At 44.6% G+C, this 144,179-nt stretch overlaps 1 protein-coding gene across 2 annotated transcripts; it reads right to left on the reverse strand.

The window, feature by feature from the left end:
- Positions 1–65,032: 65,032 nt before the first annotated feature.
- dag1 (dystroglycan 1) lies at positions 65,033–110,267 on the reverse strand. 2 transcript variants are annotated; one of them, XM_054736918.2, is made up of 4 exons: positions 110,227–110,267; positions 91,583–92,270; positions 69,163–69,621; positions 65,033–67,104 (listed from the first exon to the last, which is right to left on the reverse strand). In XM_054736918.2, the coding sequence occupies exons 2-4, from the start codon at positions 92,006–92,008 to the stop codon at positions 65,263–65,265; spliced, it is 2,727 nt and encodes a 908-aa protein (XP_054592893.2). In that variant the 5' UTR covers positions 92,009–92,270; positions 110,227–110,267; the 3' UTR covers positions 65,033–65,262. The 2 variants fall into 2 exon arrangements, with proteins under 2 accessions (XP_054592893.2, XP_054592894.2); XM_054736919.2 differs by lacking the exons at positions 91,583–92,270; positions 110,227–110,267 and adding an exon at positions 86,099–86,209.
- Between the last annotated feature and the right edge of the window lie 33,912 nt (positions 110,268–144,179).

Below are 144,179 nucleotides of genomic sequence, written 5' to 3' on the forward strand. Positions count from 1 at the left end.
TGGCCATATTTCAGAGCTGCAACATCACTGGAGTGCCCAAAAGCACAACGTGTGCAATACTCAGAGACATGGCTAAGGTAAGAAAGGCTGAAAGAAGACCACCACTGAACAAGACACACAAGCTGACATGTCAAGACTGGGCCAAGAAATATCTCAAGACTGATTTTTCTAAGGTTTTATGGACTGATGAAATGAGAGTGAGTCTTGATGGGCCAGATGGATGGGCCTGTGGCTGGATTGGTAAAGGGCAGAGAGCTCCAGTCCGACTCAGATGCCAGCAAGGTGGAGGTGGAGTACTGGTTTGGGCTGGTATCATCAAAGATGAGCTTGTGGGGCCTTTTCGGGTTGAGGATGGAGTCGAGCTCAACTCCCAGTCCTACTGCCAGTTTCTGGAAGACACCTTCTTCAAGCAGTGGTACAGGAAGAAGTCTGCATCCTTCAAGAAAAACATGATTTTCATGCAGGACAATGCTCCATCACACGCGTCCAAGTACTCTACAGCGTGGCTGACAAGAAAGGGCATAAAAGAAGAAAAACTAATGACATGGCCTTCTTGTTCATCTGATCTGAACCCCGCTGAGAACCTGTGGTCCATCATCAAATGTGAGATTTACAAGGAGGTAAAACAGTACACCTCTCTGAACAGTGTCTGGGAGGCAGTGGTTGCTGCTGCACGCAATGTTCATGGTGAACAGATCAAAGGTCTACAAGGACAGCTTGACAAATGTACCAAACACATCACTCAACTAAGGAGGCGTAGAAACCTTAACCAGCTTCGCACAATCCCACCATTAGTTACCTTTGAAAAGGAGACAGAATTAAATAATAATGATACAGATGAGACCAGCGCTCCGGTAGTGTTGGAATTGACTCACTGATCACCTAGTTAGTGCATGCTTAGCCACACACTAGAGAACAGGAATTTTAATAGTAGACAAACCCTATCTAGCTGGATCTAGTAAGCCCTTTTAGGAGACTTAAGTTACCCACATTTATTCCCAAAATGAATTTCGCACATATATAGAAGAAGCTCGTTAGTTATCCTTTTGTTTTTGTTTTTCTCGCTAGTAAATTAGAAGGGCACAAAAGCAGCCAAGGAAATGTATTCACTGTACCTAGGCAACTTGCTGCCCAGAAGTACAACTGACTTTTCCATCAAGCAATCGATCAAATCAATCAGAGATACTTCATTAATCTCAGAGGGAAATTAGAGTTCCAGTACACGCAATACTACTAATACCGGTATCACAGCTAGAACATTGTCCAGCTTACGATTCACCTCAAGTAACGTCCCAGTCTGAGAGGTCTCCACACGGACAGTGCTTTCCGTGGGTGCGGGTCGCCCTCCAATCGCTCCCGTCTTCCCAAATTTCCAGAAAACCAGATATCCTCCCAATCCAGTCAGGAGAAATCCAGTGATCATCAGACCAAATATCCACACATCTTCGATGTCCTCAATGGACAGCTGGGAGAGGCATATGATCTTCCACTCCTTCCAGGAATCCAAAATATAACCCACCAGGTGAGTCCTCTGTGGGCATGTGGGAGCCCCCTGCTCCGTTCTCATTGATGTAAAAAATCTTATGAATCACATTGAAAGACCAGTTTATCAAATCCATGCTTTGTAAAAATAGAGTTTTTCAGAAGAAATGCAGAGAAGAGCTCTGTGGGCAGACAGGACAAAGAGCCTTGGGAAGAAAAGATAAGGGAGCGAAAGAAGGAAGCATCTGTACTCCTCGAGTGCAACCAGGTTGCTGTCCAAGTGTGTTCATCTCCTCAGGAGGACGCCCAGGGAGGAGCCCATGCCAGAAAGGAGTAGCTTTGTGGTTTCATTGAGGACGAGGGCGTCGCAGGAGTGTTACACCTTACCATATCCTACTAACGGTAGGAACCTGATCTCCAACAAACGTGGATTATCATCGTTTAAGAAATATTCCCCATCTTTCATCTGGAAATATCTCCAACAGGGGGGAATATTTAGCGGAAATCCTCATTTTATATTCTCAAATTAACTTTGTTTGGATTTGCACGAAGGAGAACATAACTATTTTCACAAAGTTTTTCCTCTCACATTTAGCAGAAGAAAACAAAAAGGGGAATTTGAAACTGGCCCGCAGTTTGAACATCTGTTTTTTAATTCCATGCATGAAACTATAAGCTGTGTTTGGTCCTGTTGTCAGTGTATTAACTGATGTTGTAATAAATTCACAAAACGTAAATAACGCCTTACCATTGTCTAGCAATTCTCAGGAATAATCGATGCATTCTGTCAAGAATTCATCGTTTGGATTAATTTGTGGCGTTAACTCTGAGACTGATTACATTACGAAGATAATAGATATTAAATCCAATGGTCCAGTTCCGAAAACTGGTGGTGCCCCGATTAATTAATATAAGATTATGAACAAGCTAAATCTACGCCACATTTGAAATACAGATATAAATCTTTACTTATCGCTACACTGCTAATCAACTTTATGTTTGCAAATGCAAAACTGAACATCTGGTGAATGAGAAAGAACAAGACGCTGGGAAAGAGCTGGACTGATGTGGAGAGCAGCTTACAGTGCCGGGTGGAAGCACGCTTGAAAATCGAACATGCTTTTTCTGAACTCAGCGACAACCTGGACCCTCTTACAGCTCTGAGGGGATCCGACGGGTTCTCGTTTTACCTGCTGGTTTTGATATGTGCCGACTTCAGAGGGTTTCAGCAAGAAGGCATGGTCTCTGTGTCTGTGAAGAGCATTGTTGATCTATAAAAACAAATGAAATATTTGAAAAGTCAAAAAATCTGTCTGTCTCTCTCTCTCTGTCTCCCTGTATCTGTCTGTCTCTGTCTATCTCTCTCTCTTTCTCTGTCTGTCTCTCGCTCTCTGTCTCTGTCTGTCTTTCTCCATCTCTCTCTTTCTCTGTTTGTCTCTCACTCTTTTTCTCTGTCTGTCTCTCTACCTCTCTCTGTCTCTTTCTCTGTCTCTGTCTGTCTCTTTCTCCCTCTCTCTGTCTCTCTCTTTCTCTGTCTGTCTCTCTCTCCATCTCCCCCTGTCTCTGTCTATCTTTCCTTCTCTGTCTGTCTCTTGCTCTGTGTCTCTGTCTGTCTTTCTCCATCTCTCTCTTTCTCTGTCTGTCTCTCTCTACCTCTCTCTCTGTCTCTCTCTCCCTCGGTCTCTGTCTGTCTGTCTCTCTTTATCTGTCTGTCTCTCATTCTCTTTGTCTGTCTGTCTCTTTCTCTACCTCTCTCTCTGTCTCTGTCCGTCTCTGTCTGTCTATCTCTCTTTCTCTGTCTGTCTTTCTCCATTTCTCTCTTTCTCTGTCTGTATCTCTCTCCCTCTCTCTCTGTTTCTCTCTGTCTCTGTCTCTCTCACTCTCTTTCTTTGTTTGTCTGTCTCTCTCTCTCCCCAGTTAAATATGAATATCATAAATGATGTAAAATGTGTTTCTGATTAAAATGTGTCAGACGGAGCCCTCTGTGGACATAATTCCGTTAGATCCTCGTCTCATCAGCCACATAACTCAACATTGATCCCTTTGACTTTTAAAAGCATCCAGATGATCTTAATGAAGAACAAACAAACTGACTACAGCAGACTGTATGAAAAACACTGAAACCTTCTTCTGGAGCAAACAGAACAGCTGATCAATGAGTGTTTGTGGTCGATGCGTGCTAAAATGCTGTGGCATCAAGTCTTTATAAATCCATAATCAGCCTGTGAACATTAGGAATCCTCTCATCCAGAACACGCATCTGAATGAACCAACGATTAACGGCTTCCTGATTTCCCTGGAGCTTCTCTGTTTTCTGCTCCGACAGGCCACTCGTCTGTCTACATCCCCCATCCTGCTCGGCCGCAGAGCCACCACAACTTTTATATCTGGAGTTTTCATCCCAGGTTTGACAGCAGTCATTTAGACAAAGGAAAATGATTGGAATAACAACCAGTTGTTACTAATTCTGACTGTTAGCCGGCTGGGTCCGTGGTCCGTAGGCTTTTTGTGCATCCCTGTGATTTGAGACCCATCTGAAGTGCTTTCTGCATCTCCTTGCCTTTTGTCTGTCTTTATTTCTAAAACCACTTCCATGCTGGTCTTTTGAATTGGTCCCGGGCTACAGATGAAGCCAGGAAAAAGAGAAACAGAATCACGATAAATAACAAGTTCTGCATTTGTTTCTATTATATCTGCGATTTATTGTCAGATTTACTTTTATTTTTAATCTTGTTTGCGGTTCATAGTTGTTTTATAGAAGTTAAATGGATTGTTTATTTTTTGTTTTCTTTCTGAAAATTGTAAACATGTTTAACTTTCGAGACCACGGTCTTGAGTCAGAAAAGGGTAGAATGCCTTCTCCAGGTTAAGTATCCCGGGGTCTTGCTCACGAGTGAGGGAACGATGGAGTGTGAGATCGGTAGGTGGATTGGTGCTGCGCCTGCAGTGATGCGGGCGTTGCACCGGTCTGTCGTGGTGAAGAGAGAGCTGAGTCAGAAGGTGAAGCTCTCGATTTACCGGTCGATCTACGTTCCTACCCTCACCTATGGTCCCGAGCTTTGGGTAGTGACCGAAAGAATGAGATGACGGATACAAGCGGCTGAGATGAGTTTTCTCTGAGGGTGGCTGGGCTCTCCCTTAGAGATAGGGTGAGAAGCTTGGAGTCGATCCACTGCTCCCCCCACATCGAGAGGAACCGGTTGAGGTGGCTCGGGCATCTGATCAGGATGTTTCCTGGACACCTCCCTGGTGAGGTTTTCCGGGCACGTCCAACTAGGAGGAGACCTAAAGGAAGACCCAGGACACTCTGGAGGGACTATGAGGGACTATGGCTGGCCAGGGAACACCTTGGGATTCCCCCGGAGGAGCTGGCCCAAGTGGCTGGGGAGAGAGAGGTCTGGGCCTCTCATCTTAGGTTGCTGCCCCTGCGACCCGACTCTTAGCTAAAGGATGGATGGATTGATGTTTTGTGTCTTCTTCTACAGAGTATGGTGGACGGTCCCATTGACTAAAATCTGTAGTGGTTAGTACGTCACGCTGTCTGCTTTCCAATAGCATGTTGAGACAGTTTGTAAGACAAGTGTAGATTCCACCCCATGACTGAGCCTTCTATGGGTCATGGCAAGACTATTGATTGACATATGTAGGATGGTTGCCAGGTTACCATTTCAGTGGAGCATCATCAGGTCTAACAGCTTCCTACAGATTCTCTCTGTGGCATATTTTATACAACCCCCTTTTAATTAAAGGATGATCTAAGTGAGTTTGTGTCTCACTTCTTGAAGAATGGGATAGACTCAAATAAAAGACATCAACTGTTATTTGTGGTATTATCTCAATCTGGATTAAGACGAAGGTTTTAGTCAGTCCTGCTTCAGCTTGATGAAGCTGGTGTGAGATGTTTGACTTTGACACTCTACATCCTGCCAACTAATAACCAGTTCTGCTTCCTGTTATTTGTCTAGGAGGCAGAAATCCCTTTTCTTCACTGTGCACCATTTTTCCTGTGGGATGCACTTTCTGTGGAATGATCTCATCACTGTCAGAGAACAGTATTCCCGATGGTCTTCCTCAGGCCGTCACTTCATTGTTTAAACAAAAGTGCAGCTCCAAACTTGGAGCACAAGTCATTGGTGTGTTTCTGACCTGTTATATGGACTTGTGTCCTTCAGAAATAAGAACCACCCAACCTTACCTGGATGTATATGTCTTAAATATTCTGGAAGCTGTGCAAATGCAGGGATGGGAGTACATATTCTGCTGGGGTGGGGCTGCATTGGTTCCCTTGGACTCCATGGAGCTCTGCGATGCTGCTGCTTCGGGCCCTGGCGAGATGGGCTGGGGGCTCCATGTCCTGGGTTGCATTTTGGCAACAGAGGTGCCTATTGGGGCCAGTGGGGGAGCTGGCTCCCTGGAGGGCTTAGGCCAATCAGCCATTCCTCCCCATCCCCACACATTTTTCTCCTCCTGCTCCCTCACATCATCACACAAACATGCACATAGAACCTTGGGGGATGGACAAGTCAGGGGGTGCGGGTATGGACCCCATTTCCGCTTTCCTGTGGCAGACTGCCCCCCAATTTTATTTGCACATTAAACACTTCCACCAACGACATTCCATGCAAACACACACTTAGGGCCTTGGGAGTGAGCACATTCAACGGCATTTGGCAAGGAGATTTTTCAGCCTCATCCCAAGTGCCGGTACCCACTTCCAATTTTAAACTGCACTTAAGGGCTGGTGTGGTGGCATCAGCTGATGTCGGCCAGACAATGTCCGCACTACCCGCTCTCCACAGCCACAAATACACCTCATCAACACACACTAACACTATATTGGAGCAGGCGGAGGGAGACTAGGGGTCTTAGCCCACCTCTTTTGTCACTTGGCTTCATGGGGCTGGAGGCTAGGAGGGGGATCTGGCCGTCTGGCTGGGGTCTGGGGTGGTGGGTTGCTTTGCTCAGCGTTGGGCGGGGGAGCCTGCTCATCAGCAGCCCAGCAGAAAGGGTCGAACTCTGGGAACCAATGATGGTTGTACCCTTGGGCAGCAGTAACAGGATCAGAGTGAATAGGGTGTGCATGGGAACATGAGTGGGTGTCCGGCGTGCATTTTTGTACGTCTTAGATTGTATGTGTATGTGTGAGCATGAGGGAGGGAGTGTGTGACTGTGTTTGTGTATGACTGTATATGTCAGGTGGGGCTTTTGACTCCTCCCCTCTCCTGGGACTTCTTTTGCTGCTATACATCTTTGCCTCCCCTCCCCCTCCCCGGCTGCTGGTTGTGGCCCCCCGGGGCAATCCTCTGCGCCTCTCGAGGGGGGCAGGGGCTTTTCTGGTCGCTGTCTCCCTGGGGTCCCTGCACTCTGGGGCAGCTCCTGGATCTCTGAGACTTGGAGCTCCTTCCATCTCCTACGCATCTTTGGGGGGCAAATCTGTGGCCCCTCACTCACACTCTCTATTAGATGCTCCTATAGAGAAACCTTACATATACACATGTGTGTACACACACAGGTGCTCACATGGTGCTCTCATAAGTATTGACTTGGGCACGTTCAACACATGTGTTAAGGCTGTGGTTGGCACTAAATGCACTGTGATGTATTATTGCGATTGTTCAGTAAAACAATGTTGATTTTATATTTCCTCATCAGGTTGACGCAGTGATAGCTTGCTCTTGTTGTATTGTTGTGTGTCCCTTTTCTGCAGGTCTAGAAGCAGACTCTTGTTCATCATTGATTGTTTATTTTTGTGGAAACTCCCCACCCCCCTTGTCTCTTGCTTTCTCTTTCACCTCTGTCTCTGTGTCTGATCGGAATTACAAGCATTCAAAAAAACAATAACAATAAAGTTTTAAGTATCAGGCGTTACATTAAAAGCAGACACTTTGATGCTCCACCTGAGACTAAATCTGTAAGGCTTGTCACCATGCAGCATTCAGACATTGATTCTGTTTGCTTCACAGCCAGACAGGACACGGGGAAAAAAAGAACCAGTGAAAGTCATTTTTAACACAACTGTATGAGCTGACCTTCATTTTAGACCATGCAGCCCAAAATTACAGCTTCAGATTTAAAAGACAGAAAATCAGAGAGAAAACAAAGTTACATCACCGCTAGAGAAAATTCTCCCTGCCTAATGACCTGACCCAATCATTCTTCGGTTCTCTTGTTACCATGGATACTGGGAGCCAAACATGCCCTAACTCAGGCTCCGGGCTAAAAACGCCACACAGGAGTGTGCCATCCTCTCTGTCTATGTTGCTGCTCCTGACGCAGGCCTCAGCAACATGGGGCAGCAGACGTAGTTGTCTTTAATTAACACCACTCAGACTGGATTACTGTTTACATGCAGAAAGTGATGCTTTGTGTTTTTTCTTCAAGTCAAACAATATTTCTGCAGTCCCTTAACTAAAAGCTAAAACACACACTCAACCCGGTCTTGGATTTGAACAGATGGAAAACCTCATCATTCCCTCAGGAGGTTTTAAATGGAGTCAAATCGACAAACATGTTTTCGCTAGGGGTGGGCCGTTATCGGCGTTAACGTGCTGCGTCAACACCAGACTCCTACCGGGGGACAAAACATCTCGCTTAACCTGTTCTCAAAGCTGGTTTGGGATCTGGGTCAGTGCTGCAGGAAGTAAGCCACGATGACTTTGACGTTGATGTTCTAGCGCGGATGTAAACGCTGTCCCTATAGCTGCAATGTCAAATCTAGAATTTGCTTTTTGTTGCAGTAAAATAAAAATCTGATTATTGCACAAACTGTTTGGTAAATAAGTGGAAATATGCTGATTCATCGTGGTGGATTAACCCAGCATGCAGGGTTCGAATAACGGCTGCAAGCTCGGCTCACTTGAAAGGACGCCAAGCTCCGCTATCCCTCAACTTACACACTCATAGGGAGCCCAGATAAAATATATAGTTTCTACCTATATTATATAACTATATGGACTTTCAAGCCTAATTTATACATCTTCATCTGTGCTGGACGGCCACACGAAATGCCATCATGCGCCAACGCAAGAGCCTTCCGACGTGCCTGCAGAAGAAGATGGAGACATGCCCCAAATTTTAACTACACGTCAAAAGAGATGGAGACCACACGCTTGTGATTGGTCAGGATGTGGCTTCCTGTTTTCATTCATCAACAGCACCGGCTTTGCCGCTTCAACAAATAGATATTTAGCGGCAGACATGGAACAGATTGAAGAACGCATCACAGAAAAAGTCTAAAAACAGGATTGTTTATTCACCCGTGACTGAAGGAGTCCAAAGATATGCAGCAGGCGTTATTCATGGATGAAAAAGACGAGAAACGTGAGTGTAGAGGTGCCGATCTCATGAAGAAGTGGAGAGGAATGTGTACAAATGTGCCCGTGTCCTGAAATAATTTAAAACTATGTAAACACAAAAGCAAATAAACTATCGTGGGTCACATACATGACTGTAATGGTGGCCGGAAACCTCAGAGTAGCGCTACGCCCTCTGTTGTCCTGGCGACTAATTGTTTTGCAGCAATTTCCAGCTGACGGAGGAGTCTGAAAGAAAAACATCTCTGTCTATGCGTCTGCGTCTCTCCCTCGTGGAGCTGACGGAGATGTATAAATTAGGCTTAAGCGTACCGGGGACTCTTTAAAGCGGAGAGGACGTAGCGTCCTGCACAGTAACATTCTCAAAGTCTAATTCCATGCACCACCATCAGCGTCAGCCTGAAGAAGCCAGCAGCCGTCGGCGAAACTGTAGCTACAAAACAGGTAAACAAAACTGTTTCTGTGTTTAAAAAGAACGAGAGCATGGAATTAGAACCACGACACAGCAAGAACACACCTAAAAAGAGATTCTCAAAGTGGCGCCACCAAAAAAACATAATCGACGCACGATCATTCATGTGCTTTCATGGTCTGTGCTGAGCTCACCTGCCATGTCTGAGTCTTGTTTACAGGTGGGCATGTCCGGGCGAGCTTGGCTGTGCCTGATCAGCTCATCAGAGGTCAGGGGATTTAGGGAGTGGCGTGACAACTCACCAGTGCCCAATGATTACTCAGTTTGGGTAGTCTCTAGCCGTTTGGCCTTGCCTGAAAGAAAACCTGTTTTTGTCTGTTCGCTCCTGCTCGTCTGGTTACTAACCAGTTCTGTCCTCCTGATCCGCTCAGGTCCCTCTCATCAGTCAAGATCCCTCTCTGCAATATCACCGGAACCACCACCAGCCTTCCAGCCACGCTGCTTGCCCCTGACCGCCTACTCTCGGCCCCATTCCTGCCCACCTGGAACTCCAGAGAGCCCCATCCCTTGGACTCAGCTCACGTTCTCAGCTACTCAGTCTCCCAACTCAGCCAGACCTGGCATACCCTCTTCTGAAACCCAGAACTATCCAGGAAACCGTAAACCCTTTGCCTTCCTCATAATCTCCCCATCTATATCTCAGACTCTCACACCTGTTTTCCTCCCAGAACCATACAGATCCATTTTCCGTCCTTCAGGTAAACGCTTTGCCTCAACATACTAAATAAACTATTTGTTCACTTACTTTCTGTCTCTCTGTGGTGATTTTTCATGTCGTGGGTTAAAAAGCTACCTTTGAAATTAATCTAGATTAATTCCAAGATTAGTGAGATTACGCTAGATTTTAAAAATTAATCTATGGCCAAATTAATCTATGGTTTTATTTAACTAAAACCAAAACAGTTCACAGAAAACTCAAATCTTTTGGATGAATTCAGAGGTTCAGGAGCTGCTGATCAGATGTACTGATTCAAAGATCACAGCTTCAGAGCATCCAGGCGCGTGTTAGCACAAAGACACGTAAGACATCGGTTATGGCTCCAGAGAAGAAACTGCTTCTGCTCACCTATCTGGGAAGGGTCACGGGTCAGTTTTTAACTATTTGGAGTCAGTTGACTCCGTTAGCAGGTAAAAGTAAAAGTCCACTGCCTAAGATGGCATGGGCTGCGATTAGCCGGTCAGAGGTCAAAGGTACTTAAATCACAATGAACCAGGATGTTGTGGTGGCCATTTTAATCGTCTGCTTCAAATTACAACCAGGATGGGTTCTAGGACTTCCAAGGACTTGCTCAAAGTCACTCGTGGTGCACCCTCCCCACACACCTGCTCTAACACAGACAGGATATGAGGTCACAGCATGATGTATGTTGCCATGCCAACCCTCCGTGGGCGGGCCCTGGCCCACAAACTCACAGATAAATCTCTCCCCGTGCAGTTGATCATTTATTGGTGCTTCAGCGTCTGTGCTCAACTTCTGTGTGTGTGTGTGTGTGTGTGTGTGTGCGTGCGTGCGTGTGTGTGTGTGTGTGTGTGTGTGTGTGTGTGTGTGTGTGTGTGTGTGTGTGTGTGTGTGTTTCAGATGTCTGAAGCTCTGTCTGTTGTTTTCCATTATTTACTCAGTTTGATTAATTACAGACATATTGATAAATAAAAACCGCTCCACTCAGAACAATCCACAGTCTCTGTTAGGCTGTTAACTGGTTTTAATCTATAAGAGAGAAAGGTGGCAAAAATACTGGAATAAAAAATGTATTGGTCCAAAGTAAAAAATACAAATATTTGAAATAGATTCAGAGTAATACATGTATTTGTTTACTCTGGGTGGGATGTCTTTCTTGTTCAAACATTTAGAATAAGGATGGGTTCTGACTCTTGTTCTGACTCATGTGATAGAAAAATCCTCCTAGTTTCTCCTGAGAAGGGTTCAATCCTCTTCTAAAGGTGTTTTTGGTGAAACCTTCAGCAGCTCAGGTGTGTGGGACTTCTTACTCCTGTGTTTAAAAACAGCTAGAGCTCCAGATCTCAAATGAAGCTGTAAACTTTCTGCAACATCGAGTGACTCAGAGAGAATCCGGAACAATGAAAACGTAGCTGGTCGTGGTGCAGAAACCAGAAGATTTCATAAGAATTGGCTCTGAAGCGTGGAAGGTTCTGCTCCTGCGTGATAACCCGGTTTGTTCTGAGCTTGTCCTCCATGTGTGGAACCAAACCATCTGACTGGGATTTTAATACAAAAGAAAAAAGCAAACCCTCCCCTTCCATCATCTCTGCTCACGCTGCGTGTTCGACACGGCGTTGCTGTGAAGACTGAGAAGTAATCCACCGATATCACACCCCAGCTGTAATCCGCTCTGCTGATAACACCTGATGGGCTGCAGACTTATACCTTCAACCTGAATTATTCAGAGAGAATAAAGGGGGGGAGTCTGGTGTGATAACAAAGGATGCTGAGGAGCGGAGATCAGATGTAATTTAGATGAAGGGAGAGCCTATATGTCCTGGTGTTCAGGCTCTCTAACATTATCATGACCTGTTACTCAGGATAATCAGAACACGGTGAATATTAATGCGACCGGATCAGGAACCAGCTGACTCACTGGGTAAGTCTTTACCTGGGTAGTGTTGATCCTCCACCCTCCTGCAGGAGGCGCCGTCAGGAACCAGGTGACCATGATTAAATGCCTCAGAGCCTCCATGAGAGATCATTAATTCCCTGAAAAGTGAATCCTTGGATTAGAAATGTTTGTACTCTTTACAGACGCGTGTGCTGCAGCCGTCTCAGCCAGCTTGGAGAAATTAAACAATTACAAAAAAAATGTCACCTCAGCTGCCAGCGCAGCATAATTTTATGACTTGAGCGCCATGGCTGCCTGGTGAATCGGCACCAGTTGTCTGGCAACTGCTCTGAGTTGAGAAATAGTCGTGCAGAGTGAGCCGAGGCGAGGCAACCCAGATATTACATGTTAATTAGAGAGAGAGCTGGAGAGGCTGTGGCAGGAAGATGTGTTTTCTTTTCACAGAGCCGGTTAAGCTGCTGCTGCCTACAGAAAACAGGATAAAACACAGAAATCCTGGAACAATACAGGACCATGATGTAAACTACTAAATGTGTATTTACATGCGTAGGCCAGTTAAACCAAATGTTTCTTTACTTTTTACTTCTTTAGTTAATAATAATAATAATAATAATAATAATAATAATAATAATAATAATAATAATAATAATAATAATAATAATAATAGATTTTATTTGTAACACACTTTACATTTAAATGAAATCTCAAAGTGCTACAGTAGGAAATCAGAAACAATCTAAAGAAAATTTTAAAACAATGTTTTAAATAAAATTTAATTAAATTAAATTTAAAGGCTGGACAGAAGAAAGTAAAGAGAGCCATAAAACCAAAATGAACCCAAAACACGACTAAGAACGATTGATTTATGTACCAAACGTATCTGTAAACATATGTGACTGGTGGCATTGGTATGCTTCAGTCTTCCCAAGCAGCTGAAACCCATTCTCCAGATGAATCTCGGGGCCTGCACCCCCCGGCGCTGCGACAGCAGAGCTGCTCAATTAAGCTACTGCTTTGGTTTGAGTGCAGAAACCTCCACAGCGGGTGCTCTGTTACAGGTTCATTTCAAACATTTGGCAAACCCTGTTGGTGCTCAGTCACATTGTATTGACATAACCTCAAATGTGCTGCAGGTGATTAAAAAATGGGTTTTCTGGTTTGCCAGGGGAGGCCAATTGTTCCAGCTGATGTGGCTCTGAAAATGGGATCTAAAACGTTGTTTAACAAATGCAGGCAGCAGCAGCAGGCCTCACTGGCGCTGAGCGCCCTGACTTTCTGTTGTTCTGTTTGTTTGTTTGTTTGTTTGTTTGTTTGTTTGTGAGCAAGAGGCAGAAAAATGTGATTAGGGAGGAAAAAGGGCCGTGTTGTTTTAGCTGTATGAGAGATCTAAGCATCAGGATCAACCCGCTTTGAGTTCATGTGGAAGACCAGATGGGTCACATTCCAAAGTTAGACTAACTAGAACTCTAGTGGGACAAACGTAGTAAGATGGGAGTTACCTTCTTTGTGAGCAGAAATCAGACTGACCTTGAACTCTGAGCTGAACGCAGATGAGGTCAGGTGACCCGCTACGGCTCGAGATGCTCGATCTGGTCTCAGGTGGGTTTTTAATGCTCAGGGGTCTGATGCGTTACCATAGCAATCAGTGGGATGACATGAACAGGATTAACCCTCTGGAGGCAGGCGTTAAAAGCTACCTACCTGGTTACTCCACATACGTGTTTCATGAGCATTTTTAACTCAGAACTTCCCCTGAAGGACTTAGTTGTTCGTCCTTTCATCAAAACTTATTTTGAGCCTGAGAGGGTTAAGGAGTTCATCTGTTTAGACTCATAATCATAATTATTCTTCCTGATACACTCAGATCATCAAAGGTAATACTTTACCAGGTGTAGTTGGTTTCCTCACAGCAAGAAGGTTGCAGGTTCCAAACCCAGCTGCATGTGTGGGTTTTCTCCTGGTACTTCTTAGGGCCTCTACTGACCTTGTGACTCACAGTGATGCAGGGGACTGGTCTGTTCTGGTCCTGCTGGACCTGACTGCAGCCTTTGACACTGTTGACCATCACCTGCTACTGGAGAGGCTGAGAGACTGGGTAGGCCTATCAGGATCTGCTCTGGAGTGGTTCTAGTCTTATCTGTCTGAGTGTTCCTTCTCTGTGGCCATCTCCAAGTTTAGGTCCTCCACCACCATACCCAAACCCTCTGTCAGGAATCTTGGCGTGACCTTTGACCCAGCTCTCACCCTGGATTCTCATGTCAGTTTTCTTGTTCGCTCTTCCTTCTTCCATCTCAGGAACATTGCTAAGCTGAGTCCCATTCTGTCTCGCTCTGAACTTGAGACAGTTATCCACTCCTTCATCTCCTCACGCTTAGACTACTGTAACTCTCTTTTCACGTGTCTGAGCAGAACCTCCCTGAACCGTCTACAGGTGGTTCAGAATGCCTGTGCTCGGCTTCTGACCAAGTCCTCCAAACACACCCACATCACCCCGCTTCTCCTCCAGCTTCACTGGCTGCCGTCAACTTCAGGGTTCATTTATAGATCCTGGTTCTGGTCTATAGGGCCTTATATGGACAAGCACCATCATACATTGGTGATATTCTTAGTCCCTACACCCCCAGCAGGTCCCTGAGGTCCAGTAACCAAAGCCTACTGGTTGTGCATCACCAGGCTAAAGACCAAAGGTGACAGATCATCTGTTGCTGTGGCCCCCAGACTCTGGAACTCTCTCCCCCTGAGCCTGAGATCAGTGGACTCAGTGGTCTCCTTTAAAAAGCAGCTGAAGACTCACCTGTTCAGGCTCTGGTGTGACCTTCACCACTCGTTCCTAGTTCTGCTCTCCCTACTAATGCCACCTTCCTCAGGTTCCACTGATTTCCCTCTTTCCTACTCACTCTCTCTTTCTTTACATTTTTTTAATCACAAATGTCTATTTTTGCTCATTTTAAATATATTTTAATAATTTTCTAAATTATTTTTTATATTTTACATTTTTTGTTTTTGTGAAGCTCCTCGTGATTTTTATCTTGAGAGGCGCGATATAAAACATCTTTTCTTCTTCTTCTTCTTCTTCTTCTTCTTCTTCTTCTTCTTCTTCTTCTTCTTCTACTCTGATTTCCTCCCACAGACCAAAACCATGCTGTAGCTGTGGTCTTTGATCCTGCCCTATAGGTGTGGGTTAGGGAATGCTTGTCTGTCCTTGTGATGGACTGTAGACCTGTCCAGGTAAAGCCCCGCCTCCTGTTGACAGCAGGAGTTACGCACCAGCTTCCTGCACCCCTTACAGGAAGTGGTTAAATAAGATGAATGAGTGAACTTGCGTTTGACCCTCTGAACTAGAATGCTACCAGATGTGTCCAAACTTGTACCTGAGGTTGAGGGCCCCACCCAGCTACACCCCCCAGTGAGCAGCAGGAACCATGTTGGATGGGAGGCGTGTCTGAGCAGCTCTGATGAGGGCGAACTTAGTCTCATTAGTATCAGCTCTTGGTTTAGTTTCTGCTATCATGAGTGAAATCAGAGGGTCAGAGAAAATAACCGCCTTCAGAGTAGCTAATGGTCTCTGCTGACGGCAGACTCTTCGTTCTTCTCTGGGAGATAATGGAGCATGAACACTGCTGGTGCCGATTCCTTTAGCTAAGTAATGAAACCTCGGATTAAATGACTCATGGAGAAGAATTATGTCCCTGATTTTTGATACAACCTCAACATTACAAGTAAAATTACTGAATCTTTGTCCGTGTGAGTTTCATCAGACTGGTGTGGAGCGATGTCCAGCAGAGGACCAGCTGGTGACCAGCTAATGGCCAGCTAGTGACCATCTGGTGACCAGGTGAGAACCACCTGATGACTAGTTGAGGACCAGCCGATGACCACATGGTGAGTGGAGAGTCTGGTTTCCTACCAGCAGCACCTACGTTACTCATCGCCCTTGACACAGATACAGACTCGTTCTCCCCTTCAGGAGATTATTTCTGGCCCACTTTGATACTAAAAAAACGGAATAGAATGAAATTTACCCCCAACACACACACGCGCACACACACAGGCACACACACACACACACACACACACACACACACACACACACACACACACACACACACACACACACACACACACACACACACACACAGAACTCATTATGCATTTTGGCGGACTTCGTGACCAGGCGGAATGTCTCTTGCCTTGTCTAGTTCCTGCTCTTTCTCTGCTCATCTTTTCTATCTCTCTTTTCCTTCCATCATTTCTGTCTTCTCCTTATCCCTTTCCTTCCAATCAAAGTCCATTTCCTGTAGTCCTTTCTGGGTCGCTGGTTTAATTGTCTTTACGGGTCACATGGCTTTGTCTTGTACAGCGAGGTGGAAATTTTAAAATATAGTCTGTTTCGGGAGTTACTTTAATTAGTCGGTGCCGGTCCTGCGAGCGCTATCGGGTCTCTCCAGTGAGGTGAACTGAACACAAGGTTCTTACAAGCCTGCAACTCTGTAATTCTTTAACAAAACTGAAGCCACCAGAGTAATTGGGTTTGATGAGCTGTGAAAAACCAAAGAGGAGCCGAGGCTCAAGGAGCGTGAGGGTGAGAAAAACAATGTGGACGTGGATTAATTCATCAACTGGGACGATTGAGATGGAAACCAGTTTAAAAATAATGGATAACTAAAGAAAAAACGAATCTAAACTGATAAATCTGCTGACCCAAACAGATTTCAGCTGGTTATCTAAAAGGATCTGCTGGTTTGGCTTTAGTCCGTCGGTGCTGAGGGCTTCTTGTGGTGCATTCACTCCATCTGGGAAGTCAAAGGTCATTAAACTCAGCTGTAGCACTGACATTACTTCGTATGAAGCAGAATAAAAACAGCAGAATGAACTACGAATCTGGAGGCATGCAGCCTAGCAGCTGCGTCTGCAGGAAGAAAGAGGAGATTTAGGGAATATTGGGAAGCAGAATGCAGCGTTTCTTCTGCATCATTACATCAATTAAAAATAAACCAGTTGTTCAAAGACAAACGTTTAGTGTGCGCTCTCACTCTGGCTCCACTTTTAGTTCAGCAGCATTCATTGATCCGCTGGAGGGGAAAATGCTCATTTACTGGGTTTTTACCCGTTAGCGGCAGCCTGAACCTGCAGCTGCAGTGCAAGGAGTCGTTTTCCAAAATGGAAACAGAGAATCAGAATTTTTGGTTTAGTTAGACTCTGCAGACAGCTGGAAAACAATCCATGTTGCTTCAGCAGCTTTCTGCTGATGAGCGCATCAGTTCTGGTGCGCATCATTATAAATAAAAACTGTTGCATAAAGCTAAATGCTTCCCTTTTCACACACATCCCTACAAAAGAGAGACGGCACACTGAGTGCAGGTGAATCGCTGACGTTCATCATGATCTGGGAATCATTAGCTCCTTCTCCTCAGCACCGCAGGCCCAGTCTGTCCACCTGTGTGATGATCTCAGCTCAGAACTCAGTAAGGCAAGATAAGAAAAGACTTTATTGGTCCCACAGTGGGGAGATGTGTGTCTTACAACAGCTCAGACAGGTGGCAAAGGGGTACAAAAGTGACCAAGAATGCTAAAATAGAAAAAGACAAGACACTGTAGCAACTAAAACATAAAAATTATGACCAATAAGATGTGATGATTCCATATAAATGTGAAATATCAACCTGATTGATCTTTGAATGTTTAATCAGAAGATTCTAGAGTTTTTTTGCTTCTTCAGGGACCATAAACACACTTCGTATTAATTCAGACAGAGTCAGTATATAGTTTGTACAATGAATTTAATTACTTTTCCATCCATCCTTGCATCCATCCATTTTCGGAACCTGCTTTGTCCACGCAGGGTCGCGGGGGTGGGGGTGGGGGGTGGGAGGGGGTGGGGGGTGGGGGTGCCTATCTCCAGCAGTCAATGGGCAATCAGGCGGGGTTCACCCTGGACAGAGAGCCAGTCCATCACAGGACAAACAATCCCAGGCCGGGAAGCGAACCCAGGACCTTCTTGCTGCAAGGCAACAGCTCTAACCACTGCGCCACTGCACAGCCTAATTACTTTTCCTAAACTAATAATTTATACATGACCAGATATGAATAATAAGATGTGGTGTGGTGGATGTGAGGTGTTGTGATGGAAGCTAGATGTAGCAATCGTTCTTTGTATCTGAGAGAAATTGTGAAATCTGGGTGTAAAAAAATTTGTTGTTGACCCGCAGTTGTATAGCGCCTCTCAGAGTAAGGACTCCAAAGCGCTTTACACTACAGTGTATCATTCATCCATTCTCACACACATTCCACAAAAATAAACAATAATGAACAAGAAGCAAAAAAAAAAAGGGGGACACAACAACAATACAACAAGATCAAGCTACCATTGCGTCAACTTGATGAAGAAATAAATAATCAACATTGTTTAACTGAACAATCACACGATAATAAATCACAGTGCATTTTGTGCCCACCAAAGCCCCAAGACCTGTGTTGAAAGAGCCCAAGTCCATACTTATGAGAGCACCTGTGTGTGTACACGCACTTGTCCATGCAAGGTTTCTCTACACAGATCTGCCCCCTAAAGATGCGTAGGAGTCGGAAGGAGCTCCAAGTCCCAGAGATCCAGGAGTTGCCCCAGAGCACACGAACTCAAGGGAGACTGCGACCAGAAAAGTCCCCGCTCCCCTCGAGAGGCGCAGAGGATCGCCCCGGGGGGCCACAACCAGCAGCCGGCAGAGTCCCGGGAGACATCGGCGGCAAGCCCCAGGCCCACCAGCAGCCTCCCACCCCCTAGCCAGCCGAGTCCGGGACCCAATGACCCGGGACCCAGGGACGACCACCCCCGCCGGGGACCCAGCAGAGCCCAGGGACCCAGACCCCACCAGGTAGCCACCGGGATTGGTCAGGCAGATGCCAAAAATCTTAAACCCCCTGACCCGGGAGCCACGACCCAGGCAGACCAAGGCACCACACCCCACACCAGGTGTGGCAGGGGGAGGGGAGACGAAGATCTATATCACCAAAAGAAGTCCCAGGAGAGGGGAGGAGTCAAAGGCCCCACCTGACATATACAGTCATACACAAACACAGTCACACACTCCCTCCCTCATGCTCACACATGCACATACAACCAAAGACGTACAGAAATGCACGCCGGACACCCACTCATGCTCCCCATACACACCCTATTCACTCTGGTCCCGGTACTGCTGCACACTGGGCACACCCATTACCAGTTCCCAGAGTTTGACCCTTTCTGCTGGGTTGCTGATGAGCAGGCCCCCCCGCCCAATGCTGAGCACAGCAACCCACCACCCCAGACCCCAACCAGACGGCCAGATCTCCCTCCTAGCCTCCAGCCCCAGGAAGCCTAGCAACAACAGAGGTGTGCTAAGACCCCTAGTCTCCCTCCACCTGGTCCAATATGGTGTTAGTGAGTGTTGATGCGGTGTATTCCATGGCTGTGGTGAGCGGGCATTGCGGGCATCGTCTGGCCTATGCCAGCTGATACCACCACACCACCCCACTTGCACCCACAGCCCTCAGTATCCACGCAAACACACATCCACACCTGCTGTCTTTTCTGAGGACTGCATCTTGTCGGTCATTATCACGTGACAGCGACTATTCGACTTCACTACAGAGCAGTTGATACAACCCCTACTTCTACCCCGTCCAAACCTTTCAGGGCAACTTTAAAATATCTAAAAGCCTCATGTGTGTTTTTAGATCACATTTGTTCACCAGAAGGACACATCTGGAACAAGCGTGTCTTGTCCTTCCCCAGTGAGTCATGACCTGTATTGGAACGTTTACTGTGTGAAGTGCCTTGAGACAACTCTGGTCGTGATTTGGCGCTGTATTAATAAAGTTGAATTGAATTGAATCAATAATATTGATAATCCATATTTTATGGAATATTACATTTTACTACATACATTTATATTTCGTGGACAATTTATTAGAAGTAACCTCTCACAAAACATTACACCATCTAACTATGGAATATTACTTTAACCAGGAATCTTCTCCGACTACAAGGAGTGATGGACGGAGGAGAGAACATGACCCCATTTTGCTGAAAACGACCTTGCAGCTGGTTTACATAGAACTCAAAAGGCCCTCAAAGGGACGTAAAAACAAAGCAGAGGGTGGATAGAGAGGATCAGACACTTGGATCCTCGCAGCGAGAGAACGCCAGCGGCTCAGCTGGAACAGACCGAGGCGTCTGCAGAGAAACATCTGTCACAGCTGGTAGCAGCATCTCCCTGTTCACCTTCCATCCTGACTCAAACACTTCCTGATATGTGGAATTATTTTCCTTCCCTCCAGGTATCTCTTCTTCCCAGTGGCCTCATCATCACATGTTCAGCCTTGTGCTTTTGTTCCTCCTGCAGGTTTTTATTCTGATGCTCCAAATCCTGCAGATTCCCCAACACCTGAAACACTCAGACCAGTCCGTTCAGGGAATCCAATCAGACTCAGTGGAAGAAAAGACTCGGTTTCTTCAGCACTTATTTATTTGTCCCACCTTGTTCTTGATCTCTGGAGTCCAGCCAGAACATTCCCAGCTCCTCCTGGGGGACCAGAGAGTGTTTCCTGAACAAAGAGGACATAAAATTCTTCTGGAAAGTTCTGGATCTTTTCCCAGTGTACCCTCCTGGTCAGAACCACCTCAGCTGACTCCTATCAGTGATGAGGAGCAACAGATACTCTCTTGATCTCTAAGGGTGACTTCAGCTACCCTGCAGAGGAAGAGGACTTCAGCTGCTTGGATCCAGGATCTGGATCTCACAACCATGGGTAGACCAGATCAGTCAGACAGAGCCCTGATCCATTGGTCCATCTCTCCTCCATCCTACCATCACTCTGGAACAAAACACCAAGATCCTCTGGAGGCAGAGCCACACTCCCAGCCTGGAGACAATGTTCCATGTGTTTCTGGATTAGAGCCCTGACTGACTCGACCAAAATAACAGAAACAAACACATTCTGAAACCATCAAACAGAGAATTCTCTTTTCCTGAGTTTTGATCTTTCAAAAAATTAAAAAACATAAAAGGACAAGTGTTATTTTAAACAGAAAAAAACCTTCAGCATATCTAATTATTATAAACTTGAAACATTACAGTTTTCTCTATTGCTTTAACACGTTTGTTGAAACTATGCCTCGTATTCTGAAAACAGGAAACACAAATCCATCACATCTCACCCCATTTCACAAACATGGAATTTTCTGATCTACACTCAAAACCGCTCACTCTCGCTGAAAAACCAAACTTTGCTCACAGACATCACACACAAGGCCTCAAACACACACACACACACACACACACACACACACACACACACACACACACACACACACACACCAGGACCTTTTGTCGAGCTGACTTTTACACATTTGTCATCTCTGCATGGCTGCAGTTTCCTCTCCTCTGCTGTTCTTTACACTTGAGCCGTTCTCGGTGACACCAAGTTCGTTCCATCCCAACACTCAGGAAGCATGAAGTCCATGTTTGTTTCATCCAAGCATCATCTGAGTGTTTTTCAGTTCATCACAGCTTTATAGACGAGTCCCCTTAATGCTCTGGTTTTTTAATGTTTTTCTGCCTTCTAATGTTCTGGATTAGCAGCTGCTGGATTTTAGAAATGTGCTCAAAACTAAATCTACCTGGCTGCATGTTCTGCCCGATGCTCTTGTAGGTTCACTTGTCGTCTTTCAGTGATGGTAAAATCAGACTGAAAACTGATAATGGAACAAGGAGGAGCTTCGTGGGGAGTCAGACACCAAACTAAACCCCAGTGGCCCTCTAAAAGCAGCTGTTCCTCTGTGGATCTGGAGCAGGTCAGACACCAGATGATCTGAGCTTTGTGACACGGAGCATCATCCTGCAGGAAGTAGCCATCAGAAGATGTATCCATGTGGTCATAAAGAGATGGACATGGTCAGCAACAACACTCAGGTAGGCTGTGGTGTTTAAACCAGGCTCAAGTGGTACTGAGGGTTCCACAGTGGAACCAGAACATCTCTATCTCTTCTACCACCACCATTACATCAGCAGCAGCCTTAAGCACTGATACAAAACATGCTGGATCCATGGTGTCATGTTGGTGATTGTGACCCAACAGAAGAAATCCAGACTCATCAGATCAGTCAGAGCTCCTTGAAGGGCAAGCCACCCTCTGTCAGAGTTTTACTCCACTCCCACTTCATGTTTGCACAAATGCAACAAATGCTGTTGCCTGGCAGGCCGAGAGGGCAGAGGCACTAACAAATACGCACACACAGGCATTGTGACATCATAATGCACCAGCGAACATCATAATGTACCTCTTAGCCAATACCGATGACATATTTAAATTTAATTCAATTCAGTTTATTTCTAAAGCGCCAAATCAGGACCAGAGTCGTCTCAAGGACCTCCACACAGTAAACACTCCAATACAGGTCAGGTCATTAAGCCAATCAGTAAAAAGTTTCCTATATAAGGAACCCAGCAGGTTGCATCAAGTCACTGACTAGTGTCAGAGTCTTTACAGCAATCCTCATACTAAGCAAGCATGCAGCGACAGTGGAGAAGAAAACTCCCTTTTACCAGGAAGAAACCTCCAGACTGCAGGGGTGCCCAATCCTGGTTCTGGAGGGCCGGTATCCAGCAGGTTTTGTGGTTTCTCTGCTCCAACACACTTGATTCAGTGGCTGAATCACCTGTGTAACAGCTCATCAGGCTCTATAAAAGCCTGTTAATCACCTGCTGATTGAATTCAGCTGTGTTGAAGAAGGGTTCAAACTAAAACCTGCTGGATACCGGCCCTCAAGGACCAGGATGCATCCTGGCTCAGTATAAGAAGCCATCCACCATGAGTCACTGGGGATCAAGTGGTGCTCGCTGCAGAACCACAAAGGCGGAGCTGCACCAGAAGGTGGAGCTGCACCAGAGTCAGCCCCGCCCATTCCAGAATCAGCCCCGCCCATCCTATCGGAGTCAGTCCAATTCCTTCCAGTTGTCAGACTTGATAGCATTCTGGAAACAAAGAGGGTGTTATAGCTAAAAAATGCAAGATTGAGGAGGGAGTTGAGAAGTTAATTGAACAGTTTTTGTAAAGGTTCCATATAATTAAAAATCTAACTTTTGGAACTTTTAATCATGTTATATTGTCATTTCCTCATAAGAAACACGCCAAAGCCATTTTTGGCCTCATTCATGCATTTTCTTCCCATCTCAGCTTCAATTTGGTCTCCTCCCCCAAAGTGGGTCTGGTCTTGGTTCTCAAATCTGGATATTCTGTGAATTTTCTGACAATTTATTTCTGAAATGACTTCTACTGAGACACCGCCAGAAAAATCATACATCCCATCTACAAAGACACACCAAATAACATAATAAAATGTAACGCCACCTGATTTTTATCAGATGTGGTGGTGTAGTGGTAATGGTGTCAGGTTGACATGCAGTTTTGCGCAGGTTCGCCTCCCAGCAGTGGAAATATTCTATAATCTCTTTTCCTCATTTCTAGCTACACTTGCCAGTACTATGTTTACAACAATTTATTGGTATGCCGTTTAACATATAATGACTAATGTGTTTTTTTTATTTATTCATTCGTTTATTTAGCCAGTGTGAGTCCATCTGTGAGCAGAGTTTCAACTAAAATGCTGTTTAGGAACGACCAAATTCAAAGAACTTGTAGAGACATAAATATTTTGCTATAAATGAACATTACAACTAAAATATGAACAAATTAAATGTTTCAGCTGGCTGAATAGATTGTTGCCGACCCCACCGAGAATCGAACCAGCATCAGCTGAGGGGAAAGCAAAACGTTAGTCAGACGATCTTGCCACTGGACTACCAGAACCCACAGGAAGGGTACATGCTGTTGTACAGGACTTTTGTTAGAGCGGCTGTGGGCAGATATTCGCTACGAGAAACCTTTTTATTTCGGGATATATTCAGACTTTGTCATGTAGCAAGTTATATTTATCTTGTTTAATTGGAGCACAGAACATAGCATTAACGACTGTAAACTAGTAACAGCCGTAATTCATGTGGGTCAGGTCAGTTTGCGATAAAGTTGAAAACAAAAACGGAAGTCAGTGGGCTAGGCTGAGTTTGCGTGAATGGGCGGGGTTGACTCTGGTGCAGCTCCACCTTATGGTGCAGCTCCGCCTTTGTAGTTCTGCAGCGAGCACCCTCTCCTGGGGATGGAGAAGACAAAGCAGGCACACACACACACACATACACACACACACACACACACACACACACACACACACACACACACACACACACACACACATAACATATATACCAAGTAGTGTTTCTATGGTTACATTGTGATTTCTTAGTAAATATTCTATTTGGCGAGGAATACACTTTATTGTATTTATCCTAGTGAATCTATAATTAAACAGGTAAACTAGTAGTAGCACATTCAACGTCAAAGAAAGTAAAAAGTTATTATCAGGAGACGGAGAATGCTTAAGTGGTTAGCAGCAGTGTGCTAGACGATGACCCCCTCCATGAGGCCACCACAGCTCAGCAGAACATCGTTGTAGCTTCTTCTGGGGAGAAAAACACTTAGAGAAAAAATAAAGTTAACAGCTGAAAAAGCAGGAAATAATGCAGTTAAAGAGCAGATTGTAGAAGAAAGTAGTAGAGTGTGGAAAGTGGTCAGTATGTCCTCCAGCAGTCTAAGCCTATAGCAGCATAACTGATGATTTAAATGATTAGGAGTCAACTCGTTTAAACTAACACAGTCACAGTAACCCAAATGCAGTACAGAGTTTTTACCTGAACGGGGCGCAACACTGACAGTTTTATGCAGAACATTTAATTTTAACTAAGATGCACTAAAGTGCCAAACTATTGACTACACGTGTCTACAGCACCTACAGCAGGGTGACTTGCTCTTTAATCTCCATTCTTCTACATCCTGATGCTTAGTTTGAACTCGAACTGCTGCCGTCTGATCAGAAATCTGTAACAACTCCATTTCCTGCCTTTGGCTTCACGTGATGATTACTGGTCAGAGAAGGTGGCCGTTTGCTTCCAAGGCAGCAGCAGGCCAGATCAGAGCCGCTGGAAATGGAACGAAACCTCTGTTTTTGCCATTTTGTTGGCAGAGTTGGAATAATTCCATCTGCTTTTATAGCAGTCTGAAGTCAATTCGGCTCCAGCAGACTCCTTTATATTTCCTGGATGACGTGTTTAAGTGCTGATGTGACATTGACTCAGAAAAATGAAACCAAGAAGCATCAAAACTAGGAAAACGAGAAGAGAGGGAGACGCAGGACCAAAAGAAAGATGAACAGATGGACAACAGGGTATATGAAGGACAGAGTGGAGATGGGGGCTTCAGTGCCTGCTGACCAAATGGTTCATAACAAGTGAGCTCAGTGCTCAGACCTCTGGGTCTCCCAGGAAGATCACGGCGAGGAGAGAGTGATGACAAAACGAGAGGAGCATGAGGGGAATGAGAGAGAGACCCTGGCAGATTACTGTTGGCTTTAACGTGTGTCTCTCTCACACACACACACACACACACACACACACACACACACACACACACACACACACGCACGCACGCACACACACACACACACACACACACACACACACACACACACACACACGCACGCACGCACGCACACACACACACACACACACACACACGAGCGCGCATACACACACGCGCACACACACACACACACACACGCGCGCACGCACGCACACACACACACACACACACACACACGCGCACACATTCCTGTTCTGATTCCTCCAACAGCTGGTTGCTCTGATGCCACTGAGCAAGATGGTTGCAAGTTAAAATCCCTACTGCAGCCGTACCACTCTGGCTTCCTCCCAAAACTCGAAGACATGCATGTCTAAATGTGTTCTATGTGAGACTAGTCCTGTGTCCCTGTGAAGATCACCCCTACGGCTAAGGATTTAGAGGTTGTGGAAACAAGTGGGTTTTATTTATTTATCTAGCTTCTTTTTAAGGATGCATCAGATTTGAATGTTTCCTTGTTTCAGTCTGAATATGACTTGTTTATTAGCTGATGTCAACAACATTAGTAGAAACTTTATGATTCTAGAGTCAAATTTCCTGAGATTAAAGTTGCTTTAAGGTATTTTCAAACAACTCGTTACAACACTGCTTTTTAGCATGGAGACTTGATGTTGGACCTTTAACCTTTACGAGCAGCCCAGTCTTGATTAAAACATCAGGACCTCCAGTGACTGACGCATCTGAAGGTTTAATCACCAGATTCACGGAGCAGTGCTGTTTCCCTCATCCCACTCCAGCGGAGGACAAAGGTCTGAACGAGCTGGAGTCTGAAGGACTGATGGAAACGATACGAGGTGAACAGAGCGAGACAGGGGCTCTTCAGAGAGCCCATTATCTCCATGGAGGTAAAATAAGAATTATGTCAACCACAACACACATCAGCACGGGGGCAGCAAAGCTTCAAACCACAACCCCCCCACGTGGGTGGTTAACAACAACGGGTCAAGAAGCGGGTCAGCACAAACATGTTATTAGAGGAGATGGGCAGATTGTTTTAACCGCTAGGTATCCCTCATCCAGAGTGCTCTCAGAGCTCACCTTCAGACCTTCTCCTGACTGGTCTCAGTACACTCCTTACACCCGACGTCACCCAGTCTCAGTGTGGGAGGAGAAAAGACAGATTCTAGTCTGAGGGTCACAAGTATCATGTTAAAAAAACTGTCAAAATACTAGGCCTTAGTGGAAGTAGAAGTACTAGGGCTTTGTAGAAGTAGAAGCTCTAGGGTCAAGTATAAGCAGAAGTACTAGGGCTTAGTAGAAGCAAAAGTACTAGGGTCAAGTAGAAGCAGAAGTTCTAGGGCTCAGTAGAAGTAGAAGTACTAGGGCATTGAAGAAGTAGGAGAACTAAGGTCAAGTAGAAGCAGAAGTACTAGGGCTCAGTAAAAGTAGAAGTACTAAGGTGAAGTAGAAGCAGAAGTACCAGGGCATAGTAGAAGCAGAAGTACTAGGGTCAAGAAGAAGCAGACATACTAGGGCTTAGTAGAAGTAGAAGTACTAGGGTCAAATAGAAGCAGAAGTACCAGGGAATAGTAGAAGCAGAAGTTCTAGGGTCAAGTAAAAGCAGACATACTAGGGCTTAGTAGAAGTAGAAGTACTAGGGTCAAATAGAAGCAGAAGTACTAGGGCTTAGTAGGAGTAAAAGTACTAGGGTCAAGAAGAAGCAGAAGTACTAGTGTTTAGTAGTTTTTAAGGCCTGGGTTGGTGTTTAAAATGAAGAACACTTTCCTAACAAAGAAGCGTGTGCAGAATGTTAAAAATCAAACAATGCTTTCATTATGAAGAAGGATTTTAAAACACAAAGCTCAAATTTTAAATGATCAGTAAATAGTGTGAAAAGTAGTAGTGACTGTAGTGACTGTAGTGACGGCAGTGACAGTTGTGACAGTAGTGACTGTAGTGACAGTGGTGACTGTAGTGACAATAGTGACTGTAGTGACTTAAGTAACAATAGTGACAGTTGTGACAGTAGTGACTGTAGTGACAGTTGTGACAGTAGTGACTGTAGTGACTGTAGTGACAGTTGTGACTGTAGTGACTGTAGTGACTGCAGTGACAGTAGTGACAGTAGTGACAGACAGTAGTGACAGTTGTGACAGTAGTGACTGTAGTGACTGCAGTGACAGTAGTGACAGTTGTGACTGTAGTGACTGTAGTGACAGTTGTGACAGTAGTGACTGTAGTGACGGCAGTGACAGTAGTGACAGTAGTGACAGACATTAGTGACAGTAGTGACTGTAGTGACTGTAGTGACAATAGTGACTGTAGTGACTTTAGTAACAATAGTGACAGTTGTGACAGTAGTGACTGTAGTGACAGTTGTGAAAGTAGTGACTGTAGTGACTGTAGTGACTGTAGTGACAGTTGTGACTGTAGTGACTGTAGTGACTGCAGTGACAGTAGTGACAGTAGTGACAGACAGTAGTGACAGTTGTGACAGTTGTGACAGTAGTGACTGTAGTGACTGCAGTAACAGTAGTGACAGTTGTGACTGTAGTGACTGTAGTGACAGTTGTGACAGTAGTGACTGTAGTGACGGCAGTGACAGTAGTGACAGACAGTAGTGACAGTAGTGACTGTAGTGACTGCAGTGACAGTAGTGACAGTAGTGACAGACAGTAGTGACAGTTGTGACAGTTGTGACTGTAGTGACTGCAGTGACAGTAGTGACAGTAGTGACAGACAGTAATGACTGTAGTGACTGTAGTGACTGCAGTGACAGTAGTGACAGTAGTGACAGACAGTAATGACTGTAGTGACTGTAGTGACGGTTGTGACAGTAGTGACTGTAGTGACTGTAGTGACTGTAGTGACTGCAGTGACAGTAGTGACAGTTGTGACAGTAGTGACTGTAGTGACTGCAGTGACAGTAGTGACTGTAGTGACAGACATTAGTGACAGTAGTGACTGTAGTGACTGTAGTGACTGCAGTGACAGTAGTGACAGTTGTGACTGTAGTGACTGTAGTGACTGCAGTGACAGTAGTGACAGTTGTGACTGTAGTGACTGTAGTGACTGCAGTGACAGTAGTGACAGTAGTGACAGACATTAGTGACAGTAGTGACTGTAGTGACTGTAGTGACAATAGTGACTGTAGTGACTTTAGTAACAATAGTGACAGTTGTGACAGTAGTGACTGTAGTGACAGTTGTGACAGTAGTGACTGTAGTGACTATAGTGACTGTAGTGACAGTTGTGACTGTAGTGACTGTAGTGACTGCAGTGACAGTAGTGACAGTAGTGACAGACAGTAGTGACAGTTGTGACAGTTGTGACAGTAGTGACTGTAGTGACTGCAGTGACAGTTGTGACTGTAGTGACTGTAGTGACAGTTGTGACAGTAGTGACTGTAGTGACGACAGTGACAGTAGTGACAGTAGTGACAGACAGTAGTGACAGTAGTGACTGTAGTGACTGCAGTGACAGTAGTGACAGTAGTGACAGACAGTAGTGACAGTTGTGACAGTTGTGACTGTAGTGACTGCAGTGACAGTAGTGACAGTAGTGACAGACAGTAATGACTGTAGTGACGGTTGTGACAGTAGTGACTGTAGTGACTGTAGTGACAGTAGTGACTGTAGTGACTGTAGTGACTGCAGTGACAGTAGTGACAGTTGTGACAGTAGTGACTGTAGTGACAGTTGTGACAGTAGTGACTGTAGTGACTGCAGTGAAAGTTGTGACTGTAGTGACTGTAGTGACAGTTGTGACTGTAGTGACTGTAGTGACTGCAGTGACAGTAGTGACAGTAGTGACAGACAGTAGTGACAGTTGTGACAGTAGTGACTGTAGTGACTGCAGTGACAGTAGTGACAGTTGTGACTGTAGTGACTGTAGTGACAGTTGTGACAGTAGTGACTGTAGTGACGGCAGTGACAGTAGTGACAGACAGTAGTGACAGTAGTGACTGTAGTGACTGCAGTGACAGTAGTGACAGTAGTGACAGACAGTAGTGACAGTTGGGACAGTTGTGACTGTAGTGACTGCAGTGACAGTAGTGACAGACAGTAATGACTGTAGTGACGGTTGTGACAGTAGTGACTGTAGTGACAGTAGTGACTGTAGTGACTGTAGTGACTGCAGTGACAGTAGTGACAGTTGTGACAGTAGTGACTGTAGTGACTGCAGTGACAGTAGTGACAGTAGTGACAGACATTAGTGACTGTAGTGACTGCAGTGACAGTAGTGACAGTAGTGACAGTTGTGACAGTAGTGACAGTAGTGACAGACAGTAGTGACAGTTGTGACAGTAGTGACAGTAGGGGACAGACAGTAGTGACAGTTGTGACAGTTGTGACAGTAGTGACTGTAGTGACTGCAGTGACAGTAGTGACAGTAGTGACAGACTGTAGTGACTGTAGTGACAGTAGTGACTGTAGTGACTGTAGTGACTGCAGTGACAGTAGTGACAGTTGTGACTGTAGTGACTGTAGTGACTGCAGTGACAGTAGTGACAGTTGTGCCTGTAGTGACTGTAGTGACTGCAGTGACAGTAGTGACAGTAGTGACAGACAGTAGTGACAGTTCTGACAGTAGTGACTGTAGTGACTGCAGTGACAGTAGTGACTGTAGTGACAGTGGTGACTGTAGTGACAATAGTGACTGTAGTGACTTTAGTAACAATAGTGACAGTTTTGACAGTAGTGACTGTAGTGACAGTTGTGACAGTAGTGACTGTAGTGACTGTAGTGACTGTAGTGACAGTTTTGACTGTAGTGACTGTAGTGACTGCAGTGACAGTAGTGACAGTAGTGACAGACAGTAGTGACAGTTGTGACAGTTGTGACAGTAGTGACTGTAGTGACTGCAGTGACAGTAGTGACAGTAGTGACTGTAGTGACTGTAGTGACAATAGTGACTGTAGTGACTTTAGTAACAATAGTGACAGTTGTGACAGTAGTGACTGTAGTGACAGTTGTGACAGTAGTGGCTGTAGTGACTGTAGTGACTGTAGTGACAGTTGTGACTGTAGTGACTGTAGTGACTGCAGTGACAGTAGTGACAGTAGTGACAGACAGTAGTGACAGTTGTGACAGTTGTGACAGTAGTGACTGTAGTGACTGCAGTGACAGTAGTGACAGTTGTGACTGTAGTGACTGTAGTGACAGTTGTGACAGTAGTGACTGTAGTGACGGCAGTGACAGTAGTGACAGTAGTGACAGACAGTAGTGACAGACAGTAGTGACAGTAGTGACTGTAGTGACTGCAGTGACAGTAGTGACAGACAGTAGTGACAGTTGTGACAGTTGTGACTGTAGTGACTGCAGTGACAGTAGTGACAGTAGTGACAGACAGTAATGACTGTAGTGACGGTTGTGACAGTAGTGACTGTAGTGACTGTAGTGACAGTAGTGACTGTAGTGACTGTAGTGACTGCAGTGACAGTAGTGACAGTTGTGACAGTAGTGACTGTAGTGACTGCAGTGACAGTAGTGACAGTAGTGACAGACATTAGTGACTGTAGTGACTGCAGTGACAGTAGTGACAGTAGTGACAGTTGTGACAGTAGTGACAGTAGTGACAGACAGTAGTGACAGACAGTAGTGACAGTTGTGACAGTAGTGACAGTAGTGACAGACAGTAGTGACAGTAGTGACAGTTGTGACAGTTGTGATAGTAGTGACTGTAGTGACTGCAGTGACAGTAGTGACAGTAGTGACAGACTGTAGTGACTGTAGTGATAGTAGTGACTGTAGTGACTGTAGTGACTGCAGTGACAGTAGTGACAGTTGTGACTGTAGTGACTGTAGTGACTGTAGTGACTGCAGTGACAGTAGTGACAGTAGTGACAGACAGTAGTGACTGCAGTGACAGTAGTGACAGTTGTGACTGTAGTGACTGTAGTGACTGTAGTGACTGCAGTGACAGTAGTGACAGTAGTGACAGACAGTAGTGACTGCAGTGACAGTAGTGACAGACAGTAGTGACCGTTGTGACAGTTGTGACAGTAGTGACTGCAGTGACAGTATCTATCTATCTATCTATCTATCTATCTATCTATCTATCTATCTATCTATCTATCTATCTATCTATCTATCTATCTATCTATCTATCTATCATCTTTCTATCTATCTATCTATCTATCTATCTATCTATCTATCTATCTATCTATCTATCTATCTATCTATCTATCTATCTATCATCTATCTATCTATCTTTCTATCTATCTATCTATCATCCATCTATCTATCTATCTATCTATCTATCTATCTATCTATCTATCTATCTATCTATCTATCTATCTATCTATCTATCTATCTATCTATCTATCTATCATCTTTCTATCTATCTATCTATCTATCTATCTATCTATCTATCTATCTATCTATCTATCTATCTATCTATCTATCTATCTATCTATCTATCTATCTATCTATCTATCTATCTATCTATCTATCTATCTATCTATCTATCTATCTATCTATCTATCTATCTATCTATCTATCTATCTATCTATCTATCTATCTATCTATCATCTATCTATCTATCTATCTATCTATCTGTCTGTCTGTCTGTCTATCTATCTATCTATCTATCTATCTATCTATCTATCTAGCTATCTATCTATCTATCATCTATCTATCTATCTATCTATCTATCTATCTATCTATCTATCTATCTATCTATCTATCTATCTATCTATCTATCTATCTATCTATCTATCTATCTATCTATCTATCTATCTATCTATCATCTATCTATCTATCTATCTATCTATCTATCTATCTATCTATCTATCATCTATCTATCTATCTATCTATCTATCTATCTATCTATCTATCTATCTATCTATCTATCTATCTATCTATCTATCTATCTATCTATCTATCAATCTATCTATCTATCTATCTATCTATCTATCTATCTATCTATCTATCTATCTATCTATCTGTCTGTCTGTCTGTCTGTCTTCCGGACGTTGTGGAATTATTTATAATTTTCGGACAGATTTCCTCTGACTAACTACAGCAGAACCGTTTTTCTCACCTTTCTGTTGACTTTGACCACATTCGTTCGGTCTGTTGTGTTAAATCTCATCAGAAACAAACGCATGAAAACACACTGAACACTCTTCATCTTTCACTTGGAAAACAATGAGTTTTAAATGGAAGCAGCTGTTAAAAACACATCTGGATGATGGTTAAAACCTACATGGTTCCACTTTATTGTCTGATCTTTTATCTCTCTGTTGTAAACAAAGTAAGTGTTGTAGTGTTTTGTGTCAACCCTCATCACCATGGTTGTTTAAATCATTTTTAAATTCATACCCTTTAACGAGTGGATGGGAGCAAAACGACCTGAACATCACAATAAATTTCTAAAACACTTTAAAAACAACAGATAAGGTGACCAGAGAGCTGCTTAACATGCAAAGCAATATATTTATGCCCCACAAAACGTGTAAATGTGGAGTGATGCAATGTGTCTGACATTCAGAGGAGATCTAGAGCTGCTCCGTCACCTCCAGATCAACAATCTGCATCTGGGCCCGTTGGAGCAGCTGATCTGCTGAATGTTGAACTAGATGGATCATCTGGGGTCAAAGTTCTGGAGGTTAAAACTGAGCTCAGCATTTCAGATGTAGAAGGATGGAGGTCTGTCTGATTCCCCCCGGTTAGCATGTATGAACAGAACATGCTAACTGCATGCTGAAAGGCCACAGATGGGATTCTAACCTGCAACCTTTTCTTTTTGAGTCAGGCAATCAGTCCTTCAGTTTAAATGAAAAGTAATTATGTGTGCTTTGATTATGTCTGTCATGTAATCTGAGATTTATTAGGTTGTAAAACATGGTAAATAAAACAACAGCAAATCAGACGTGTCATATGTGACATCGCAGCAGAAGCCCCCCTCCCCCAGTGCAGCTGCTACTGACCACATAGGCAGATTCACGGTGGGTTCATCCATTGATGACGTCAGTTTGGTGAGACGAGCACAAACCTAAAACACTGGCCGCCTGTAGAAAATTAGAACTTTCTTGGCATCAAAATGCTTTTGTAAAATTCAGATATCATATGTTAAATCCTTGATGCACATCCAACGGGATCAGAGAATAACTTTTGTCCTCTCATGGACTACCATTCTCTTTTTTGGCAGTAGGGGACCCATGGTCCAGAAGTAGATGGGCATAACTTATGTCATTTACACAAAGGATTATGGGAAATATGGTTCTGGTTAAGTTTGATTCATTCTCACAAAAACTACAATATTTTTCCTGAATAAGTTCTCCTTGTTTTAGTTGTTGCCTCCGATTAGACCCTAATTACTGCAGCAGAAGGTTACAAAGAACATAATGTTATTAATGATGCAGATCCAAGATCTTCATGCTGAGGTGAGCGGCATCCTTCTGAAATAATTTTAACGTCTCAAATTAAACCCAAATATTACAGCAGCCAGATTCAACTATTAGTTAGAATAAAACACTTTTTATTACAGATTTATCAATGCTCACAGAAAGCTGCAACCTGCTCATGGGAACATTTAGTTTGAGTTTGTGTTGTCTCCCAAATGTTTTTGGCGGTGTTGTTCAGCAGCAGAACGGATGTCTGAAGCGTGTTTTCACCTGCAGTGATGTGAAGCCCAGATCCCAGAGGAGGTGTCAGGATAATCTCAGGAAGCATCAGAAACCCGAGTTAACTCAGCACTGATCTCCAGATTTCTCCTCATCATTGTCCTACCGTCTGCTTCTGCTTCCATCCATTCAACAGCCATCATGTTAGCTAACACAGCAACGGGTCAGAAGTGAAAAGAAAATAACAATGTTGAGGATTTAATCAGAGGTTTGTGGCACAAATATCAGTAAAACAACGGACCAGACATGAAGATAATCAGAACCAGAGAAGTTTGTGGTCAACGTGAAGACATTTGGGGAAGATGTCTGATCTAAAGATCTGCTCGTTTGCTTCATAAGAACCAAACACCTTCAGGACAAATGAATGCAGCCTCTAACTCCTGAGATGTTTTTATGTATCACACATCTACCATGTTTTAGTTGCTCCACCTTTAATGGAATCAAATGTCATAATGAAACGAAGATGGCCGCTGTAGTGTGTTTGGTTTGGTTCATGAGTTATCAGCCAGCCGCCTCTCATCCCAGATGCTCTGTTATATTAAACCAACATCACTTCCACAGGCCTCGGCTGTAAAGTCCATGGAGCGGAACCCACTCGCTAATGGCACCGGCGCTGCCGTATAATTATGGAGGATGAGTTTTATTGTGGAGGAACAGCCGTTAAACCCTATTTGTTCCTTTTATTTCAATAAGCGGCCCTAAAGTGTTCATAAACAACCAGATAAAGCAGCTGTGCTTCATTTAGGTTTAAAACCACAGAAACTTCACTTTCAGCTGATGGTGAAGTTTCACTCTGAGTTTAGATCTAGACCTGGATGGGATCCTGGTCCTGGGCGGTCGACAAAAACAGTTCCACTGAGAAAGACTCTGCTTTGGCCTCAGTAATAAGGATTAAACATTCCCAGAAACCTGCTGTGATGTCACCAAGTTTCTGCTTGGTATTTACTTCCATGCAGACCAAAGTGAAAATTTCATTTCAAACGTTTAAGAAGAAGCTTTAAAACTGAAGTTCAAGTCAAAGCTAATTTTTTTCCCATAATTTCACCAATAAAGGCCAAAGTTTTATGGAAGCTCATGAACAGGAAGAAGTCTGTGCTCATCTTTCCCTTCAGGCTCAGGTTAAAGGAATAAAAGTCAGAAACATGAGCGTGGAAAGTCCCAAGGACAGAAAACAGGATGGACTTACGGAGAGCGACTGGGACTAGAAGAGCTTAGGAGGCAAAAATGAAACATCTATCTGCTCCATAACAGCTGTTTAACATCTGCTGAGTGCCAGTCCAAGTCCTGGCAGAGAAAATGAGAGGAGAAGAAGAATGCTTGACATGTCCTGATGGGAACACGAGTGGGATGGAAAAGATGAGGGACAGGAGGGAGTCCTAGAAGAAGAGAACAGAGGGAGAAGAACAGAGAGAAGAGGAGGGATGTGGGAAACGGATTTAAAACCTCAGAAAAAAACTAAATGAAAAACATTGAACATCCAATCACGAAAATAAAATAAATAAATAATAAATAAATAAATAGAGGAATGATGATGATGGTAGTGATGATGATGATGATGATGATGATGATGATGATGATGATGATGATGATGATGATGATGATGATGATGATGATGATGGTGATGATGATGATGGTGGTGGTGGTGGTGGTGGTGGTGATGCAGCGTACCCAAAGGTCAAGATTACATCACAAATGACCAGAAATGAACTTTTTAATTTGCAGACACAAACGCCCCATCTGTCTGGCCTCCAAGCAAGAAAGCTCTGCACAAGACCTTGTTACCGAACAAGGAAGCCATAATATCGTTGCTCAAGGTCTCATGCAGAAGACGAGACTTTTGCACTCACTCTGAATAAAGTTCATCTTCCTTGAATCATGAGTGCCTTTTCAGAACTGGATAATTACATATCCATAAAGTGTGTGAATAACGTGTGTATCAATCAATGATGTGTTAAAAAGATGTTTTTCTTGCAATGATTCATTTCAGATCTTAAACCAGGAAGCACCAGATTCTTATTTGAACTGTTTCACTTTTTAACACATGAACTTGTGAACAACTTTCCAGAGACGTTCTGTACATGATCCATCATCAGTGTGATTCGTCCCTGTGTGAAAACCACATGGATTCCTGTCTGCATTCATTCCACATCCTGTGTGAAAGAGGGGTAAGAATTAGAGTCTGGCTGGTGCTTTACATATCCTTACAGACATCACACTATGCACAGACCACTGTTTGGGCCATGGTGGCAGAGGGGTTAAGGTCCCATCCCCAAACCATGAAGGTTGAAGGTTCACATCCTGCTCAGTCTGTCACCGCCGTGTTCTTGGGCAAGATAATTCACCCTTCAGGATGCTGGTGGTTGTCTGTCGGTGTCTGTCATGAATATCAGGGCAGCTGTGGCTACGATGTTGCTCATCACCACCAGTGTGTGAATGGATGAAGGATTCAGTGTAGTGTAAAGCAGTCTGGAGTCCTCTGACTCAGAATGGTGTTTTAACAAAGGAACGTGTGAATAAAAACAAACAACATGTTAAATGTTTTGATATGAATTAATTACGTAACTTTAATTTCCATTTAAATCTACATCTAAATAAACATTTTCTTTTAGTGTGTCTAATGTGAGGCTAGGTGGAGCTCCTAACAAATGCACTAGGCTCACATTATGATGATAACATAATGATAGTGATGATAATGAGAAAAATCACCATGACGTTCGTATCTTCATCAGTGATCTCCATCGGTGAGGAATCACATGGAGTCGGGTTGGAGCCGTGCACATCTCCATGGAGACATTGGTCTCTGACGTCCTTCATCTGGAGCATCACATCGATGAAAACCTTTCACTGAAAATGTAAAAACGACAGTTTGTTTACAGGATCTTTTCTGTTTCTTTTAAAGAACACCAAATAAGGAATTTGTTGACGTTCTTGGAACTTGTGGATTAACTGTTATGTTTTAGACATTTAGGCACCAGGAACATGTGGGAAACTTGAAATGGAGTCACTAACAGATGATAAATACCCAGCCCACAAACACTGATGGGTTCTTTATGTCATCATGACACTCCCAGGAGATAAATCCACCTTCTGCTGCAACAAACACAAGCCAAACACCCAGATTTACAACCTTTTCTTTGACTGTATTTTATGTTTACGCTGACAGATGAGCAGATTTATGGAAAACCACAGAGCTTATTGTGAAAACAGTTTAGAAATGAGCCTTTCCTGACATGTTATTGGTTGTGTGAGGAGGTTCTGAGTTTTTGTGAGTCCTCAAAAAGTTTTCAACACATTTATTGTTCCAGTTGAGGTCAGGAAGATGGACGGCAGCCAACCTCGGCCCTTCTTCCCCTGAAGTTTGCTCTAACTGTCGTTGAGTTCTTGCAGGGCCAGGGGCCGTTGCGAGTTTTAAAGCTACGAGCGTGTCTTGATGGCGTGCCAACGCCACTTAGCCCCAGCCTGGTTGTGACATTCCTCCTGGCAGAGCAGGACTGTGACTCGGGCGAGATTTTCAAACATCTCTCACAGCCCCAATGAGCAGAATTATGAGTAATTAGTCAGCAGGCTGCCACGGTTTATTAGGACTGACAACGTTACGAGTGTCGCTGACAGCACTCGTCTCTCCCTCTGCTGCTTGCTGCCGTCAGCAGTGACATTGCAGACATAGAAGAGATTATTGAAATAAATAATTCACCATCACATCTGTTATCTATTCACAGAAAACCTTTCTCCCATCAGCGATGTGGCGTGTGGCTCGTCCCGCGCTCACTCAGGGATGTGTTTGGTGCACACGAGAACATGTTTCTGCTCTTTTCGACTCCAGAGCCTTTGGCTGGTCTGGTAGCTGTTAGTCTGGACCAACTGGGACTTTTCATCGTTAACGAGTGAAGAATGATGAGCAGAAACAACTCGAAACACACACCTATAACTACAGCAGAGCCAAATCTAACTGAACCAGTTCAGGTTCATAGTTCACCATAACCTAGTCAAACAGTCCTTGTTCGTTCATAGAAATACAGTCATTCAATTGGGTTTGAGTCTCCAGTCTGCCTGTTCCAGCCCCTGCTGCCTTGCTTCAGGCTTTGAGGAAGTAGAAACAAGTGGGCTGGATTTGAGCTGCAGCCACAGCCTTTGGTGACACGGACACGGCTAAAGGATCTTAATTAGGAGAGCCATTTTTAGTTCTTCATGCTGGAGTGTCAGTGATGAAGCTCTGGGATGTGACATGGCTCTTCTGCTCCACTGTCTCCGTATTCCACCGGAGGGAATGGCCAACCTTCTTTAACGAGGAAGAGGAGGCTCCGACTGACTGATGATCTCTGGCAGAATCTGTCACGGTGCGAGCAGAAGGGTTGGACCCAAGATGCAGAATACCCAAAACGACTCGAGGCAGGAGTGGTTCAAGAAAAATAAATTCCTTTTATTAAAGGAGGACAGGTAGAAATCCAAAGGAGCAAAACCAATCTAATCTTGAAAAACATGGTCAAAAAACAGAAGCTCACTCATGAGCACGAACCTGGGGATACTCAAGAGGGACTAAACAACACTGACACATACAATGGACCGACAAACACTGAGACACTGACAGGGTTATACACACGGGGCTGGATGATTAGGAGACGAGGGGCAGGTGCGTAGGGAATTGGGCACGGGTGAATCTACTGAACTGAGGGAAGAAGCAGAAATAAGCAGGGGAGAAAACCACATCTAAATCCTGTAAACCAAAGCTACTAAAATAACCCAGAACTAAACTTAAACGCTGAAGAACATAGGGAAATCTAAAAATAAGTAAATGATTGATCTAGGTGAGGAAGGGAACCACACACACACTAAAGGAGACTAAAGAGCTGAACTTATAAACCTATAGAGAACTACAGTGGAGAGACTAGGGGAACATGAGGGAAACCTGGAGGGAGCTGGGGACAAAAAAGGGCTGTGGACTACAAGGACACAGAACACTAGGGGAACCTGGGGGAGGCTGGGGACCACAGGGACACAGAACCTGAAGGGACACCTGGAGGGAAACCAGGAGGGGACTGGGGACCAAAAGGACACAGAACATGACAGTGGGTGTGTCCGAATCCACGGGAAGGATGCTTGTAAGAGTGAATTCTGAGGTCGATGACATCACAGCGCAGCGTCGAGTGATGTCCGAATTCCTAGAATCCTCATTCTCGCGTCCTCAAATGTGTCCTCGCTCCACCTACATTTCGAGGACGGGTCTGTTGTATCCTCACAGAACAAGGCTATCCCAGCATGCTTTGCGTGCCGGCTGTGGATTTTCAACAGGAAGAGAAAATGGGGAGAACTACGAAGTTTTCAACGTAAGTTTGTTAAAAATTTGCGGTAGAAACCTAAAAAGCTTAAAGCGGTTCAGATTATAGACATTTTTCGTTTGTATATTTGTTTTTTAAATTACATTTTAGGCAGAAATCAGCCAGAACGATTTTGTTTCGCGGGTCCCAATTATTCCCGTGTGTGTGTGTGTGTGTGTGTGTGTGTGTGTGTGTGTGTGTGTGTGTGTGTGTGTGTGTGTGTGTGTGTGTGTGTGTGTTGTGTGTGTGTGTGTGTGTGTGTGTGTGTGTGTGTGTGTGTGTGTGTGTGTGTGTGTGTGTGTGTGTGTGTGTGTGTGTGTGTGTGTGTGTGTGTGTGTGTGTGTGTGTGTGTGTGTGGCAAATTAAACTTATTTGTTTTAAGGACAACAGAGCAAAGAAGCGTTTTTATTATTTATATTATTCATCGTGGCTGCAGGAACTGAAGTTGGGATAGTCCCAACCCACCACTCCTAGTGGACACTTATGTTGTGATGTCTGAAGTCTGTTGCATATCTGTTTGAGGTGTTTTTTTGCAGGGCAAAGCTGCCCTCCTCGTGGGAGGGTAACTTTGAAGTACCTTTTTTTCCCTTCACCTGAACCAATCCTCATGTAACCCTCTTATCTCTATTAAGGTAGCGCGACTCAGGGTTGCGAATGACCACAGTCACCAATTCTTGTCGTGTGTCTTGCCCATGTAGAGTATGTCTGATCTTTGAATTGTGTGTACTGAAACTCTAATTTCCCTCTGGGATTAATAAAGTATCTTTGATTGACTGATTGATTGATTGATTGATTGATTGATTGATTGGTTTTATTAAGCTTAGAGGTGAAGAATGAATCTGTTTACACACAACCATAGAAGTTCTGTGTTCTGCTATGAAAAGTAGTTTTACATTCAGCGATTTACACAGCTGACACGTTTTAATGAAGTAAAAATTGTTTGTGTGAAGAATATAATTTGTATCTTCTCATGTGGATGAATGTAAAAATGTGTTTATTGCCTTTTTGTCACCTGTGATCTCTGATTTTCTCTGTAGGACTGCAGGTGTCTAGGGTCAGGAGAGGCTTTACCTGGTGGTCCTCCTGGGAGAGAGGCCTTCTACTGTCATCATGTTAATGTTATTTAGCTGTTTGATATTTGAACCAGTGGCGCCGCCAGGGGGCGCTATAGCTACCCCTGGATTAGTCATTGCACCCCATAGCACTCCCATGTGATGAAGTGACAGGTTATTAAATTTTATTTAATGAGCCGTAAGGTGTGGGATTCCATAGTAAATATGAAATCCACCTTACGGATAGAGGGTTATTTAAACCAGAAGATTGGATCTTTTTACTGCAGAGATTATGTAACCGTTATGTATTCATTCAGAGACACAGAATAGAGAGAGTCAAGTTTAAAAGTTAAGAAGTTTATTACTAACAATTAAAACTAGCCTGACTTTAAACTAAATGTATAGTGTAACTAAAAATGGATGAGACGGTGAATGGATGACGTGTGATGTCAATCAGAACCAGCAAATCCGAAGAAGCGATTAGTTCTGACCGGAACATTTTGTTTTGAATTAAGCTTTGGTTAGTTTCAGAAACAGCAGGAGACCCCATCATGTTGTGTCTACCTTTGTCTTCGGTGGAAGTCCTCTGTAGATCAGAAATGTCGAGGTCCAATGAACCCTCTATGGAAACCGGGCCGGTAGAAGAAGCCACGGTTCCGACCAGACCCGTCTTGAGTTACTTCCGGCACACGACACGTTATTGGCGTCTGTTCAGACCCAAGCCTGGGTCAGTGGAGCTTTTATTCTGAAAGGAGCTGTTGTTGCCGCTGGTTGTTATAGCAACTGGATTTTTCAGCTTGTCGTTGGTTCTTTTGGTTAAAGAGTACAAGGTAAGGATTGGCCACTCCGTTGCTTGCTCTGGAACGCTTTAAACTGGCGTTAGAGCTGACGTGGCATAGTTTTATACCTCGGATGTTATGGTTTATAGTCGAATGAAAATTACCAAACACTGTCAGAAGCACGCCTCCGTCAGATCTGTAAGATTCTGATTGGATCAGTGAAAGGAAGGTGTTATGTCCTTTTAACACTACGTGAAATGAGTCCTGTTGGAATCCTTAAAGTCACAGTACTTATTATATTCTAGGATCATAATAAAGTAATTAATATTTTAATTTCACAGGTCAGTCACATCTTATTATATTGACCCTTTGATGTATTAGCTTTATTAAAATAGAGTTTTTTGATTAATTAAAGACTTGAAGTCTGCACGTCATGTATAAACAGGAAAGACAACCATGCACACACACAAACATACAAACTTGTGTAACTCAAGATAGAGAGCTATGGAACCGACGAGGCGCGAAATCACCCCCCTTTCGAAATCGTTAAGTTGTTGGTGGTAGAATTGACCAAATTAGTAGAACCCTTGAGGCTGTTTCATGCACTCTGGCACTGCGTCAAAGGGGCTGTGGAAAAGATTAAATAACCTTGGTGGAAATAGCTCCTTCATCACGTTACACCCAAGTAAATATTAGATTTTTTTGACAATTTAATTTTAATTTAACGTGTGGATGTGATCATATTTAACATACAAAACAAAATAATCAGTAAATTATCATATAGATAGTAAAAACTTAAACCAAAACAGGAAAGTGATGTTAACCTTTGACCTCATTTTCCACCTGCGAACGAGTGAAAAGTAGAGCTACTGGTAAAATGGATCGGTTTTTGTTTCACAAATCTCCACGGGTTCGGTCAGAAACTAATGAAACTTTGGAAGTGATCTCAGACCCACAAAAACCTATGGATCTGGATTAATTCAATTCAATTCAATTCAATTCAATTCAAAGATACTTTATTAATCCCAGAGGTAAATTAGAGTTTCAGCACACACAATTCTGAGATCAGACATACATACATAGGCATAGACACATGACAAGAATTGGTGACTGTGGGTTCCGGTCTTAGCAGTCTAGCAAGGACCGGCGAGGAGCCGTACTCATAAGCATCCTTCCCGTGGATTCGGACACACCCAGAATAAGGAAGCAGAAATCCACAAGAGACAGAAGATGGAGAACTCAGTCTTCATTGGCTCAAACCAAGTTTCTTCTGTTCAGGTTCTGCAGGAACATTTCTATAAAACAAACCAATACTGAGATCATGGGCTGCGGCCTTGCCTTGCGGTTGGAGTTGCATGTTCTGCACATGCATGCGTGGCTCTCCTGCAGGTTTTCCCACAGGTCACAACATTCCCTATAGGTAAAAAATTGTACGTCGCTTTGGACAAATGCGTCTGCCAAATAAATAAACATAAATAAACATCATTCCACCACGTCTCTCCATCCACTTCCTGGTTTGCCGGGAACCCTGGTGAATCTCTCCTGTGTGATAAAGTGGATCCATTTCAGATCACTTTGCTTTTCTTCACATTAGCTAAATAATTTCTGCGAGCAGAGACACAAAAAACCAGAGGAAGCGAGATCACGTTGCAGGGAGGTTTTCTTTCATCATCTGCAAACAGAATTTTGTAGGAGTCAAACTGTTTAGTCTTTGATTTATTCTGTTTCTGCATTAACAGATCAGAAGAATGATTAGTGTCTTCTTCGAGTCAAGGGCTTATGAAGTTTAAACTACGAGAACCTGACCATACCACTTTATTCATATAAACTACAGCAGGAGAGCTGACCAAAGGGCTGCACAGGCCGGTCCTTTTACAAACAAAAGGAGACAGAAAATCCAATACAATTAAAAGCAAATAAAAGCAGTAAAAACAACAAGAACAATCAGAAAGGACAATAAGGTCCAATACGGTCAGCGTCAGCCCGACGAAGTTTGCAGCCGCAAACGAAACGTTGCAGGTAAATAAAACCTTTCTGTGTTTTAAAAAGAACTAAAAGATGGAATTAGAATTTCAACACAGCAAGAACACAACAAAGATGTTTAAAGAAAAATAAGGACAATGAGGTGTCCTTTCAAAATCCAGATCCCCGTTTTGTGTTTGCACGGATCAAAGACGCTGCAGAGATGAAACACGGGAACCCAGGATCTCAGTCCACATCCAGAACCAGAACCAGAACAATTCATCATGTGTCCTGGTATTATTGATGGGATTCACGCAGAGCTGTGCTCAAACTGTCTGAATCCACGCTCCAGCCTCAGGAAGGGTTTGCTGCAGAGAAATCAGAAGCGTGTTCTCGTGAGGCAGATGTTAGGAACCAAAGAGCCGCCTGCAAAGACACGGATAATAAAGGTTTCCATCCTTTCCTCCAGAACGAGCATTGTAAAAGTTAATTATGATGCAGAAATGATTTATTCGCTCCTGACGGGTTGGTTTATCTGCCTCAATATCAGAAAACCTTAAAATCTCCTTGTTCTCCTGCTGCAGAGGTTCAACGCTTTTACTCTGAGGCTTCATGAGGTTTCCTGCTAAGGTCGGGACTTCTGCAGGAATAAAAATCCCAGGATGGTTTGGTTTTTGGATTCACTGAGAGTTCGGTAACCGGGAATCGGGACCACTGCAAAATGCAAAGAGCACTGTGGAGCTGAATTATTGACTCAGCTACCAACTCTGTTAGGGAACATTTGCCTTAGCAGCACTCGGACCTCAGACTCCACTAAATGTTCAACCACTGTTTCAGGCTGAGGTGTAAAATAATAGCTTCTGTCTGTTTATGATGCTTTCAGTGTGAAATGTTTAGTGTTTTATTTTAGCTACTTGTGAAAAAACGTCTAATATTCAGCTAATGACGGTGCAAGAACACAACTAATCATCGAAGGCTGGGAGATCATCTCTGAAGGAGAAGGTCGTGAAGCCGAGTTTAACCAGAAAACTGATGCTGGGATCAAACGTTTTAAACTGTAAATCTGCAGATCAGTGAGCTGCTGCCTCAGTATGCAGATGTGTTTTTTTAGAGAAGTGATGTGATTCCTCAGGCTGAGCGTGTTGCAGCCCGGTTCTTCCCTTCAGCCTCTCCCTGCATTTTACAGTAATAATTACAGAGTCGCAAACTTCATTTGGTCACACGGTGCCTCACTCTGCTCCAGGAATATGCCAGTGAAACGTGCCGAGCTGCTTATCTTACCTACTCCAACATAAAGCGTTCTCCTGTGGAAAAGGAGTCGGATCAACAGAAAGTGAGTAACTGGAGTCTGGACGGTTCTGTGGATGAAATCACTCCAGGCCCGACCTCGGGATGCCCACCCACGGCTCAGAACCGTCAATCAGGATTGTGTGATTCACACCGTCAGAAGCTGGAGAAGAAAAACACTTCCTGCAGGATTAGAAACAGTAGCACTAACTCACCTCCCACCTGGAGACAAAAAGCTTTGCTTCAGTTTGTTTTAAGGTCAACACTGTTTTTTTAACTGTGAAGCCTCCGGGGCCCGAGTCAATTAACTGGCCTGAAAACTTCCATAACTGTGTTTGTGCCTCCACTGCTTCAGACGCTCATCAATACGCCATTTTTCTCTCCTCCAGCAGGGTTTGTCTGGCAGGCACAAACCAATAGGAATCAATTATATCGAGCAGCGTCCTGATTGCAGTTGGACAGTCGGCTCTCGGTGTCCTGACAGTGACCAATTGAACATTGAGATACAGTCTGTGCTGTCTGAGCGGAGGAGGACTGAGATGCCTAATAACCTCTGCAGATTATTCTGTCCCTCCTCCTCTAGGTCCTCTGGCGGAGATCACCTTCCTGACATCCCTAATGATCCTTTCTGTAACTTTAGTGGGTTTTAGAGCCGAGGCCTCCTCGATGAAGGAAAATTCAAGGAGAAAGAAAAGGTGGTTCATGTTCATCTGGTTTTAAACGTGTTTGTAAGGATTATTCTTGTTTTTGTGCCTGCGAGTGAACAGTCGCACCTTTCAGGTTTCCTCTCCAGCTTTGGGATCCTCCAGATGATAATCCAGCATGTCCTCATTGACACATTTCTAATTGCTCACCTGTTCAAATCCAGGATTCATCTGTGTTATTATGTGTGTTTAGTCAGATCTGTTGGCTGTGCACCTTGACGGAGCTGCGGAAGCAGCCAATGAGTCCGTACGAGCCCTCCAGAGTCCATAAGCTCTCCCCAGGCTGATGTGCTTGCTCCTAATTTACGCTGCAAACATCTCCACATCTCTGCTGGCCTTTCACACTCCAGCTGGGCTGAAGAAAACACTGCCAAGAAAACCCATCAGGCTGCCAGCTGCACTATACCCTGCAACAACCATTATTTGGATTAGTTTGGTAAAAATATGGATTTGAACTTGTTGCTCAACAGAGCCTTGATGGAATTGGGTTTCAGGTATTTTCTTGTTTGATGGGATGCTTTTGTAACAGACGTGAACAGAAGCATGTCTTGCTAAACGAGTTTTAGTGTAAATAATCCTGCTCATCTTCTCTCGTTTCCTTGGGGACGTTTTAGCATCAGTGTTTACGAGTGACATTGTAAAAATGAGAATATTTTCATTTATGTCAGGAACTAAACTTAAAGGGATACTAAGCAAGCCAGTGTGTGCTACCGTGACCCTTTACAGGGCTAATGAAAAGTCACTCAGGCCCTGTGGATGGATTATCGCAGCTAAAACTTCAGCCTCTCTGGATCGCTCCTCCGAAGTCTCAATGTCATGTCACGCTTTACAGCAATCCTTTCTTACACCTCAGAACAGACGAGCCACAGCTAGTAATGTGTGTATCTGTGGATCCTCAGATCAAATAAAGAAACGTTTCTCTGATGAAGCTAAAAAAGGGGAAAGCATTACCCAACCACAACAGGAGTTAAACAAGAGTCAACACCGAGAGTTTTCTGAACCACGAGAACCCAGAGACAAATGAGGATTCAGACTGGACCTCACGGCCATCCTGTTGCACTTGTACAACTGTAATACGTTTTGTTTGTGCAGGATTTAGCTTTTCAGGGTTTGTAATTATTTCTAAATGAGTTTGTCAGGCGGTAGAGATCACATCCGGTTTTGTTTCCAATCATTCACTCACCCCAAGACCCACATAAGCTCTCTTCTTACCGAGCAAGAGCTCAGTCATTGATACATTCTCTTCTGTATCCGAAGACTTCGTATCCTCACACATCAATGAATCCTCAGACGTGCTGCGTGATCCCTAGCTACCGCTGGCCAGCACTTCCAACCAGCTGGAGCCGCCGGCTAGCTCTCCCGACTGCGGTCCTGTCAGCTAGCCACTCGTGGCTTGTAGAGTAACATGCTTGTCGGTGATTACTCAACGCTCTGAATCCACGTTTGGGTTTGCCAGCACGCTTCAGCCTTTCCCTGTGATCACATGATTCCTCCTCGTAGGAGTCATATCATGTACCAGGAACTCTGTTAGACAGTAATAAAGTGGCTAGCTGACATGCTAGCACACTGGGGTCCTGCATGCTTTATGTCATGAGCCCAGCTAATTTGTTTGATTTAGTGATGAATACCTCCTGTAGAAATTATGGGAGACATTTCAGCTCCCTCTTATATGGGCTGTTGACCCTAACCTTGTATGACCAGAGCCAGAGCTTGGTCCACATTCCCAGCAGTAAGGTGGGCTCATTCCCAGCACAGCCAAGGTGTTGAGGGGATCCGTTTTGTGGCCTAAAGACTGATTCATGCTTCTCCGTCAGCTCCGCAAGGGACAGACACGCACGGCTTGACGGAAGCGTTTTGCTCTCATACTTCTCCGTCTCCTGGAGAGTGTTGCAAAGCAATTGCCCGGCAGGACCACAGAGGGCGTAGCGCTGTTCTGTGGTATCCTGTCATGTATCCGGTCCAAGATAGTGTGTTTATATTGTGTTTTTTGTGTATATAAGAGACTTTTTAACAGACAAATTTGTCTCTCATTCTCCTCGACCTCTTCATGCGTTTGCCACCGCTAAAGCCACGTTTCCTGTCATTTCCGTCCACAAATAAAACGCTTGCTGCCCATCTTTTCACTCCTCCAGTCACGGGAGAATTAAATGTTCATATTTTTAGCGTTTTTTCGCGAGGTATTCTTCAAGCTTCTCCGTGTCTGCCGCTAGTTATCCTCGGCTCTCTTTGCAATGGCGGCGCTGTAAAGAACAGCGGCGTCCTGACCAATCACAAGCTTGTGTAATCTGTCTCGTTCGATGGATGTTTAAAAAAGTGGGCTAGACTCCGTACGTACTTGCATGCCTGCCGAAGCCCTACGCAAGGACAGATAATGGCGTTGCGTGTCCCCGCACTGACGCAGGCGGAGAAGCATAAATCAGCCTTAATGATTGAGTCTCAGCTTTTTGCAGATGATGTGGTCCTGTTAGCTTCATCAGAACATGATCTCTGGCTTTTGATGGAACGGTTTGCAGTCAAGTGTGAAGAAGCTCTGGTGAAGGCACGTTCAACAAGGAAGAGACCTAAACAAAGACCCAGGACACGCTTGAGGGACTATGTCTTATGGCTGGCCAGGTAACGCCTTGGGATTCCTCCTGGAGGAGCTGGCCCAAGTGGCTGGGGAGAGGAAAGTCTGGGCCTCCCTGCTTAGGCTGCTGTCCCTGAGACCCGACCCCGGAAAAGCGGATAATGACGGATAAATGGATGGGTGGATGGATGCAAGGGCGTCAGTTTGTTTTCAGAATTGCTGGGGACAATAACCATACACTTGAGTGGGGTTTAAAAATTGCTGGGGACAATAAAGTAGGCTAGCACAGGGGTCGGCGGCTCTGGAACCGCATGCGGCTCTTCCATCCTTCTGATGCGGCTCTCTGTGCTTGTGAAATAATGAATGGATATTTAAATAAAAAGCTTTATATTTTACTGCATTAATTTTACATCTGTAAGCTAATTCTAAATGTAAAGATTGTCTGCGTAAACCTGAACAGTTCCAACCCGGTCTTACTGTGAGATCGGGTTGACGGGCCACGCTTGTGCGTAATCATATCGGCGCTTCTGAGCTGCTATCTGACCTTCCCCACCTACAAAGTTTAATTACAACAATCAAACGTGACAGAGCCTGGATTTGTATTCTGAACAGTCTAAACATGTTTTAAAAAGAAACGTAGGACAAAAGTGGCACCTGCTCAGTAAAACCATCAACAGGGTGAAAAATACCAAAAATTGAAGGCAGAGACGGGCTACAACTTCTGGATCCATTTTATATAAGTCGTTTTATTGATTATCGTCTAATGAAAGATAATTAAGACGTACATGAGCGACCAGGTGCGTTGCAAGCTTTTCAAAAGTGTGGGGGATGTTGTCTGTGCCTAAAATAATTTCTTGTTAGTTTAATTTCCGTAATAGTGGAGCAGGTGCGAATTTTAGACGCGTCACGCACGTCTCCGTTTCAAACATGTTTAAACTGTTCAGAATACAAATCTAGGCTCCGTCTCGTTAGATTGGTGTAACTAAAGTTTGTACTGAATGAAACTTTACATTAAACCATGTTGAAAAGTAAAGGATCCGATTAAATAGTTTCCCCCTCATTTACAGTCAGTACAGTGCAGTGCGCACGGCTCTGGGGTTAATCAAGTTTAATTGTAACATTAATGTGTTACTGGACACGCTGGTCTGGTTGGTTAGACCAGTGTTTGAAGTGGAAAACACACACACACACACACACACACACACCAATTAAAATAATGCTGATAGCGTGGATAGAAGACAGGTGATGGTTTATGTATTTAAATGATGATCAGGCTGATGTAAAATGTAATCTCCATCCACATCCAGACAGAATTATCCTCTATTCTTTCTCTATTTGCTCTGCTTTTGTCTGGGCTGATCAGCTGATGGTGCGCGCAGCACGCCTAACTAGCGGCTGATGCACATTTTACGCATTTGGAGAGGTGGACTGGATGCTTTGCGTTTACTGGAAGTTGGTCCACTTAATGCACGGTTGTAGACTAAATATTAATGACAAATGAACGAAAATTAAATTGTGAGTTTTTACTTCATATTTTAGAAATAAAAATGACTGGGGAACACATTTATGACGTCTTTTTAAACTAAATTTTCTAGCGCGACCTGCCTGCTTCACTTAAGTCACTGCTTATTAAGGTCCGTCCAAAATTACCGTGGCCCACCCAAAAATGAAAACCTGGCGCCGCGCCAGTTATAAACCTCTGCAAATTGTTGTTCTTCACTTTATCAAACTCAGACTTAGTACAGCTAAATTCAAGATGTAAAATTATGAATTCAGTCGAGCTCTTCCGTCCCTCCCTCTCCTGCTCTCCTGGAAACCCGACATCGGCTGGGAGGTGAAGAAGGAGATGAGGCAAACAGAGTGAGTGCGACGTAAAGAAACCAGACTGGTGTGGAGGTGAGCAAAACAGCTGGAAAAGTGAGGGTGTTGAATCCCCCACGGGTGCGATGCCCCCGGCTGCTGTCACCTGTTGTGAGCAGCGCTCTGCTGTCTGAGGCTAGGCCCCGCCCGCAACGCTGCGGCTGCTGCGGTGTTTTCTTTACCGTGGGAAATGGGTAATAATGGCTCTTTGATGGGAACAGGTTACCGACCCCTGGTATAAGATCTGAGCAGGTAAAACAAAAATCCTCATCAGCAGGCTTTTTTGAAAGTGGGGGGGACACAGCAGCCGATCACGAATTTTGCCGGGGACATGTCCCCGGCGTCCCCGGTTAAAATGACGCCTATGGATGGATGAATTAAAATGGACATTATTGGGAGCTTAAATCACACCAGAACTGCAGAGTGTTCCTAAAAATGTGAACTAACATGATGTAACGTACCAGTGGTCAATTTTTCACCCACAAAATGACCAGAAGGTAACCTTTCATTTGCAGGCACCAACACCCCATCTGTCTGGCCTCCAAACCAGAAGGTTCTACCCCAGACCTTGTTACCCTACAAGAAGTTCAAGAAGACATAACGTTCTCAGCCAAGGTCTCATGCAGAAGCCAGACTCCTGATCCTCACTCTGAATAAAGTTCAACCTCCTCAAAGTTCCTACGTGACTTTACAGCTTATAGGTTGGAATAATCAGATGTGTTGAATGAACAAAATGTTTAAATCAATGAATAGTCTGTGCTTTAATCAATGATGGCTTTAAAATGAATAATGTTCTTACACTGGTCCAGTTCAGATCTTAACTACACCAGATCAGTGTTGATTTCACAAGTTAATCTATCAGTACTCATACACACTGTAATGAGATAACTAGTAATGTTTAACATCCACTTCACATACGTGTTTAAACATTCTCATTCACACAAAGAGTCAACCATCTTTGTATCTGAAGGAAGGATCGACCTCTGGTTTGCCAAATTTATAAAAAATGGGATTTAATTAAACAGGAATTACTTCCTGATTAATTCAGTTTCCAAGTGACTTCCGACTCAGCCAAATTGGTGGAAAAATAATTTTGAAACTATCTTCTCCTTTGACCTGAAGGTCAAAGCCTCTCTGCAACACTGCAAGTGATTACAGACACAACGGCTCTTCTAAGAGCGACCGAACACCTCAGACAGACGTCTAGCCTGCAGACCCTGATTGCATCTCATGGCCGGTGAACGCTCAATTCAGAGGGAGCTACGACTCGTTGGGTTCTCGTGGTCTCGACGTCCGGTGACTCACCACTCGGGTCACCTTTCCTCCGGACCGCTGGGAGTGACACATAATAAGGGTTTTGTAGGCTGCACACTGGCGTCGGATGGTTTTATAAACAAATCTCTAGTTTACTAAACATACAACCAACGAACAGGTCAACAAATTTACACAATCATAAAAAAGCATAAATGTCTTTGAAATGGGACGTGATTCACTCACTCACACACACACACACACACACACACACACACACACACACACTTTGAGCCTGTTTGGCGGAGCGGCGTGTTGCTTGGCATTCTGCAAATGTCAGAAGGATAGTGTTCAGAAAAGCAGCCGGGCACCTGGGAGATTACATTTTATCAACATACAAATGAGCGCCGCTCCAACTAAACCGGCACGCCGACAGAATACTGAGCACGACTGGGATGAGAGGAAAATGGCTGTGACATTGAATTGTGGAGCCCCCTTGTGCAGGTGTGTGTGTGTGTGTGTGTGTGTGTGTGTGTGTGTGCGTGTGCGTGCGTGCGTGCGTGTGTGTGTGTGTGTGTGTGTGTGTGTGTGTGTGTGTGTGTGTGTGCGTCCGTGCGTGCGTGCGTGCGTGCGTGTGTGTGTGTGTGTGTGTGTGTGTGTGTGTGTGTGGTTTTAAACCAGCAGTGCTGAACTGTGGAAGTTTGCTGCCTGCAACCCAAAGGGTTCAGATGAAGGCGGCTGGACTTCTTTGGTTTCTTGAAGATGTTTAACTTCTCGTCCGAGGAGCTTTGTTCATTCGAACTGGATTACGGGAGAGTCAAGTTTTTAAGCTGTAGCTGTCTGTTTTTATTTTAACGAGTAGAAACTACTATGGGTATCCCGCCTCTTCATCCACTGATGAGTCGTTAGCCTCTATTGTAGAAGAAGAAGAAAATATCATTTCTATAGCGCCTCTCAAGATAAAAATCACGAGGCGCTTCATTGTGAGGGAGTCGTGTTGATTAGATCCAGTTAGAACAGACAACGCTCCTCGGATTAGAAGCAAAACATCTTCAAGAAACCAAAGAAGTCCAGTTGCCTTCGTTTGAACCCTTTGGATCACCACGACCTGGATGACTGAGAACCTTCCCCAGCATTTCTTCCTGCAGCAAGCAGAATCTAAAAGGAGAATAATCAAATACAAGCACCAAATATTTTCATTTGCAGTCGAGAGATTTGAGAAATGACGGGAATGTCTGCTGGACAAATGCTAATTAGTTCAGATAATCAGAAAACCAGAGGAAAAGGAGCCTGAACTAAGTCTGGGATGTAACTGGAGCTATTTAATACTAACTAAATATAACACAATGATGATTAATAACTCTTTGATTTTTACACCAAATAAATGCATAATCTAATTAGCTTTCTCAATTCATTTGAGTCAATAATAACATCTAGAACATTCCTGAAGACATGTTGTCGTTCTTTTTTAAAACACAGAAATGGTTTTGTTACCTGTTATTGACGCTACAGTTTCGCCGACGGCTGCCGGCTTCTTCAGGCTGACGCTGATGGTGGCGCGTCACTTCCTTCTCCATTTATCTGTGGGCACCATTAGCGTCAGCCTAAGAAGCCGGCAGCCGTCGGCGAAACTGTAGCGTCAATTACAGGTAACAAAACCGTTTCTGTGTTTTAAAAAAGAACGACAACATGGAATTAGAAATAACGCACAGCAAGAACACACCGAAGATTCCTGAAGACATCTCAAAAGGTACCTGCTCGCTGGCGCAAGAGAGTGGCCATGTGTTATAGAGGCCCAAAATCATGATATTGGGATGTTCACCAGAAAATGAAGATGCACCACACTTCCCACGGCTGAGACGGTCATTTTCATGTACATGTGTGGGATGCATGCCCCTGCAAAAAAGATTTTAAAGTGAACCTCCAGCTGGCCTAAAGGAAAAATGGGGGAACAATTAAAGAGTCATTGCTTAGAAAAGTGATAGCATCATCACCATCGTCCATCTGGATACTTACAAGGCGAGTTCTAACGCAACACTCACCTTTAACATCGGTTGGTGCTGCCATGCTGGCCTCTACCACCTGTAGAAATACTCCACACATAGAAACATACGTTCATCTGTTTTCTGTCAGTGTTTCCAGCACATTCTCACACCCAACGCAGCTGAAACTGACAAAGGATGACTGAGTGTTTGTTTCCAACGCGTCGGGAGGCAACTTCCATCCTAACCTTAACGTAGTTTTTCTTTCTAAATTTCCCATTAACCTTGTTTGAGAGGAGCGATGCAACAGGAAACATGCGTGCATGCGCACGTGGGTTAAGGTGAGGATGGGGGTGAGGGTGAGGTTAAATTGCAAGAGGGTAAAGGTCACAATTGGCTAAAATCTCCATTTTACCGCGGCCGTCGGAAAGCGACGCTGTGGTACAGCGCATCGCCTCCCGATGCGTCGGAAACAAACGCTTGGTCAGTTTCAGCCTCTTCGGGAATGAGAATGTGTTGGTGTTTCAGGAATTCTATGGGCCGTTTCAAAAACTCCCCAACTGTGACATCACAAATTACCATAGACCCCCCCCCCCCCCCCAACACACACACACACACACACACACACATACACACACACCTTTTGACGCTGGAGGAGCAGCAGCTCTACTCCACGCTCCTCACCTCATAGCAGCCAATCAGAGAGTGGGTGGGCGTGGCCAGCAGCAGCTTCTTTTCCTGAAGTGACAGAGCTGTGAAACGGTGCATGCTGGAAGGTACTGGACCTGGTGGAATGGCTTCATGTGAGAGGTTGTACCTACCATGTTCCCTTAGAGGCCGGACCCTCTGAAGACAACTCCTGAAACTAGTAAAACCAGCCTGAATGGTTAAAGTTGCAGTTTTACAATTCCTCCTAAAAAACTGAAGGAATTTTTGAATTACAGTGAGAGGAAGTGTGGGTGTGTTGATGTTGGAACCAGTCAGCCAATGGAGCTCAGAATCCTTCAGAACAGCAGGTCTGAATCCCTGAAACAGCTCACAAATCCCACAAACACACAATGTTCAAACCGACCGGAGTGCTTTTGTCCACAGGTGGGGGGTTTATGTGTCTGTCACACCATTCAAATACCTCTGCATGTATGCACGTTTGTGAAGGCTGTTTATTTTCCCATCAATATGCAAAGCATCACAGTTGCACGCAAAGCCTCTTGAGTCATTTGATTGCAGAGATCAGCTCGTACAGCAGACGGCACAGCGCGGTGTGAAGGGATGCAGGAGGGCAAGTTCAGTGTTTTCCAGCTTTAATCCACATTCTTTATGCACCCATGTGCTGTGTGTATGTATGATAATAGGACATCATTAACATATTCATAAAGGCATGAAGGACAGATGGCAGCGTGTACAGCTGAGAAGGAAGAAAGCAGACAGCTTGGATGGAACTTGGACGAGGATGTTCTGTTTGGCCTTTGGATCGATGTCTGAAAATAAACATCTAAACATCCAGGCTTACCAGTGGATTCTCCAGTGCTCAGAATGTTTATGAGGAGTTTAGCAGAAGTCAAAACGAGAGTAAAGCAGAACAAATGGTGCCGTTGGCTAGTTTAAGTTATATTAGAATAAAATCTGAATCATCTTATTTTTAAAAAATCTGAGCTGAAAATGAATGTTTTATCATTTTATCAGAAACCACCAAGTTGTGTCTGGGGTTTGGCATCAGCTGATGAGTAAAAACAACAACAGACTAAGTCAGTTCACTTCCTGAAGATGAATGGGACGTTTGCCCCTCCCCCTTCTGCACATACCTCACGTGCAGAAATTATGAATTCTCAACAGCGGAACAGGAAGTGAAGCAAGAGCCAGGCTAGCTACTTTAGCTAGCACACCAGATTATTGTACGTTTATGTAGCCTGAGCGGAAGTAGCAGAGGTAGGTTAGGGTTGCTCTGGTACTCTGGAGGTGTGGCTTAGGGGCGTGGCCAGAAGAAAGGGCGCTGCAGCTTTGACATGTGTTTTTTCAGACTATAGCTTGCTGGAAGGATTTTTTTTTCCAGGATCATCCACTCCACCTTTTCATTGACATCATAATTCAAAACCTGATCTAACACGTTTTTTATATACATAATGTTTTGGCCGTAGGTTTGAATCTTCTATAACACACTTGGATGATCCTGTCGTAGCTTTCAGCCACCGAACTGCGCTGGACACCCATGAAAGCTCTCAAAAGGTTTCAGAAGCTTTTTTTTTCTCGCACGACAACAAAGCTGAAAAATTACAGCCAGTGTCTGAGAAGATAGCTGCATTTGTTCAAAACATCCACAAGTCTGGGTTCTGCTGGATTAGAGCCAAAGAGAAGAGAAAAGTGGGAGGATTTTCCCAGACAGGAGCTCATTGTTTGCTTTGCAGGAACAACAAAAGGGTAGGTTGGGATGAGAGGAAGAGGAGGGTGAAGAGGATGTCAGAGAGGAAGGGGGGAAGGGGGAGGGGGACTCTATTCACACCCCTCTGCTGGAAGGCACAAGGTCAAGAGCACTCAGAGACAAGATGAGTGATTGGAGATGAGTTAAACCAGAATCGGATCCGTTGAACCTCCTGGGAATCAGAATGTGGCGCCGTTGAGTGTGTCTGTCCGCTTGTTGCAGGAAGATGGACAGATCTGGATCAGCAGGCAGACAGACAGTCACATGAAACCAGATAATAAGGAAAACTGTCTCAGGTCCAATTTGTCCTCGGTGTCGGATGGTGTGTGCTGCACGCCGGCGCCCATGAACACTTCCTGTGGGGGAGGAGGGAGAAGGCTTTCTACAGTTTCACTTGTCATATGGTCCTGACAAGTCATTCATGCATCTATTCAGGGACTTTAATATATTTATTAATACTAAAACAAGGAATCACTGTTTGGTGCAGAAGAAGGCGGCAAAGGGGATGGCAGTCGTCGTGTTGCAGTTTCAAGCAGAATGCTAAATGGTCTGTTTTTGTATAGCACCTTCTTAGGATTCTACAGCCCCCCAAGGCACTTCACAGCACAATCAGTCATTCACCCATTCACACGCTGGTGGTGATGAGCTACGATGTAGCAACAGTTGCCCTAGGGGGCGCTGACAGAGGCGAGGCTGCTGAACACAGGCGCCACCGGTCCTCCGACCAACACCAGCAGGCAAGGTGGGTTATGTGTTTTGCCCAAGGACACTTCAGCAGCATTCTCTGGTGGGAGCCGGGATCAAACCTGCAACCTTCCAATTACTGGACAACCTGCTCCACCTGTCAGTCCACCTGTCAACATGTCCGGTCAGGAGAGCCGAGCAGACAGGCTCACGTGTCGCCATCAGAAGACTGAACGACTGCATTCTAGACTGATGCTCAGTTTATTTCCAGTTTTAAGTCCTGATCCATGTTGCACAGCTTCGACCACGCCGGCAGCCTTCATGTGCAGCAGCGAAACCTTTCCTCCTCTTTGGTAACAGAGCCTGAGAACGCTGGAGCAGATCCAGGAGTTTTTAATCAACCCTCTCCTCACACAGACCCATAACAGAAAAACCCTTGTGACCACGGCCGTTCCTTTTCCTCAAACAGAGCCGAACAGCAGTCGGACGCCACAATCTGCTGCCTTTCATGGCTTTGTTCAATTACTGCAGGAAAAGTGATTCAGTCAGCTGAAATTACATCTTATAAAGTCTGTCACAACTCCAGAGAGAGCTAAGAGTCCATCAGAGGGCAAACTCAGCCGAAAACTGTCTCGTCCTCTTTTCTGTTCACAAAAATCCTGCAGTGCCTGAACCCTGTTCTCATCCGTGTTCAGGAGTTCCAGACCAAAATTATTATTATCATGCCTCAGACACCAGCAGGTGAACGGAGTTAATAATAATAATAATAATAATAATAATAATAATAATAATAATAATAATAATAATAATTGTTGTGCATCAGACACCAGCAGGTGAACGGAGTTAATAATAATAATAATAATAATAATAATAATAATAATAATAATAATAATATTGTTGTGCATCAGACACCAGCAGGTGAACGGAGTTAATAATAATAATAATAATAATAATAATAATAATAATAATATTGTTGTGCATCAGACACCAGCAGGTGAACGGAGTTAATAATAATAATAATAATAATAATAATAATAATAATAATAATAATAATAATAATAATAATAATAATAATAATATTGTTGTGCATCAGACACCAGCAGGTGAATGGAGTTAATAATAATAATAATATTGTTGTGCATCAGACACCAGCAGGTGAGCAGAGTTAATAATAATAATAATAATAATAATAATAATAATAATAATAATAATAATAATAATAGTAATAGTAATAATATTGTCGCACCTCATACACAATCAGGTGAACAGAGTTAATATAATAATAATAATAATAATAATAATAATAATAATAATAATAATAATAATAATAATAATAATAATAATAATAATATTGTCGCACCTCATACACAATCAGGTGAACAGATTTAATATAATAATAATAATAATAATAATAATAATAATAATAATGTTGTGCCTCAGACACAAGCAGGTGAACAGAATTATTAATAATAATAATAATAATAATAATGCTGTGCATCAGACACCAGCAGGTGAGCAGAGTTAATAATAATAATAATAAGAAGAAGAAGAAGAAGAAGAAGAAGAAATAGCGTATTACTACATACTAGAATCAACACTGTTTGCTGTCAGTTGTTAATTCTGAGAATGACAAGCAGATTAGCATATGAAGCTTATATCAATGTATAAATATCCCATAATTTTTTTCATGTTTTATTTTCGTTTATTGACATTGAAATAGAAATACAGAACTAAATTGCTACAAGCCAAAATGAAAAAAGGGACAGAAAGAAGAAAAACTTATGTTATCTGTCCCTTTTAACTAAAATAACATTAATACAAATGAAACAATCATATGATTCTTAAGAAATGTGAACCATATAGTTTCTGGACTGGTTGGCCGACACAACCTCAACCCATGAATTGAAAAAAAAAGAGAGAAAACAAGTTAAAGTTATAGACCTATATACATACATATGCATTCACAGACTTGTTTCCTTTTCCCTTTTTTTTCTTTCTTTTTTCACCCCCTCCCCTCACGCATTTATGCAAAGATGTACGCTTATATGCATCTAATGACCTTTCTCAGTGGCCTAGTGGTAGAGTGTCCGCCCTGAGACTAGGAGATCAGGGGTCGGCTCCTGGTCGGGTCATACCAAAGACTTTGAAAAAATGGGACCCGATGGCTACCTGCTTGACACTCAGCATTAAGGGGTTGGATTGGGGGGTTAAACCACCAAATAGTTCCCGAGCGCAGCTTGTCTGCAGCTCACCGCTCCCCCACGGGATGGGTCAAATGCGGAGAATAAATTTCGCACACACACACACCTGTGTGTGTGACAACTAATGAGCCTTTAACTTTAACTTTATCTATAGAAGTTAATCATTTCATTTTTTTATCTCTTTTTTAAAAGTCAATATTGTTTTTGCATTCTTGATTTCAGTATTTAATTTATTCCACAATTTAACTCCATATATGAACACACAATGTTCCTTTATGAGTATCCTATGTCTAGGTATATTAAATAATTCATGTCCTTTTAAATCATATTTACTATGTCTTTTTGTAAATATATTGTCAAATAGATTGACTCCCATGTTAAAAATACCAATTTCGCAGCAGAAATAAACATGTTTACAGCCTGGTTCCAAAACATGTTTTAGGTTTAATAGATCTAGTTTACACTCATGACAACTCTGAGGGGGGTGAATTTTTTTTGTCACTCTTCTGTTTAAGTGTATTAAAAGCCTAAAGTTCTGTATAATTAATGAGCATCAGACCCACGTGACCGCAGAGCTAGCTCCGTGGAAAGGCCTCAGTAGAGCCTCGGTCTCGCCTGAAAACTGTTCCGTGATTTTCAGTCTCTCAACTTAGACCATTAGTTGTAGCGTTTATGTGTTCTTTATGGATATTATTTGTGCAATTGTTGGACAAAATGACTTGCTGTGGCATTAATTGCACTAATAGAGCGTCCAAGGAGTCTCCACTTCATTTTTTCGGTAAGTAAAATTATATTTAGGTCACGGCCGCTCTTGCACTAGCTGGTTAAACATGTACTGTTTAACCATAAAATTTTAATGTAATAGGGTAAAACCCAGTGCATTTAACATAACGCTGCATTTTTGAAAATGGGTTGAAATGTGACATGTTGGTGGAGCTGGGTTCCGACTATCGGTATGGACTCCCATCCCTCAGCGGCAGCTCGGTGCATCTCTGATCGCAGCGGCACCTGTCTGCTGTGCAGGCTGCCGGCTTGTGGAGCTCTCGGATGGAAACTGATGTTTTCCACCCGGTTCTCCCCAGCGGCAGCTCAACGCATCTCTGATCGCAGCGGCGCCTGTCTGGTGCGTGGCTGCCGGCTTGTGGAGCTCTCGGGAGACCTCTGTGTTCTACCTGGTTCTCCCCAGCGGTCAGCCCGGCGTATCTCTGACTCTGAAGCTCCGGTGTTGTGCACAGTTAACTCCGGTTGTAGCTAGGTTGCAACCTCCGTTAGCTTAGCTCCCACCTCCACGTTAGCTTTGGGTTAGCTTGTGGCTACATTGCTTTAGTTCAACAGGTGTCGTCATTTGATCCCAGCCTTACAGCCTCACCCTCAGCTCCACCTCTTTTCCCTTTTTTGGGATTGTCTGGGCTTGACAGAACCTGTGACACGGTCAAAATGGCGGTGGTGGCCACCTCCCATTTTGGCTTAAAAACTTATTATTGGAGCCTATGGAAATGAATTGCCCAGTATCTAGAGTAGGACCTGGCTGCAGACATCAGCTGGCGTGTCACCGGAAAGAACTTTCAAGTGAGAACAGGATGGGGTGTCATTACTTTTACCGGAAAATCGACGAGTGAAAGACCTCGGCCGGAAGTTGGTCTTTTTTGGTGGCCGCTACATTGTTTTTGTGTTTTTGTTTCAACCATACTCGGCGGGCTTCAAAGAGGAAAGGTAAGGAAGAAATTAACTAATGTTCTTAGTTCTTAAATGTAGGCACTATGACATTTAAAGCTTTACCAGAGAATTATTGCAAAGGCACCGTGTTTCATAGCTAATTGTATCAAGATTAACACGCAGTCTTAAAACTAATGCAAGGAGTTCACAAGCTAACACAAAAGCTAAATCAATAAAGCAATCAGCAATTGTAGCTTAGCTTTAACTTAGCTATTTGATTTTGCTGGTCTCCCTGTTTGTTAAAACAGTTAAAGTAATAATATTAACTTTATATATAATTGAGATATGTAAGTAAGTAAGTAGGTAAGTAAAAGTTTATTTATAGAGCGCCTTTCACAGATATAAATCACAAAGCGCTGTACAACATGATAAAGATCAGGGCAAATACCTCTAACCAATACAAACATCAGAAAAACAATAGCAGTGATAAAGTAGAAAATTAAATCATGAGTATAAACAAAGTGAAGGTGTGAACCCAAACAAAGCCATCTTTTAGAACATTTAGGGACAGAACGCCTGGATGAAAAGGTGAGTTTTTAGATGATTTTTAAAGACCTCTACAGTGTTGGAGAGACGGAGATTTGAAGGAAGACTGTTCCAAAGTCTGGGTGCAACAGTCTGAAAGGCCATGTCCCCTTTGGTTTTCAGTCTGGTTCGAGGAACAGCCAGGAGGTTTTCAGATGTGGATCTAAGGTTCCGAGAGGTGGTGTGTGGGGATAAAAGCTCAGATAGGTAGCTTGGAGCCTGGTTGTTAAGAGCTCTATAGGTCAGGACTAAAACTTTAAACTGTATTCTATATTCTACCGGGAGCCAGTGGAGGGACTGTAAAACTGGAGTGATGAGAGCTCGTCTGCTGGATTTGGTTAGGAGTCTGGCTGCTGCATTTTGGATGGCTTGAAGGCGTGAGAGGGAGGTTTTGCTGAGACCAGTAAAAAGAGTGTTACAGTAGTCCAAGCGTGATGACACAAAGGCATGGATTATTTTTTCCAGATCTGCAGTAGAAACCAGTTTACGGACTTTTGAAATGTTTCCCAGTTGAAAGAAACAAGAGCGGGAGATGGTTTTGACGTGTGAGTCTAAACTTGAAGCTGGATAAAAAAAACTCCCAGGTTTCTAATGTTGGCCTTGGTTGATGGGCAAAAAGAGGCAATTTCTTGCTTGATTTTTGGCTGAAGTTCCGGGGGTGCAGCAATCAGGGTCCCTGTCTTGTTAGCATTGAGGACAAGAAAGTTGCTGGACAGCCAGTTACTGATCTGGGTCAGGCAGAGATATGATATAAAGACCACAATTCCTAATACTGACTTGACTGAAATGTTATTAATCCCCCTTTTTTTTATTAAAAAGCTTAGATTTTCAGAAATTTTTAAGTGGTTTCAATCACTAGTTTTCATACGAAGCATAAGTTGGCTTCCGATTCGGGAAATGGCTAAAGGGCTAATACACCCAAATTTTCTCTCTCTGACCATTTTTAATCTGCCCTAGCTCAAAAACTACAACACATACAGTCTTCAAACCTGTTCTAGATTATTCTAGGCTCATAGCAGAATGCATAAAACATAGTTTGTGATTTGTTAAACCTTTTTCTGATTTGTGAAACTTCAAAAAAGACAGATTTATGCATTTTTTAAGTATCTGGTCCACACTGGAACTAGTCCTGTGCACCCAAAAAAATGTTTTTTCCGGACAATCTTAGCTTTCAATATCTCTAAATATTTTTAAGTAATTTTGTTTAAATGACTGAAAAAAGTACGTAATAACAAATAAAAACTAAAAAAGGAATTGATTTTGCTTCAGAAATGTATGAATAGAAAATGTAACTGTCCATGAACAAACATTCTGAAATAGCAAAAATGAAACTCAACAATGTATTACAACCTTGTATGGCTTTTTGAATATGCACGGCTTTTGAAAACATTTGACAGTGTATGAATTAATCCTTGTGTGCATGTTTTTCAGGTGACAAAGTGTTGGGAAAATGGGAGGGGATGAATCGATATGCAGCGGAGAAAGCCATAAGCAAATTCGTTTCTAACCAAAATAAAATGGTTGTGAAATTAAGTGTTTCTTTTATTGTCTTTCACTCAAAATAATACAGAAATACTATCTAGCTAAATAGTAATCAGCTGTAGTAGTTAAATTCTGTTGCAATGAGCTGCTATGATACACATATAGGACAGTGTTATGGATATTTTTCAACAAATTTTTGTTGCTGGTGAGAGAGGAGTGTTGCTGAAATGTTTTTCACTGCTTCTGGGAGTCCTGTACTTTAGCAATTGGTGTAGGTCAAAAGTTCATCTTGGGCTTAATGAAACTGAATATTTAGCAAGTACTATTTTGCTTGCACATCTCAAAGTCTTAGTTTAATGTGTTATCATTTTTCCCACGTTTTTTTTATTCACTTTACAGCCTTTTATTGTTGTAAATATTATAAACATGTGCTACTGTCATAAAAATTCCCTGTCTGAAGGACAAAGGGATTTACTTTTCAGTTTTCATGCAACGTAGGTAATGACGTTATTTAAAAGTTCGCCAGTCCAGATTTGAAGAGAAAAAAATCCGAAATAAAAAAAAGCTTTTTCCGGTAAGTTGTTTTAAAAAAACGACTTCCTGTGAAAGTAATGACTTCTGGTTAAGGTAATGACCCACTGTATTGTTTTTCTCTTTGATATGTATATGTTTATATACATATCAAAGAGAAAAACAACACGGTATGGTTTTTCTCGTCAAATCCAAACTACTTCCTGCAAAGGTAATGACTTCTGGCGAAGGGAATGACCCGATGTCTTGTTTTACTGGTTACGTCATTTCCGGTAGATGCCATCTGATGTCTGCAGCCAGATGCTTGTGAGCATATATGTCGATGGAAGAACTCTGGAAGCAGTAGAAGAAAACAAACTCTGGCCTGTTTTTATAGCTCTAACTCAGGTAGCTACCTGTAGATGTCTCCAGAATAAAGATGCTGTTTACAGGAGCATTTCCTGCAGTATGTAAAGTGTTCTGCTGCTCAGAGTAAATCCAATGAAATCTTCTCTTCCTTTAAGTGCACAGAGAAGTGCTGATTGACCCAGATCCACCTGTCTCATGAGCATTGCAGCTGAGAGCCTCGTCACATCCTCACAAGCTGCCTCAACCAAACCAGAATCAATTCTCCATTAATCTTCGTCGTGGAGCTGATCTGTTTAGCCGTTTCTGAATCCCGAGACATCTTAGGAACACATTCATCATCGCTTCGCCCTCTCCCAAATTAAACTCTGTCATGGAATATCACAGAGGTGCCAACTGCTTACGTCTAATCAATACTTTATGTCATCGATGCGTGTCGTCTGTATGCAAAGCGAGAGACTTGGCAGAGCTCACGGTGATCTGAGCAGCTGGTCATCAAAGGCTGAACGGGTTTGTAGAAACGTTTCAGGCAGCGGGAAGCTGTCCGGGGAGGTGAGCCGCCCCCACCCCCGTGACTTAAGCTGGGCTGATTCATCAGCTCGAGGAAGCGCCTCCCTGCGAGCATTCGCCAGCATTTGATGGAGCACTATGGCAGGACCAGAACTCGTCACGGTCAGAAAACTCCCAACAGAAGCTGCAAGGACAAGGTGAGTCATGAATGACAGGAGCTTTTAAGGTACCAGTTGGTTTTATTATTACAACTCACACTCCATAAGCAGAAAAGGCCTTGGCATCCTGCAAAAACCAACATCACCCTCCGTATACAAGTCAGTCATGTGAGCCCGCGTGGACCGCTCGCTGAGCGAATCCAACCGCACTTTATTATTGCAAAGGGTCACTTTCAAACAGAGAGATGTGAAAACAACATTTGTGGTTACATAAAGCATGGGTCAGTCACTCGTATAGTGGAGACACACACACACACACAAACAAGAAAAACGCTCATAAACGTGACCCGAAAAAATTAAAAATGTTCATAACTGAATTTAAACTTCTAGGCTAAAATTCTCAAAAATCACTGAAAACTAATGAACTGCATTTCATATAATAATCACACAGTTTGAGTCAAAAAGATGAAAACTCAACTATTTTTTACGGGTTTGAGTGAAAGTTTGTTTCTCTGCTGAGTCGCAGCTACAATCATCCGTCCTCTAAAAGGTGAAAGATCTCCATCAGTTTGTTATCCACGTAACATGTTAGAGCACCGTGCATGGAGTCACACACAGCTGTGGAAAGCCATCATCAACTTTAACTGACTCAAGATGATCAATATAAATGAGAGAATCACTCTAGATAAAATTGTTGGACTTTTGCTTCAAACGCTACAAATTCCCAGTGTTTTATGTTTAGAAGTGAGAAATAAGGCAGAGCAAGTGAATAATACACAATTAAAACATTAAATAAACCTGAAAAGAACTGGAAAATGTTTTTTTTTTTGTTTTTTTTTAAACCAGCACAGGTTAACACATTTTACCTGATCAAACCACCTCCTTTTAGGGTTTCATTTCCCAGCTTCTCTCTAAACGAGTATTTTCGCTAATCCAGGTCAACATAATGAAACTACATCAACTCAACGTAAAGGAACAAATGTTTGCATTCAAATCCAAATCAAAGCATAACAGATGATTAAAGAATCAAAGATAAACACGTCTGGTGAATCTGAGCCCAGAAGATCTGCTGACGGCTCCAGAAGAACCAGGAGGAACTTTTATAAAACTGAGACGGGATTGACATACAAAATCAGGAGTAAAAATCATTCAAGGTTGTTCCAGGGAGGAAATCCCTTCATTCCCCATCCCTGCGCCATCAAAAGTACCAGAAGGATCCATCTGAGCCTCGTGCAGATCTTCAGTGATTTAAAAAACAAACCATAAAACTAAAGTTTATCATCTCTACATCATTTGAAGCTACCTTGTTATTCTCGGCTGGACTAGACAGTGAATAAGAATAGAAACAGACAGCTCGTGTTAAAAGGCAAATCGTTTTGAATCTGAACTAACACACACACACTCTCTGATGTTCTCTGTCGTCTGCAGGGGTCGTTTGAGATTCCTGTGATGTTCTCCTCACACTCAGAATCTCACAGCGTTCTAAAAACACGAGTCACTGCCAGCAGAGGTCTGGTGACAGTTCAGTCTCCTCGTATCGTTTCAAAGCAGGAAAAATCAAGTCAGGCAAAGGTTTCAGTCCAGAAAAAATAAAAATCAATCTTGGGATAATAAGAAAGAAAAATACTATTTTAATCCCGTTTTCAAATCTAAGAAAAGGTTGAAATGCAGAGAAGGGAGCGCCCTCCTCCCAGATGTGATTCTGAGTGGCCGCGTCAAACTGGGTTGGCTTCGGCCGCTGTGGTTGTTGGGCTAGCTTACACGCAGAAGTCCCTCCCAGCTGTTCACGCCAATCATCCCGTCTGTCAGCTGTAAACCCCCACCCACACCAAAGTTCCCTGTAGCTGCTTTTGTACTGTAGCACCTTGTCATCTCTCCCAGACACACCAAAATAGAAACTGTCACAGTTCTTCAGGCATCCTCTTTCCTCCAACCTGTAGGGGAGGGTTGAACAAGTCTTAGGGGGGCACGTAGGGGGGTGGAGATCTGTAGGGAGTCATGTTCTTAGGACGGGAGCCCTTGCCCTCCATGGGAGTGGTGAAGGGAGGTGGTGGCTGATAGGGAGGAGCATTGGGGTCCTCATCTCTCAGAGCCGTGTATTCCCCAAGTAGCTCCTGGTTGAGGGGGGTGGTCTCTGGAGTGGCCATGTTGGGGTATTCAGGGGGAGGAAGGGGGGGCTTTTCCTCCTGGAGTATCAGGGGCATACTGGAGGACGGAGGAGGCTTAGAGTCATCAAGTTCATCTGCAAAGATAATTGGCACACCCTTTTTGATGAAGGTGGCCTGGTCTTCGATGGTGAGCTTGCCTCGTCGTTTCTTCCTGTAGCAAATCATCGCAATGATTCCTGCAATCAACAAGATGGCTGCCACCACCACAGCGGGAATGACTGTGTGAAGGTACACATCATCTGTGCTATGCCGGCTCGATCCCACTCCCGGAACGACTGTGGGAGGTTCTGATAGGTCAATCTCTGCTGGTGGAATGAAGGAATAGGTTCGGCAGCTTGCTCGTCCCTTCACCTTCACGTCCAGTGGTCTGAATTCAGGCTCCATGGCATACCTGAAGGCCTGTGAGGGTCTTCCATCTGCATTGCCAAGGGTCCTGCTCATCGCCACCAGCTGATCTTTGGGACACGGATTGTGTGGGAGGCTGGTGTTTGTCCATTCCACCACAACTGACCCTTTGCTGATGTTTCTTAAGCTCACTGTGCTGCTGTTTCGGTCCCCGAGAACGTACGCCAGCTTTTTAACTAGAAGGATCTTCTTGTGGATGTCATTTGTGACTGAGCGTGGCTCTCCATCAAAGCGAGCTGTGAATATGACGGGGGTTTTGTCATTGAGGGGCCAGCGGTTTACACGGACCTCAAAAGCATCAACAGCATTGAGGCCACCTTTGTCAGCTGCTTGCATGAAGTACTCATGTTTCCCAATGTGCTGGACATCCGGCAGTCCATAGAGGAGTTGGCTGGTGGTGTTGAAGAGGATCCAGGATTTGCCTTCGACTGCTTCGTTGTTGTTCTGCCTTAGAGTGAGACTCAGTTTATCTGTTGTTCCATCCTCTTTGTCAAAGAATGTATCAGATGGGATCTTTACTTCAAAGTAGGTTCCCACCAGTGCATTGACCTGGTCGATGGGGTTTCTCAGGACTGGTGGCTCATTGTACGGGTCTGGGATGACACCAGATGATGGAGTGGTGGTGCTGCGGGGCGGCTTGGGCGTCTTGGGAGGCTTGGGAGGCTTGAGTGTGGGCTTTCCTGGGACTGGGGTCGTTCGGATTTTTTTCCCTGGGGACTTTTGGGTTGTGGTGGACAATGTGGGCGTGGCTTCAACATGTCTAGACCAGGTCACGGTTGGGCCAATAGAAACAGTGCTGGTGGTCTCCAGAACTTTTATTGGAGGAGACGGTCCCAGTGTAGGTGTGTGGGCAATAGGATCACGGACTCTGATTGTAGGCTTGACTGGAAGGGGGACGGGGCCTCTCACAGGGGGAGCAGAACTTTCTGTGGGTGCAGCAATAGATGGAGAGGAGAGTGTTGGAATGATTCTCACTGGTGGCTCCACCACTGTGGTTGGAGGGACCGCTGCCAAAGCAGGTGTTGGAGTGTTGTTCAGCTGTCGCCTCACCCGCTTCGGGACATGGGGCTTCTTGTTGGCTATGTGCCAGCCCACCACAGGGAACCCCAGCTTGGCAGACATTGCACCTTCTTTGGCAGGACCCTGGACATTGTTAATATTGGGAACTGAGTTCTGGTCCAGTGAGCAGCCAAGCTTCCATGACAGCAGTGCGCCATTCTCCACCACCTGAAATGACAGACATCACACAGTCACAAACCAAGACCGAAGCAGACTACCAGGGTGGAGAACCTGTGGCCCCTGTTGTGTCCTTTTTATTCAGACAGCAGGCAGAAGACATTCAGCTGTTTCAGACTCAAGCCACTTTCACAGAGAGTACGAACAGATGCGGTCCGGTTCGCGTGAGATCAAAACACATGTAGTGCATTTACACGGGACCACGGTGACATGCGGGTCGGTGAAGTGTCCAAGTCACAGTGTTGATAGCTCATGTTGTTTCTACCACATTCTAGACTGTTTAGATCGTACCGTTCTAACAGAAGTTACAGTGTCTGTATAAACCAAATCATGTCAGATTCTACTTATCTGTTCTGTGGGGTAAACCAAGGCTCTATTTTGGGTCCACTGTTGTTTCTGCTGTACATATACCCTCTTTGACAGATACTTGATTCTTTTCATAATGTCTCTTTTCACCTATATGCAGATGATATTCAGCTGCACTCTCCTTTAAGGATTCTATCCATCCATCCATTTTCTGAACCCGCTTTGTCCATGCAGGGTTGCGGGGAGGGGGCTGGTGCCCATCTCCAGTTCAATCAGGCGGGGTACACCCTGGACAGAGAGCCAGTCCATCGCAGCCTTTAAGAATTCTGAGTCCTACAAACTGTCTGAATTACTAGAGTGTCTATCAGCGATCACCAGCTGGCTAGAAGATAACTTCCTTCAGTTAAACTTTGAAAAGACTGAATGTCTGATCATTGCCCCTGAGAGCATGGTTCCCCTGATTAGTCTAAAACTTGGTCATTTATCCTCTGCCGTCAAGACAAACTTAAGGACTTTGGGTGTTATTTTTGACCAATCAATGTCTCTTGAAGGTCATTCAAAAACGTTGGTCCAAAACTGGTTTTATCATTTAAGAAATATCTCCAAACTGCGAAGGCTGGTGTCAAAACGTGAACTTGAAATGGTTCTCCATGCCTTTATCTCCTCCCGTCTAGATCATTGTAACACACTCTTCACATGTTTTAACAAAAAAGCCCTTGACCGCCTTCAGTTGGTCCAGAACTCTGCAGCGAGGCTCCTAACTGCAGCAAACAGAAGAGCTCACATCACTCCTATTCTGACGTCTCTGCACTGGTTACCCGTTAACTTCAGAGTTCATTTTAGAATCCTGACTATAACCTTCAGGGCTCTACATGGTCAAGCTCCTCCCTATATTACTGAACTGTTAAAGCCTTATGCTCCAACCTGAGCCCTCAGGTCCACACACCAGAACCTTCTAGAAGTTCCAAAGACCAGATTCAAAAGCCGAGGTGATCGCTCCTTCCAGACTGTTGCACCCCGACTCTGGAATGATCTTCCTATATCCTTATGTAGTTTTTACAGTCTGGACACTTTTAAAAAAACAGCTAAAGACCCTTTTATTTAAAGCTGCTTTTACCTAAATCTTTTATTTTCTTATTTTTAAATCAAATTTTTAATCTTTCATCTGTTTATGAAAATTTATAATTTTATGACTTTACTTTTTCTGATGTTAATCTAATTCTGTTTTGAGAGCATTTTGATTTTATTATGTTAACCTGTTTATGATTTTATGACTTTGTTTTATTTTGTTTTGATCTATGTGAAGCACTTAGTGATTCTATGTCTGTGATAAAAGTGCTACACAAATAAAATGTACTTACTTACTTACAAGAACATCTGTTAAGATTTCTAATCCTCACAGAGAAACTTTCCAGAGACATTCAGCACATGAACAGCTGTCGGTCTGAAGCAAACACAAACCGGACTGCAACAGTTCTGTACTCGGTGTGAATGAGTCATTTTTGATGGTTTTAAGGATTTTTTTCATTTGACTATGAATGGATGAAGCTCCATGCTGCTGCATCTCTGCTCTCCCTAACGTTAGCCAAGAGTCCAGCTCTCTAATTAAGCTACAACTTAAGATGTGTTGACCACATCATCTAAAGTTCCTCTGTTTTTTACCTGATGAGAAAAAAACTATGCATTATTTTTCTGTCCGGATTAATAAAACCGTTCTGAAATTTTGTTCCCACACTAGCTTACCTTTTTGGCATTGCCAGGCCCAGCCATGAACGCAGACATGTCAAACAGCTTGTTGTTGACCACAGGGAGCATCTTCATGTGCTGGAGATCAACCCCAGAGAAGCTTCTCATGTGATCCAGCAGCTCCACCCTCTGCTCAGAGCTCATTTTGGTCAGGTCAGCATCCAGAATCACAGTGAGGATGGTGACCGGCTCTTCGCCTTCACAAAACAACGGCTGGACGTGGTCATCCACAGCAGCTTGGCTGGACAGCAGTTGAGCAGAATCAAGATCCAGGTGGTCTTCAGGGTGCACTTCAATGGGAAACACCTCTGAGGTTGTGGCTTTAGTGTGGTTGGAGATGGTTACAGAGATGTAGAAGACTCCTTTATCCTCCTCCAAAGGAAGACCCTGCAGGATTCTGCTGCTGGCGTCCCAGTGCAGCCAGGATGGGAGGGAGTCCTTCCCCATCTCCGAGACCTGGAACAGAAACCACACACCAGGAGTCAAACGGTGCTCCCAAAGACTCACCGTTTACACGATCACCAGTGTTAATTAAAGGTAGTTAATGATTCTTGGTTTGTAGTGACTGATCCACAGCATTCAAACTGATTCAAGATCAGTTATAAGCTTCACTTTTTACTGGGTTGTTTCTGTGTAGCAGGTGCATGTGAGTGCTGCTGGGCCTTGATGTCAGAGGAACCTGCAGCCATAGACACCCCCCCCCCCCCCCTACACACACACACACACACACACACACAAACCCTTATGTAAACAGTCAAAGGCAGAGACAGGAACTGGGATTTCCACTCAAGTACATTTTAAAGAAGTTGGCCAATTACGTGGCTGGTAGGGGGCTGATGGAGCGAAAAGGATCCTGTTTGTGTGTGTGTGTGTGTGTGTGTGTGGGGGGGGGGGGGGGGGGGGATACATGCTGCCCCCCTTAGTCTGCAGCTAACAACTCCTACTTAATTAATGTAGGGACAGTGCAATGCTCCAACCAGCACCAGGAAAACACACTAAACTCCACAGTTAAAGCAGCAGACGCAAAAAGCACGCACTAGTCCCACAGACAGAGAGTTCCTTACAATTCCTGTTTATATCAGGCGCCCAGCTTCCTCGTTATGACAAAGAGGATCTCAAAGCTTCCATCTACCAATCGGAGGATCCCCCTAATAGTACGCATGATTTTGAGCTAGCCAGTAAGCAGAGAGCGTGTTGGACCTGTTTGGCTCCAGGCAGACCGCCTCGGGAAGAGGGCTGGAAAGACGCCGGTTGTGCGAACGGAAATCCAAGGCTAGCTGAATGAGAACACTTCCAGTCTGGTCCAAGTGCAGTAGAGCCGATGCTGGTGTGGAAGGGCCATAAGGAAACAAGCTGGAGCTGGCCACCCCTCCAGCCCCTGATTGGCTGCTATGAGGTGAGAAGCTCAGAAATCAGGGAGGAGCTTGTAGTAGAGCTGCTGCTTCTCCAGCACTCATTGGTGGAGGTGGGGGTTTTGATGCATATTTGTCTGTTTGTGGCATCACAAACATGGATGTTTGTAACAGCTCGTTTTAGGCACGTTTCCTAAAACCAGACACTGACAGAAGACAGGTGGACAAGTTTTATTTGCATTTGGTGTATTTCCAGAGGCACCAGAAACCCACGTGGCAGCAGACAAGTATGTCTGTTATGGCCACAGCCATTTGTGTTTCTGTTTTGTTTCTCTGCCACCTGTTTCCATCCTCGTGTGCTGAGAAGACCAGCACCCAGCTCAGCCCTGAAGCACCCAGCTGAAGAAGGACAAACTGTTTAAAAGCTCCTGGAACATCTCCTCAGCTTGTGATTAACATCCATGTAGCCGATGTGTGTTTTGTGTTGTAGTGTCTAGTACATGTGTGCTTTCAGTGCATTTGTCTGAAGATGGGGAGTCCCCTATTAGAAATGCTGGTGATGTCCTGCTTAAACCTCTTGTGTTTGCAGGGAGTCCCTGATTAGTGATTAGTGTAACGCTTAGTGTTCGATGGATAACCAAAGCACCCTTTTTTAACCTTAAATGGTGTTTTCCTACCATTTTAAAGAACATTAAAGATTCCCTTTAATGCTCCTGGATGTCCCACCAGACTGTCTGCTCACCTCACTCCCTACAACAATCATTTCATGCATCAAACGTCTCAAATATACTGCAGCGTTTGTCCTTTCTGTCCTGTAACCAGACTCCCGAGCACACTCGCGGTGCGCTTGTGCACCCGTGGCTGAAATAGGCAAGCTGCTTTCTGGGGGATTTCTCTAAGGACACACACAGTGAGGTGCAGGAGGAACGACGAGCAATAAACTGCTTTCTCAGAAGCTATTATGGTGGTGGCAAGGGCAAGTAAAGGCAAAGACATTACAGAAAAAAAGCAACAATCAAAGTTAATTTATTCTAAGCTGAGTGATAACCTCAGAGCACCAGTTTAAAGCCTCACTCAGGAACTTTACTACGGGGAAATCATCTCCCATTCACCTCCAGAAACTCCACCCAAAGCCTTTAAGGAGGAACAGAATTACATTCAGTACAAAAGACGATAAAGTGGAGCTGGTTTGAAGAGCAGACGACAGCCTGAGAGCAGCAGAAGCCACGACTGTTTCCTCATGATTTTAAGCACTTAATTAAAAGAAAATGAGCAATAATCTCATCAAAGTTGGATCTTCTTTCATCATCTTCTCCTCTCAGAGTCACCGTGACTATCGGCTCTGTTCCCGCTCTCACTCAGAGGGAAACCGATCTGAAGTTTACCAGAGCGACAGGCATGAAACTCAGACGTTATCTCACATCACCGCCTCCTCCTTAACCCCTAGTTCCTCATCCCCTATCTCCTCAACCCCTAGCTCCTCATCCCCTAGCTCCTCATCCCCTATCTCCTCAACCCCTAGCTCCTCATCCCCTAGCTCCTCATCCAAGGTGCGTGTGGTTTACTGACCCGTGTTGACAACATTTATTTATGTTATGATATGAATTTTTCAGGTACCACCAAACAAGCCGGGTAGGAAAGTGTTTCAGTATGGACACATTTCATTGCTGGACACCAACGCAAGAAGAAGTGCATGCTGGTCACCCAGACGAGCCTCATCAGTGCTTTGGGTTTAAGGACGTGGACCAAACAACCACGTAAACATGTTAGCTGGTGGAACGATCTGCACCCTACACCCTCACCGCTAAATCAGCAAGTAGCAGCCAGACGTCTGTTTAACCCTCCCACTGTCTTCATGTGTGACCCCGTGAGGAAAGTTAACCATTGAGCAGGGTTGATGGTTTATCCCTTGAGGTCCACGTGGCAGGGGTGAGGTGGTGCTCACTCCTCGCCCCTGCCACATGGACCCAATGGATAAACCATCAACCCTGCTCAATGGTTAACTTTCCTCACGGGGTCACACATGAAGACAGTGGGAGGGTTCAGACAAGTTGGCTAAAGGAAAGTGCCCGAGGGCAAGGCAAGTTCTCGGTCGATAACAAACGCAAAGATTCCACCTCGTCATACAATCCTGCTCTCCTGCTGGCTTCCTCTCACATCAACATTTATCGCTTCGTCTTCCATAAAACTAACTGCTGATTCAACATTCAAACTACAGTTCTTTCATTGCTTCTTATTCTGCATATCTAGTGTTATTTTAACACATTAAATATGACTTTATTAGATCATTCAGGACCTCCCAGCTGTGACTTTTGGACTTCATGTATTCTTTGTCTTTAGAGAAATTCAGCTTTTTGTAAACCGTTTCAGCCAATTAGAAATAAATAAAGGAGCCTTCAAACATCTATGATCAGTTTAGTCTACATAAAGGCTCCTACAACACCTCAGCCAGCAAACAGCTGTCACAGCTGCAGCATCAGGATGAAGGCGCTCCTGTTTCAGCAACTAGAAATTAACCGGAGCAGACGGCAGGAGGTTCTAGAGTCTTACTTCCTGATATTTTGGAAATTTCTCCTCTGATTGGCTAACAGCAACACAACTCTAGCACTGACTATTTGTTCTGTAACTTTGATGTTTTATCTCCACAAGATAAACAAGCCTGGAGGAGTTCTGCTGTGTGGTGGAGTTGCTAATGCTAATGGTTAGCTTCTACTAGCTGAGACGTTGTCTGCTGTTTCCTGGGCTAAACCAACAATAGCCTTTCCCGTCGTGAGTCAAGATGGGTGAGTCCATGAATGTTAGTGACAGTGTGACGTAGATCTGTCAGGATCTTCTAATCCTAGAGTTTCACCGTCTATTTTCTATCAGAAGCTACTGCAGGAGGTAGGTGTAGAAGACTATTTCCATGTTCAGCCTGCATGAAACACCATTAATTCAAAACAAGTAAACTTGCTCTTTGAAGCAAAAGTCGGTATGTTTATTTTGCTTAATCAGACGTAATATTTCTCCAGATATTGTCCCTGCTATGATCTAGACTTGGTGTTCAACGAATTTATCCTCTTTGTAGTGCCACTGTTGTAATATGTCATGCATCAGTACTGCTGCTTCTGTTGCTGTAAGACACACACACACACACACACACACACACACACACACACACACACACACACACACACACACACAAATGTGACATGTAATCACAGAGCTGCGCAGAGAGAAGAAAGTTCAAAGAGAGTCAGACACAGTGACATGAAGAGACGACAGGATGGAGAGGAAGAAAGAGAGAAGTCAAGCAAGAAGCCTGAAAGAGAAAATGGGAACGATATCTCCTGAAGAGAGATATTACGAAGAGGCGTCGAGTCTGTTGGCGGAGAAAGAAAGCAGCTCATTGTTGCAGGAGCAAGAGGAGAACATGAAGAAAGAAGGCCATTGTTACTCAGGAACAGATCAACAGATAAGCCTCATATTTTGGAGGCGGAGAGGAAGGATGAGGAGGATGAAGAAGTGCCATGGCAGCAAAAGTGGAACGGAACAATGGAGGGAGAGGAAGGGAAAATAAGAAGACAAGAAAATCATGTAGCAGATTGGTGGAATCTCCAGTGGAAAACATGATAGATGGATGGGTGGGTGGATGGACGGAACCAATCGGTTAGTTAGATTACAGGCTTGTCTTGAAGGCATAAAAAATTAGATGACTCTAAACTTTCTGCTTTTAAATGAAGACAAGACTGAAGTTCTCATCTTTGGACCTGAAATTCAGAAAAGGAAACTGCCTGGGCAGTCACCTGACCTGAACGGCATTAAATCAGTCTCCGAGAACAAAGTTAGGATCTTTGGTGTTATCTTCAACCAAATCAGCCAATCATCAAATTCCTTATGTAGGAAACCTTTTACTAATTGGCTTGATGACCTGAACTGTGTTGGAATGTTTACTGTGTGAAGTGACCCGAGATGACTTGTGTCGTGATTTGGTGTTATATAAATACACTTGAATTGAATTGAAAGGATAGATTGATGGACGATCAGTTGGACGGACTGGTAGATAGATGGATGCATGAACCTCAGCAAACTGAATGAATCTTCTAGAAGTAACCCTAACCAAACCAAACCACTTCTTTCACCATTAGGTATCAGAATCAGAAGGTTGCGTTGCCATATAAAGTTCCATAGCCGTCATCTCTGTATTTAACCCATCCCCATGGAGGAGAGCAGGGGCTGCGCTCAGGAACCATTTGGTGGTTTAACCCCCCAACCCAACCCCTTAAAGCTGAGTGTCAGGCAGGGAGGCGTTGGGTCCCGTATTTAAAGTCTTTGGTATGACCTGACCGGGAATCAAACCCCGATCTCCAAGTCCCAGGGCGGACACTCTACCACTAGGCCACTGAGCTGGTTGTATATGTGTATGTCTGCTTCCTAAAGTCCACAACAACCCCTGCTGTCTTCTGGGTGTTTAGCACCAGGTTGCTGTGGCTGCAGCAGGACACCAGCCGTCCTGCAGGCGGAGTCCGTCCTCTTCAGTGGAAACAGAAACAACGCCAGACTTTATTAGATCCAAAACTGCAGCGAGATCCTGGAAACATTTTATTGAAATAAGCAGCAGGTCTATAAAAAAGATCAGATTTAGCAGCCAGCGTTCCATGAACCCTTCGTGGATGAAGAGTGTCAGCACAGGGAGACTTGTTGTCACGTTGAGGGTGTGGATGGAGGCGGACCATGTGTGGTGGAGCAGATCAGGAGGCAGGAATGCAGGCACGGATAAAAATAAAAATGGTTTTAATGACAGAGCGGGAACGACAGAACAAAACAACGCTGACAACAAACAATGAACCGACAAAGACTCAAACAAGACGGGAGGTATAAATACACGGGAAAATCAGGAACACATGGGCAGGTTAACAAGGGGCAGGTGAGACAAATAAAAACTAGTCAAGGGCAGGGGAGAGACACAGTCAGGGAGGCAGGAGTAGATTGTGACAGTACCCCCCCCCCCCCCCCACACACACACACACACACACACAGATTGTGACACTTGTATCTGAGAACAAATACTAATTATCAACTTCTTGTTGTTAAACATCTCTCACCCAGTCATGAAACAAAGATGTTATTTATTCTTATTTGTTTAAAAGAGACAGGAAGAGCAATGTGCAGCTTATCATAATAAGAGCATCAAGGAATGTCCAGAGAACTGGATCTCATTATTAGAGCATTTTTAAATGATAAATGACCCGCGCTTGTACAGCACCTTTCAGAGTCAGAGGACTCCAAAGTGCTTTACACTACAGTATATCATTCACCCATTCACACACACACATTCACATGCTGGTGGTGGAGACCTACCATGTAGCCACAGCTGCTCTGGGGCACACTGATGAAGGTGGGGCAGGCGATGGGGTGATGAGGACACAAAAATACTGATGGAGCCTGAGTTTGCACCGGCAACCCACCGATTACGGGGTGAATTCCTATTCCCCCGAGCCACCGTCACTCCAGGTTTAGCAGTTTTAGGAGTACAAAGTACTTTAAAAGTATTCACTAGAATAACCAAAAACATTAAAATCTTTGTGTAGCTGCAGATTCTATAAAGTCTAAAATCTCCAGAGTTCACGTTTTAAAGGGACTGTAGGTACTAAGCTATGTCAGCAGGTGACAGAGTTGAGCTGAGCACCAGGTAATAACGGAGAAAAGCTGCTACTCCTAACAGGAAGTCAGTGGTGGGGCAATATCGCTGCAGCACAAAAACAAAGAAGAAAAACCTCTTTCACTTTATGCTAACATTTTTGCTTCAAGTGTTTTCATGTAACCATTCACCAACCATGCTTAAGAATTCAATAAAAAAACATATAAAGCATGTATAGAAAGGTTTATTTACAGGTTGGTCGTGAGTATAGAGCTGTAATGAACTGTTATCATGTCAATAACCGGTTATGTTCATGTACATACCATTACCATACCATTTTATTTATAAAGCGCATTCAACATGGCATTACAACCAGACAAGGCGCTGTACATTAAAAGATTACAGTTAAATTAACACGTTCAGAATGACATTTAAAGCATAGTTAATAAGAAAAAATGAAAACAAGAAAATACTCGAACTAACAGTCGTAAAACACTAAAAACGCAAAGGAATGTGAAACAACAGATAAAAACATATGAAAGAACCACAGTAATACAGATGTTAATTATTGTGCATTCTATTGTAGAAAGAATGCAGATGTCGAAAGTGGTCCATGATTATGTATTATATGCAAGGTTGAAGTAGTGAGTTTTCATGCGAGATTTAAAAATGCTAATTGTTGGTGCTTGCCTCACTAGTAGTGGTAATGCATTCCACAGCTTGGGAGCACAGACAGAGAAAGCCCTTTCTCCACGGCTTTTCAGACGTGCGTTTGGAAGAGCTAGGAGGAGCTTATCCTCAGACCTGAGAGCACGAGGCGGATTGTAGTAATGGACGAGTTGACACAGATATGGAGGAGCTTGACTGTTCAGGGATTTATAAGTGAGCAGCATGATTTTGAAATTGATCCTGAGATGAACGGGCAACCAGTGGAGAGATTTTAGAATTGGTGTAATGTGCTGTCTTCTGTCAACTCCAGTCAGGAACCTAGCTGCTGAATTCTGGACTAGCTGAAGTCTAGATTGAGCTGCTTTACTGATGCCGTATAAGCAGGAGTTGGAGTAATCCAGCCGTGAAGTGATGAAAGTGTGGACTACTGATTTGAGAAGACGGACACTCAGGATGTGCTTAAGTTTAGAGATACGCCTGAGGTGGTAAAAACATGATTTAACTGTGTTATTGACCTGAGCATCCATCTTCAGAGCCTGGTCTATTTTAACTCCAAGGTTGGAAATTACAGTGGAGACATTAGGTGAGAGATAGTTGAGGTCAGGTTGAAGAGTAGCCGGGATGCTGTGAGGATTAAAAACGATTACTTCTGTTTTGGAGTCATTCAGATGGAGGAAGTTATCAGCAAGCCAAAGCTTAACATTATCGATACAATCAGACAGAACTTGCATTGATTGAGTTGGCTTGAATGAAAAGTAGATCTGACAGTCATCAGCGTAAAGATGGTATGAGACAGCGTGCCTTCTGAAAATGGCTCCTAAGGGCAGTATATAGAGGTTAAATAGTAACGGGCCGAGTATTGAACCTTGTGGGACACCCCAACGGAGTGGTTGTGACTCGGATGAACAGCCATCCAACATGACTCTAGCGGACCTGTTATAAAAGTATGACCTGAACCAATCTAGGGCTGAACCAGAAATGCCAGCCCAAGTCTGAAGTCTGGTGATCAAGATGTTATGATCGATCGTGTCAAATGCTGCTGATAGATCCAAAAGTAGCAGAACCACATGGAAACCTGAATCTAAAGCGAGAAAAATGTCATTAAACACCCGAACATGAGCAGTTTCAGTGCTGTGCTGTTTTCTGAAACCAGACTGAAAAATGTCCATTACCTGATTGTCATTTAGATGTGTCAGCATCTGTTCATACACTATTTTCTCAAGGACCTTAGATAAAAACGGTAATTTGGAAATTGGTCGGAGATTAGAGTAATCAGTGGGGTCGAGACCAGGTTTTTTCAAGATTGGCTGAAGAACGGCGTGTTTAAAGGCAGAAGGAATTTCAGCCAATGTCAAGCTACTATTTAAGATGTCTAGCACATTATGGCTAATGAAAGGAAAAACCTCTTTCAGGAGACGTGGTGGGATAACATCTTCTGGGGAGCCAGACGGTTTCATGGCAGCAACAGTTTTTTCTAGATAGGGCAGAGAGATGGGCTGAAAGCTTTGAAGTTGCACATGAGGGGGAATGACTGAATCAGGAACATGGTTGGTTTGGTGAATCTGAGCTCTGATTACACTAATCTTATTTAAGAAAAACTGCAGGATTTGGTTACACAAGTCAGCAGACGCAGAGGAAAATAGTTTTGTAACTGGTGAAAGCACTGCATTCATAGTTTTATATAACACACCTTGATTATTAGAATTAGCCGTTACGATGCTTGCAAAAAATCGATTTCTTGCGCCTCTGACTGCTCTTTGGTACTGAGACCACGCCTCTCTCATGGATTCAAAGGATACAGTAAGCCTGTCTTTTATCCATTTACGTTCCAGTCTTCTGGCATGTTGTCTCATGGAACGAGTTTGCTCGTTCAGCCATGGGTCAGGTCGGGATGTATTTTGCCTTGATTTTAATGGAGCGACAATATCCAAAGCAGCCAGACAGGATGAATCAAGCGCATGAAGTAATCCCTCAACAACAGTAAATTCATCAGTAGATTGAAATGGAGCTGAATTCAAAGCAAGAATAGCAGCAAAATGTGCAGCAGTATTGGGTCTGATTGTTCGAGAGAAGCTGGGACGGAAACACTCAACACGAGAGGCAGAGTCTAAGTTCATATTAAACACAACTGGTGAGTGATCAGAAAAAGTTGCAGGTAGAATGCCAAGATCACTAATTTGCAGCCCATGACAAAAAATCAGGTCTAGTGTGTGTGTATGACCATGAGTGGGTCCATTAACACGTTGGGACATGCTAAATGAGTCAATAAGATCTAAGAAATCCTTTACCAAAGGTTTGTCAGGACAGCAGACATGAATATTAAAATCACCCAGCAAGAGTATTTTTCCATATCTGCAGGAGACGTCTGCCAGGAAGTTTGCAAATTCATTAAGAAAATCCTTGTTATAGGGTGGTGGACGGTAAATGAGTGCACATAACAATGGAGGGGAACGTCCCAATTCAAACAAACTTAATTCAAAAGACAATGGAGTTGATTGATGGGTAATCGGTGTGCAGACAAGATCTGATTTGAATATAGTCAATAGACCTCCGCCCCGGCGCTGTGCTCTTGGAATGTTAATGAAGGAGCATCCAGGAGGTAACATTTCAACAATAGCAGCTGAATCTCCAGGGGTTAACCATGATTCAGTGGCGCATAGAACAGACAAGCTATTGTTCAGGAAGAATTCCTTCAGAATAAAAGTTTTATTTCCAACCGATCTGGCATTGATCAGTGCAAAGCGAGTCGACTGCTTTCCCGATGGAAGAGAAAGTCCGGCTCCATCAAATCTTGCAATATACTGTAGGTTGGCCAGATTTATTCCTCGCTGATTGTGCCGTCCAAAACGAGAGCGGCGAAAACGAGAGCGGGAGGGCAACCCGGTGGAACCCAAAGAAACAACAGGCACCAAGCACCCACCTCGAGCATCAGGGGAACTCCGAAAGCACCGCTCCTTTCCCCATACGCAGTAATCTGATGTGATTAGGCGATCTCCACATCTCCCCCGATTGTGTGCCGCAAGCTGGTCAGCAGCGGTCGGCCGCCGGATCATCCTCGGTTCCGAAGCACGCATACAGCGCTTGGCTCCGTGAGCTCCCAGCTGGAGAATCATCCCCACATCCCACGCACTCGCGCAGCTCTCAGCTCCGTGAGCTCCCAACTGGCCGGTCATCCACACCTCAGACACATCCATGTAACATTCAGCTCCATGTCCTCCCGGTAGCAGCGAGATCAGCTCGACTCGATTGAGATGCCGATGGATCCGGGACATCACAGTCACGGAGCAGCGCTCCGATATGGCTTCGCCACGCCGGATCCTTCGGAGCTGAACAAAGAAGCCGCCTCGTTTCCCCCGCTTCTTTTTCCACGGTCTCCGGGGCAGCGGCAAACCGACGGGCAGCACAAGCCCGGAAGCTGGGCTAACGTCAGTCTCCAGCGGCGGTGGGAAAGCGTGGAGCAACACAGGCTCTGCAGCTGGGTTCGCGTCAGTCTCCAGCGGCGGTGGAAAAAGGTGTCCCGCATTAGAGTTCTGAAAATCATCCATTCTAGAGCGGATCGAGAGCAGGAAGTCCCGATCATACACCAGCAGAGAATCGGCACTGCATATGGAAAAAATACAAGAATACAATAGAAAAACAAAAAAGGTTGGGAGCTGAGCAGACACGCAGCCGGTCATGGGCGCCATCTTGGTCAGTCCATCATTAACTCATTCACTGCAATTGACGACTAAAGTCGTCATTTGCATTTTTTTTACTGTTTGAGCATCGGAACGAGCACCTGCGCTGAGAGAACAAACATCTCAGCCCTGAAGCTGATCTTCATCCGCATACGTCACAGATCACATGATCAGGAAGCAACACATCCATGTGTTTGGAGATCTGTTTGGGCTGTTCCTGTAAAAAAAGGTGAGGCGCGAACCGGAAAAGCGTCTGCCGATCACAATTCGACAACAGATTATGAAAGAACGGATAACGTTCGAAACACGCGGCTTCTTCCTTATGTAAGAGGTGAGTCTCCTCTTTGTTTTGGTTGTTTTGGCATCGACATCATGCTAGCGCGCAACGTTCTGTGACTCTTAAAAAAAACTGTAAAAACGGTGAGAAACACTGGCAGCGAAGGCCGTTAGTGATCAGGAAACGGCTGGCAGTGAATGAGTTAATATGCATCACCGGTTACCAGAGTTAGTCCCTTTCTGCTGGGGTGATGGTGAAAAACAACCCATTGTTTTAATTCTTGGGAATCCTTCAGCACTTTTGAAAACCATTCCCTTTATCAATTCCAGTCAGCGTGAATGACATCACCGCACACGCTGCGTAGCTTACAGAAGCAGGAAACATGGCGTCTGAGCGGCACAAACACTCAAACGTTTGGTTTTACTTTACAAGAGAGCATGACAGCAGGGTAACTTGCAATAACGGCAAAGTAGATGTTTCATCAAGGGAGGAAGCGTTACGAATAAACCAAAGCCTTTGGACACAAAATACACGATAACTTAGAGTTAATGACGTGTGTAGACCCGCTCTGGACTAGAGAACATCACCGCAGCAGCAGCGGTCACACATCCTCTCCTGGTAATACTGCAGGTAACTAATCAGCTAACACCGCCTAGCATGCTAGCATCATTAGCCTTATATACACACCTCCACACTAGCAGACTCCAGGGACACAGGTCTGGCCTATGGTGAGGTTATTCCCTCTCTACTAAAGCTACAGCAACACCACACTGAACCAGAAGATGACTCTGCCTTCAGGGAGCAGAAAGGAGAACATTTGGAAAGATCTTTCCACCGATGCAGGTACAGCTGGTTATTCATCATAGATAAACCCACAGTTATAATGCAGGAGGCTGTGATTTTAGTTTGTTGTCACCTGTTTAACTGCTCTGGAATCAATAAGGAATCGGATCAATAGACAGAATTGACACCATTGATATTGATAAAAACTTATCCCTAATCACCAGACATTCTAATATGAACAGATACAGCAGAGCTAATGGAAGTTCACACCATCAGCAGCCCATCGCGCGTCTCCAAACCAAGTGGTGCTCGCTGCAGAAGCACAGAGGCGGAGCTGCACCAGAAGGTGGGGCTGCACCAGAGTCAGCCCCGCCCATTCCATCAGAGTCAGTCCAATTCCTTCCAGTTGTCAGACTTGATAGCATTCTGGAACCAAAGAGGGTGTTATAGCTAATATCATCTAAAATGCAAGATTGAGGACGGAGTTGAGAGGTTAAATGAACAGTTTTTGTAAAGGTTCCATATAATAATAAATCTAAATTTTGGAACTTTTTATCATGTTATATTGTCATTTCCTCATAAGAAATACACCAAAGCCATTTTTGGCCTCATTCATGCATTTTCCTCCCATCTCAGCTTCAATTTGGTCTCCTCCGAAGCGGGTCTGGTCTTGGTTCTCAAATCGGGATATTCTGTGAGTTTTCTGACAAATTATTTCTCAAATGACTTCTACTGAGACACCGCCGATAAACCATACATCCCATCTACAAAGACACACTGGATGGCACAATTACATGTAACGCCACTAACTTTTTATCAGATGTAGTGGTGAAGTGGTTATGGAGTCAGATTGGCATGCAGTTTTGTGCAGGTTCACCTCCCAGTAACGGCAGTATAAAGGTTGTTTATAAATCTTTTTCTTCTTTTCTAGCTACACTTGCCAGTACTATGTTTGCAACAATTTACTGGTATACCGTTTACAATATAATGACTAATGTGTTTTTTATTTATTTATTCGTTTATTTAGCCAGTGTGAGTCGATTTGTGAGCAGAGTTTCAACTGAAATGCTGTTTAGGTACGACCAAATTCAAAGAACTTTTAGAGACATAAATATTTTGCAGAAAATAAACATTACAACTAAAATATAAACAAATTTAATGTTTCAGCTGGATAAATAGATTGCTGCCACCCCCACCGAGAGTCGAACCAGCATCAGCTGAGGGGAAAGCAAATCTTTCGTCAGACGAACTTGCCACTGGACTTCCAGAGTCCAAACAATAATAAGCCTTAAATGCTGTTGTAGGCCGCTTTTGTTGGAGCGGCTGTGAGCAGATATTTGCTAAAAGAAACCTTTTCATTTCGGGATATATTCAGGTTTTGTCATGTAGCAAGTTATATTTATCTTGTTTAATTGGAGTATAGAACGTAGCATTAACGATTGTAAACTAGTAACAGCCATAACTCATGTGGGTCAGGTTGGTTTGTGATAAAGTTAAAAAACTAAAACAGAAGGAGTCAGTGGGCTAGGCTGAGTTTGCGTGAATGGGCGGGGCTGACTCTGGTGCAGCTCCACCTTTGTAGTTCTGCAGCGAGCAACCTCTCCTCCGAACAGCACCAGTACCATGTTCAGGTCCAGGTTAAATAGTGTCAGTAGAACCGGAGCTATGCGATTCAACAGCCACATGGGAAAGTGGATTCCAAGAGAAGGAAAAGGTTCCAGGAAACGTTCCTATTAATGGTTCTATTTTAGGGTCGACAGTTGCATAAGGAAGGCATTATGAGCTGCTGCACAGGTTTGCTGCTTCTCTCGCAGAAAGGTCTCTTAACAGCTGTGTGTGTGTGTGTGTGTGTGTGTGTGTGTGTGTGTGTGTGTGTGTGTGTGTGTGTGTGTGTGTGTGTGTGTGTGTGTGTGTGTGTGTGTGTGTGTGTGTGTGTGTGTGTGTGTGTGTCTTTAAACAAACACACTTAAGACACTAAAGCAGTCTGTAGCTCAGTCATTAGAGTATGATGATGGAGACATTCAGAGCTATAAATTTTCTGCTGAACTCCACCATCACACACACACACACACACACACACACACACACACACACACACACACACACACACACACACACACACACACACACACACACACACACACACACACACACAGCTCCTCCAGCTTGTAGGACATGGTCATAGTTTTGTTCCAGCTATGTTGATGTTGAGAATTCAGTAACATTAATTTAAAGCGATGTGGACACTGCCAATTTTCTTTTCCTTCCATTCTGCTTCACCAGCAACTCCTCCCATTTTACAAATACTGGTTGTTTTGGGTGACATCTGCTGATGTCACTTCCTACAGAGGAGCACCCAGTAAGACGGAGGGACGCTCAGCTCCTCTACCAGGCCTTACCCCCGTTCAGGTACTCCGTTGGTTCCTGAAAACGGTTCTGTTCGTGGAAATGGCCCTGTTGTTGAGGAAGGTCAACACTGATGGGCCAAAGAAACTTGGACGTTTGAAGAAGAAACCTGCATGGGAATTTTCTCTAATTTCACTCCCATTTTCCATCCATTAATGGTTCCATCCCATACTGGGATCAGAAAATTCATCCTTACTGCTTCTTTGGTTTGAAGACAGTGGCATCATATACCTTACATTAAACGCAAACATAGAGGAGAATTTGTCTTTATAATCTCATGGTCTATCAGAGGTTCCTGCTAGACTTGAACCTGTTCTGCTCAGTGATGCTCCGTCTCTAACACGTCTGCTTCAGAAGAAAAATCCCAAGCTTCAACTCAGAACAGCAGGTGATCCAGAACCGGAAGAACTGGTCTGAAAGTCATCGTCTAATCCGATTCCCTTCACAGGAAACTGGTGGACCAAACTCTGAGGCTCAGGAGCAAAACAAGCTGCACTGTGAAGTGAGAAGAACACTAAAGACGAAGCTTTGGGCCAAATCACCGAACGGCGTTAAATCCGCTGTGACACATCAACAATGTAGGAGAAAACTAGACAATTACACTCGTGTCACCCAAAATTAAGCTCTCGTCATTTCTGCTGAGACGTGAATAAAGAAAACTCCACAACTCGATTTGCTCCTCTGTTCCCGACCAGCTGTGTTTCCCTCCAATTGTCTTCATCATCATCAGACTTGGCGCTTCTTCAGTCGTGTGAATAAAACATCAGCTATCTTTACCCTGCTAACAGCACCTACACAAACCATTTCACCTTAAACACATAGCTCAGGGATAATGAGAGACACGATGCTAAAGGACTTCCTCGAAAGTGGTGAAGACGCCGGGCGCGGCAGCCTGAGGGCGAGACGAAGGCCGGTCACTGAAGTCGCGTCTCTTTGAGGTGAAACCAAACATGGAGGGCCTTTTTCAAACAGAGTTCGACTCACTTCTGTCCAGTGAGAACGGAAAACAGCTGCTCGGTGAGACGTGAGGATCAAGGGTTCTACAGGTCCAAAGGACCGTCTGCAGGAATAAAGGTTTCAATATCAGAACAGAAAACTAACTCATGCTAGCGTTCCCCAACATTATAAAGCTCAATACTAACAACACACACGGTCTTCAGATGGAGAACCAGGGGGAGGACTTTATCCACAATGCACCGCAGCACCCACATTTGACCCAGCTGTCAGCACGGTGGTGGAAGGCTGGTGGTTTGGAATGGCCCTGACCCACTGGGCGTTCTGGAGTCTAACGCGAGACCTTTCTTCTGGACCAAACCGGGTTGTGAAACAGAACCATGATCTAAACTGGTTAGTGGAACCAGAACAGAGCTGTGGAACGTTTCGGCAGTCCCGCTGCAGAACTCAGGAAGTTCTCACCTGACACGCAGCTATCACCCTTCACCTGCTGGATCAGGCAAGGTGCTGATCAGAGCTACATATCAGGGTCAGTGAGGGTTAGGGATGCTAACGGACGTTCTGATCAAAGGTTCCGTATATTCACCACGTGGTCTTGGATTGTGGACCACCTGAGGACATTAACTGGACCTTCAAGGATGATTGGTTCTGATCTGCCAATGACACGAGGCGGTGAATGGTGGGTTGGACGTCATTTCAGAGCATTTTGACAAAAGCCTTTATAGTTTTATCAAGCAGCAAAAAAACTGCCTAAGAATATAATTCACACCAGCAGGTTCATCCAGTCACCCAGAAGTCAGGGGTGCTGCTGACCCTAGTTCTTACAGACTCTAGGACACATCTCTCATGTCACTGCGAAACTCTTCACACAGTTCTAACCGAGCTTCTGCGTGGCAAAGCCGTTGGTTTCACATTCAACGTGCACTCCAACTACCCAAACTCTCCATTCGGGTCTCAAGCAAACACATTGTTCCAGAACACTTGCACAGGTTAACACCCACAACACAACATGCAGCATTGCTACAGGACACGTCTCTGTCCATAACCGCAACACGCGTTACTGGAAGGAATCGGACATGATGCAGAATTCATCAATATTTCATGTTTATTATTTTTATGTTTTTGCTAATTCCAAAATACAAGAATGTGTACACACCCCATCCACTGATACAGATACATGTTCAGGTATCCATACCTAACATCCTGCAGCCCAGACCCAGACCCAGAGCCAGATGAAGGTTAGAGGTTCTGCTGAGGGTTTGAGTTGTTCATAATGTCCTAAGAGGTAAAACCCTGAGCGCGAGGATGGCCTTTGTGCTTCAACACATTTGTCAGTTTCTACAATCAGCGTCCAGCTTCTAAAAATACCCTCCTCACACCAAACATGGCTTTGCTGTCTGCACCAATCACAGCAGGCCCTTCCCTGTAGGTTGGAAACCAGACCGGCTGGCCGGGCTGCCAGGTCACACAAGGACAGCACCAAGGAGAAAGCCCTCCAGACCTCAGAACCAAAATCCAGCGTCGGGGGCTGTGGTGGGCTTTGGGGGAGTTTAACCGGCAGCCTGAGTGGCATCAGTGAACAGAACCACAGTGAAACGTGTTTTCCATGAGGCTGAGTCCACATCCTCCAACCCAGAAACACCAAATCATGAATGAATGTGTGCGAGGGTGTAATTTGAAACACATGAATCTTGAGGTTTTGCTTGCTGAATGCTTAATTACATAGCAACACCGTCACCACCGATCAGGTGCCAGCAACCTCGCGGCGGCGTGCTCGTGGACAGACCCGGTGACTCATATGTTCTGCTGTTTTTATCTCTGGGGCCGTCTCCTCCCTTCTCCGGCTCTCCTAATACCAGTTTTCCACTGCTGCCCTGCCAGCTAGCAGCTCCTGGGCTAAAAGCACGTTGTTGTAAATGTGGGGCAGCAGATGATAGAGTCCCTGCTGGAGGAGGAAAGTCCTGACGGTCAATGGTTCGTAACGCTGAAGGAAGAAGAGAGAAAGTAAAAAAATAAAGTGATGATTCTCTGAGCCTAACAGCTGCTATGGTAACCAAACCCCCGGTTCCCCCTAAAGAAGCACAACAAACCCGACTTTGGATCCGTCAGATGGGACATGAAGTCCTGCAGACGGAGCGGTTTCATGGATGGCGTCTCAATAGGGTCAGCTAAACATCAGTTACTCTGGTTCCTGTGCAGCGCTGCTCTAGCGAGCTTCAGACAACAGCTGACTCCTTCCTGTTTCCACCACAAACCAGAACAAAGCGCTTCAAACGAGGTCCGATTAGCTGCTTCTACAGTCAGCTGTGTAAAAATTCACATAAACATCCATCCTTTATCTCAGAAAGGTTCTGATATTAATGTGATGCAGGATTAGGACTTCACAACACATTCACCCATTCACATGCTGGTGGGGATGAGCTACGATGCAGCCACAGCTGCCCTGAGGCGCACCGACAGAGGCGAGGCATGCCGAGCGTGGACACCACCGGTGCCTCCGACCACCGCAGGCAGGCCTTGCCCGAGCAGGGCTCGAACCTGCAACCTTCTGATTACGGAGAGGGCCCTTAACTCCTCTGCCACCATCGCTCCAAATGAACACATTTTTGTGTAGATGGATGAAAACTGAAATTCTTCTCTACTTTCACAACATCTCAGACTTTTCTGTAACCTTTTCAAAATAAAAGCTTCTGTGATTTGTTTTCCTTCCTTCTAGTTTGCAGAGCAGCTGCAGGCTGTGAGCTGCATGTGGACCTGAAGGGCCTGCTGCCCTCCAGTCCTGGTTTAGAGGTTAAAGGTCAAAATAATGTGTGTGTGTGTGTGTGTGTGTGTGTGTGTGTGTGTTCTTGTACTTACTGTACACTAAGGACCATTTTCACTATTTTCCCTACAGCTTACCAGTTGGTAGAGTTGGGTATGGGTTAGGCATAGTGTGTGTGTGTGTGTGTGTGTGTGTGTGTGTGTGCGTGCGTGCGTGCGTGTGTGACCATCCAGCTGACTCTGATATCTTTTTTCCTCTCGGCAGAATAAATTGCCGCCATGACGGTGTGAGAGCCCCCGCCCCTCCGTGCTGGAGGAGTGGATAAACGCTGGTGCGTCCACAGACGTCATGGAGCTCCATCAGTCTTAGGCTCCAGCAGATTTTCACAAGAAAGGATTGTTAGTGTGAAAAGCAACGGCGAGCAGAGAAATTGATTTGGCCTTTGGCTCTAAAACATCGAGCGCCGCCGACCTTCAAAAGAACTCAAGTTGGAAGGGGGGGCCGCGTGTGACGGAGAGCCGGGTAAATGTTGAAATTTAAATGGAGGATGGAGCAGAGAGGAGGAGGAGGTGTTGGGATGGAGATGGGGCCAAATGTTTGGAGGTAATCACTAACATTTTATCCAAAGGATAGAAACACAGATCCCTCTCCCAATGAGAGGAGAAGCCTAACAAACATTAGCAGAACTCTGCAGGAGATACTAGAGTCATTCTACCCAGAAATGAGAGGAGTAACTGGAAAAATGAGGAGGAAAGAGGAGGAAATTGTCAGCTATGCTGACTGGTGTGAATACAAGAAACTTAGAAACCAGTGCACAACTAAAACCAGAAATGCTAAAGCAGAGCATTGTGCAGAAATAGTTTCAGATCTAATTTAAAGCTGATTTATTAATAGCTAATTGGACTATAAACAATCTGCGCGGAGAATGGAGCTCTACTAGAACTGGTGTGAGGGTTGTGCCCGCAGGCCGCCTTAAGGACCACTGCTCTAGCTTATTTCGACTTATCACTTCTCCTTCTACAGGTCCAAAGGAGAGGAAATTATACCAAGAAGTTCCCTTTATTTAGGGTGGCGACCCGTGTGAAATGAACAATTAACGACCTATTGCGATAATTGATTGTGTTGTCAACATATTTGTATTTTATTATATTCATTTAGCTTTCCAGCTAACGCATCTCCCTATCAATCAGGGTTTCAACATAACGTCTTAACCACCGTTGCTCTAACTGAAACTTACTAATGACATATGTTCCGGTTTGGATGACCGTTTATCTGCTGGTGTATTTTTCTTGACTTGACCAAGGCTTTTGATTTGGTTGAGTATTACTTACTCTTTAATAAATCTCTCTTTTGGCCTGTCCCATACTTCTATTCTATGGTTTAATTCATTTGTTCATAATCAATCACAAAATGCCTCTTACAAAGGCAGTCTGGCTAGACCACGGGGAGTTCTCAGAGGTGTCCCTCAAGGCTCTTGCTTAGGCCTTGTCTTATTTTTACTTTTTGTTAATGAATTATTTATAAGTTGCTCTGCTTGTTTCATCCATTTATATGCTGATGATGCTGCACTATTTTGGTCAAAATCAAGTTTAACAGAGATTCAAGAGTCTCTTCAGTCTAACTTTATCATTGTACGAGACTGGTTAACCTGTAGCAGGTTGCTCTTAAATGAACCAAAATCCTTTTCAAAGCTTTTTGGGAGACACCGTCTGCTGCTTAAATTGTTAAATTAGATCCACAGTTTTTAGGTATTTGTCCGTTTCAAGCTGCTGACTCGATTAAATATTTAGGTGCTTGGCTAGAGCGGATTTGTCCTTTAAAAAGCATATTTAAATGCTTGTTAACTTTTATTTATTTTACTTTTATTTAACCTTTATTTATCCAGATGAGTGAGAACTCATTCTCATTTATAACGACGACCTGGCCAAGAAGCAGCAGCCACAGACACATACTTAACTTATCTGTTCTCTGGTGTAAAGCTAACAAATATAAGATAAAATAAGACATAATTAGTCCCTAATTGTTGCATTACTATATTTAGCTTTGAGGTTAGAAAGCGTGTTGTCGCTCAGCATTTATTTCTTTTGCTGGATTACACCGATACACTTGATCAGAACTCTACTGCCTCATCTCTTCACGTGAGTAATATCGTGTACAACAGGATGCGTCTCTTTGTTTTACGTTTTCTGTTCAGAACTCACCGTTGCTTTGTGTACGAGTGTTTGTCCTGTCCTCCTGCCGAGGACGGGTGGATGTATCTGGCTGCAATCTATTTACAAATGTGCAGTCTTTTATTTCCAACCTATTTCACATTGTTGTTAATTCACTCCCAACATAATAATACACAGAGCTCTGGAAAGTTGGCTTTTTCAGTTAAGACACTGATGGATTGGAATAATTTACCAGTTCATCTAAGGTCAGTTACTCTTTTAGCTTGTCTGGATCTGCTGCATGAACATGTTATGCCTACTTGTGATTGGTTTAGATTTTCTGTTTTCTGTAGAGACCTTGATTGTTCATCTTGCAGTTGCTCTGTGGCAGTATATTTATATTTAATTTATATTTATATATAGTTTATATTAATAATTATATTTATTTATATTTATATTTTATTTATATGTATATGTATATTTTATTTATATTTATATTGTATTTATATTAATAATTATATTTATATTTGATTAATATTTCTATTTAATTTATATTTCATTTATATTTTATTTATATTAATAAATATATTTAGATTGTATTTATATTATATTTATATTTTATTTATATTTTTAATTATATTTACATTTGACTTATGTTTATAATTATAATTATATTTATATTTTATTTATATTTGACTCATATTTATAATTATAATTATATTTATATTTTATTTTTATATATGCTTTTAGTACTGTCCCTGTTTTATTGAATTTGTTATCTTATTTGTTTTTCTGTAGGATGTATAGAGGACTCGCTAGTTACGTCTCAAGCCACTTAAAACAAGTTTATGAATAAATAAATGAAAGAGTAACAGGAGAATGGAAGGTGTGACTGAAAAACGAGAAAATAGGATGAACAGAAAAAGAAGTGACCGAGGTGAACGAAATAACGAGCTGCATCACCACACGGTTCACTCAGCAGCTTTTATATCAGCTGTTACATCATAACACACACACACACACACACACACACACACACACACACACACACCTGTTGTCAGTAAAATAAAATATCTAAAGAAGCTCTGAAGGGAAACGTTTTGAGACCTGCTACTGTCCTCCGATGTGACATTTGTGTGTTGCCACGGTAACCACGTCCTCGCCTGAGTAAATGTGCTGCGCTTCGGTAAAGCGGTTAAAAGTACGAGAAGAAGTTTTATGGATTAACACGCTCTGACGGGGGTGAAGGTGTGTGTATGTGTGTGTGGGGATAGGAATAGTACGGGTGGGGGAGTAGGATCAGAAAGGCTGGAATGTGATGGTGAAGAAAAGCGGGAACGCCGGGAGAGGAAGAGTGAGATGACTAAACACGTTGGGACAAGTAGAGAAGGATGGCTGAGATGTGCTTTAGCTGCAGGTTAGGGGAGGAGAGCAACGGGAGAAAAGGAGGAGCATGCTCCTAATGACCCCCCCCCCCCCCATGTTTGTTTTAGTTTTACAATTAATCAATTAAAGTAATCAAGGAATCTGGGAAGTGGTGCAGGGAATTCTTCCAAGAACATAATGAATGAATGTGTTGCCTCTAGCTCATCAGTATCAAAAGTGTAACAGAGATTATGCCTCTAGGATGCTTTTGATGAATCATTTTAGAGAGTTCATATTTTTTTACACAGATCCAAAAATTTCTCCTCTTTCTGTTTCTAACTCATCAGATTAAAACGCTACGTGTCGTCCACAAACAGCAGGCTATCCTGGAGAGCCAACTCACCTTGATGATATCGCCCAGGTAAACGTCCTCCATCCTGTTTGGCACCTTGATCTGGAAAATCCGTCCAACCACCGCCGAGGTATCTGGGAAAGCTGAAGGTGTCGCTGTTTCCCGGCGAGTCGCTCCCGTCTCCATGACATCCGTGGCCTGGAGGCAATCGGTCACTTCCTGGAAGTCCTGGAGCAGCGAGGAGTGCATGGATGCTTCCAGCTCGCTCCTGCCTCCAGCCAGACTCTCGTCCTCTCCATCTGCCTCCATGAGCACCATGCCGCCCAGCAGGTCCATCTCCAAGTCAGCGCAGGCCGGCGGAGGCAGCCAGGCTGCCACGCTCAGAACCAGACCCAGCAGCAAGACTCTAGTCCTGGGTAGTCTGACGTCCAGGCCCCCACACACACCCCGCCTGCCCCCACTGTGTTCACGGCACATTCTTGGCCTTTGTCTGCCTGTCACTGATGCAGGAACAAGTGAAAAGGAGGATGTGCTAGGAGGAGGGGAGGGTCTCGCGGGGGGGGGGGGGGCATGCACCCCCAGCAGATGAAGCAAATCCCCCTTTTCAGATCTCCCTTCCACCCAGCACCTCCCCCTTTCTCTTTTGTCCTCCCCGGCTTTATTCTTTCTGTTCCTCTTGGCGTTTTGTGTTCCTCCCTCACAGGTCCAGGTGTCCCACTGAGCCCAGCGCCTTGGAGATCTGCAACAAAACAGGAAGACAGACCGGATCAGAGGAGCCAGCGTTCTCCAGAAGAACCTCACAAACCTTCAAGAGCAACACAACCCTCACAGCTGACAGGAATCACGGCTGCAGAGCAGCCCGGTTACCTCCCACAGCAGCGTTGATGCCTCCAGCTGGAAGAGCAACAGGTGGAGGGGTGGAGGTGACCTCACCAACAAAGACCAACCAGTTGTTTTCTGGGGGGCTGCTACTGAATGCATGCCTTCTATTTCCTGAAAGGGGTCAAACTGTGTGTGTGTGTGTGTGTGTGTGTGTGTGTGTGTGTGTGTGTGTGTGTGTGTGTGTGTGTGTGTGTGTGTGTGTGTGTGTGTGTGTGTGTGTGTGTGTGTGTGCGCGTGCACCCCACCAAACAACGTCTTCAGGACAAACCTTCAGCTCTAATGGACCATTCCCATCTGTACCGGGTCGGCCCGGCCCGGATAGCATAGCTTGCTTATGGGCCATTCCCATCTGTACCGGGTCGGCCCGGGCCGGGTAGCGTAGGTTGTTTACATATCTGGGTGGCCTGGTATTTTTCCGGGCCAACCAAGGCTCATTCTCAGCCCTCTTCTCGAGGGGGTCTGCTTCAGGCCGACCAGGGCCAACACACCCACTGCTGACAGCAAATTCACACCTTCCATTAGATCAAGCCTCTGATTGGTGGGTAGAATCAGCCCACATGGGCTTAAGACAAGGATGTGTGGAATCAACCGGGCCAGGCTGGGGCCGAATGGGGCTACCTGGCCCGGGCCGACCCGGCACAGATGGGAATGGTCCATAATTAAGCTGAAACTCTTAAACGGGTCTTCTTAAAGCATTTAGATTCAATTTATCTTCCTAGATTAGGATTAGAGCAGACGTTGTTCCCCTTCCAATGAAACAGCATCAATGTGGAAGTTTAAACCTTCAGAACCAAAACTCAGTCAGAACCAGTCATCCTTACCAGGATGATCATGGAGCCAGCGCTGTCCACGGGTCAGAAACCTGCATCGGCTCCTCTGAACAACGATCTAAACTACATCACTCCTCCTTTCTTCTTGTTTTTGGTTTTCTACTTCCCGCCCGTTCAGATGACCCACATTCCTCAGACTCTTTGACCAGAACCTTCAGGGTGGTTTCCTTCTCTCCTGGACTACTCACCCATCAGGACGTATACGTATCCATGTCTCTGACCCGGTTTTGGGGCCCAACTGCCTGGTGGTGGCAGGGCGACATGATCACACACACACACACACATTCTGCACATGTTCTTGGGTGTATTTAGTGGTTTTCTCAAACACTGGTTTGATTTTTGCACTTGTTTTCCAGATTTTACACCCATGCGTTAGTCTTTTGCACTCGTGCAGATGTCCGGAGGTGTTGGACACGTGTGAATTAAAAGTTGTCTGCAGCATTTTGCTGCAGTGCAAACATTGTTCCTGCAGCAGCTTCAGCAAACCAGATTAATTAATATTGATTACTTTTTAATTTGCTAACACCTGCCAATTAATCTGGGTCTAGGTTATGCTGACTCCTTCATTATGTTGTAATGATGAGATATTAATCAGCCTGCTGCTTTAAAACTGCTGTTAAATGACTTCTTATTTGGGATTGGCAGGTATTAATCTGATAATCTAGATTCCAGGGTGTGTTCCATCACCCTGGTGGCCTAATTCATTTAGGGGACAACATTTATTCCGTGGACTCGTGAGAATTAAACCAGCTGGTGATCGGTAAAACGACCCAAATCCGGGACGTTCAGGCAGACTTTGGTCTGAAGAGTCGTGTCACAGTTTTATCTGATGGCTGGAAGATCCCTTTATCCCTCGGTCCCAACCTGAAACACGCCAGTATGCGTCATCCAGGGCTACTCTATACAGGTGGGTCACATCAGAACCACGGACTGGCCGGACCGTGTCGTCATAATGAGAACAAATAGAAGTGTTGGACCTGCAGAGTTCTGGAAGATGAATTAAGTAAAAACCAGGATTTGATGTTCAACAAAACTGAACCAAAAATGATCGTTAGGAGATAAATGATGTACAAAAACATCAGAGATCCAAAACACAGTCACCTGATGACACACCTCCACGGAACATCAGAGTGAAACTCGTTTTATATCTGTTCCTTCACCACAGTTCAGGGAAACACTCGTCACCAAGGCCCAGAGCGTCGGAACCCCACAGCAGGTCACGCATAAATAAACCGTGTGTGTGTGTGTGTGTGTGTGTGTGTGTGTGTGTGTGTGTGTGTGTGTGTGTGTGTGTGTGTGTGTACAGTTTGTCATCCAACTTCGTCCAGAACCAGCTCCCGGTTCTGGGTCTCAGAATCTAAACCCGGTAGGTTCTAGCCAGGTTCCTGTAGCAACAACAACCTGCATGGCTGTCATGGTTGACCTGTCAACATAAAACACACCTGAAGACAGGTGTCCATGACATTTAAGGTCATCGTTCCTCATCTCTCTAACAGAACCACTAGCAGGTGTTCCTCCTGGTGGAATCTGGTCTTTTCAGCAGCAGCCAGAAGGTGTAAAAGTTCCCGTCTGAACTTGTAACAAAATTCCAAGGCTGGAATTCCCCTCAGCAGCCAATGAGAATGGTGGAACGCCACTCAGAGGCCGATTATAGCTCTGGCATTCCCACATGGCTGCTAATCAAAGACAGCCATCTCGTCACCATCAGCACCATAAAGTGGTGCTGCGACCACAGACTCCCAGCCCCTCTGAGCCCCAGCTGACGCCTCCACCACGAGCAGCGCCGCCTCACACACGGAAGGCTCTTCTAAAAACAGGAGACGCCACCAAGGACACAAATACCGGCACCATCCAAGAAGCAGATCGTCTCCTGAGAGAGAGGAGGTAGAGCTAAGCTCTGGATCACACCGTGTTTACCTTTACAATGAGATTGGGATGTTTAGCGTGGAGATTAGGCACATTTGAGGTGTTTAGACGGCTCGCTCATGCAGCTGCTCTCTAGTGTGTAAACAGATTATTCCTGGCTCAGAGGATGGAAGTCAGTATTGTTCTTTTACAGCTTGAGTGGGAGTCCGCCAGAAGAAACCAATCAGCATCTCTGTGCTCATTCAGACCTGCGGATTGGTTGCTTCTGGATGTGCTTCAAAGCTGTGACCTGAGCGACCTGCTCTACCTCTGGCATCTGCTTCAAGCCCACCTCAGATTATTCTGCTCTCCGGTGATTGGCTCGACTGCAGTTGGAACAACAAGCTCAGGACAGAACAACGCAGACCCACAAGTGTAATCAATCCCAACTCCGACATCCAGGCTGCGGACGCACGGCCAACCAGGGCCCATGTGTGAACAGGGGGTCATAAAGGAGGTTCGGAAGAATGGCGGCAGGATGAACCACGTCAACCTTAGTATGACCATTGTGTTGAAAAAGTTCTTTAACAACGTGAAATGACAGAAACGTGGTTAGAAGCAGCTTTTCAGTCTAAATGTTCCGGGAGTTTCTTTGCTTTTCTCTGGGATCGACTCAATATCCTGCTTTGACTTGAGGCTCTTATTGTGAAAGGTTTTTTTTTTTAAGGACGTCTCTCAGTTTGATGAAATGGATAAATAAAAATCTACTTAAACTCCACATCCTGCTGGTTTCACCTTGGATCAGGAATGGGATCCAGACCGGCTAATCCCTCAGAGGGAATGTTGGAGAGTTAAGGGAGCAAACATGACGGTTCTGTTGGAAACTTTTTAAGCACTTCTGCATCACCTTTATTCAACATTACAATGGATTCAAGCTCCGGACAAGGGAAGGGAATGTTACCAAACGGAAAAACCTGGAATGTTTGAGTAGATAAACCCCTAACCCCAGATTAAGATTGGACCAGTGCTGAGGGAAATTCATCTTCAACAGATCTCAGAACAACAACCTAAACTCCAGCTGACGGGAATAACAACCGTGGGGGGGATATTTCCGGCCGTTCCCGGTTCACAGCAGCGTTAATAAAACAGCAGCTGGATGTCAGGGCGTGACCAGCAGCTGGAGCAGATGCGAACCTGCTTCCATAAACACCTGTTCAGGGAGCAGCAGAGCCGGAAGACACCAAGGGTCTCCTCAGATTGGACTTCCGGGGATTGGGATGTAAACCTGATCTATCCACATCAGGATGTTTCCATCCCTCTGGGATGAGCAGAGGCCCTCAGGTCCGAGCCTCAGATGTCAGATTGGGTCAGGTTGGATCCAGAAAACATCTTCCCGTTGTTTCAGCTTCTTTGTTTACACAAACACACAACAGGGGGGATGTGAGCCGACATGATGCAGGCGGAGCAGCGTTCCCGGACCTCCCAGCGTTCCCGAAACACAAAGGAGAGCATTTGTTTTCCAGAGTTCCACAAACAGACAACCTGCAGCGACTAGGAAGCCACTTATTATCTCCATAAACAAGATTTTTATCTGTCAAATAATCCCTGAGAGGAGAACAAGATCCTCCACCACCCAGTCAGCGTGGCACCCAGATATTCAAATATCCGCCTCTGTGTTGTTCCGACATCAGAGACAATCCCGAGTGTGACCTTCACGGAGATGAAAGAGGCACACCAACATCCCAGGGTCTGAAAACATTGTTCATATGGATTTAAGTTCCTCTCGTCAACATATCTCATCCCCTTGCGCCCTAGGGGGGATGATGGGTGGGGGGTGCTGCTAAAGGAGGACTGGACTCGAGGAAAGACAAAAAATAAACACAAGTAGGAACAAATCCGGTGTGGAATCACGGGAATTGTGGTTCTTTAGCGAACGCAGCCAAACACGCTTCCACTTTGATTAGAGTGTGTGGGAGCAGAGGAGTATCGGCGCTGTAGGTTGTGTGTGTGTGTGTGTGTGTGTGTGTGTGTGTGTGTGTGTGTGTGTGTGTGTGTGTGTGTGTGTGTGTGTGTGTGTGTGTTAACCGCTCACGAGGGGGAAATGCTGTAAAGCTTTGTGCATCTCAGTAGGCTAATTATAACTGTGCAACTGCTGCAAAAATGGAACATGAAAGAATGAACAATCAGAGAGGTGGCGTGGCGGCGGCGAGGAGAGGGAGAAATATAATTACTGCTAAAGAACAGAGGGAGGGGGAGGAGGAGGAGGAGTAATTATGGTTCACGCCGGTTGGGCTGCCTAAGTTCTCACACACTTTCTCCTTAGAGCTCATTTCTGACAACGAGCCTCCAAGCACCCGTCACTCCTGCAGACCAGCAGCTGATTCCTGACCCATTCTGGCCTTGTAGTCCACAAACGTCTTCATCCTTCACTCAAAGACTGTCCACCTGAGGAGTGATGGGTCCCCGAGGTTCTGTCCACATGACAACATGGCCTTTCCAGATCCATACTTCATATAAACATCCTCATGAACATGTCATTCTTCCAGACAAAAACCAAAAGCATGAAAATGGTAAGAACACGGGGAGGGGTGGAGTTAGCGTGTTCTCCGTGTGATGTATTATTCTCTAAAATCATACATGTTAGAATGAAAGAATGAGTGAATTTGGACAAAAGTGTAAGCTAAATGAATAAACAACACAGAAAATATTTTATTGCACATTACTCATATGATTATGGTATTTCTGTACGTATAATTAATCATTAAAACATTCTGAATAAAACACCCTGCAGACGCATGTTAATATCCTTTCTGTGGGGTCGGGTACCGGCCCATGACCCTGTGACTTGTTGTTCTGGACTAACGACCAAAATCCAACAGGATGATGCCTGTCACATCTGGGATCGGCTACCCTGGTCTGATATGATTTGCTGAGTCGTTTACTCCTCAGTTTTCCTCAAACGTATGCTCATCAGCAGTAAATGATCAGAAAACAGCAAGGATATGCAGTGTGTGTGTGTGTGTGTGTGTGTGTGTGTGTGTGTGTGTGTGTGTGTGTGTGTGTGTGTGGTCATGATCAGACCACCAGCTAGGACCTGACGAACACAGACAGCTAGCAACAGCTGGTCACGTGTGTTTAGATGCATGTTAGTGACAGCTGCTTACAGTTTGTTGACTGAAAGTGACAGCTGGGTAACAGAAGACGCTGACACACACACACACACACACACACACACACACACACACACACACACACACACACACACACACACACACACACACACACAGGATTTGCTCTGTACCACCCAAGCTCAGAAACTCGGTGAAAGTTCTCATTTGTGCGTGACTGAGTTAGTTCAACATCCTGCATCGTTAAACCGGGGGTTCGATCCCCGCCCCGCCCAGCACCCATGCTGCTTCCACCAGTGAGTCACTCTACACCTAAATACCATCAGAGGTCCAGTTTGCTGGGTCCGTGTGGAGCCAACAGATCCTCGCTGACATGCAGCTATTTCAGTCAGATCACACACTTTATTTTTACACAATGAGTCATTTTAAAAGGGTAGGAGTTCCAGTGGGTGTTTACAATCCAGTGTCTCATTTTAGAGTCAACCCCACAGATCCATCTGCTGAGCTCGCCTAAACCAGCTTCTGCTTTCCTGTTCATCTGAAACATACTGGGGAAAACATCTGTTTGGACTAAGTTCCTTTATTCTGTTTAGGTGGAGTTCAGCCCTTCTGGGATATTCTTAGAGCAGAATTCTCCGCTGAACCAAGCTAAAGGTGTGGAACACTGAAAAACCATGTTTTAATGATGATTTCTGATCCTAACGGGTCATTCTGAGTTTTCCATGCAGGCTGAACAGGAAGATAGTCTCCTACACCTATCTCCTGCATTAGCTTCTGATAGAAAAGAGACGTTGAAACTCTAGGATTAGAAAATCCTGACAGATCTACGTCACACTGTCACTTAACATTCATGGACTCACCCATCTGGACTCACGACAGGGAAGGCTGTTGTTGGTTTAGCGTCCAGGAAACAGCAGAGAACCTCTCAGCTAGTAGAAGCTAACTGTTAGCATTCTCAACTCCACCCATCGACATAAATATATGGACAATGGGTTTCCAAAGGCTCCAGTAACAAGTTTTTCTGCTAAAATGGGAGGTGGCCACCACCGCCATTTTGACTGTGTCACAGGTTCCGTCAAGCCCAGACAATTCCATAAAAGGGAAGAGAGGAGGAGCTGAGGGTGGGGCTGTAAGGCTGGGATCAACTGATGACACCCGGTCGAACTGGCTACAAGCTAACCTGAAGCTAACCCAAAGCTAACGCGGAGGTGGGAGCTAAGCTAACGGAGGTAGCAACCTAGCTACAACCGGAGTTAACTAGGCACAACACCGGAGCTTCTGAGTCACAGATACGCTGGGCTGACCGCTGAGTAAAACCGGGTGGAACACAGAGGTCTCGGAGAGCTCCACAAGCCGGCAGCCGCACAACAGACAAGCGCCGCTGCGATCTGAGATGCGCGGAGCTGCCGCTGGGGAGAACCGGGTGGAAAGGTTTCCATCCCAGAGCTCCATAAGCCAGCAGCCCACGCAGCAGACAGAAGCCGCGATCAGACAGATGGACCGGGCTGCGGGGAGGGGATGAGGGTGGAAAACATCGGTCTCCCGAGAGCTCCACAAGCCGATAGTCGGAACCCAGCTCCACCAACATGTTATATTTCAACCATACACGATTTCAACCCATTTTCTAAAGTGCAGCATTATGTTAAATGCACTGGGTTTTACCCTAGTACATTTAAATTTCATGGTTAAACAGTACATGTTAAAATCTAAGCTCAGCTCGGCAGTGACCTAAAATACATAAATATAATTTTACTTACCGAAAAAAATGAAGACTCCTTGGACGCTCTATTAGTGCAATTAATGCCACAGCAAGTCATTTTGTCCAACAATTGCACAAAAAATATCCAAAACAGAATACACACACACAGAGACTCAAAATCACGGAACAGTTTCCAAGCCAGACCGAGGCTCTACTGAGGCCTTTCCACGGAGCTAGCTCTGTGGTCACGTGGGTCTGATGCTGATTAATTATACAGAATTTTAGGCTTTTAATACACTTCAACAGAAGAGTGAGAAAAAAATTCAGCCCCCTCAGAGTTGTCATGAGTGTAAACTAGATCATTTAAACCAAAAACATGTTTTGGTACCAGGCTGTAAACATGTTTATTTCTGCTGTGAAATTTGGTATTTTTAACATGGGAGTCAATGAGGATTTGCTCGCTTCTGACACCAGCCCCCAGTGGATGAGGGTGGAACTGCAATTTATTTCACTTCCGGGTTTGACTCAATTTTAGAGCTGCATTGTGGGGGCCTGACTCCACCACACATCACCCTGTGAGACTGTAGGAGATGGGCACCAGCACCACCCCTAACGGTGTCAGTAGATGAGTGTCTTCAGCTGACTGTAGCTGTTAATGATGGTTACAGAATGGTGTCACGCGGCACGGCGCAAGATTCCTGTGAGGCAGACTGCACAACGTCTCGCTCCAGCAGGACATGCTACGTCATGAGCGTACCTCCCGAAAGCATACGTCACTAAGCAGACCGCTAAAGAAAAGAAAGCTGATAAGATAAAATAAAGGGTCGCGGTTAACACTTCTTTATAGAGTCAGCTCATGACCCAGTGCAGCTTCCTCAAAGAGGAAGGACAAGAACCCTCGCTTTTCCATCAGACATTCATCCTTCTCCTTTATACATAAAAACCCACTAAACCACAGAGAAGTAACAATCGCTCCAATATCTGTCTCACTATTTACTCCTCAGCTCCGTGACATCACACACCTTCTGTCACAGAGCGCAGCTTCCTCTGTCCCCCTGCAGCTAAACGCTACTGAACCATCCTCATTGGTTGAATATGTGAAATTTCCACCAACAGCAAAGAGGGATCTCATGTTTTTGGTTTTTATTTCTCCTCTCAGCTCTCACAGATCACATAATCTCGATTTTCACAATTCAGCTGATGGTCTAAACATGTAGCTTAGTTATTTTAGTTTAACCATAACTCCGGTTTAGCTTGGGCTATTAACAAAAATAAAAACTGGTGTGTAGTTTATATTCCGCATTTTAAACATAAGTTGAAACCGAAGCTAAGAGACGTGGAGTCTTGCTGCTGGGGCGTCCCAAAGGTGCGTTTCCATTGGTCGGTTGCAGACAGGAGTCATACGTTTGTATGCTCGTAGACTGTCGGAGGCTGTCTTTGGCTGTGAGAAGGCTCAAAAAGCTGTTGCACGTGAATCTGATTCACCATGCAGCTGCATGCTGCAAACATACCTTGGGCCAATCTGGGTCAGCCTGTGTGGTTCTGATTATGTGGCGCGTGCGATCACACTGCACTGACCTGGATGCTGCAGCCCCATCCGGTGCACGAGCATCTCACACGCGGGAGGAAGCTGGGGTCCGTGTGCTTCGTGTGTGTGTGTGTGTGTGCGCGCTTCGTGTGTGTGTGTGTGTGTGTGTGTGTGTGTATGTGATGAGTTTTTAGCGATGGTTATCTCCTTCCTGCTGATGCAGGTCATCAATTCTCATCTCTGGGCCTGTCCTACCTGGCTCACCTTGCTGCACACAAGTATAAATAAACAAGCAGGCAGTAAAGCAGCCGGTCGGCACAAACAGTCAGCCAGCTGCACACACACACACACACACACACACACACAGAGAGAGAGAGAGAGAGAGAGAAACGCCAGAGTCTCATTAAGGCGGTTTTCAGTCATCACATGATTTGACGTCCATCTTTACCTTCACATATCTCAGAGGTGTTTGTCTGCTGATTAATAATTGTGGAGCTGATGAACCTGAACCTAGATCTCCTGGTCTGTTCATCACCCCTGAGTGCAGAGGTTGGATCAGAACTACAGCAACCCAGTTCTAGGGCTCCATCTTTTATCTCCATAGTAACAGCTTTCCACAGCCCAGATGGAGTAAAGTCTCCTCCAAACCCCTCCCGCCGTTTGGACCAGTCTGGTACGCGGAGCTGCCCAGGGGTCAGACCAGCTTTAGGGTGGGCTTCAGAGGAATAAAACCTTCTAATGAAGGCCAACAGAAAATGATAATCACATTTTTGAACAACACAAAGTGAAAAACGTGAACTTTACAAACGCCTTAGGAGAAATCAGGCCAACCCAAATGAACAGAACCGATCAGAAGTGACCAGATGGAAGTGACAGAAGCAACTGAAACGCTTTAGATGTTTGCAGCTTGGCATGCCGAACATTTCTACTTTCATCTCCTCGTTATGTTTTACTGAAGGACAACTGCTAGTTTTTGTTTGAGCTAAATTCCTAAATAAAACATTTCTGGAGCTCCAGGCTTTGATTTTCCTTTAACAGGAAGTCTGTTGCAGCAGAAGAAACGACTCAGATCCAGTTAACAAAAGATGCTAAACATCTAACAGGTTTCCTTTGCTCACAGGATCCGGTGAGGATAAACTGTGGCATTTAGGAGAGTTAAAGCCGGACCTCTGCAGTGGAGCCATGAAACCCTGAAGGGAATCATCTCCGTCTGGACGGAGCTGTGTGGATGAGTCGGGTGAGGAGGAGACGGAGGGAAAACAATGACGGAGAGATGAGCTTGTGTTTGCTAATCTGGGAGCGTCGGGAGAACTCCTGCAGGCCTCGGGATAACGTCCGAATCAGGATTCATGTAAAGCAGTGAGAAGGAATTCAGACCTGCACAAACATGATGTCTGAGTGCGTTCTCTGGAGACAGTGGGCACATTTTGAAATACAACACTGGGGGACGGGGTGCAGAGCCGTCCTTCCTGATAGCTCAGAACCAAACGTAAACGCGTCGGCCACGCCGCCGAGTCCCAATGGGAACAACGGAGGAAAAGACATTCCTGAACGGATGACATCACTAAATATCAGAGCCGAGTCAAGTGGTTAACCCTCAAGCCCAATTTATACGTCTCCGTCAGGATGGACGCCATTATCCGTCATTTCGTGGGCTCTCCAGCGGGCTCACAAGGACAGACGGAGTCGAGCTCTCTTTTCCAAACATCCGTCCGTCAAGACGGAGAATGCAAGCTTGTGATTGGTCAAGGCACCGCTGTCATCTACATTGCGCCCTCAAAAACATAAAGAGAGCCGAGGGTATCCAGTGGCAGACATGGAGCAGCTTGAAGAATACCTCGCAGAAAAACTCTAAAAATATGAACGTTTTACTCACTCATGACTGGAGGAGTGACAAGATACGCAGCGAGCGTTTTATTCGTGGGCGGAAATGATGGGAAACGTGGGTTTAGAGGTGATGAGCGCATGAAGAGGTGGAGGAGGATGAGGGACACATTTAAAAAAGTCTCTTAAATACAAAAAACACAACATGAACGCACTATCCTGGACCAGATATGTGACAGGATACCAAAGAACAGCGCTACGCCCTCTGGTGTCCTGGCGGGGAATTGCTTTGCAACATTCCCCAGAAGTCTGAGGGCAAAATGTCTCGATCCGTGCGTGGGACTGATGGAGAAGTTTAAATTAGGCTTAAGGTTTTGGGTTCTCTCTGGGACTGGGTCAACCTGAGTGAGGTTCTGCTGCTGGAACCACAAGATCTAAGGGGACCTCAAAGAGGAACTGCAGATGATCCACCTGATGACCTCAAGCTCAGATGGAACATGTTCTCTTGCTTTTAACCCATTTTCTTTGAATTTTTTATTTACTTCAATAAACAGGTGTGTGTGTGGGGGGGTGGGGGGGGGGGGGCTAACAACTTCGATCTTCAGATGTAAGTGGACGCTGTAAGAGAACCAAACCCCATGTTAAACCCCATGCCCCTCAGTCTACTCCATGGCCAAGAGGGAGAAAAGCAACACACACACACACACACACACACACACACACACACACACACACACACACACACACACAATACCTTCAAAGCAACAGAAGCAACATATTGACTGACATCTGCATGAAAACTGCTGGTTGATGACGAACTGCAGGCAGCCGACTCGACGAGGAGAAACAGTTTCTGTTTTCAATAAAGGAATTCCTGCTGTTTCCATCACTGTTTACTCCAAGAGGCTTCAATTGTCTCTAAAAATGCAATTCACACACACACACACACACACACACACACACACACACACACACACACACACACACACACACACACACACACACACACACACACACACACACACACCAGGCCCAGTGACGGTAGAAGAAGGAACGTTTCTTAAACGGCGCCTCAAGATAAAAATCACCAGGCTTCACAAGAGCAGAATTCCAAATAAAAACAAATATTTAAAGAGACAATGTGTAGTTTCTACCATTAATCTCTGGAAAAATCCATCAAATTGTTGTTGAAAATGAAAGGAATGATGCTCAGTTGTTGAAAAACTATCGGGTCTGAAATATGGAGCAGGTCTAATTAGGATTTTTGACCCAAATGGCCAGCCGTAGGTAAGGCCAGACACAAAACACAGCCTGCTAGCAATGATTTAGTTACGCACTGCCTGTTTTTGCCAGGGAAAATGCAAACCGTCACTAAAAGACATTTTAAAAAAGGGGGAAAAATAAAATCTAAATGTTCAATTAAAAATGTAAATAAAAAATGAAAAAGGTCATCATAGCATTCCAAATAAGACAAAACAGCAGAAAAAGTAGCTAGGCAACAGTCTGAACCTTCTCCAGGATTTCTCCGGAGTTGTTCCCAAACATGTGAGGGATAAATGCACTCCTGAAACTCCTGACTGGGTCCTGTTGGTTTAAGTTCACCAGATGAGTCAATAGCTTCCCCTTTCAGCTCAGCTAAACCAGCACACCACCCACATCCCATCAGGCTCCGCCCCACCTCCAACTGTTCTCCTGCAGTCAACTCTTCTCCCAACTGATCTCCAGGAAGCTGACCTTTGGAAGCAGCAGGCTGACCCCCTTAACCTGCAGAGGTCTGCCCACCAGGGTAGATGATGCTGACGGAGGAGGATCCCATCAGAAATCCATCTGCTCCACACAAGAACAGGACTTCAAACCCCCAACTCCTTGGATGTGTTTAACCTGAAATTTGTCCAGAACCAGTCAAATTTTCTGCAGACAGCAGGAACTCCATCCCAACATCCATTCCCGCTGAAGCATGTCCCACAGCACACTAGGATACTCCGCTGTTCCTCAAGGGAAACTTCCTGATCCCTATGCATCAACTTAAAACCACAAGTAAAAGGAACGACTAACACACAACAGGTACCAGCACCAGCAGACAGCTGGTCCTTAGTTTACTCATTATGTGTTTTAAATCATGTTAGTGTGTGCTCCTGGGTTCTTCCATAAGTGGACATTTGGTTCTGATATGGACTTTTATTCTGAAACAACCATCCTGAGCAGGACTTCCTGGGAGAAGAACCAGAACTTCTAAACGGGAGAACACAGTTTAACTCCTCCAGAACCAATAAAAGTGTTGTTCTATTTGTCCACGGATCGCGACTCTGAAGAATGAAAGTCAGATGATAACTTGTTTCTGTGCTGTTTGTCCTGTTATCGCATTTTATATGTAAACAAGCCCCGCCCCCTCAGCACTGAGGTCCAACTGGAGGTCACCCTGACCGTCGGGAGGACGGACAGCACGATAAACGGCTCCGTCATGCCTGCTGTCACCACATCATCCGCTCCTCATTTTCTCCGCTACTTTCGCTGCTCTGCTTTCTATTAACCCTGTTTTCTGGCGCTCGCAGAGCCTCTGCAGCCTCACGGCCAATCAATCAGCTCATCACGACTCTACATCCACCGTCGCCCCCCGATTCCTCCCCCCAACACACCATCTCTCAGCTTTGGGTCGTGAATCATCGCAGCAGACGGCAGCTCTCGTCCCCGTGAATAACTGCCCATCACAAAAGATAGACTGACGGATGAAAGGGTGGAGTGAATAAATGGCTTGATGAGTGTGTGGATGGATGGGAAGGTGGGTGGGTGGATGAATAGAGGAATAAACGGGGGGGTGAATAACTGGATGAATGGGTGACTCATGACATCCTGATCCGTTACACAAATCAGCAAATAGGATTGGAGGAGAGCATTCAAGCCCAGAGTGTTTACTTCCTGCTGCATCAACGGCGCTGTGAAGAGGAGCTGCGAGCTTCGGGATTTATTTTGGCCCGCTTCGGGAACGTGGATTTACGCTCACAATAAAGTTTGTTCTTCAACTCAGAAATCATTTTCCCAAGAACATCTGGGTGAAGGTTGCGATTTCAGAAACGGCAAAAAAAATTTGCATATTCATGAAGAAACTGGTTCAGTTCTCTGTTCGCCAGCCTGAGCGACAGGAAGCTCAACAAACAGCTGATTTTCAAACAACAACATCGCTGCTGGATTCTACACACAACCTCTCATTCAGAGAAGAGAGCAAGGAAGCAGAACTGCTCCTGGATCTGTTGGAATATCCTGCTGACTCGTTCACACCTTCTGTTTGTGTCAAAGTATGGACCTTAGTGTGAGGAAACACACACACACACACACAGTGTGGTGTTGGTCTGAAGTCAGCCTGCTGCCGTTTGACTGCTAGATTTAACACGTTGTCTCTTCTCGGGTCTCGTTTCCTCGGCCGAATGCTGTTTGTCCCACAGAAGCCTCAAAAGGTCCAGAGGTCTCATTTATCAAACATTGAGTAGAATCCGTACTAAAACCGTACTTAAGCTCAGCAAAATAATGTACTTACGCCAAGTAGGTTTGTGATCTATCAAACATGGAGTACGCACAGCTGCACGCAATCTCTGCTTCATAAACCAGAAACTGTCTAGAGAGGTTCTCAGCTGCTTTTTAGTCACATCCCGCCCTCACCACGCCCACTTACTGCCATAAATAGTCAATGCAAAGTGCCTTGTGGATCTCATGCATATACATAAGCCGGCTGTTGCAGCGCTCCGCCAATGGTGGACGTAGATCAAGGCAGATCAAGGAAGTGCAATTTCACAGAAGCAGAAATCGAGGTACCTGTGGGTGAGGTGGAGAAATGAAAGGAAGTGCTTTTGCAAAACAAATAAGAGAAAATCCACGGAGTGGCACAGCGTTGCTGAAGCCGTCAATGCGGAGTTCTTCAGAGAGATCTGTGGTGGATATAAAAACCCAAACGGAGATCTCCCTTGTCCAACTAGCCAGGGTGCATGATCAATCGGGTCACAGAGACATGACATTCTGTCTCAACCTGTCCCCCTGCTGATATTCTGCATTCCATATTCTGGCTTCAGGCTGTGTGTTGTGTGTGTGTGAGTGTGTGTGTGTGTGTGTGTGTGTGGGGGGGGGGGGGGTCTTGTTCTATGTGAAAATGAAGTGGTACAAATGATAATGCTGCAGGATTACATCCTTTTATCCTTCTCAGCAGCAGCACTGCAGGTGTTCTCCATGTCCAACATGTGTGTAAGCCAGGTCCTTAGTCAGCTTAAAGTTGCGCACATTTTTCTGCTAAGTTTTCTTTCATAAATCCCAAAGTTTGTGTGGAAAGTTGCTTACGCAGTTTTCCGACCCCGTTTTGTGCGTAAGCAAGCTTGATAAATGAGGCCACTTGTCAGGTGGTGAGAAAAAGTCAACGCTCACACACACACACACACACACACACACACACACAAGTACACGCATACACACGCACACACACACACACACACAAGTACGCACACGCACGCTCACACACACGCGTGCGCACACATGCATGCACACATGCACGCACACACACACACGCAAACACACACACACACACGCATGTATGCACGGTCACACACTCACACACATGCCTGTCTTTCTACCATTGTGAGGACCATCCATTGACTTCCAGAGAACTTCCGGCAGAGAGAAGAAGCTGAGCTTCTGCAGATGTGGACTGACTGCTCATTGTGAGTGCTGAAGCTTCGGTGAGCAGCTGACCTCTGACCCCTGACTTTTGTTCTGAGGGATGACGATGTTGTGGACGAGGTTCCTCCTCCAGTCACTCCAACATTCTGGAGGTTGATGCCTTGTGGTGAAGCTGAATTCCTCCACAGGTGACCAAGTAAGACGAGTGTGACTGAGTTTTCACAACAAGTGAATACAGATCCCACCCACAGGAAGCCAGGAATGCTGATTCCCATTCAGTTTGTGTTTAAGTGGTTTTTACCTTCCTGCTGTTTGAAACGTGATGACCCAGGACTAAATAAACCCCCAGACAGAAGTTTGTCACGAGGTCAAACTGAACATTTCAGGTTATTTGACAAATATTTGGGAGCAGCTTCATGTGGTGCATTCTTGCAGCATGTGGTTGTTGCTGCTGCAGCAACGCTGCATCCTAACGAGCTCCTCCAGCAGAGCTCCTGGCATAGGTGGGATTCCTTCCTGCTGCACCGGGCAACCATTTGGCTTTGTCTCCAAAGAGCTAGCCAGCCAAAACAGGCCAGCTAATAAAAGTAGCCACTGATAAGCAGTTAATGCCCCAGAACTAAGTACCGTGCTGCCATCCTGTTCCTCTCCTCACAAACCCGTGGAAACAGAGCTGTTAGCAGACACATTCAGGATCTGGAACCATCTCCTTAATCAGCAGTACCCTTCAACGTTCAGCAGCTTCCACATCTCAGCCCCAGGATCTCAAGCATCCAAACGTGCTGCAGGTGGACCATCACCAACCATGGGAAGAGAAGCCCAGACGGAGCAGGAGCAGAGATAAAATGATCTAAATCTCATCTCCCCGTGTGACACAGCACTTATTCCACTGCACGAACTCTTTCTCCACTTCATGCTCCTTTCCACGGGGGCTTCACGAGCAGGGAGCCAAAGATTAGACTTATCACGGGAGGGCGCACAAAGCTTTTTATACACAAGAACTCAATCCTATTTTGGAACATATTGATTCCTGAAATGAGGAGTAGCTGTGATGGAAGCTGCTCTGCCAGGAGGAGGTGCGTCTGGAGAGCGCCGTCCACTCCAATCTGCCTTTTCAACGAAAAGCTTGTTTGTTTGCTGAGATCAAAACCAGAGCTGCTGTCAGATTCACAAGAAATAACCTGATCTGAGCTCTGAGAGTCGCTGAAGACTAAATTCAGGATTTGTGGCGTGAAGTGTGCACTTCCTGTTTCAAGCAAGCAAGCAGGAGCGCGTAATTGTGCGCGCACACACACACACACACACACACACACACAAGTTTATTTACTCTTCTTTCTGCTGCAGCGACTCAACTCTACAGAGCTCTGACATAATCTGGGTCAGTCTCTTCTGCAGGAACACGAGTGAGAAGCACACACACCAGCTCCAGACATCAACAGGGGTTAGGGCTACTCAGGGTCATGCAGGTGACCTTTAGGCTTTTGCAGGTCTGACATGCATCAATCCAGTCACAATCATTTTTGATCAGTGTGAGGGTTGAGGTGAGCCATCACAGCATTCACTGTGTGTGTCGAGCGCGCACACACGCACACACACACACACACACACACACACACACACACACACACACACACACACACACACACACACACCTCTGACTGGCTGGAGTCTCAGAAGAGAACCAGCAGATGAACTAAACAGTATCGCTTTACTTCCATATAGGTGGACTTTCAGTCCTCGGGCCCCTCGGGCCTCTCAGGAGCTCCTCCCAACCTAACTGAATCAGTTTTATTTATTCAAGGCCTTTGCGAAAAACTAACAAACAAATAATAAACACCACAGCCGTTTACTTAAGCTGAGCTGCAGGCCAGCAGCTAAAATCACCTCCAGGAATACCTGAACACATTCCTGCACCTCTGGGTCTGCTGGCTTTGGCTCCAACACGCTCCCGGTTTGTGTGTGTGTGTGTGTGTGTGTGTGTGTGTGTGTGTGTGTGTGTGTGTGTGTGTGTGTGTGTGTGTGTGTGTGTGTGTGTGTGTGTGGAGACCAGCTTCAAGTGAACACTTTTCGGTCCCCTGATTCGGTCAAAGGAGACGTGCCCGCTGCGGTGGCCTGTCAAACGTCTCCATGGCGAAGCCGGCGTGACCGGAATCCCGACGTGCCGAGGAGCGCGCGAGTACCCCGTGGTGCGCACCCAGCACGCGCGGCTCCACACCGGCCCCGGGAGGAGATTTAACAGCAAGGGGACACTCACCGACTCGGGCACAACCAAAATAACCTGAGGGCCCGGTTTTACGCACCTGTTCGGTTCGGAGGTCCAGCGCGTGAGCGGTCCGTGTGGAAGCCGGGATCAGCAGCAGGATAATAACACGGACTAAAAATAGGCTGGAGCCACAGCACACCCGGACCGGGACCGAACCTCTCCCGGTTCCGTCCGCACACTGCAGCACAACAACCGAACAGCTGACTTAAAGAGAAAACACACTGACCATAAATCCTCCCGGGTTCGTTAAATCCCACTCCCGTCCGTCATCTGGTGGTTCGGTTCCGCTCCTTATCGAGGAATCCAACGGACAAACATAGGCTCTGTGCTCGGTGTCGGGTCTCGTCTGTCTCCGGTCCAAAGTTAGCAGCAGCACCGACACCACATGGATCAGAACCAGGCAGAAGCAGGAAAGTCCTCCCGTGGCTCGGAACAAAGCGGACGGGAAGTGGGAAAATGTGGAGCACACACAAAAGCAGGAAATCGCATTCCCTCCGTCAGGATCGGGACGGAGCTAATGGGTCTCCGGTTCGGCCGCTGCTGTCCACAGCCTCCAGAACGGCTCGGTTCTCCCGAGATCCTCCACGTAAATGTCCGCTACAGAGCCTGGAGGCTGAGTTTCCACCCGGAGGAGGAGCAGTGGAAGGAGGGCAGAGCTGTGCATTCTCTGGATTACTCCACCCCCCACCCTCACACACGCGCACACGCGCGCACACACATACATACACACGCGCGCGCGCACACGCACAAACACACACACACACACACACACACAGAGAGAGAGAGAGAGAGAGAGACATACACATACAAACACATGCAAACACACAGACAAACGCGCGCGTGCACACATACACAAGCACACACATACATACACACGCGCACACACAAACACGCACACACACATTGATGTTTAACTCACCTTAAAACACCATAACTCAACTTAAATACTACTAACTCACTAACCATTTAAACATTCTCCCTCTCCTGATAATAACGTAATGTGCTACTACCAGTTTACCGTTTAATTATAGATCCACTAGGATAAATATTTACTAAGAAATCACAACGTAACCATAGCAACACTACTTTGTGTGTGTGTGTGTGTGTGTGTGTGTGTGTGTGTGTGTGTGTGTGTGTGTGTGTGTGTGTGTGTGTGTGTGTGTGTTGTCTTCTCCATCCCCAGTGAGTCATGGTGGATGGCTGCTTATACTGAGCCAGGATCCTCCCCGAGGTTTCTTCCTGTTAAAAGGGAGTTTTCCTCTCCACTGTCGCTGCATGCTTGCTTAGTATGAGGACCGCTGTAAAGACTCTGACACTAGTCAGTGACTCGATACAACCTGCTGGGTTCCTTATATAGAAAACTTTTTACTGATTGGCTTAATGACCTGACCTGTATTGGAGTGTTTACTGTGTGAAGGTCCTTGAGACGACTCTGGTCCTGATTTGACGCTTTATAGATAAACTGAATTGAACTGAACTGAAATCATCATCATTCATCTTAATTCACCACAACTCAGCATACGTCAGGGTAAGCAAGTAAAGTATCTTGTAGTGAGAATCTTCCAGCTGTTTTCTTCTCCAGCTTCAGGTCAAGTTTCTCTCAAAGATGTGTGAAGCAGTCTGATGTGTTTAGAGCATCGTGTTTTATTAACCATCAGCTCTCCGTACCGGAACATCAATAAGCACAGGGGATGGTAGGTTTATGTTCTTGGTTCCTTATATTTGCTTTTGAGTTTGAAAGACACTTATTTTGGTTTTGTACATTTATTTAATAGAAAACGTAAAAATAAAGACTTGATGAAGGAATGTTGCAACCACCTTCAGAGCCAGAGAAACCACATCTGTACCACTTTAAAATAAGGACAGATAAATGTTTACTGGTGTGTTCTGTACCAACCTGAAACATTTTATAAATCAACATTAATAATCTTGTCTGAGTACGGCAGACTCGCCTCTGTCAGAGCTTCCCGGGGCAGCTGTGGCTACAGCGTAGCTCATCACCACCAGTGTGAATGGGTGAATGATGTAAAGGGCCTTGGGGGTTCTAGGACTCTAGAAGGCCCTACATCACACACAGGCCGTTTACCATATGTGGATGGATGGTTCACAATAACAGCTCTAGATGAAATAAACCGATGGACAGATTTGGATCACGACAAGAATAATTTATGCTCAAATATGTTTTGAAGGATTTTTAAAGTTTACAAAGATAAATCTTTAACAACCCTATGTCCACTTCATCTGCTGATTCTAGGTAAGCCTTGGAAGGCGGATCCTTGGATCTTCTCAACTGGACAAATAAGAAAATAACATCAAATGAATCCAAGTCGAGAGCTGATTGAGGAGTTTCAAACGTTAAAAAGTTGTCAAGTTCTTCATATCCGAGAGGAAGGAAAACATCTAAACATGAAGGATTTCTGAATCAGAGGAGTATCTCTCCTCCCACCATCCTCCTTTAACGTGGATCTCCTTTCTTCTGACAAAAATGTTGCTCATGCAGCTTTATTATACTGTAAGTGTTGCAATTACCCAAGGAGAGGAGCAGCGGCGGCACAAGTGTGTAATAATCTGTCAGAGCCGGCTGGGATGAGCCCGGAGAGGCAGGTGCTGGGGAGGAACGGGTGGACAGAGTCATCTAAAAGACGGCGAGTGGATTGATTCCTGAATGGCAGGTATTCAGAGCGTGTCAGATTATCCGATGAGTGTGTGATGGGAAAACTTCATTCTGTACTCAATCCATCTACCAGAAAGATAAACGGCTGCTCTGATAGGAGCTCTTCAGCGGTGTAAAAACGGCTGCGTCCTGGCCTGGATGGAGCAGCAGACACTGATGTGTCTGAACTGACAGCTTGTGTACGCAGACTGCAGCGTTTCAGAGCTCCTTGTTTCGTTTTCTGTACGCAGGATACTTGGTTGTGTGTGTTTTCTTATTAAAGATTAATCTGAAGCAACGTGGTCGGAGTAAGTGTGTGTTGTCTGATCATGTGCCTGTGAAAGTAGCATGTTAAACTGCGGTGAAGGATCCATGTGGGTTAGGGTGCCATCCTCGTCCTGGCAGGAAGAAATGGGGCAGAGACACCAAAGGCTGGCGTTTGTGTTCCTTTATGATCTCCGTGGCTCTGTTGTCAGTTTGTATTGATTTCAGAACGTCTCCTTCCTGATTTTTAAGGCTTAATGGCTTCGCTTTTCAGTCGTTTCAATGCAACTTGATTTCCTGCGTGAGAAACACAGAAAGACGCCGCTGATACACACGTGTTTACGCTTTCTTTATGTGTGTGTGCTGCAGCTGGGATTCTGTTTGCCTTGCTCAGTGGGTGCTAGCTTAGCTTTCTGTGCCCATCAGAATAAATGCAGGTCATCATTTGTTACCAGCTGCACTGGTTTCTAATAGACATGCTTTGGTGTGACTGGTCTTAAACCAGTTATGTGAGGAGGATACTGGAGAAGACACGTCCTTAATCCAAACCTCTCACAGCTTTCCAAATGAAACACATTGGTTTCAATCCTGGTGAATTAAAAAGCTCCTGTACTTATATAGTGCCCCCCAAAGTGCTATACAACACAACCAGTCATTCACCCATTCACACGCTGGTGGCGATGAGCTACGATGTGGCCACAACTGCCCTGGGGCGCACTGACAGAGGCGAGGCTGGTGAGAACTGGCACCACCCATCCCTCCGACCACCACCGGGCTGCATGGTGCACAGCTGTTAGCACTGTTGCCTCGCAGCAAGAGGGTTGCAGGTTCAAAACCCGGCTGCAGCCTTTCTGAGTAGAGTCGCATGTTCTCCTCATGCATGCGTGGGTTTCCTCCGGTACTCCAGTTTCCCCCACAGAGCACAACGCCCTGTAGGCTAACTAATGTACGTCACTTTGGATGTAAGCGTCTGCCATATAAATAAACACAAACCAGCAGGTGAAGGTGCCCTCTGGGTACAGGGTAGGTTCTTATCTCCTCCATCATTGTTACCTCTCTCTCTCTCTCACACACACACACACACACACACACTGGACAGGTTCTGCTTGGTCTTATCCGACTCTAAACATGAAAGCATGATTGGAAAAATGATATTTGGAGATGACAGTGACATAAAACACACCTGACTGGTGTAAAATGCTTGGAATCAAATCATAACGGAAACATGAAACTCAGGATATCACCAGAGGACAGAGCTGATCAGGACTACATCCTCCTGAAGTCAGAGAGGAGCTCTTTAAAGTGGAATGAGAGAAATTTGGTCCCAGATAAGAGCGTTTTAGAGCAGAGTACCCCTTGGGATGAGAGGAGTTTTCAGTCTGTAGCAAGAGGTAACGCTGATCTTCTAACCACAAAGGCCTGAGGGCATTCTGAAATACCACCTGTTAAAAAGCAGAAACAGGAACTTTAAACTCTGGCCTTGCAACGTTTTCGACGTAAAGGATAAGGGATGATTTGTGACACAGGTCATGGGGCGTCCTGCTGAGAGGAACCGGAAAACCTCCAGCACGAGAGCAGCTGATGTTTTAGGATGGAATCAGGCTGAGGAACTCCTCACAGCTCAGGACAGGAGCAGAAAAACAGCAAGGCCAGTCTTTAAACCTAAAAGGGATGGAGGAATGAAGAGCATCTCGGGAAAGAAAGACCAACATTTTCTAGTAGAAGTTTGGGTCAAACACGAGTTTCCCTGAGAAACCTACAGGGAAATCCAGAAGATTGTCCTCGTTGGAAGTGCACTCATCATCAGAAGGATGCTTTCCATAAAGTAACCCTGAAACTGCCTTAGAGTCATGGATTGATTATGGCACTTCATAGAAATCACACTCCATTATATGATAATAATAATAATAATAATAATAATAATAATAATAATAATAATAATAATAATGAACTTTTAAAATAATAATAATAATAAGAATGAAATAATAATAATTATTATTATTATGCAATAATAATAATAATAATAATAATAATAATTATTATTATTATTATTATTATTATTATTATTATTATGTGATAATAATAATAATAATAATAATTATTATTATTATTGTTATTATTATTATTATCATAATCATAATACACTTTTACGTCTTCAACATGTTTTGAAGAATTCTTTAAAAAATGTTGTTAGGGTTTTTATTATTTTATTTTACCAGGTGAGACTTATGAGACTCTCATGTCTCATTTGCGAGCGTGACCTGGTCCATGATTGTGTTTACTTTAAAAAGAGAATAAATACAAAACAATTCATCTCCTGGCTGCAGAAATAAAATATCCCTAATAAATATGTAATGAGGGTATAATATTGTTGCTTTTAAGCTTAATATATTACCTTTACTTATGACCAATAAGCTGTGATATTCTCAACCTGATTGGTCTTTGAATGTTTAATCAGAAGATTCTAGGATTCTTTGCTTTTTCAGGGATCAAACACACTTTGTATTAATTCAGACAGTCAGGTTTATAAAAGATAAGAAATTTATTTTCTTAACAAATAAAAACAAGACAAGTTATAAATAAGACAAATGCGATGTATGATCGGGGAATGGTGTGTGATGTTAATCAGAACCTGGTATCTAGTAGAAACTGAGTTCTGGGTGTGAAAAGAATTTGGTCAGCATTAAACTATAAGTGACATTTTTGCTATGGTAAACGATCTGCTCTTGTATAGCGCCTCTCAGAGTCAGAGGACTCCAAAGCGCTTTACACTACAGTGTATCATTCATCCATTCACACACACATCCACACGCTGGTGGTGATGAGCTATGATGTAGCCACAGCTGCCCTGGGGCGCTCTGACAGAGGCGAGGCTGCCAAGCACAGGCGCCACCGGTCCCTCCGACCACCACCAGCAAAAAAGGCAGGTCAAGTGTCTTGCCCAAGGACACAACAGCAGCATTCTCTGTCCGGAGCTGGGATCTAACCTGCAACCTTCCGATTACTGGACAGCCCACTCAACCTATTGAGCTACTGCTGCCCTTGTTTTCTATCTTCTGCTCTGATCTGACTCTAACTTTTGTTTCTTAGGGGTGACGGTGGCACAGGAGTTAAGTGCTCACCCCGTAATCAGAAGTTTGCAGGTCTGAGCCCCGCTCAGTCTGTCTTTGTGTCCTTGGGCAAGATACTTAACCCCCCTTGACTGGTGGTGGTGGTTGGAGGGACCGGTGGTGCCGGTGTACGGCAGACTGGCCTCTGTCAGCGCGCCCCAGGTAGGATGTAGCTACATCGTAGCTCATCACCACCAGGGTGTGAATGGCTGATTGCATTGTGAAGCGCCTTGGGGGGTTCCAGGACTCTAGAAGGTGCTACAACATACACAGGCCATTTACCATTTCCTAATTCAGATTTACAGTAACAATATAATTAACTCTGGAATTAGTGTTTACTTCAAATCTCCATCTTCAGGTTTTCACTGAGCCCATGATCTCAGGACCTGCTGGAGCGTGAAAGCGGGCCTGTTGGGATGAGCAGTTAGAGGATTACCTTGTAAACAAGATAAGATCTGGATCCTGGTCCTTTGAACCCAGCAGGGGTCTAAAAGTCTAATGAAGTATTTAAAGAGGTGGAGATCAGGCGGATAGCAGAGACAAAACCTGTGAATGTAACAGTTTAACGCCTCTTCAGGGACAGCAGCGCAATCAAGCAACTAATACAGGATGTGAGTCCACATGTAAAAAATAAATAAAAGTAACTGATTTGTTTCCGTAATTATTTAGATTCACATACTGTATTCTGCTGGTTTCCATTTTTTTTAGAAGAAAATAAAAAACATCAGCTGGTAAAGTCAGAAGAGAACTGAAGTGAACCTCTGCAGCAGCAGGAACCTGGTCAGGCCTTCATACGCTTCTGGAAGAGTTCTGGCCCGCTCTTGCAGACATGAGAGACTCAGTCTGGTTCTAGTCTGGTCCTGGAGGGACCCTACAGACCTAGTCAGGCCCTGTTGGGTCCAAGCTTCATACAGACTCTTGTAGTTCATTAACCATTAACCTGCTTCCTGAGGCCTATAGTCCAAAGGTTTAATCATCTTCTTAACCTCTGACCTCTGGGTGAACCTGCTGAAGATTCAGTCTTTTCATCTTTCTCTTGGTAGGATGACCTTTGACCCTTCTCAGACTGATGGCAGCAGCGGTTGCTTCTCTGAGGTCATTGCGGTGTTAACACACGTTTGTATGCTCCAGAGCAGCAGGTTGAAGAGCTGAACCAGGACCTGTTACACATGCAGAGTCACGTCCTCATCGTTCTCGCTTTTGGTGTGAATTAACTTTAGGTTAGGGTTAGGAATAGAACAGCACTGATTATGGTTAGGATGGGTATGGGTTAGTCACAAAAATGAAACAAAATGAATGGAAGTCAATGGAGGGTCCACACAAGCACTCTCTCCCTCTTTCTCTCACACGTCTGTCTCGGTGTTCATTGGAACTTTAAACAACCGAACATGTTTCTAATAAGGTTTTGGTATCAGGAGTGGTGCTATAGCAGCAGCTAGAATGCTCCACCTGTGAGAGTGAAGCTGTGAGGCTTGTCTTCAGCATTCAGACACCAGCTCTGCTTCACAGCTGGAAAGGACACGGTAAAAAGATATCATTTTGTAAGCGATCATGACATCACACGCTGAATCCTGCAGAAAGATTCCTGTTTCTCCAGCACCCCACCTCCCCAGGAAACAAAAACCAGGTGGGAAAGGAATTCCAGGTATTCCTGAGCAACATGTGGGATCATGTCACTGATCCTCTGATCTGAGATCAGCCCTTCAGGCAACAGCAGCTGAAGGAATGTGAAAACCACACGTCTACGTTCTCAGCTCGTTGATCATTCGGCTTGTCCTTTGGAGGGGACACGGGACACATGACCACCACATTAGGTGCTGAGGTCAGTGAGGTTAACACTGTGTGGTGGGGTCACCTGGCTCCAGGTTTACCTGTCAGCTCACCTTTTAGAGCAGAAAAATAATGTTGCCCGGTGTTTGCTGTGATCAAACATGACTAAATGTCCCATTAGCTGTCATCAACCACCATCATTCATATCTGCTGCAGACTAAAATCATTTCTAACTACAGAGGATGGAATTATGTTTGTTTTGGTCAAAGCTAGAACACTTTGTTAAGGTAACATCATTCATACAAGTAAAGGACTCCGGTCTACGACTTTTACTCACTTCTCTGTTGGATGACACCTCAGAAAACTCTTGATTTATTGCATTTATTAAAAAGTTGATTTTGAACCATATTTGTTTAAATTTGGGGTGAATATATTCAAACACCAACGATCTGAGAATTCCCCATTACAGCTAAACACCAGGAACAGGGAGGTGAGTGACCTCCATTATGATGAACCAGGTCAGAAAGGAGGTGATGTCACAGCTAAAGACGGTAAACCTGCTGCTCCTGCAGGTTTTACTCTGGTGGTCTGCTGTGGTGAAGAAGAGCTCAGCCAGGAGGAGCTCCAGATGTACTGGGTGACCTACAGAGGACCTCAGACACCCAGGAAGGCCTCAGAATGGAGCTGCTGTTCTTCCATGGATAGGAATCCACTGAGGTGGTTCAGGATGCCTCCAGGATCCCTGGAGGAGGAGCTGGGTTTCCTTGCTACTCCAGCTTCAAACCAGAAGCCAGTCCACCTGTGAACATCGCCCCTCTTCCACTTGTTTTCACACCGATGTCACGACGTCTGACTAATATGAAGAGGGGCTTCTGTCCCTGGGTCACAACAAATGCATCGTTATTTACCTGCTGGTGTGTTAGATGGTCACAAACACAGAGATGATTCAAAAGCAGAGTCTCAGAGCAGAGGTTTCAGGTAAAACCGCTGACCCAGACACAACCAAAGTCTGGTCCTCTGCTGGTTTCAGGTGGACTTATCTGAAGACAGGAGGAATGAAACTCTGTTGTTGTGAACTCAGAAACACTTTCAGACATCAGCTTTGGAGTGTCCTGTCAGGGTCAGGGTCAGGGTCAGGGTCAGGGTCTACTGCAGCTAAAACAAAAGGAAAGCAGGTTTAGTGGGCCAATATTAAAGGAGTAGTTTGTGTTTCTTTCTGCTGGAGGTGGAGGAGAGCTCCTGCGTGTCTGCAGTGTGCAGATGAACGATGTCTTCTCCAAGGGAGAATTAGGAAGAAGAAATCATCTGGATTGCGATAAAGCTGGAACACATTGCTTTTGTCTTTTTGCATTTAAACAAATAAAGTTTGCACGAAAGTCCTCAAACATTCAGTTTCATGCATCACAGAATGGAAACAGTTTAAAGATGTTTGTGTCCCGGCTGTGAATTCGTCCTCGCCATCGCTGCTGAGGGACCTTCGACAGCTAAGGAGGAAGCTAGCTGATCCATTCTTTCCCATGGGAAGTAAACAGGAGCTCCTGCATGATCCAACCTGCCCGAACCATCCGGACGTAGAAGTCCACGTACGCTGTTCCAAGACTGAAACGGGTCTTTATAAAGAAAGAATGTGCAGTGTGGATGTAAAGGATGTTTGTGTGGATGACTGAGCTCAGAGTGGCCTTCGCCGTGTTACAGACCTTCTGACAAATCCTCTGAATGGGCTGCAGCACGTCTCAGAAGAACCTGGCAGAATGTCAGAGACAGGAAGGGCCTATTTCATCTGCACTCAGCGAGTTGTCCTTAAGGTCAGCCTGATGGCTTTAGGTTTCTATGGAAACAGAAATTGTCCCCTGCTCCCCCAAAAGCAGACCAAACCTGGATGGGAACAACCGGAAAGCTCAGAATCCCACACAGAACCAGATATTTCCAAACGGGTTCTCCTGGGTTCCATGAGAAGGTTGGTGATAGAATTCCTCTTAAAAACCCGGAGTCATTCCCTGTGTCTGGAACACACCCGGCACTGTCCGGAAGCAACAATGACACATTTTAAGTCTGTATGTGTGTTGTTTGTGTTTCTCACATCCACGCTGGACGTTCCTGCTCGCTGACTCCAACTAAACGTTCCACTAATAGTTTTTAATCTGAAGTGGAAGTGTGTAGAAATGCAGCTGAAATCAATCTAAAGCCTTTTGTAAACAAAACATCGGGTCGGATAACGTTGTGTTTGCTGAACATCAGTCCTGAACTCTGCTGCTCTTGCTGTCAACTCTCTCATGCGAACAGAACTTATTCCACTTCCTGCAAAGTTTGATTCAACTTCCTGTGGCTCCACTTCAAACTTGAACCCTTAATCTCAGTAAATCCGGATCTGCACCATAAACATGATTAAACGTTTGGAATAAATAAAAAATGTTTCTAAATATAAATTTAAAATTAACGTAATAGAGATGAATAAATATTTTAAAGAAAATTCTAAACGTCCCAACCGATCATAATCCTACAAAAGGAAAAAAAGCTAAAGGGTTTCATCTTTAACTTTCCAGAGATTTCACATGATCCCTCCCCTGAGCTCCCCGTGGGTAACCCCACACACCTGCCCTCTATTTACCACTCAGCTCACCTGTCCCTGGTTTCTACCCACAGCCCTCAGTATTTAAGAGCCAGCTCCTCCTGCTGTTTCCTTGTTTTCCTGTCATTTCCACTTCTCTACTTTTGTTTTTGTTACTAAAAGTATTTTAGTTCACCTGTCTGACTCTCCATTACTTACACACCTGCAACAACAGAGAATGTATTATCTACTGACATTGTCCACTGGTGTTAAAGTCACAAAAGGTCAGTGAAAGCATGTTAATATTATTAAAAACAACATAAACATGGGACTGTGTATGCTGAGTCTTTATTTAGATTCCTCAGCAGCTACAGGGCGTCATTAGTGTCTTCCTGAATGGTTTAGACCAGAAGATCAAAGAATTACAATGAAAAAATGATCTAAAGGATCAAATAAATGTTCATACACATGGAGAGAGTTGGCTGAGATGTTACAGATGTGCTGGTGTTTATGTTTATGTATTTAGCAGATGATTTTGTCCAAAGCGACTTACAAGTGATAATCGGCATGTTGCCCTTGAGGCTAACAACAATAACAACAACAACAACTTAACATCAATCATGGAGAGGAGGGAACAAGGAGTGGACGGTAGAGAGGGGGGACAGGTGCAGGGAGGGTGCTAGTTAAGAAGACGCTCTCTGAAGAGCAGGGTCTTCAGGAGTTTCTTGAAAATTGAAAAGGAAGCCGCTGTTCTGGTAGTGCTTGGAAGGTCATTCTACATTTGTGGAACAATGCATGAGAAAAGTCTGGATTGTCCTGAGCGTGGTGTAGGCACTGCTAGTTGACGATCCTGTGATGACCGGAGCGGCCGGGCCGAGACGTAAGCCTTTGCAAGAGGATTCAGGTAGATGGGAGCCGTACCATCTCGGACTTTGTATGCTAGTGTTAGCCATTTGAATTTGACGCGTGCTGCTAGCGGTAGCCAGTGGAGCTCAATGAACAGAGGGGTGACGTGTGCTCTTTTTGGTTGATTGAAGACCAGACGCGCCGCTGCATTCTGGACCATTTCAAGAGGTCTCACAGTACAGCCTGGAAGACCAGTTAGAAGGGCATTGCAGTAATCGAGGCGGGAGATGACAGTAGATTGCACCAGGAGCTGGGTGGCATGTTGTGTTAGGTATGGTCTGATCTTTCGTATGTTATACAGCGCAAAGCGGCACGAACGAGCAACAGAGGCAACATGATCTTTAAAGGTCAGGTGTTCATCAATCACAACACCCAGATTTCGAACTGCCTTTGAAGGAGCCAGAGATGGGAAGCCATTTTGGATTGAGATATTGTGCTGTATGGATGGTTTTGCTGGGCTGACAAGTAGTTCAGTTTTAGAGAGGTTGAGTTGGAGATGGTGGGATTTCATCCATTTTAATATGTCAGAGAGACAGTTTGATATTCGTGCAGAGACAGTGTGGTCGTCCGGTGGAAATGACAGATAGAGCTGGGTGTCGTCTGCATAGCAGTGGTAGGAGAAGCCATGTGATCGGATGATCTCACCCAGTGAGGTGGTGTATATGGCAAAGAGAAGAGGTCCTAGTACAGAGCCCTGGGGGACTCCTGTGGCATGTTACAGCTGAGATGATAGTACAGATGTGCTGATGTTTCAAATGAGATTATGTTAAATGTGTTATGGGATGTGAAAATGTTACAGATGTGATTTTACAGATTTGCTGATGTTACTTCTGTGATTATGTTGCATCTTAGATGGTGTTACAGCTGTGCTGATGTTTATGATGAGCTGATGTTACAGCTGTGCTGATGTTACAGATAAGATCTATTTTTATTTATTTAACTTATATTTTTCTTCCCAGGAGGATAAACTGCTTGAGATGTGGCACTTCGTTTTTGAGCAGGTCCTCCTACCATACAACAAGTAAAGAATAAGAAGGCAAAGTCGTTAAACCATAACAAACTAGGAGAAAAAAACCTAATAATAATAATAACACTTGCTGTGGCTTACCCCATGTATCTGTAGGCATACTTGTGACAACAAATATAAAATACACCTACACATCCATTAGAATAGAATAGAATTTATTGTAATTGCTCATGGCAATTAAATTACAGATGGTCCGCCATCAACAGTGCACAAGACAATAAATAACAATAAATGTCAAAACCATAGAGGACTAAAAACAATTTAATAACATTTAGCAAACACCAAGAAAGTACAACCAGTGATTCTGATCTGCTAAAACAACAATTTCAAAGGATTTAAAACAGATTGGTCCACATTACTGATGGGGATGTGGGGGGTTGAATGGTGCTGTTGTGTTGAATGTTCTGATGGCCCAAGGGAAGAAGCTGTTGGAAAGTCTGGTAGTATGTGATTTAACTCACCTGAAGCGGCGCCCTGAGGGCAACAGGTCAAACAGGCAGTGGGCAGGGTGGGTGGGGTCACGGAGGATATCAGTGCTTCTCTTCAGGCAGCGGGTTCTGGAGATGGCCTCCAGGGCTGGCAGGGTGCAGCCAATAATCCTCTGGGCAGTGTTTATTGTCCTGCCTCAGCCTCGCCCACCTCTGGTAACTCCACATCAAATAAAGACTTTAAAAGGTGCTTTACAGTGTTTGGCGTCATTACGGGTCCTTCTGAGTTCTGTTCATGACAAAAAGCAAATAATAGTCAACTAAATCAAAGGATTTTGTTAAATCAAGAAAGATAGCCCCTCCAATTAAATTATTATCAAAACCTGAATAAATGTCATTGGTAAATTTAGGCAAGGCAGTTGTTGTAGAGAAATGTTTTCTAAATCCTGATTGGCATTGAGATAATAGATTATTAGTATTCAAATAATTGATAGTTGATTAAATACCAATTTTTCTAAAACTTTTACCACTGTGTTATCTATCGCAATAGGTCTGTAATTAAGTTCAGAATTATCATTCCCTTTATGCAGTGGAATGATCTTAGTACATTTCCAATCTATCGGGGCAGAACACGAGTTGATAAAAAGATTAAAAAGAATTGACAAGTGAAGGGCCAGAGCATCAGCAGCAATTCTAATAAACTGACCTTCAATACCATCAGGACCGGCTGAATTGCCTGATGAAAGAGTCTTTAACACTTTCAAAGCCTCATTTGGGTGAATTTCAGGAAAAAAAAACCGACTAGAGCAGCGATGTGGCAAAGTGTAAGAACCCAAAGGAACAGAAGATAAATATTACCAACAATAATATGTTTATTTCCATTAAACCACCAAATAGTTCCCGAGCGTGGCTTGTCTGCAGCTCACCGCTCCCCCAGGGGATGGGTCAAATGCGGAGAATAAATTTCACCACACACCTGTGTGTGTGTGTGACGACTAAATGGGACTTTAATCTTTAATCTTTAATTAAAGGCAAATTTAGGTGAAGATGGCTTCAAAGTGCACCGGTTTGACTAAAGGAAAAATGACCTGAGATGTCAGACTAGAGGAGACATAGGTGGCAACCCCGCCACCCCTAGACCCTCTATCCGCACAAAATAAAACATAATTATCAAGAAATACTGTATGTCATTGTCTGAGATGTTTTCATTTAACCAAGTCTCCGACACTGTAATTATTTCTGGTTTATTATAGCCAAGCCGTCTTTAACAAATCAATCTTAGGAAATAAACTTCTAATGTTTACGTGATTTATATGTACACCTTTAACCATAATGGACTATTAAAAGTAAAACAGAAGTCTAAAGGTAACCGCCACTAGCCTGGCCTGCCAGACTTGTCCTCTGTTTAATTCTGCACAGAGAATGAGTCTGGTAACTCACAGGCAGAGAGGCACTTGAGGGGCGGGACCAGGCAGCTCAAAAATGACCAATCAGGAAAAAGACGGAAATCCCGATTACCGCATGAAACTGTAGTTTTTTAGTTGTAGTAAAAAAAAAAAAATAGCGTCTGGCAGCAGCGCAAACATCTTTTATTTTTTTAGAAGTGCTTTTAGCGCTTCTACTTGTGGTTTTAAAGACATTTGCATCATTAGAACAGTGGAAAGAGTCGCAGCGAACTCCACTGCTGTCTTCGTTGTTTATGAGAAACTCAGCGTTGCTGTGTGCAACGTCCGCGACGCTGTAGTTTTTTTTTTAGCTGTAGTGAAAATGGAGTCTGACTACAGCGCAAACATCTTTGTTTAGAGGAAAGGCTTTTAGCGCGTCTACTTGTTGTGATTTTAAAGACATGTTCAAATCATTTAGAACAAAGGAAAGAGCAGCAGCGAACTCGGCTTCAGTCACCATGTTTATGACAAACTCTGCATTATGGTGTGTGATGTACGCTACTCAGCGCTGATTGGCTCGGTTAGAATTCTCACGGGGCGGGGTTATTTGAATAGGAGAGTTCCCAGACTCTCTTTCTGTGCAGAATTAAACAGAGAAGTCTGGCAGGCCAGGCTAAACCGCCACAGCAAGCATGCACAATAAAAAACCAACAAAACAGCAAAACAAACATAATACATGATGAATTATCATTCATACTCAAAAACAGAAAAATAAATCTTAGATGTAAGCTCAAAGCCTGCTTAAAACCCAGCCACCTAAATCTGAAGCTGATCCTCGATGTAAATCCAAAAGAGTGGCTTAGTCAACACATAAGTAGCTGGAAAAATAAAAAATAAACAGACCTTATCATGAAAGTTCACTGTAGAGGAAACAGAAGCCCGCAGCTCCAGAGCAGAGCCAAAATAGATAATAGATAATAGATAGATAATTGAATTAATAGAGCTCTCTCTAAACTTTGTGTTGTTTGTTTGAGCTGAAGTCGTCAGGCTGAAGCTGCAGGACCCGTGAGTCCTGCTCAGCTTCAGGAGGAGCTTGTTCCTGAAGATTTTCAGCTCACAGGTGATTCTGAACTTGTTTCATCTCTCTGTTAGATCCTCTTACTAACGCCAGCATCAGGATCACCGTTCATCCTTATTCCAACTCTTAATTGTAGTTCCTAATTGCAGGATTGTTAAGGGAACTTTGCAGGTGTCTAAGATGTTTTAGTTTTTTTTTTCACCCAGCCATTAAACCCTGGCGCACGTCTCCGCTGTGATTATTGGAACGTACGTGCTGTGGCTGGTTGCAAAGCGCTGCCTAATCAGTGATGAATGTCCTCTCAGTTGTTATTGCTGCACATGAGCCTCTCCAATCACCTGCGCCCTCATTAAGCAGCTATTGTGCGGGGGCCAGGTTCGGGGGGGGGGGGGGGGGGGGGCTGATAATCGACAACAGTTCAGTCTAGATTAAAATCTGAGGAGAGAATGAAACCTGATTGTCTTTTCGTCCTCCTCATTTTGTAACCTGCAGCATCATTAGAGCTCCACTTATGCCGTGACCTTTGAGTCACCTTCAGGAATAATGAACTGGTTCAACACGTACGGGGCGGTTAGCGGACGGCTCCGTGTGGGAGGAGGAGGAAGACCGCCGTCTGTCCAGCAGAGCGCTAACATTCGTTGGTGAAACGAGACAATGGGCAGTGGCACCTTTCAGAGGATGGAGGTCACCGGCTCCCCTGACCTGTAAACGAACAGCAAGGCATGTTGGGACCTCTGACTCTGTCTGCTGACTGAAAACCCAACACACCTCCTCCGTTAGCTCAGTTCTTCAGGTTGGAGCTGAAGTCTTCCGTGTTTTTAGGAATTCTGCAGAAATCTGTGTGTTTGTGGAAAAGCATAAATCATAAAACTGGCCTTAAACTTTTAAATGCTAAACTTAAACTCCAGGCCTGGAGGGCCGGTATCCAGCACTTCAGCTTCAACACACCTGATTTAAATCAGCAAGTGGTTAACGGGCTTCTGCAGAGCTTGATGAGCTGCTGCAGGTGATTCAACCACTGAATCTGGCGTGTTGGAGCGGAGAAACCACTAAAACATGCCGGATACCGGCCCTGCAGGACCAGATCTAATAACCCTGGGTTAGAGTATGACATCAGATCACCATGAAGTGAACTTGGTTTATGGTGAAAAGGATGTAGAACAATCACATTTAGGTTTTATTCAACATTCCATTAGTTTCCAGTAGGGATCACGTCCTGACACGGGAACTAACAGATGGATGACCTGCTAGTTAAAGGGTTCATCTAGTAAACTAACTCCAGCTGAAGCTCATGTGACCTTCGTCCTGAGGAAGACTGTGGTCCTTATCTGTTGGCCTCCATCACTTGGAGAAGATGATGTGTGGATGTTTGTGAATTCTGTTCAGCCCAGAGACAAACTGGGTTTTGTGGTTTTATGATCAGAACTCCCTAAATGAACCCAAACAGCAGCAGATCAAAGCAAATCATCCTGAAACAGGAAGTTCTGGTCCAGAGAAGAACAGAAGACTTCTTCTGCTGGTGCTGGAATCTTCTCTCGTAAACTCACTTCTTCTAATAAAAGGTGTAATGAGGATCTGGTCTAATGTTCTGGTTGTCCTGGTTCCATGGTTCTGGAGTGACCCACATGTTTAAACAAGGCATGAGGGTCAAACTAACCTAAATAATCATCTGTTTGTCTAAATCATCTGTTTTCACTTTTCCTCCAGAATTTTTAAGTTTTATTTTTTTTTTCAGACTTCTGAGGAAAAAACTGTTTTTATTTTAACCCAATAATTCCTCTTTTGGAGATGTTTGTCAAAAATTGGAATTTGCCTTTATTCAAGCAACATTTATTTCTGTGGACCGATGATGAAAACGCTGTAAAGGTTGCCGAGCGCTGGATTGGAGATTTTATTCACAGGGCCAAAGCCAGTATTGTGCTTGTGTCCTCCTCAGGGTCTGATGTTAAATCTGCGCCGTTTCTGGTCTGATCACCTCTTTTAGTTGGATTCTGTTCCGGGGAAACTGTTGCCGGATGATAGAGGTCTTCTGACGGACGCAGCTGCAGGAGTCACGTGATGTTTGACCCAAATAAACCAAATCTCAAGGGGAACTCCGGGGAAATATGACACAGGTGATGCTGAGTGATGACATCATCTGTATCCAGGTGTGAAGTCAGCTGATCAGTGGAAGTACTTGCACTGCTGTTTGTGCCTTCAGCTTGAGGATAAACCTGTAAACAAAAACAACAAACACGAGCTGACAATAGAAATAATAAAGAAAGGAATAGCAGAAATCAATCCGCTTTATTCGGCCTTTCTGTTCCTCTGGGAATCAAACTACTGACCTTGACCGTGATCGTGCCTTGCTCTACCCACAGATCACTGACACAGTTGCAGAAAAAGTGGAGTTCAACAAATGCTGTTGTGTGTTCGGAATGTCCCCACAATGCATCAGCACATCAAAGGTCACATCACTAAGGTGGCTCTGCAGGAGCCATGAGTGCCGCGCTAATAATGGCTGCAGAGTTATCAGCTGACTGGTTATCAGCAGCCAGCAGGAAGGGGTCATAAAGCTGTCTGTGCTTGTCTTCACAAGCAGGACATCAGAGACCGCCGGTCCATCAGTGGAAATCAGAGCATCATGAACTCCTGCAGCATCTGAGCACAGCACATCCTCTCACCTGGTAGGTTCCAATTCTCAAATTGACATTTATTTCCTCGTTAACACCTGTGAAGAGGCTGCTGTGCAACTGGAGCAGCACTGCGCCCTAAGCTCCTGGTTCTGTTGGATCAGAACCAGAACATTTCTGAGGAAATAGAGTGGCGATGCAGCTGCTGCCCGAGACCTCAGCTCAGACCCAATGTGTTCTTATCCAGGATCATCAGAAATGATCAAGCTGCTGCCAGAGGCTCATCAGGACTGCTGTGGTAACCGCCGGTGGTTCATCGGGGTCACCGTGGTAACCACTATTCTCATCAGGACCACTGTGGTAATCACCGGTGGTTCATCGGGGTCACCATGGTAACCAGCCACCGGCGCCATTCCCAGGAAGAGAGAAGGAAAACCTCACCCTCTGTCAAACTTTTGACAGTTTTATTGCTTATGACCTTTTATGACCTTTTATGACCCTCTCCGCAGACCACCTTATGTCAAGATATGATTTATGACCCCTGCTTTATGACCCTTAGACCTACTAATTGGTTTTCTGTACCCCCCTTATGTCAAGATGGGATCTATAACTCAGCTTTAATCAAACTGCCATAGACCCCCTTACATCAAGACAGTATTTATAATCCTTTTTGTGTTTGTTTTATGATACACCGATGTCCGCTGTGTCACTCCCTAGAACTTTGTGTCAACTCGATGACCCCCCCCAACCCACAATTGGGAGTTCCTTCTCTCTCCAGGAGAAGCTCTGATGGGCTCACTGAAAAACGTTGATGGTTCTACTGTATCTGATGGAGACATGAGATGGTAAAAACAGGAAGCTGTGATGTCATAGAACCCAGTGGGAGCTGGAAGGTGGACTCTGAGGGGACTTGAGAGGACACCATCAGTCCTACAGCAGTGATAGGGTTTGTGATCAGAACTCCCTAAATGAACCCAAACAGCAGCAGATCAAAGCAAATCATCCTGAAACAGGAAGTTCTGGTCAAGGTGAAAGAATACTCACATATCACAGTTTACCTGTATGAAGCGTGACATCATCAGCAGGCAGGTTAACTATCAGAACATCACCTCTAGCTTCCTGTGAACTGTTTACTGGGTAGGATGTCTGGAGGAAGTCTACCTGAGCTGTAGAGCTCCAGAGTGGGCGGGGCTTTCTCACCTGGTCTTGTATGAGGATGTTTCCTTTCTACTGAATCACACACTGCCACCAGAACTCTGAGACAACTATTCCCAATAGAACAACATTTATTTTGCATCTTTTTTAAAGCTGACAAAAATCCAGAAAACCATTTGAACAGTGATGCATCAACCCCTTTAGCAGGTGCTCTAAAACCCTTTTGTTTGTGTTTGCTGTTCCCTAACAGCAGGAACAACTAAAACAGGAGAAATGTATTTTGTTCCTTTCAATTCAAACCAGAAGAAGAAAGAACAATGAGTGAATGTGACTCCTCAGGCCAGTGGAGAAAGGCCCCTCACATCTCTGTCGCTACAATCATGAGCACATACACGCTCCACGCCAACACGCCTCTACTGGTCTGCATTCCTCCGCATTGGTGGAGAACTTTGGGAGCTGTTCCGTGTTGGATCACAGCCGTCTGAAGTGAACTGATAGAGGTTTCCCAGAGCAGGGTGTCTCAGTTAAAGCACCAAAGATCTGCAGCAAACAGCTCCTGTTTCCACACAGATTCCAAACCTGATGTTAGCAGCTAGCAGCTAGAATTCATCAAGGATTTATTGACTGCTTACAGAGAACAAAAAGGCCAAACCCATTAAGCATAATAAAGTCAAGGAGCTCTGGAAGAGCTCCAGGCCAGCCTCTCATACTGGGAACCACTATAGAATCCCCCATCTCCATTACAGGCGGGAGAGGATTGAGTCACAGCAGCTTGTGGCTGCATGCAGCTTCACTCTCAGCTAGTTTCAGATTTCAGTCATGACATCATCTGTTTACCGTTTCCTCCATCGTCCTGCAGCAGAAACATCATCACCTCTGTCTCCTCACTACTGATCTCTACAGGACCTTCTCTTGAGGGTTATGAAACATGAACAAGGTCAACCAAGTTCTTCTCTTAAGGGTGTCAGAGTATCACAAGTGTGTCTGAAATTTTAGGACAGAAAATGGAAAAAAAGGACTAATTTGGGAGGAGGTACTGGAGAGCACTCCTTCCGGTGACTCCCTCGTTCTGCTGGGGGACTTCAACACTCTTGTGGGCAACCAAAGTTAGACCTGGAGAGGTGTGGTGGGAAGGAATGCCCCCCCTGGTCTGAATCCGAGCGGTGCTTTGTTATTGGACTTCTGTGCTCATCATGGATTGTCCATAATGAACACCATTACTATACTTCTACTACTATGAGGATGCAGGTCAAATGATTATAAATTATGAATTAAGGTAATATCAACAGACACTGAATGATCAATGATGAAATATGAGCTTGGATGTTATGTTAAAAGAAACCTAATTAAGTGTCTTAAATCTTAAATTAATCTATAATTAAACGAGTAAACTAGTAGTAGCGCATTCAGTGTCAAAGAGTAAAATGTTATCATCAGGAGAGGGAGAATGTTTAAGTGGTTAGCAGCAGTGTGCTAGCCAGTGGCCTCCTCCAAGAGGCTACCACAGCTCAGCAGAACATCATTGTAGCTTCTTCTGGGGTGAAAAACTTAGAGAAAAATTAAAGTTAACAGCTGAAACAGCAGGAAATAATACAGTTAAAGAGATAATTGTAGAAGAAAGTAGTCGAGTGTGGAAAGTGGTCAGTATGTCCTCCAGCAGTCTAAGCCTATAGCAGCATAACTACAGAGATAACTCTGGATAACCTAGCCTTTTAGATGGAAGCATGTTGGAGGCAGGGCAAGGGAGAGCCGTCTTTACCGACTGAATTCTCCACTGCACAAGCTCTACTCACTAATAATGAATTACAGTAATCCAGTCTTGATGTAATAAATGCATGAACTAGTTTTTCAGCATCACTTCCTGAAAGGAATCTTAGCAATATTCTAAGATATTACTAAAGGCAACATTGAAGCTATCACTTTCAATGTCCACATGAATGTTAAAATCCCCACTACAATGACCTTATCAGTATTTAGCACCAAATCAGATTAAAAAAAATAGATATCTGATCCAAAAACTGAGGGTAAAGGCCTGGTGGACAATACAAAACTGCAAACAATTGTGGTTTTACAGTTCTGCTATCTGGATTAGGAAAACTAAGAATAAGATGTTGAAAAGAACTGTAAGGTCTGAATGAAAAATGGTTGCTACTCCTCCATTACATGATGAAATATGATGATTTAAATAATTAGGAGTCAACTCGTTTAAACTAACATAGTCCTCTTGCTGCAGCCATGATTCTGCGAGAGAGAGCAAAGAAATCTGAGAATCACAAATCAAGTCACAAAATAGATTTAATGTTCAATAAACCACATTTCATTCTTCTAGTTTTCTTTGTTTTTTGTGTCTTTGGGCAAGGCAATCCCCTTCCTGCCTGCTGGTGGTGGATGGAGGCACTGGTGGTGCCTCTCAGTGTGTTTCAGGACAGCTGTGGCTATGATGTAGCTCATCACCACCAGTGTATGAATGAAGGGGTTGTAGACTGACAGGAGGCACTATATCAAATACAGACAATCTATAAAATTCTAAATGTAGCTTTAGATGTCCAGACAGCTGATGAGGTTCAGAAGAAAGCTTTTCTCACCAAACTGACAGCAGGTCTGACAACAGGAACCTGCTCTAGGTTTCGTCTACACTCAGATTTGTTGATTTTCTTTGATTTTTCTAATCAAACATAAATGAATAGTAAATAAATCAGTGCAGCAAGACAGAAATCCCTCCAATCAGACGCTCTGATTCTCTCAATGTACAAACAAAAACTAACTCATGACTTGTGTTTGTTGACCCCCCCCCCCCCCCCCCCCCCACACACACACACACACCGGTGATGGGTCAGTGCTCATGTGGTACATTTAGCATTAATGATGAGTGTTAATATTAATGCTAATGCATCTATCTATAGAATGAACTCTTATAAAACCAACATCTATCTTCCATCCTGCTGGTTTTACTCTTTGTTGCCATGGTGACTCTAGATCCACTTAAAGTGGCAGTGTGTAGTTTCCCTGGCGATAGGGGGCAGTACTTGCCTAAATCACTGCAAGTAAGCAGTATTTTTTTTCTTCAAGTAAGACCTTACCAACGGATGGCCATTAGGGTCAAAAAGCCCTAGGAAAGCAACCTCCAGCTAAATGACAAGAACATCAGAGTCCTCATCACTGGCAGTGAGAGAAGAGGTAAATGTGTAAAACAACAACGTTTATTATTGATGAAAGTTTTGTAACCATTTGATACAAATCAGTAAATGTGTTTTGTCCTCGCGGGCTTCTGTAGAAGGAAACATGGCATCCAATATGGCGTCGCCCAGAGACTTAGACCCGCTCTATGTATTTTAGAACAGATTTTTATGGTTATATGTTATGAAACTGCCAATAGTTTTTAACAACTGGGCATCTTTTAAGTCGTTTACATCAATGTTTTGATGGATATTTCCAGAGATTAATTGAAAAACTACACATTGTCACTTTAACCTTTGACCTTTAAAATCAGATACAACCTTGCAGTTTTATTTTCATGTGAAACTGATTCAAGTAAGGATTGTGAAACATCTGAGCAGAAATAGTAGGTTTTGATCTTATTGATGAGGAACCAGAGCAGAAATGAGACTAAATACTAAACAGCAATGCCTATCTTGGTCCTCCAGGAACCCCAGATATCCTGCAGGTCCTGAGGTTCTCTGCTCCAACACACCTGCTTTTAATCACCAGGTGGTTAACAACTTTCTGCAGAACCTGCTGAACAAGTGAGTGAACTGCTGAACCAGATGTGCTGGAGCAGGAAACTTCTAGAACAGGGTGGATGGTGGCCCTGGAGGACCAGGGTTTGGACCATGCTGCTGCAACACCACAGAGGGAAAAAAACACAAAGCAGAAAACAAAACATCCTCATAAATAAACAGGACTATTCTACAGGTTAAACAACGAAAACACCATAAACGGTGACAGAAAACCGTCCATTTTCTAAACATTAATATTAAAACCGTCCATCAGGTTTGCAGAAGACAACCAAAAGGCCTCCAGAATGAGAAGAAACTTTGTGAGCCTAAATTAATATTTTCTTCTCCTTCTTCAGACTTTGATGTTGGATTTGGTTAAAAAGTAGAAGAGACTTAAAACTGGACACAGATTTATCATCGTCCCCGTCCCTGTAGCTGTGTCCCCGTTGGCCAACTGTAAACGTTTCCTTTGTATCTGTGTCCCAGGCCAGCTGGGCCAACTAATGGATTCTAATAAGGTAACCAATCAGAGCACAGGTACACCAATTAGAGAGCAGCAGAGACCCTGGGTGCATCAATTAGAGCACCTGATTTAGCTTTAATTCAGAACAGCTGTTAGTGAGCACTCTGGGTAACGGCTAGCTGGGCAGAGGTGTGTACACACACACACACACACACACACACACACACACACACACACACACACACACACACACACACACACACACACACACACACACACTCACACTCACACTCACACACACACCTAGGCGTGGAGGAGAAAAGCAGAGAGATTGTTCACAATCATCCACTTTTGTTGAATTGCCTTCACTTTTCTCTCTGAGCGGTTGGAGGCGTTGATGGGAAGTGGACACCGTGAAAACGCTCTGCAGTCCGGGGCGATTTCCAGCCTGAGAAACCTTTAACACATTTAGTTCCGCCAAGGGAAAAAGCAGTAAAACCGAGTGGAGGCTCACACTGCGTGAATCTGCTGTCAGGTTAATGCTTTCACTCAGGAAACACCTGGCGGAGTCTGCTCCCTCTCATGTCACAGCTGCAGCACTCTGACGGCTTCATTACAGGAGCAGAGATACCTTTACTGTAAAACCCAGAGAAGAACAGTGAACCAGCATCAGGAGCTTCAGGAGCAGGAACCCTAGAGACATGGGGGTGGGGGGGCTAACATCAAACCCAGGTAGTCTTCCTGGGGCCCACATCGTACATTTAAAGCACTTACACTACACACACTGTATTACAAAAACTTTGTCAGATGTTAAAACAAAACAATAAAATAGATTTTATGAACATAAAACAAACGGCAAATATGACAGCATGCTTATATGACACAACCCCTTATTTAACTCATCAGGATATTGTTACAATTATGCAGATAGGTACCATAATAGTTTCCTTCTGAAATTGTACTTATCCTTATTTTTACTAACCTCAAGCAGAAGATTATTCCATAACAAAATAGATCTAAACAGAACAGTTCTCTTCATACAATCAGTCTTCGGTTGTGGGGTTCTTTGCCCCTCCAGTAAAAGTTGAATGCATTTCATTTGAATGAAAAATGATGTGATTATAGAAACTTTCAGTGTTTTAGTATCAATAATCCTTTTAAAAAAACAACAACGGGTTAGCAGATAGTCTTTGCTTAACCATTAGCCAGCAAAGACGGTCATGCATATCTTTGGTATTTGTTCTTGGATGACAACCAAGGACCATTCTCGCAGCCTTGTTTTGAGCTAACTGTAGCTTGCATATAAGACTGCTGGATATGGCTGACCATACGGCTGGACAGTAATCCAAATGACACAGAACAAGTGTACAAGCAACACGACAAATCATATGTGAGCTGAGAAATGGTGAACACTTGTGTGTTACGGCAACACCTCTACCCATCTTAACTATGACAGCGTTGATGTGGTCAGACCACGACAGTGAGCAATCAAGCCAAAGTCCAAGTCATTTTACCTATTTAACTTGGTGTATATTCTGACCATTCACCTGTAAATTCAATATGGGATTAACTAATAACCTGTACCTTGCCCTAAATATTATACTCAATGTTTTTGAAATATTTAAAACTAATTTATTTCCAGCGATCTAACTATACACTCTGTCCATTTCAATGGACAGAACTTGTTGGAGCTCAAAGCAAGTGGGGGCAGCATAATAAATGAGTCATCAGCAAACATCGTCAGTTTAGCCTTAGTCAGTACATACGGCATATCATTAGTAAAATTCAAAAATCGAATTGTGAAAATACTTGAATTACAAACTTGGGTAATGATCTATTAGTCAGTACACCTTTATGGTTTATTTAGGCTTCACCTGTTAGAAAATCTTAGTATTAAAAAGTAATATTTACCTGAATGCAAATGAGAATCTGGGAGGAAGATCCTCAGCCCTTTCGTCGTGCCTGTGTTCATTCACACATTCAGAGTTAAGATTTGTCTCAGAATCTCTGATGAAAGGATCCAAATAACAGGATCAGGAGCAGGTCTGTTCCCCGACCCCCGATGGGCCGGATCCGACCCTCAATAATCTGCCCACATGAATATGAAGACATGCAAAACTGTCTGTGTGCACAGCAGCAAGCACATCTGGATTAATGCAAATGACACACACACACACACACACACACACACACACACACACACACACACTTGGAAATGAGAAACTCTTCCTGCTGTGATTATTAATTACCATCTCTTCCAGGGGTGGTCCTAGACCATTTGGCACCCTAGGAAAGTTTTACTGGGGGGCCACACACCCCCACCCCCCACCACCACCACCCCACCCACCCTAAAAAAAATGCTGCCGCCACTACAACATAGTGCTCTGTCCTCTGACTCAGAAAGACAATATAAAAGTGTAGGTCAATTACTTATCAAACCACATTAACAAAATACACACACCTCACATCTTTCATGTCCATAAAGATGTACATTTATTTAAGTAATAAATAAATTAAAAGTGTACATTTCTTCAAAGCTAAAAAAGGGAGCTAAAATGACTAAAAATAACTGGAGGGGGAAGGAAATAATATAACAGAGAAAAAAACATGAAGATGGAATAGGAACTGAAAGTATAGGAGAGAAAAAAAGATAAACTAAGAAACAAAGAAAACTGAACACCAAGAACTAAATTATTATTGTTGCTGTCAATATGAGCAGAATGCACTCACCTGAACAACCTGGTGCTGTAGCTAGTGGCAGGGAGGGTAGGGGGCTGGCAAGAGGAGCGGCAAGCTCTTGTAATGTCTCCTCTGGTGGCTCTTGATTCATAAACGTATTGAGAACAAAAGAGAAGATAAATTTACTGGATATTTCATGTGTGGATCGGAGGGCAGACTGAGGCGGGAGCCTTGGCGGTCCGATCCCCGGACAAGGAAACTGGTTATTGGGACATGGAACGTCACCTCGCTGGCGGGGAAGGATCAGGTGCTTGTGGCAGAGGTTGAGCGGCACCGGCTAGACATAGTCAGACTCACCTCGACACATAGCATTGGCTCTGGAACTCAAGTCCTTGAGAGGGGTTGGACACTCTCCTTTGCTGGAGTTGCTCCGGGTAAGAGGCGGAGGGCTGGGGTTGGCTTTTTGTTAGCCCCAAGACTCTCTGCCTGTGTGTTGGGGTTTACCCCGTGGGACAAGAGGGTAGCTTCCCTGCGCCTTCGGGTCGGAGAACGGGTCCTGACTGATCTTTGTGCTTATGCGCCAAACATCAGTTCAGATTACACACCCTTTTTGGAGTCCCTGGGACGAGTGCTAGATAGTGCTCCATCACGGGACTCCATTGTCCTGCTGGGGGACTTCAATGCTCACGTGGACAATGACAGCATGACCTGGAGGGGTGAGATTGGGAGGAATGGCCCGCCTGATCTGAACTCGAGTGGTGTTTCGTTATTGGACTTCTGTGCAAGCCGCAGTTTGGCCATAACGAACACCATGTTCGAACATAAGGATGCCCATCGGTACACTTGGTACCAGGGCAGCCTAGGTCGCAGGTCGATGATAGACTTTGTAGTTGTAGCATCTGACCTGCGGCCGTATGTTTTGGACACCCGAGTGAAGATAGGAGCGGAGCTGTCAACTGATCAACACCTGGTGGTGAGTTGGATCAGATGGCAGGGGAAGATGCCGCGTAGACCTGGCAGAACCAAACTCATAGTGAGGGTCTGCTGGGAACGCTTGGCAGAAGAACCTGTCAAGATGGTCTTCAACTCCCACCTCCGACAGAGCTTTGACCATGTCCCGAGAGCAGTGGGGGACATCCACTCCGAGTGGGCCTTGTTTCACTCTGCAATTGTCGAGGCGGCTGTTGCTAGCTGTGGTCGCAAGGTGGCAGGTGCCAGTCGTGGTGGCAACCCCCGTACCCGCTGGTGGACACCAGAGGTTCGGGGAGCCATCAGGCTGAAGAAGGAGGCCAAAGGGGCGTAGCTGGTCTGTGGGTCTCCGAAGGCAGCAGACGGGTACCGGATAGCCAAGCAGGGTGCAGCAGTGGCAGTTGTCGAGGCAAAATCTCAGGCGTGGGAGGAGTTTGGTGAGGCCATGGAGAAAGACTATCGATCAGTGCCAAAGAGGTTCTGGCTAACTGTGCGGCGCCTCGGGAGAGGGAGGCAGCAACTCGCTCACACTGTTTACAGTGGGAATGGGTGCTGCTGACGTCAACTGGGGCTATAGTTGGGCGGTGGAAGGAATACTTTGAGCAGCTTCTCAATCCCACCTACGCGCATTTCAAGGAGGAGCCAGAGCCAGGAGACCTGGGGATGGACTGTCCAATCTCTGGGGCGGATGGTGCTGAGGTAGTCAAACAACTGCACAGCGGCGGAGCCCCGGGGGTGGATGAGATTCGTCCTGGGTATCTCAAGGCTATGGATATTGTAGGGCTGTCGTGGTTGACATGTCTCTGCAACATTGCGTGGTCATCGGGGGCATTTCCTGTGGAGTGGCAGACCAGGGTGGTGGTCCTCATCTTTAAGAAGGGTGACCGGAAGGTGTGTTCCAACTATAGGGGGGTCACACTCCTCAGCCTCCCTGGAAAGGTCTACTTAAAGGTGCTGGAGAGGAGGGTCCAATCAATAGTTGAATCTCAGATTGAGGAGGAGCAATGTGGTTTTCATCCCAGCCGTGGAACTGTGTACCAGCTCTATACCCTTGCAAGGGTGATAGAGGGGGCATGGGAGTTTGCCCAACCAATCCACATGTGTTTTGTGGATTTGGAGAAAGGCTTATGACCGTGTCCCCAGGGACACCCTGTGGGGGACGCAACAGGAGTATAGGGTGGGTGGCCTTTTGTTAAGGGCCATTCAGTCCCTTTACCAGAGGAGTGTGAGTTTGGTCCGCATAGCCGGCAGTAAGTTCGACCTGTTCCCGGTGAGGGTTGGACTCCGCCAGGGCTGCTCTTTGTCACCGGTTCTTTTCATAACCTTTATGGACAGAATTTCTAGGCGCAGCCATGGTGTGGAGTGTGTCGAGTTTGGTGGAAGGAGAATCTCGTCTCTGCTTTTTGCGGATGATGTGGTCCTCCTAGCTTCATCCAGCTCTGACCTTCATCTCTTGCTGGCTAGGTTCGTAGCCGAGTGTGAAGCGGCTGGGATGAGGATCAGCACCTCCAAATCTGAGACCATGGTTCTCGACCAGGAAAGGGTGGCTTGCCAACTCCGGGTCGGGAGAGAGGTCCTACCTCAAGTGGTGTAGTTTAAGTATCTCGGGGTCTTGTTCACGAGTGAGGGTAGGAGGGATTGGGAGATTGATAGGCGGATTGGTTCAGCGTCTGCAGTGATGCGGACGCTGAGCCGATCTGTCGTGGTGAAGCGGGAGCTGAGCCAGAAAGCCAGGTTTTCGATATACCGGTCGATCTTTGTCTCAATCCTCACCTATGGTCATGAGCTTTGGGTAATGACCGAAAGAACGAGATCTCAAATACAAGTGGCCGATATGAGTTTCCTCCGTAGGGTGGCCGGGCTCAGCCTTAGAGATAGGGTGAGGAGCTCGGATATTCGGGAGGAACTCGGAGTAGAACCGCTGCTCATCCAGATCGAAAGGAGTCAGTTGAGGTGGTTTGGGCATCTGGTCAGGATGCCTCCTGGACGCCTCCCTGTGGAGGTGTTTCAGGCATGGCCTGCCAGCAGGAGGTCCCTGGGTTGACCCAGGACAAGCTGGAGAGGTTACATCTCCAATCTGGTCTGGGAATGCCTTGGGGTCCTGCCGGAGGAACTGGTGGAGGTGGCTGGGGAGATGACGGTCTGGAGCTCCCTAGTTGAGATGTTGGCCCCACGACCCGGACCCGGATAAGCGGAGGAAGAAGACAATGATGACAGCGACGATTTCACAACATAACATGATGTCATTCTCATACAAGTAAAACTATTTTAATCATTACAAGTATGTACTAACACAACAGACTCACCTGAGGAAAGCAGAGAAACTGAGGTGCTTTGCTGATGTTGGACAGACGATTCAGCTGCAGGTTGTCCCTGATACTGTAAAAGTGAACCTAAAATTATGTAGCACATTTTCAGCATTGTTCAGATTAAAAGGATTTCTCAAATGTAATTATTATTACATTACAAAGAGTTTTGACACTCACTTTAAATAAAATTTAACCAACATTTTCTAGCTCATTTTAACTGGCTAGAATCATCTAATAAACGAACATAAAAAATATTCATGTTTATCTGCAACAAAGAATAGAGTGGACTGTAGCCATCAACTGCATATCTGGTATAATTGCATGCACAAAGCTTAAAGTGTACAAAGCTGTTATAGCTACTAAAGTCCCTTTTTCTCCTTGTTTTTATTTAACAGTAAAGACAGACACTTATGACTGGCTCTGTAAATGAACTTTTCACATTTGACCTGGTTTGCATAAAATTTTTAATTTCCTAGAACACAAGAAGAATAAATGATATGATGCAAAGTGCTGAATATAGCGTTAAAATGTAAGCTTTAGCAGAAGAAACCTCTCCACAGTCTCGTGCAGGCTGGCCTTATCATTTTATCTTCAAAAGAACATCTATTATCCAGGCATAATGGAGAAATATGCTCAAAACTGTTTCTGTGCACCCCTCATCACCCTGTGGAGATTCCTGTTCTACCTTCCAAGCTTCTTTACCCGGAAACTTCCCGGAGAGTCCGGACCCCCCTCCGCCGACCACGGACACATTACGGTCGATACTTTTTCGAAACTGCGCCCCCGATGGCTTTTGCTGCCTGCTTCATTCTCCTCGTTTTCTCACACTGAACCTGAACGTCTGTGGTCCCTCCCACAAGTGGGAGTCCCACTTGTGTCTCCATCTCCCTGCACCCGTGGTCCGTCCGAATTGTGTGTCCCTGCTAGCAATTTCTGATGCAATGAAATGCAGCTGAGCTCAGAGTGGAATTGATGGATGGAAAATATCACTGGCTTCACTCTTGGTTATGTAATTTATCATAATCTTTGAAGTATTGCTGAATGCAGATATACATGTTTGGGGGGGGCGTGGTTTGGTGCCCCCTACTGGATGGCGCCCCAGGCGGCTGCCTAGTTCGCCTGTAGGACGGTCCACCACTGATCTCTTCCCTTCTCCACCTGTATGTCTTCTTTACCTCCTCTGCACCCCCTCAGCCCTCCTCCCTCACTGAGTCATCCACCATCTCTATGAACGTAATGACCCAGCTTCTCAGCAGACTGCAGGGAACGAGCTCCGGCACACAGCAGCGATAATTAAGGGTGTAGACGAGGAAAAAAAGACACATAGAGACATTAAGCCTTACAGAATGTTAAAATGGTGATTGGGGGAAAGTGGGTAAAGAAGTGGAGCAGAGAGGTTTGTTTTCCCCTGGGGAGAAACAAACCTCTCTGCTCAAACTGGAAGTATTTCATGGAGTTTGTAGGTGTTAATATCTGTGATACTAATAAAGTTCTGAGAAAAAGGCAAATGCAGCTAAACAGGTTCAAGAGAGAAACCCCAACAGAGTCAGATTCCTGTGCTTCTCCATCAGTTCAGACCCAAACGGATCAGTCTCTTGGATCTGTGATGGCATTTATCTGAAGTCTGAGGTTAGTCCTGTAGTCCTGATGAGGATCCTCATCAGGCTGATCTCCAGTTAGCCTGGTGAGTTGGCTTGTTGAGTTTCCCAGGTACTAAAATCCCATTAGACCCTTCTGGGATTTCTACTCTCCCCAAACGTCACAGCAGCTGAACCATGAAGGGTCATAGTGCTGTGGTCTCCAATAGACAAACCCAACATGTAACCAGGATGCTTGCTCGAGTGGACAAACTTCTTTATGTAACTATTTTAGATCCATTTTGTTTTATTCTCAGAAGAAAAACATTCAAGTTTCTACCTGCTGTTGCTTTACTGTTCAAATCTGAATGTTTGGTGACATCAGCCATTAAAGCCAACTAACCATTTATCCTTCTCTAACCCTACGGACGGAATCGCTTCAGCTGTCGGAGCTCACCACCAGTTTAACCTGATGGTAACTTCTTCATCGCATCAAAAATGTATTCCTGTGCATTTTTAGGGTTATTAAAACCAAGCATTGAGTCTGATGGTTGCCATAGAAACCCAAACCAATAAAAAGCTTCCATTTAAAGGTTCCATCTTATGCTATTTTACACCTTTGACAGCAAAGCTAGGCACAATATATGTGTTATGTAACTATTGGATTGTCCTTCCATCCATCCATCCAGTCAAACACTTTCTATACCCACTTATCCATGCAGGGTCGTGGCGGGCTGGTGCCCATCTCCAGCAGTCTACAGGGAAACAGGTGGGGTACACCCTGGACAGGTTGCCAGTCCATCGCAGGGCAACACAGAGACACACAGGACAAACAACCATGCTCACTCTCACCGAAGGACAATTTAAAGAGACCAATCAACCTAGCAGTAACATTTTTGGACCGTGGGAAGAAGCTGGAGTATCCAGAAAGAGCTTCGGGCTCGTTTCCAGTGAGAGTTGGACTCCGCCAAGGCTGCCCTTTTTCACCTTTATAACTTATGGACAGGATTTCTAGATGCAGCCAAGGTGTTGAGGTGATTCGTTTTGGTGGCCTGAGGATTGAGTCTCTGCTTTTTGCTGATGATGTGGTCCTGTTGGCTTCATCAGAAGCAGATAATCCACTCCTCTAAATCCAAGACCATGGTCTTAAATCAGAAAACAGTAGAATGTCTTCTCCAGGTCAGGGACGAGGTCTTGCCCCAAGTGGTGGAGTTTAAGTATCTCGGGGTCTTGTTCACGAGTGAGGGAAAACTGGAGTGTGAGATCGATAGGCGGATTTGTGCTGCATCTGCAGTGATGCGGGTGTTGTACCGGTCTGTCGTGGTGAAGAGAGAGCTGAGTCAGAAGGTAAAGCTCTCGATTTACCAGTCGATTGACATTCCTACCCTCACCTATGGTCATGAGCTTTGGGTAGTGACCAAAAGAACAAGATCACAGATACAAGCGGCCTAAATTAGTTTGTGGTCAGTCAGTCAGAGTCAGTGGGGACATTCGCTTGTTACAGCTGCACCAACACTTAAGAGAATAATCTGAATAAGAATAATAACAAAGGTACATGTATATACTCATAGGCAGTAAGCTAGTATTGTAACCTTCGACCGCTAAAAACCACAAATAAAAAATGAAAAACTTAGGTTTTAGAACTATGCAGCATTCTGCAAGAGACAGATGTACTACTGAGTATTGCTTTGATGTTAATCAATCAATGGTAAGTCGCACATTTAAACACACACACACACACACACACGCACGCACGCACACACAAACACACACACACACACACACACACACACACACACACACACACACACACACACACACACACACACACCTTTCAGTTTACCTTTCTATCTGTAAATTAAGATAAATCTGTTCTCTCGAAGGGGTGACTTTATTTTTCTAAACAGTGAAGCCTTCATAGGCTCTTTCACACTTACACTTACACACACACACACACACACACACACACACACACACACACACACACACACACACACACACACAGTGTTTTAGGCATGACAGGAATTCTGGAAATGTAGAGACACGCTGCAGCTGAGGCTCCGACAGAAAGAAACTCACATCAGGTGTATGTGACTGAAATCTGACTGGAAAGAATGAAACCTGGATTTCAGCCTGAAATGAATCGTGTTCTCTGGCTGTAAACCCTCACATCTGTTCTATTGATCTCTCAGGATCAATTCTGGTTTCATTATACAGAAAATTTGTTTTTTTCTCCAAACAAACTCTTGGAGCTGCCGCAACCACAGCATCTGAAACGGTTTTCTGCCTTCACGTTGCTGCTGTCATTTCATTCAGCTGAAGCTATGATCTGTTTGCATCTCCATTAGCTCCAGTGCTTTAGAGTTAGGGTGTTAGAAGCAGCAGGTTGGAAGGAGCTGGTGATGAATGTGAAAGGTTCACATATGGATGTGCAGGAGCATCAAGTCTACTCCTAGAGGAGCAGATTTGCACCCGCCTTGTCTGCAGCCAGAATGAGCAGATGGTGTCATGCAATAGGAAGCTTGGAAACAATACATTTTTAAATCATATTCTTTGTCTAAGTTGTCTACTAGCATATAAGTGGAAAAAGTTGTATTAGTACCATTGTAATTTTTTATAGTGATTTGAAAATACATTGATAAACTTTGGCAACAATTGTAGCCAGTGGGCCCATGCTGATGAGGTGTGGAGTGGTTGGGTCAGGAGTCGGATGAAGGTGGATTCAGCAGCAAAGTTGGATTAACATGCACTCCGGTTCGTTTTATTTCTGTTTCAGTCTTTTAACGCAGAACAGCCCGTTTCAGGCCCCACACATTAAATGGGCCACACTTTGGTTTTTGTTTGTTCTTTGGGGCTAAACATCAACCCAATCAATGTTAAAGAGGTTCATGTGAGTGACCACAGCTCCTTTTTCTTAAATGTCCAATTTATCACTGATCCTCTCCCTCACAACCTAAAATCAGAGAGACGTATCATTAATCAGTCAGAAGTGGATGGATCTTCTAGATTATTTGACAGCAGCTCAGTTCAGGGTGATGATCCAAGCTTGTTCTACCAGTCATTGGATAAACAATGCAGCAGTATCTTAGATAAAGTGGCTCCTGTTAAGCAGATCGTTTTATCTAACAAGAGGAAACGTCCCTGGATTCATTCAAAACATTTACAGTCTCAGGACATGCCGCTGAGCTGAGAGACGTTGGAAGTCAACTTGACTAAAAAGTCACAGGCTGCACTTTAAAGAACTGATGATATCTCTGAATGAGGGCCACTGACTTTGCTCAGCTGATAGCTGCAAACAGAAATAACTGTAAAGTCCTGTTGGACACCATAAACCAGATTTT

This window comes from Nothobranchius furzeri, chromosome 3, assembly GCF_043380555.1.
Source record: "Nothobranchius furzeri strain GRZ-AD chromosome 3, NfurGRZ-RIMD1, whole genome shotgun sequence".
In the NCBI taxonomy this organism is placed as follows: domain Eukaryota; kingdom Metazoa; phylum Chordata; class Actinopteri; order Cyprinodontiformes; family Nothobranchiidae; genus Nothobranchius; species Nothobranchius furzeri.

Coding starts and splice junctions, on each gene's coding strand:
- dag1 (XM_054736918.2), bottom strand. CDS start 92,008: ATGTGCCGTGAACACAGTGGGGGCAGGCGGGGTGTGTGTGGGGGCCTG. Junction 69,622..91,582: donor ACCTGGGCGATATCATCAAG/GTGAGTTGGCTC, acceptor TTTCTGTTCCAG/GTCTCGGAGATGGGGAAGGA. Junction 67,105..69,162: donor GGCCTGGCAATGCCAAAAAG/GTAAGCTAGTGT, acceptor CTGTCATTTCAG/GTGGTGGAGAATGGCGCACT.